Here is a 144,179-nt window from a genome sequence, read left to right on the forward strand (position 1 = left end):
TATTCCCTGGAGTTCAACCCATAGAGCATGCTTGGGATGCTCTAGGGAGACGTGTTGCTGAGCGTATACCTCTACCAAATACTCTTCCAGACTTTCGAAAAACTCTTACGGAAAAGTGACAGACCCTGCAACAAGAACTGCTTGCCAAAATACGATTTTTATTAAATGGTCTGTATTTGTAAAAAAAAAAAAGTGACAATTACCGTCTATGCCCTCCCAAAATGTCGTTCCTGGTGGTAAGGATTTTTGTCTTCTAAATCCGCGATTTTTTTACGAAGCTTAAATTTTAATAAAGTCACTTAAAAATTTGGCATTCTTAATAGATACCATTTATTATTATTTTCGTTTAAGAATATAGAACAGAGTAGAACGATAAATACTTATAGAATACTGATGGAGAGATATAGAATATAGAGAGATATAGTGATATAGAATACTGATACGAAGCTAAATCTACTGATACCTCAGTTGATTAAGTTATGATAAAAAAAAAGGCAACTGAAACTTTATCCAAACTGAAATGATCAACAAAACTTTTTAAAAAATTTTCTTACGTATTCTTGTGTTTGAAAATAATTGAATTCAATGCTTCATAATGGCCTAACATTTTATGATAAAGGGAAACATTCCTGTAAAACTAAAATGAGGAAACGTGTGAGCGCGTCGTGACACGGGCACTGCTGAAGCTCTAGGCTACTTAATCGAGAAATATGAAAATGTACAAAGTAAAAGAATAGCTCCTCATAAAAGACAAAACGTTACTGGATGAGCACAGAATAACTCCATATAAGCATGAGCGTCTCTTGAATGTTATAATTGATGGGTACAATAAAAGCATTATAATGCTTGTAGACTTAACTAAAGTTAGCATTATAATACTTGTAGACTTAACTAAAGTTATGTTGAAATGGTAAGGCAATTAGATGGATATTTGAATTAAAAGCTAATGAGTTTCAATTTTTAGTCTTCCAAACTATGTCATACAGTAGAAACTCGATTAACCGTCACTCTCGGGACCGGGACCATGACGGTTAAGCGAATAGACGGATAACAGAAATATCGTTATAAACCTCTACAGTAAGTAGATTTAAAAGGTTCTGGAAGAAATAAATAACCTTATACAAGTGAATAATACATGTCCATGCTTTTTTCCATAAGGGTTTCAGTACTGTACCAAGTTTTATGTGGAAACTAGCATGACCGGAAGTGACGCATGACTATTTCAGTCCATTTCGCTTACACTTTATTCCGTTCTCTGTACGGCGCACGGCGTCAATTACGGCACATTTAAAGTACAGTGCTGTCCGGAGCAGTGACGGATAACAGAGAGTGACGGTTAAAAGGGTGACGGTTAATCGAGTTTCTACTGTACATAAATATCGGAAGTTTTACAAAATGGCTATACCCGTCCTTCCATTTGTCGACGGGGATTAGAGCAAAACTGGTGAGATATATTGAGAAGTGGTTTTCGAAAATCGATTCAGCGTCTCAAGAATAGGCACCATCTTATCCTCCGTTAATCTACTATTGAAGTCCTAAGTGGTAAAAGTCAACCTTGTGCAGTCTCAACATTGATCGCCTTAAAATTAACACAGTAATAACAGTAATAATCAAAAATCTTTTCAGGACTTTTCGCAATATTATGATTATTCTCAATGCCAGATGAGCTACCAGGAAACATCTCGTATCATTGGCTATCACTCATGTAACTTCTCACTTGAAAAGAGCTGCAGAACATGTTGTTTTCGGGAATCAATTCAATTTTGAAAGATTTTAGAATCTTCATCCATATGGTAGTAAAACCGAAAGCATCATAAATTGAATGTTACTTCCGGTTGAAGTATTGATATTCATAGAAAAAACGGTAAGATATATCGAAAACCAGTTTTTTAATCGATTCAGCGTCCCAAGATAGGGTTCTTTTTACTCCGTTAATATGCTGTTCAAACAGAAATGGTAGAAATTAAGCATAACAAAAGCTGTACTAGATATTGACAAATAGTTTCCAGAAATCGATTCAGTTTCTCAAGAAAAGAATCTGTATTTCTTTACTATAATTCGAAATTGTGTTATTTTACTACTGTTTCCGGTTTCAATATTAATCTACACAGAGGGATGGAGAGATAGAGAGCGAAAGTAAGATATAGAAAATGCGGTTTCTGGAATCTATTATGCTGCTGAAGAATAGATACAATCGGCTCTGATAAGTCTCTATTCAAACTGGAAGTGGTAGAAGACAACCGTATCCGGTTTCAAGATTAATTGCCATAGAATAAAAGCTTCAATATATAACGACAAGTTTTTTTTGGAATGGATTGAGCGTGTTAAGGAAATATATCTGTCGTCTGTCTGCTAAAACCAGAAATTATTACTATACCTTTTTTCACATGAAAACCTACTTGAGCGGTAGCCAATGATACGCGATATTTCTAGGTACTGCGGCAGATATTGACAAAAATCATAGTAGTACGAAATTCTGTGTGTCTATATACTGTCTGTCATCTGCCCCACAATGATGACAACGTCGCTTCACTGCTATTAAAGGAGCAGGAAACCTTCTCAAAGGTATTTAACTTGACATTTGAAAAGAGCTATAGTCAGCGTTTCAATATCAATCTCCGTACAGGAAGAAAACCGTAAGGTATATCAAGAATCGGTTTTCTGGAATTGATTCGCCATTCCAAGAATAGCTTCCATTTTCTCCGTTAACGCTTTTCTAAAACCGAAGTAGTGGAAATAAATATTTTACGGTTTCAACACTGATTACCATAGAAAGAACACAGTAACAGATAGCGCCAAGCGGTTTTCTAGAATTAATTGAGCATCTCAAGAAAATATACCATCTTCACTCTCTCTCTCTATTAAAGCGGAAATGGTAAAGAAATTACTACTGCTGCTAGTGTCAGTATTGATCTGCATTGAGATAAAACTGAAAGTTATGTATGAGAATCGGTTTTCTGTGATCGATTCAAGGTCCCAAGGATCCATTGAGTCTTTGACCAATTTAATTAAGAAGTGGTCAAAGTAGACAATTTCTGGTTTTAACGTTAATCTCTATACAGCAAAAATGGAAATAGATAGCAAAAATCTGTTTTTTGTATTCGATTCATCATCCCAAGAATATTTTTTTCACTCTTACCTCGGCACTAAAGGCGAAACCAGTAAAACCGAATACTACTTCCGGTTTCATTGTTGATCTCCATAAAGCAAATACGATAATACATAGAACTTTTTGTTGTGTATTCAGCGTCCGAAGAACATGTAACCTCTAATCTTATTCCTCTATTGTAATCGAAAGCTATATATCTCCTGCAATCAGTTTTAATATTGAATGTTCATAGTTTCAAAGTGTACCGTGTTCACATTGCGACACGAAATACAGTTGTTGTCTCTACTACAGTATTATATTTATATAATTCATTATAGCTGTTTGCCATCTCAAGTAGACCACTTGAAGCGAATTATCATCGTTGCGATTCTCAGCAATTTTATCGTCCTGATATGCGGATTGTCAGCTTTAATACCATCATAAATTGTAGTATTTATCCCTTTTCCTCTCCCATGTACTACCGACTCTCCCACAATACAATTTGTTCAGCAGTGATGGCCTAACCTATTTTTGTCTCCAGTTACGTTCATTTCTTCTATATTATTCCCTATGGGCTCCTGTGAGTAGGATCCCTGGTTTGATTACGCCAAATAAACTTCGTGGTGGACAAACACCGTGTGCGTGGGTTTTCTGGGGGTTCCTCTGTTTTCCCCCATTTTCGTCATTGCACCATTTCATAACCATTACTGTCTCCTTTAGCCTAGCCGGCATAACTGTGGCACGTAAAAGTGAAAGATTTCGTTTCATTCCCAATGGGCTCTTTGGTTTTATGTTTTGCATAGCTACGGTCGCATTTTTTCCAACACAAAAATTTTGGATAATTTTAGTTTCCTTCTTTAGTTCCCTTGTAGCTAAATCACTGTCGTTACAGTATTCGATGCAGTAAACCTGGATTCGAAAAACATTACTCATATTACTGAATAAACTAAATTAACCAACGCTACTATTGCGTATACGCGCTACCTACAAATAGCTTTAGAGCACCACCATACAAAGACAATCAGACGGCAAGGCCATTCGACAAGAAATACTGTCACTCATGGCGCAAACATAGGTCGAATGCTTTCATGTCGCAGGTATGCTTATCGTTTGCATGAGCTTGTATAAGGCTACCGAGTAGTCTCTTCTTAAATTGTCATAAATAAAGAGTCCAGGGGAAAAGGAGATGTCCATTTTTACATTTTTTTCAGGAAATGATTTTTAAAGTTCAAAACATTTTATTTCGGAAACTAGTCGTGGAAAATGCTTCAGATTTGGTTTACAAGTTATTTATTATATTGGAAACCAGCTTACAAAATCTTATGTTCAATGTATATTATTGTAAGTAAAAGAATACAAGAAAACTGACATGAGGTTGGTATATACTGGGAAAAACGGGTCTATTGCAGGCAAAATAACGGAAAAAAGAGGCAATTGTTTATCAAATTATAAATAATATTATTAAAAGTATGACATCTTTGTTCTCCTTTACTCCGCTAACTACTTCTCTTTTGAGTTTCGTATAGAAGACGTAAGCGTATAGGCTGCATAAGACATTCAAAGCATACAGATCCTACCATTTTTCTTCCTAGATAGGCAACTTCCCTTTAAGAAAGAGGAAACGATCTTGTAAATCCCACCAATAATTGATGTTGGTCATAGCATCCTATTCAAACTGTTCTCAACCGATTTAACCCAGTTCCTTAATGTACAACGAAAATCTTGGGAATGTACTTTTATTCTCTAATCAATATCAAGTATGGGAGAGTGAAACAAGTATATGCGGTCCTTTGCGCATTATTGCAGTGTTATTGAGTTGTTGAGTTGAATTTCAGTTTAGCGTCCCTTTCAGCAGCGAGGCTATATGAGACGTGGACCTACTGATTAACGTGGAATCCGATCCACATGAGCTCCCACCGGGAATCGAACCCGGGTCTGTCGTGCAGTGTTATAGTACTATATTTCAACATTAATACAATTTATGGTAAAAGCGTCCAGCTTTCCGACGCGAGTCATTTATGGATTAAAGAATTCTCCCTCCAATAAATCTGGTTGTGGTGGGCCATTTGTTAATAGTAGGTGAATCACAGAAGAAAACCAAAGTCCATTATAAGTCTCCCTAGGTATCACAAGACATGGGTGACTTTTCTCTACTCGAAGCTCATTATTGGCCTAGAGTAGAATGAGCATTTTCCCAAGTACAGTGATTGTAAGAATGATATCCAATCTCGAATTATGAAACTGTAAATTCACTTACTTTATATGGTGTACGTTTCACTCTTCTGCCTTTGATTACATTATTCCAATCCTCTGGTATTTGATCTCTTGATTTTATGTTAACCAGTCTCATGTTCTTATCACGTTCAAGGTAGGAATGACACGAACTGGGAATGTCACTTGAAAGAAAATGAACCCCTGCCTTTCATGTGCAATGCAATGAAGGCATCTGAATAAAGTATAATCCTTATTTTGACTACTGCAAGAGTAACAGAAATGCTCAAGAGTAACAGAAATGCTCAAAATGAATGTTGGGAGATGATTTGTCTTACTATTTTTTTTAAAGAAATAGATTGTTGAAGCTACATTTAGCTGTATGATCAGTCAACACTGGAACATAAATACAGTTGAACGTTATCGACAAAAGAGACAGAAAAATAAGAGTAAAATGAATTCCAGTTTCTTCCACTGCAAGTGATGACGATATCTCCTTCCATTTTAAAAGGATTTTTAAACTGCTATAGCAGGCTAACAGTAACCCTTTCCCCTTTTCGATATATTGAATGAAACTCACAGCGTGCTCAACAAGATGGCATGAAAATCGAAATTTCGCCCAAAAGTGGACATCCCGCATTTCCCCGTGGACTCTTCAAACGTTAATTACACGGTTGCTATCTTTTCTTTAGTCGAGTTCTTTCTATAAAATAACATTTTTCTTCGTTTCTAAATTTCTCAGCTGTGAACAGTTTCAAAAAATCATGACCTTCGTTGATAGTCGGATTTGGAATACTTGGTTTACAATTTTGGTACAAGTTCTCAACGAAATTACTCGTTCTCCAGTTATTTTTTCCTGTAAAGATTTGTAACAGCGTGTTAATGTCTTTGCTCTGTCTACAGGATGCTAGGAGAGTTGAGCTTTTGCATTACCTACCCATACCTCAGGTGCGGAAAAACTTCTTTGTATTCAATGGGTTTTTGCGGTGTTCTTCTGTTCCATAACGGAGACAATTGGACCATAAAATACCTGATTCCCAAAAATGACAACATAATCACGGGTGCTAGCACAACCGGTATGCGTCAGCACAGAATCTACTGAAAACAGCATATTTGAGACAACAACGACACAGAACCGTCGACATGTTTCACTGTTGACATTGTGCCAAAGCGTCATGGTCCATTATGAAAGCCATCCATGTCAGGTCATATTCATGTCATGTAACTTGGCAGACTGATTGTCGACGCCGGTTGAGGAAGGTGCTATTTGTTTCTCCATTATTTGCTCCGCACTCAGACGATGATTCAAAGTGACAATACGCCGTAAGGCTTGGCGAGATCTGTCAACGGCGGTATTGTTCCATCCACTGTTTCACTTCGCGGATGAGGATTTGCCATCAGTTTTGTAGGTTGTAATCACTTTGGACACTGTCCTTTGCGGCACACCTAACAGGCCTGTAAGTTTTGTCGCGCTTGCAGAACGTGACGGAGAAACAATTTTCCTTCCTTGAAAACTAAATAGAACTCTCATTTTACACTAACACTGCTCAGCTCACTGTCCATTCACGTTCTACTACCCCTCACGTAGTATGGAGTTGCCCGTAACACGCCACTACCATTGTCTCAGATCTGTGGTGGCCGCGTAATCTTTGGTGACCCAGATATATGACGTGTTTCCAACTCCAGGTGTGACTGTTAAATAGTTAAGCATTTGTAGATCTGGAAGAACAAATATTGGTACGTTGGGTATATGGGCATTGAGTGGAAGCGTATTTAGTGAATTCGTTGATAGTCCATAGAAAATACAATTTTAATTTCGGATACTCTTAGAAAGACTTACTGGACTTCCGCTTTCATATTCCCTAGTGGTTACATGGTTAGTATGCGCGCCTTAAGTGCGTGAAACCTGGGTTCGATTTCTGGTGGGACCTCATGTGGTTAGGATCCCGCGTTAAGCTGCATTTCATGTTTCCTATAGTCTCGGTGCTGTATAGGATGCTAAGCCCTGAATCAACCAACAACCCTTGCGTAAGGATCTGAAGAAACGGATGAATGTGATGCAGATATGTAAAGAAAGAAAGCTGAAGACAAAAACTGCCAAAGATGGACTAAGGTTGGGTGTTCGAAATCAAAAAGTTTCAAGTGCGCTAAGTGAAAGATTTTTTTGTGTATTGAGAAAACAGAAACTGTCCTGATGATTTGCATGTAAAGTAAAACAGATATGAAATACAGAAGAAAGAAGGGACATGATAATAATAACTATTACAATTTCAACACCAGACTCGGCTCCGGAGGGAAGTCATGTCCGTAAAGCTTAAAAGTTTTGTCGCATCAGACTGAGAGAAGAAATGTTACTTACTGTTCCTATTTTTGTAATCAACAGTCAGAACACGAGAAAGTAATACATCTGTTTGTTTTACGCAATATCATTTTATTTTTTACTGTCGTAATTTACCTTACAAGCCGCCTTTGGTAGACACCTTTAACATATTGTGCTCGTATTTTGATAGTTGAACAACTCTAATATACATAGTGCACTAGATAACAAATATACTGAAATTCACAGGTTTTTATTTTTTCGATTAGGCAGGTTCGGGTTATTTAAATAAATATACCTAGGTACTGTCTTCTTACAAAACGTCATTTCTATGTTTTATAACACTCCAATTTTAAAATATACAAATTTGCTTTTCCTACGATACAAATACACAAATATATAAATTTGTATGATTGCAGATAATTACCTGGGATTGAAGAGGTTAAATAGAAAATATCGACATGTTGTGAAACATGGACATATTAAAGCATTAAAAGTATCGAAGAATCGTAATATCGTAATACTGAAAAATACCAAAATATTGAAAAATATTGAAATATTAAAAACACCGATCTTAAAAGTTTTCGATACTTAAAAATATCTACCAATCGATATATCGTAATATCGCACAGCTGTACGTGGGACCTGTCACCAAGGATTTTTTTAACCACTGTTCCTCTTCGAGGATGTGGTTTCCCCGTAAATTTTGTAGAATTTCATCACTTTGACCGTCACCTAAATCTTGTTACTCGCGACACTCTCAGCATACTTACCACTTTCACCACGCTAACACCATATATCCGAGCTTTAATAATTTGGCCTCTTTGGAAATTAGTTAATTTATTTTACTTTATGACCGCTTGCTCGATACAGGCACACTACTATTCTACTGAGACTCACAGAATACGTAGTTAGCAATATCACCCCCACCAACAATCAAGGGCTGCGGTCGCTGCCTATCCTTTGCCAACCCAGACATCTTACGTGTTTCCTACTCCATATGTTTGAATTAATTTAATAAATCTGTATGAGGCATATCTGTAAACTACGGTTGTGCTTTTTTTATTTGTTAAAAATTTAAATATTTAGTTTATTATTATTTTTAAACTAATGAGTTCTGTTTGACAAAAGAAGGAAATAAAATAGTGTGAAAGTTGGAACATATAGTATGTAGGTATGTATGAATCTGTGCTCTGCCAATGTGCTTGTAAGTCTTCAATCTTAGACAATTCTAGTGTACCTCTTAGGATACATTTGTTTTCGCTCTTGTTCAAATAAATTAACTTTCGCTTCAGACACTGGTCCCAGACCTTCTTACATGGAGCAACAGAAAATCGAACTACGTGTGTAGATAGAAACAATAATTGTGTCCCGATAAGATCACGCTCTGTGTATATGTTTTACGCTAGCCTATCTTCCATTCATTTATCACAATCTTTGTTTCTGTTCCCACCGTTTCTGGAAGTACGAGTTGTAAATATATGCATATACGTTTCTCCAATTGTGATCAATGCCTCCCCCTGATTTCAACCCATCTTCTGCTCTTTAACTATGTCATGTGACAGGCAGGCTACTGTGAGTAGACGCGACTGCGCAAACGAAAATTTCAAGGTTGCGTCGGTACCAACAAGCACTGTGTAAATTTGCTTGTGTGTTTATTCCCCCGCACGACTCACCTCCTCTTTCCACTCCACTTACGTTTCTCCATCCCGTAAGCAGGGCAGTGCCAATAAATGCGGTATGCGTCATATTTACACACCGTTTCTTAGTTAAAGTGTGAGACCACCAGGAGGCAGCTAATTCGGTAGAGCATACACACGGTATACACAGATTCTCACATTTTTCTATAATTATTGGGACCTTCCCGAAATTCGGCCAGGAGGCCCAGGACGTCGCCACGAAGCTCCTGTAGGCTTAAAAATTGTTGGCACCGGAAAATGTCCCAACAATTTTTCCGGTCCCAACTGGTAAGGTGTTAAACCATATGCAGGTGCCAACAAGGATAGGAATGCGGGAACACACACACACACACACACACACACACATATATATATATATATATATATATATATATATATATATATATATATATATATATATATGTAAATATATGAAGTTTTTTTCTTTTTTTCTTTCCTCAATTACCATAATATAGCGATGTGTGTATTTAAATGAGTCCTCGTGGCTCCGTAGATCATTGTATGTGTGAACCGTAATACTAATTATATATATATATATATATATATATATATATATATATATATATATATATATATATTAAACTGTATCTTAATAGCATGTTCGATAACTATTTGTCTTATTTGGTAGATGCAAATAAATGTTAAACCAATTGTAGCTAGTTAGTTTTCTTTCATCTAAAATATACACTGTCCATTATGAGCGTGTGTGCGATTGTGGAATGAATTTAGTTTTAAGGTAGTCATATTAATCTGAAACATTCGTACTAACTACTTACGTATAATATACTTCTAACATGTTAATGTGTCTTGTAATTCATGATTTCCCAGTTAAGTTAAATCGACTCTGGGAGGAAGACTAAGTTGACAAGATAAGCTAAAACGAACTACATTCTTGGAAATTTTAAGGTTCCTATCTATGATGAAGAAACTCAAGCTAAAACGAACTACATTCTTGGAAATTTTAAGGTTCCCATCTATGATGAAGAAACTCTATATTCTGATGTCATTTTACATCACTATTTAATTTTTTTTTTTTTTTTTACTGGCTAATTCATACGTTTGATCGACCTTCGACATCGATTCACAGATATCCAAATGCTGGGTAAATTTGAAACAACAGATTGGCAATTAAGTTAAACTTTCTCACCACTTGAGCTGGGTCTCGGAAACTTCCACTAGTGTAGTTGTCTGGGTCCAGGTCAGGGTCATATGAGGGAACATGTGTCTTTCCGGATCACTTTCAAATTAATCCTCTGTTACTAACATCTGACAAAGTTCAATTTTTTCCCTTTCAACAACCATTTGAGCACCTTCACAATACTTACCATAATTATCCACTGTTTCTTTCTCTTTTACTTTCCCTTATCTTTCTTTTCCTCTTCTTCTTCTTTCCTACTTTCCTCTCTTTCTCATACTTTCTTTTCCTATTTTCTGATAAACTGTAAACGACATCGTGACTGGGAGGTGTCATTATAAATGTGGTCATTAAAACATCTCTTTGATTATTCTTCGGAAGTCCGATATAAAATATTTAATCTCAAAAATTTAGAATCGAAAGGAAATAATAGCAACAATAATAACTGGGAAATAATTTTTAATTTTTTTCCGTGATGTTTTACACATCATCCCCTTCCCACTCACGAAGAAAACGCTCACATCACAAAATATTTCACCACCCATTGCGCTACAGTGGAGAATGGCGAAATGGCGTTTTCTTTTTTTTAATTAATAAAGTTGAATTTACAACACCGAAATAGCGCATGCCAGCACATCTTGTGCTGTTAGAGTATCTGAAACAGTATATACCGAAAGGACGTACCTAGAACATGACAGATATATGTCCCAAGTGACGACATAAAAACAAATGACTGTTAGAGTATGAAACTGAGCCCGGTATATGAATGCTACATTCGTAGTACAGAGTTGCAAATATCAATTAGGTGTAACAAGTACCTAAGGCTGTAGCTAGCTGAAGTACACAATTAGCACATGAATATCATATGTGCCAAGTGTCGGGTACCTAAAAAGTAGCTGGGATACCTAAATGGCATGTGCCTAGCACATCTTGTGCTGTAAGGGTAACAATAGGTGAAAAAATAAAAACATCACATTTGGATATTTGAGGAGCCAATCTACAACGATATTTTAGTTGATTCCCTTCCGATTTAACATATCCAAACTAATCAAAGATGGCGGCCAGGATGTTGCCACGCCTCTATCACGCATCACTCTACCCCCTTTTTACCCATTCCATAATTTGATCTTAATTCCTCAAACAATTCACTAATTAAAGTGTCTCCAGATTTTTTTAAACCTGAAACTGATTTTAAGTTGATCGTTAGCAGCGCACCCAATTATAGGCTCCTAGGCATTCTTATTTTCTGAGTCAGTGTTGTATTTAAAAATTTTTTTAATTGAAATATATTCAATTTTTAATAGACCTTCCACCTGCGCAAGACTGATAAAGCGATCTTCAACATAGGCTATACAGTATATTCTGGTTGATATTTGGTTAAAAAAAAAAAAAAAAAAAAAAAAATGACGGGTAAGCTCATTAGTCACTGACTAATGGCATTTTCATTCAATATTGTATTCACAAGCAGGCTCGTAAACAATATTTATGAATGAATTTCTCAAATTTTAACAACCTGTATCTCCGAAACTGTACGAACTAGTGAAGAAACAGACATTACTAACTTGTTGGTCCTAACAACTGTACCAAACTTCATGAAAATCTGAAACGGTATCAAATTTTCACATTTTCTAGATGATTTGATATGGAATGACCTACTTTGACATGTGAAAATAGCAGGAAAAGAGTCGATAAAATCTTGAGTATACGATGAATCTTGCCTCAGAGTAATTATCTGGTTAAATATTCACTCCGGTCGTTGTCAAAGGCCATTATTGATGTTTCTCCGTGATTGTATGAGTAGAAATTCAGTAGAGTCAAAATCTATGGGGTAACGTTTTCAGATCATACATAAGACTGAGCCTGTGCATCAAATCTCATTCACAAAGCTACTTTTTTAAAAGCGTGAAGTTTGTAATTCACAGCACTTCTTCAACACTGATACATACTAATGATCTGAATGACTGTTTGCTGAAGTATGAATAAGCACTAATTTCACCTTTTCTACCTCAAAGTAACTTTACAAGTCACAATTCTAATTTTTAATCAATTTGAAAATTTTCTGCCTTTGTATCTGTACCCAGCCGAAGGTGCATCTGGTTCTGATCTTACTGTAGGTCCTGCATGGAGCCACTTTCCAACAGGACAAGCGCGACCGTGTATGACAAGCAGCATTATACCTGGATAGACATGCTATTCCACTGCTACTTTTTCTTTTGTGCGTTCACCTGATTTCTTATCTATTCAACATGTCTGGTCCATCATTATACAAGGGTCGTTCAAGGTTGACCAGGATTTTCGTACGTAAATAATCGATGAATAGCCAGATTATAATGAAACTTGCGGGTGGCGTAATGTATTCCTTCTCGAGTAACTAACGCACGGAATGACGTATTTGGCGCATGCGCAGCAGTTACAGCGAACATGGCGGCAAGCAGTGTGTGTGTGGAGCAGCGGTGTGTAATCAAATTTCTTGTGACGGAGAAAGTAAAACTAGTTGAGATTTTCAGAAGATTGCACGCACAGTATGGTGAACAAACGATCTTACGGACAAGAGTGTATGAATGGTATGAACAGTTTCGCGAAGGACGGGAACTGGTGACAAATGAAGCGCATGGAGACATTCGATCGACTACAGTCACATCAGTGAATGTCGCAGGTGTTGAGCAAATGATTCTTGAGGACCGGCGAGTGAGTGCGGGATATTGCTACCGAGGTGAATATCACTGTCGGGAGTGTAGAGACAATCATTCACGACCACTTACACTTCCGCAAAATCTGTGCAAGATGGGTTCTCGCCAGCTGACATTTGATTAGAAGCGGAAAGACATGACGGTCTCTGAACAGCTTCTGAATCGGTTTGTAGCCGAAGTGATGAATTGTTGCAATCCACCATCACGTGTGATGATACATGGTTGAACAATTGAACGCCAGAGACCAAAAGAAGCAGCATGGAGTGGCGGCATAAAGATTCCCGCCGCCCAAGAAAAGCAAAACGCAGCCGTCCGCCGGAAAGATCATGGCAAGTGTCTTCTGGTACATGAAGGGTTTTATTCATGTGGGTATTCTGGACAGAGGGAACACAATTAATGCCCAGTATTACTCCACGTTGTTGAGTGATGCTGTACGAAAGTCCATTTGCAAGAAAAGACCTGAGATGTTGTCTGGAAATGTCATTCTTCTCCATGACAATGCCCGCCTTCACACGGCCAATGTGACAACAACTGTGGGCGAAATCCGCTGGGAAGTTCTGCCCCATCCTCCCTACAGTTCAGATTTAGCCCGCAGTGATTATCATTTGTTTGCACCCTTAAAGACCATCTGGGAGGGAAGAAGTTCACAACAGATAAAACATTGTGGAACGATGTCCTCCAGTGGGTACAACAACAAAGTTCTTTCTACGCCAAAGGAATTGGGGAGCTGCCACAACGATGGTAACGATGCCTCGACCCGCACGAATACTTTGGAAAGCTGACATAGTTTGGTGCTTCTTGTGTTATCTGTTTCCTCTGAAGAAATGAGTCCCGGTCAACCTTGAATGACCCTTGTACAATGCTTCGCACACCACAAATCTATCCCCAGCTACAGCTACAGCTTTGAGGCTTGTCATACTACTTAAAGGCAAAGTCTTATCTCCTCTATGCCTCGTCGCATCGTAGCCGTTATGGAGGCACACGGTGGATCTACCTGCTACTAACCCATGGATTTTCTGTTTGGCTATCGTGGACTGTCATATATCTCATTCCAGATAAATCTATGTAACCAACTTTTAATGTTTCTCTGATGCAAATCTAAACTTAAAATATCTGCAATGGGTTAGTCCGTAATCCTATATTAACCAATGTATTATCATCAAGTCTTTATTTACAGTATACATACAGTATTAATGCAAGATTACTACTCCCCCCAAAATGTGAACGTATATGAAATTTTAATATTGGTATCTATGCTCATGATGATTGTTGACGAATACACTTCGTTATCACTTTCTCTTCCGCTAAGTATAAGAGCTTAAAGATGTTCGCATCGACGTTATGACAGAATGTTCTAATTCAGCAAAGATCAATAACAGAAAAAGGTGATACCATAAATAATTTCTCGGAAAATAAATTTGAAGGATCATAATTTTATTCTTCGGAAATATAACACTAGTAAATATTATAAACTACATACTTTAAATTTAAAAGTAATCAGTTGAATCAAAGTTTATTAAAAATGACTCGGCACGAAAAATAAGTTTTGTAACATGAATTTTTACACTTAAAACATTCACGTACAATATGTGTCACTCTTACCACAGAAAAATGCATATCAAGAAATATAGTCGTGTTGATGTATGAACAGTCCTCCAATGACGAATTACTACCATGTAAAGCAGAAGACATCGCGCCTGTCGTTGAACGCCCATGACTTCATGTCCTTGAAAGTATTCAGCTGTTGCCATCTAGGTACTTATTTTTAAAAAATCAAATTCTTTTATCTACTCTTTTCTTCTACCATAAACATGTACTCACGAAATTTCTTTGCAGTCCACTCAACATTCTTCAACCGACTTTATAAAAGAAAAAAGGAGGCTCTCAATTCGACATGTTATATATATATATATATATATATATATATATATATATATATATATATATATATATGTCCACGCACAACTTCAACAGTTCCACTAATTTTGACGATTTTTGGACAGAACATATCTTCCCAATGGTCCCATTTTATTATAATGTAGTCTTTGGAGCTAGGCCATGAAAAATCTCAAGGAGTGTAATATAAGAAGTGTAATCCATTGACTTTAATATGCGTATGCTCACGCATACCTAACTTCGACATAGGAGCAACAATTTTGATCATTTTCTTGTTTAAAAGAAATCGTTTTGTGGTGGTTCTATACTAATCGTTTTGTGGTGGTTCTATACTATCTTCGTAAGGATATAACAATAGTTTTCGGAGCTAGACCATAAAATTCTTCAATGGATGACAGTGTTCATATCATAGTTGTTTACAATCATGCGTAATTTCGATATGGGTGCACAGATTTATTATTATTATTATAAAGAAATGAAATGAAATCTTTTAAGTTTCCCGTCCCACGGTTATGCCAGTTAGGCTAAAGGAGACGGTGATGATGAGAGATGAGTGAAATGAAGAAAGTGGGAGGAAAAGGGATAAACCCGAGAAAACTCACGAGCACGGTGTTTGTCCACCACAAAGTCCACACGGCGCGAGCTGGGATCGAACCAGGGACCCCAAGCACTGGAGGTTAACGCTCTAGCACTGAGCCACCGCGCCCCCTATTCTTATTAAGAGTACGCCTTTGTAGTGATTCCATATAAATTTCATTAGGATCTGATCTTTTGAGCTAGGCTACTTAATCTTCGGACCGAACAGCTGTAGAACATTTCGTTACTAGTAAGGAAACCGGCCACGGGAAATCAGTAGTAGAGTGCCTAGCTCTCGTACGCGGAATCACTTGCTTAATCCTGGCTCGTATCATGTGCAGGGGCGGATTAAGACTTTTGAGGCCCTGGAGCCGAATATTTCAAGAGGACCCTATGTTACAAATAATTCCAACGCATAAATTTTCTTTGCTGCCTTCCACGGCCTCATAAGCTTATCAAAACACCGAGAACTATGCTGTAATATTTTAATGTGCTCCAAGTTTATAATAATTAGTTTAATTACATTCATTATTACCAGCTAAATGCTAATACACTGCAGTGTAACACGTAAATGCCAAATGGTCAACAGTCATTGCAAAAAAAAAAAAAAAAAAAAGTAAAAGGAGAAAAATCACATACAAATACGCGTATGTAAAGCTGTAGAAGGCTACATTGTTAGAACAGATTTCTTCCTACATTTTTGCTCTACAAAGAATTCTATCATGTCATTAAACGACATTGAAATGACAGAGATATTTCAAAGGAATTGTCACTATAAGCTAATAATTTGGTTTGTCACAGAAGCCCATAATAGCTCACTCCCTCATCAAATAAGTATTGTGAGAACGCTGGTGAAAGAAGACTTAACTCTAGTGATACCGCGAGCGGGAAGAAAATAGCATGGGTACAAAGCCTATAATATAATAAGTTGATTGCTTTATTTTAGTATTAAAGAGGGATTTTTGAGGGACCCTTGAGCGTGGGCTTCGCCCTAATCCGCTCCTGACCATGTGGCTTTGTGGTGGACAGACATCGTGTGTGTGGGTTTTTCTCGGCGTCTGAAAGCATCTTTTCAGTAGTTTTTTAACTATCTTCGCCCTCCCCCTTTATCGTGGAGCCCTGGAGTTTTGCCCTTGATATAGGCCTCCTAGTAACTGTCTATAATTTGGCGTTGGTGATATTATTATAGCTGTTGCGTGATTTTTTTTTGTGTGTTGACGGGAAGGTCTTAGTAATGGGCGTTGAGGAGGCCCTGGCACCACTGATACCGTGACGGTGAAGGTGTATACAGAGAGAGAGGGAAATTGCTTGTTTTGTTGATCCCTTGAAAGTTTTGTTTATTTTGAGATTAAAAATAAATTGTACAGTTTGAAGAAGAGTTTCTACTCTTGTTCTATCATTGTGGCGACCATGACAGGACGTGCATAATATTTTTGAAGTTTCTGTTTACGCGAGTGAAGTAAATACTATACACACCATGGAACGTTTACAAAAGAACTGCTTTTACTAAAACGGTAAATAAACTTAAACAATTAATGGACGGTGATCCAGATAAGCAGGAGGTGCGTGTGTGTTTCTAGTACTGGAAGAGAGAGCTACAGAACTAATGGAGCTGAACTCCAAAATAATGGATCTTTTACTGGACGAAGAGCATGCTGATTTGGACAAAGAATTAGAGGTAGAAAATTACCGAAGCAGATTCCTTCGCGTCAGATTAACTGTCGGTAACATTTTAAACAGTACGGATAAAGAGGGATGTGTATGCACTGCAAATGTAAGGAAGTTTAACTTACCGAAATTAGAACTGCGGAAGTTTAGTGGTGAAATAAAAGACTGGTTAAATTTTTGGAGCGTTTCAAAAAATTGACCAGGATGAAGATAGCACCCGAGGACAAGTTTCAGTATTTGATTCAAGCGACTGTTGAAGATTTCCGGGCTACAGAAGTTGTTGAAATACCCTCCCCCCCACACACACTGCAGAAAACTATCCCAAAGCAGTAGAAAGCTTAAAAAACAGGTTTGGTAGAGACGAACTTCACGTAGAAGTCTATGTGAGAGGAGTGTTTAAACTAGTTATTTCTACTCATTAATCCAAAGGAGTAGTGTCGTTGTCTACGTTTTATGATAAACTTGAGTGCTACTTACGTGCTTTAGAAACGTTAAGTGTTACCACAGACAAGTGTGCTTCTGTTATTCCCTCTTGTAGAATCATGTTTTCCTGAGGAAATTTTGAAGGCGTGGAATCGTAGTTTTAACTTGAATGTAACGAAAGTTGGTGATGCTTACGAAAGAAAGACTTTCCAATCTAATCAATTTTCGTAAGTCGGAAGTTGAAGGTGAAGAGAGAATCAATCTTGCTATGGCTAGTTTTGGTCTGAAAACTGAGGAAAATAAATCTCGGAAAGTTAAGTTTTCAAAAGGATGAAGTGCCAACAGCTGCGGGGTTAGTGGCTACCCAGAAAATTGTAGACATAATTAATAAGTGCGTTTTTTGTGAGAAATCACACAGCAGTTCTGATTGTTTCAGCGCTCAGAAAATGAGTAAGTTAGACCGATTGAAAGTGTTGAAAGAAAAGGGGTACTGTTGCCTGTGTGTAAAACCAGGCCATATATCGAAAAAGTGCAAGGCTAGTTTGAGATGTGTTGTTTGCAGGAAGACGCATGTAACTTTAATGTGTGGGGAATTAAAAGCATCAACTGAGACATCTGATACATCAGGCAATCGTGATGTTGCAATGAAGAATTTTTCTCAGAATCAGAAAGTGTTTCTCCAGGCATTAAAAGTAAAACTTCTGTCTGATCAACGTGAAACATGCGTGCGTGTTTTGGTTGATACCGGATCACACAAGTTCTACATTTTAAAGGGTGTAGTAGAACAGATGGGGTACACTGCGCATAAAGAAGAGACAGTTGTTCATGCTGTTCGGGGGCTTAAACACAGAGCGTCAAAATTATAAGTGCTACAAGATACGTCTGGGTAATCTCAGTAAGACATTTACATGTAATTTTGACGTTTTGGATCAGACTATCATATGTGGGGATGTTGCTCCAGTCGGAAATGGCTCTTGAGTGACAGAATTGAAAAAGATCGTTTTGTCAGATTTCGGTAAAACAAATGAACCTATTGCCGTTCTTATTGGGGTTGATGTGGCAGGGAAGTTATTTACGGGTCAGTAAGTGGATTTAGCGTGCGGTCTCGTTGCAATTGAGACATTTTGGGGTTGGACATTGATGTGAAAAGTGCCTCGAGAGGAAACAGCTGATTCGAATGTAGCTTTGATGGTAACCTCGTTATTTGTGAAGGAGGCAGACTTGTCCGACCTTTGGAAATTAGATTCAATAGGTATCACGGACCCTCTCGAGAAGAAATCAAAAGCAGAACACGAGCTTTCCGTTAAACAGTGTTTTCTCGATTCTGTAAAATTTACAGAATGCGGACGATATGAAGTTCCTTTAACATGGAGCGATGGACGTCTGCCGCTTCCAACGAATTTCAAGGAGGCTGAAAAACGATTGAAGAGAGAAGCTCTGTATGAGGACTATGAAAAAGTTCTGCTTCAATGGCAGGCAAGTGGAATCATTGAAGAAGTTTCAACAGATGATTCCAGTACTTGTGGGCATTATCTTCCTCATAGACCTGCAATAAAAGACACTAGTGTTACTACCCGCATCCGCGCCGCATTTGATGCATCCTCCAGATTACCGATCTATCCTTCATTGAATTAGTGTCTCGATTGTGGTCCAAACCTGATTGAGTTGATTCCTGATGTTCTTTTAAGATTTCGGGAGAAAAGAATCGGAGTGACTGCCGATATACAAAAAGAGTTTCTCCAAATCAGTGTTAAAGCGGAAGACAGGGACTATGTACGGTTCCATTGGTGGGAGAATGAAGAGGACGGAAAACTGGTGTTTCGCCACGCCCGAATTGTTTTTGGGCTGAAGTGTAGTTCGTTTATTTTAGGGGTCGTCATAGAATACCATTTAAAAAGGGTTTTGGATATTGACAATGACTGGTCCCAACAAATGCTGAAAAGCTTCTAAGTCGATAATATAGTGGCAAGTGTTCGGGATAAAGACGGGCTGTAGAAGTTTGTATCGGAAGCGACAGATGTGATGGCACAAGGAGGCTTTAATCTGAGAGGATGGGAACATTCGTTTGAAGAACAGCCAAGCCCTGTTTTAGTTCTTGGTCTCTGTTGGAACAAACAGACAGATACTTTGCATTTCAGCTTGGCATGGTTGGAAGACGTTGAATTGGAAATTATCACGAAGAAGACAATACTATCTATCGCACATAAAGTTTTCGATCCGATTGGAATTACTGCCCGTTATGGTTTATCCCAAAATGATGTTACAGAAAACCTGGAAATTGGGAATAGGCTGGGATGATGAAGTCGGTGCTAGTTTGAAAGAAGAATTTTTGAGATGGTTCCAAGAATTAAAGGTCTTGCGTAATATTGGTATTCCTAGATGGATTGGAGTTACTGAAAATGTAGAAGACTACACGATCCATACCTTTTGCGACGCTAATCAAGACGCTTATACAGCGGTCACTTTTGAGGATAGAAAACAATGGAAACCCGTTGGTAAGGAAATCTCGAATTGCACCTTTAAAAAGCACCACCATACCAGGCTTGGAATTGCTTGCGGCCTTAATAGGAGCACGATTAGCTAAGTCGGTGTGTGAAGCTTTCTCCTGGAAGGATGTGGTTATTTTTTTGGAGTGATTCAACCACGGTTTTAGCCTGGATTCTAAGAGATGAGAACTGGTGTTTTCGTGAGAAATGGGGTACAAGAAATACAACTTTCTTTCCCGTCTTCCTGGGGGTGTCATGGGAGCAGAGAATCCGGCGGACCTTCCGTCAAGGGGCTGCAGGGCAAAGCACCTTGTAGGAGTGCAGTGGTGGGAGGGTCCTGCATGGTTGGCAAACCCGACTGAGTCTTGGCCTTGTTCAAACTACAATGACCAGACCAAAGACAACGAAACAATACAAAGCGAGATGCGAACTACTTGTCTAACCAACGTGGAACCTGTGGAAACAGATTGGTACTACAAGAAGTTTTCAAACAGGTTGTGCGGATGGTGGGTTGGATTCTTAGGTTCTTGAGTAACTGTAGGTCCCAACGCGATCGAAGGCAATTTGGAGAACTGGCAGGTAAAGAATTTTCCGATGCAGAAAAGAAGAAAAGGAAGATTGTGTTTTTGATCCAGACAGAATCTTTTATCAGCGTAGAGGATGGAAAACTGAAATGTTTAGGTTTTCAAAGACAACAAGAATGTCATACGAGTGAAGACAAAAATTGTTTACAGGAAAGGTGAAGAGGATTCCCGAAGCCCAATGGTGTTACTGTCAAAGCACAAAGTTGTGAAGCGACTGATCTACCATCATCATGTGAAACATCAGCACGGTATACAAATTTTATTGAATATACTCAGAGAGCGGTTTTGGATTTTAAGTGGCAGGAAAACAGTGAGAGCTGTGGTAAACGAGTGCGTCAGCTGCAAAAGACATGCTGCGGAAAATGGAAAACCAGTAATCGCGCCGCTTCCCGAAGATCGCGTTCGAGATGCAAAAGTGTTCGAAGTGGTAGAAGTGGACATGGCTGGCCCGCTTTTTCTAAAGGGTAGTCAGAAGGCCTGGGTGTGTGTTTTCACTCGTGCTGTGTACAGGGCAGTGCATTTTAAACTTGTAACGGCACTGTCGACGGATGCCTTTCTTTTAGCTCACCGTCGATTTGTTGCAAGACAAGGAAGGTGTTCCACGGTGTACAGTGATAATGGTACCAATTTTGTTGGGACTGCCAATGTACTCAAAGGATTGGACTGGAACGCAATTATCAAACAAAGTACAGCACGTCAAATCGGCTGGAAGTTCAATCCTCCAACTGCTGCTTGGTAGGGTGGTTGGTGGGAACGAATCATTAGGGTTTTGAAGGACTTGTTGAAATAAGTGTTGGGTCGAGCTTGCTTGTCGTACGAGGAACTAGCTACTGTCTTGTGTGATTGCGAATCAGTGATAAATTCAAGGCCTTTAACTTACGTTGAAGAAAATGAAGCAAATTTAGTTCCACTGAGTACCTCCATGTTCTTGCAAGATAATTGTAAGTGTGGAGTCCCGGATGTAGATGCAGTGGATCATGATAGCTTGAATAAACGAGTGAAGCGTAGACAAGCTTTACAGACTGAACTGAGGAACAGGTTCCGGAGTGAATATTTGGGCCAACTTGTCCAGAATGCGGAGAACAAGAAACATGGCCAGTCTGTGACAGCTGGGGACATTGTTCTAGTCGGGAGTAATAATTCGAAAGGTATTAATTGGCCATTAGCGCGAGTCGTTGAGGTGTTGCCAGGTAAAGATGGGGTTGTGAGATTAGTTAGGCTTCAGATTGCCCATGGTGAACTAATAAGGCCTGTGCAACGTTTGTATCCGTTAGAAGTAAGCAACCAGCAATTGTGGAGATCGGGTGGTTCATTCTGGAGCCGCTCCTCGCGAGAAACTGTTAGACTCTGAACTCTCATGATTAAAATCGAGAAGTGGTCGTAATATCAAAGTTCCAGAGAGACTTGATTTATAAAAGAAGAAAAAAAAAGGGATATTTTTGTAGTAGGGAATGTTGAGTTGTCCACCAACTCAAGGTGGGATGATGTTAAGTGATTTTATTGTGTTCACGGGAGGAAGGGTCTTAGTAATGGGCGTTGAGGAGGCCCTGGCACCACCGATACCGTGACGGTGAAGGCGTATACAGAGAGAGAGGGAAATTGCTTGTTTTGTTGATCCCTTGAAAGTTTTGTGTATTTTGAGATTAAAAATAAATTGTACAGTTTGAAGAAGAGATGTGTAGACGTTTTTACCCTTGTTCTATCAATAGCTATAGTCAGCAGCAATGTCTTGTTGAAAATGATCAGTTCGATAAATAAGTTGTAGTCTGGGCGGTTGGTGGCGCTGTTTGGTCCTACTAGATATGATATCCGAAATGATTAAATTTTCTGGATATACATGTTACCCCCTATCAATGTGAGAAAATTCGTATTTCTAGCTAGTCGGACCGTCTAACTTACCCTAACCGGTATAATCGTAGGACGTTAAACCGAAAATTTTCATTCCATTTGTGGCTAATTAGGAACATACCAAATATTTACGTCAGTGAATGAGGCAGAAAGAAACCACTAAAAGCGTAGTGTGAAGGGGTTGACATCTCCAGCTCAAATGGTTCTCCACGTAAGATTTAGTGTTTCTATACAGCGTATTAGTGCTGGTAACTGTGTTTAATCTGACGTTGCTTAGTTACTACTCAGTCATCCTGAAAATAACAATTTCGGTCTATGTAGTCGTCCGTGTAAAGTAAGCCTGCAGCGCGGCCGAAGTTGGCGCACGCTGATTTTTCCTTATTGTTGTTCGGTTGTGATACTTAATTCGTATATTTCTTTATATCTTCAATACACTGAGATTTTCAAGAAAAACTTAAATCACATACAGTTTAATCAGTTGAGTTGATTTTAACGTCCCGTTCAGCAGCGTGGCTATATGAGACGTGGACCTACTGATTAACGTGGAATCCGAACCACATGAGCACCCGCCGGAAATCGAACCCGGGCCTCCCATGCCAAAGGCGCGTACGCTAACCGCTTAGCCACGAAGGAGCTCTACACTAGGGTGGATCGAAAAAAAACTTTTTTTTAGTTTCCGAGTTGCTATACCGCGGAAAAGTTGTGGTTAGTGAAAAATAAAAATAAAAGTGTCTAAATCGGTTAATATCTTCCGATCGCGCAAAGCGTTTGAAAAATTTTAAAAAGCACGAAAAATTTAATGTTTTCGTACTTTTTATGGAAACAAAATACTCTCGTATTGTTAATGCTATAGTGATAAAACGTTACAACTAGTAGTGTTGTATGTTTTTAGGGAGTATCTTCCGATCGCGCACAGCGCACGAAATTAACAGAAATGCCTCTCTTTTGGTAATTCTCTTTAATAATTTTGAAACAAATTTTCAACGAAGATCAACAATGGGCACAGAAAAATCAGTATTATCATATGATAACTTGTCTGTTGCTAAGCACGCTGCAGACCAGTGCTACGTTCGTCGCTCAAAGCTTCCCAACGTGGCAACAAATAGGGCGGAAAGTTTTTGAAAATAAAGTTATTTACAAGCTGCCAGTCTTTGTTAACCACCCGTTGTGGTGGTGCGGAATCTGTGATGTCGCGGTGCTTGGAACATGAAAACAAGCCGGGTGAGGACATATAAGGCACTCAAAGTTATATTGCTTCATTCAAGTACAGTGAACACGGCACCATTATCTTGTATCCGTTGTTGTATCTCTTTGTCACTCTTCAGTGAGTCTGGATAAGTTTACGTAGTACGTTTGTCTCTGTGCTGTGTGAAGTGTATTCTGTTGATATTAGTCTTTGCCATAGGACGTTGTACCATCTGTTCATTTCGCTTAAGAAATGGATTCATCAACGTCAAAGAAAATAACAACACAGACCTTTGAGTGTCCTATTTTTGGCCGTCCGAGAGAATTTTTACCAAATAAACTTCCTACATACGAGGATGTGCTCCGATGCTCTTTTGAACAGAGATTCGAGTCAGCAAGAAAGCTCAACAACAAAAGTGAGTTTTTCAGCTGTTAACAATACAGTGTCACAAAAAGTGAAAGAAATTTTTGCCTCAATTGAGAAGAAGGCCTCAATACCTACAGTTTCGTATTATAGGATTGTCCAGCTTGTCAGTGCTTTCTATGATAAGTATTGGAAACTAAGGAAATCTTACAATCGAGACAAGTAGAAGCCAGCATTCAAGGAAAAACTTGACGACTTTAAAAGACAAGTAAGAAAACTCTTTGATGTTTCGGCCTGTAAGTATGAAATGAATGTGTTTTGTTCTTGTGGGAAGACCCCAGACCTATGTAAATGTCCAATTCAGATGAACTGTACGTGTGAGAAACCTAAAAGATTCCTGTCATTGAGCGAAAATTCTTATATCTTCAGAGGAAGCATGGTTTAGGAAAAATTGGTGCTTTGGATCGGAAGGAGACATCAAAGTTGAAACGTAGACTTGAAAGAAGAAGCTATACTTTAAATAGAGATAACCCTGATTGTTTACTTGAAGAAGAGCCAAGTTGTTCAGCCGAACTGTGTTCTGAAATTAAACCTGAATACAAACCTCTGAGAAAAAGGAATCTCCATCTCCAGGGCAGATGATAATTAAACTAGGAGCTACAGCATTAACCTGCGATCGATATGGAGTCAGTGACCGTGCAGGTTCTGCTATAGCATCCAGTGTGCTAGAAGACTTTGAAATAAAAACCAAAGCAGACACGTTTATGGTTATAGACAGGTGTAAAATTAGAAGGGAAAGGAGCAAAATTAGAAGTTACTTGCAAAACAAAAGTGAAAATGATTTAGATAAACTGCGTGGTCTTTATTTTGATGGAAGAAAGAATAAAACCTTGGTTATAGATAAGACTGAATCCAAACAATTTCGTCGTACTATTAAGGAGGACCATTACTCGCTCATCAAAGAACCTGGTTCTGTATACATTAGCCACATGTCGCCGAGCTCTGGATCTGCTAAAGACATTGCATCCAGCATTGTGTCTTGCCTTAATGAACAAGGAATTTCAGTGGAAGACTTGGATATCATCGGTTGTGATGGTACTAATACAAACACTGGCTGGAAAATGGTGTTGTTTGTCATCTTGAAAAATGAAATGAAATTTTTGAGTTTTACGTCCCACGGTTATGCCGGTTAGGCTAAAGGAGACGGTGATGATGAGTAATGAATGAAATGGTGGAATGAAGAAAGTGGAAGGAAACGGGAGAACCCCGAGAAAACCCACGCACACGGTGTTTGTCCACCACAAAGTTCACTTGGCGGGGGCTGGGATCGAACCCGGGACCCCTAGCACCAGAGGTAAACGCTCTACCACTGAGCCACTGCGGCCCTTTGTCATCTTGAGATCCATGTTGGGCGACCTCTGCAATGGGCTATTTGCCTACTCCATTTCAATGAATTACTTTTCCGTCATCTTTTTGAACATATGGATGGAGGAACAGTTGGCCCCACAACATTTCCTGGACCAATTGGAAAGAGTTGAGTTGATTTTAGTTTAGCGTCTCTTTCAGCATCGAGGCTATATGAGACGTGGACCTACTGATGAACGTGGAATCCGAACCACATGAGCTCCCGCCGGGAATCGAACCCGGGTCTCCCACGCCAAAGCCAATTGGAAAGAATCTAAGCGGGTGTGAGAAACTGCCAGTGATAGATTTTCAACCAATATATTGTGTAATTCCAGAAGTTGACAGAAATTCTTTGAGTAAAGATCAGAGATATATTTTAGATATATGTCAGGCGGTCAAAAGTGGCATATGTCCAAGTGATTTATCAATTCGTGATCTCGGATCACTTTCACATTCCAGATGGCTCACTTGTGCAAATAGAGTCCTCAGACTATACATAAGTGAATCAAATCCTTCAAATGAGTTAAAAACCATAGTGATTTTCATGCCAGTGTGGTTTGAAATTAAAAACAGCAATACCTTCATAAGTGGGCCCACTCATGTATACAGAACAATTGAAACATCTCGATACTTGCCTGACAATTTGAAGCAAGTTGTTTTCCCCGTCATTGAGAGGAACTCGTTCTTTGCCCGCCCCGAAAAACTTTTAATAGCCATGATTTTTGATGAGAGGAAGCACATTCGACAACTAGGGGCTTAGAAGAGTGTTGAAAGCCAGGCAGTCTGATGCGAAAGGAAAAAAGCATCAGAACCTTTCTTACTCCAAATGTAAATTTTGAAGCCTCAGATTACATTTATATGATTGACTGGAGTGAAGCAAAGTATTCTTCTCCACCTCTTCTTCGAAAAGTTTCAAACGACGACATCAACTCTTTCATTCAATGAGGTGAAATACCAGATTGGGATATCAAGAAGTTCCCCTGCCATACGCAAGCCGTCCGTGGAGCGATGTGTGAAGCTAGTTACAGAAGCTTCGCTCAAAGTATGCGGATCAAAATCAAGAGATGGCTACATCAGAGCAATGTTGCAATCCAGATCTTTGATGCCTGAGTTCAGAACAAAATCTGACTATAAAGTCACTTCAATTTTTTAAGTCTTTCAAAAAAGAAAAACAAATGTAAATATGTAAATATTGTAAATAGTACACACCTTTTATTGCTGGGTGGATGGGAAGGGTGTGGGTGAAACTCGAAGTGCAGTCACCTCCTCGTGGTGAGTTCTGGGTTGCTTTTATATATAAAAACAAGCGAAGAGCTGCACATTTGTGTTAGCTTTGGAACCTATATGTCATAACCTTGCAACTCTCACATTAAAACATTAAACATTATAAAACATATTAGAACGCGTTATTACATCAGCACTATAAAGCATTAAAAATATCGCAGTTTATAATTTTTGATTAAAAAAAAAAAATACGAACAACAGACATTTTTCTTAAATTTCATGTGCTTTACGCGAACGGAAGATATTCTCTAAAATCATAAAACAACTGTTTTTATTATTAAATAAGGCATGTTGTACCGTTTTATCACTATAGTGTAAAAAATACGAGAGTATTTTATTTTAATAAAGAGTAAAAGAAAATTAAGTTTTTCGTGTTTTTTAAAATTTTTCAGACGCTTTGCGCGATCGGAAGATATTAACCGATTTAGACACTTTTTTTTTTTATTTTTCAAGTCATCACTAACCACAACTTTTCCGCGGTATAGCAACTCGGAAACTAAAAAAAAAATTTTTTCCGATCCACTCTACTCTACACACATATACAGTTTAAGTTCAGGATAGTAGTATGATCATCATCAATATAAACTATACAAGTGACGAGTATGTCTTTACGTACAGTCCTAAATTTCTGTGACGTAGGTTAGTATTTTGTTAAATGTAACCGGAGAGCATTCTTGTTATTGAAATTTGTATTAACACTTCTTACATTGTTGTGTAAGTTCCGTTTCCAGCGTCGAAACTATGAAACCTAGATTCAAGTGAAACCCAAAGCATCGTAATGAACTCTAATCCTTTGATGTTACCCACAAGGAACCCACCTCGGAACCACATGCTACAAATGTACATAAGCTAGTCACTCGATAAGCGGGAAAGGCTACATTTACATTACCGGATTCTTGAATAGTGCCCATAGATTCTTATATGCTTTCTAAGTTCATATCTTTTATCAAAAAGTTTCTTACAAACGATACAAAAATACAAATGTTCCATGTAATATGATTTACCATCAGGTTTGCTATTTGTTTCATGCTGTAACGCCTTATTGCACATTGAAGCGGGCTCTTCCTTGTGCTCTTTTGAATGTGAGGGCTTTCTCTTGTGCTCTTTCGAATGTGAGGGCTTTTTCTTGCGCTCTTTTGAATGTGAAGGCTTTTTCTTATGCTCCTTCGTATGTGAGGGCTTTTTCTTGTGCTCTTTCGAATGTATCCTGAGATGAGATTTATTTTCAAATTGTATATGACATACTTCACATTCAAAGGGGATCAGAGGATGGACATTTTTATGCCGTACATATGCTCCTCTACTCAAGAACGTACGCCCACATATAGGACACATACACTGATTAACATTACCGTGACAGCTTAAAAAATGCTTACGAAGATTAGTCTTGTACCAAAATTTTTCATCACACATAACACACAAAAATTTCTTTTTGGTAGTATGATTTTCCAAATGCATGGCAAATTCAGATTCCGAACTAAAAGCTTTCCTACAGATAAAACAATCTATTAATGCCGGTGGTGTGTATGTTTTTGCATGTTCAATCAATTCACATACTGACCGGTACCGTTTTCCACATACTATGCATTCTAAATACGGAAACTTAAGATGGGAATGACCATGTAAGTGTCTTTTAAAAGCGACGTGGGAAGAGAACAATTCCCCACATACTGCACATGGCCAAAATTTAACCTGATTGCTACATTCAATATTAGAATCCTTGTGCTTACTTTGGTGACATTTTAAATGTAACTTTAATAAAGTTACAGAAGAAAATGACATACTACACTTAATGCACAAATAAACAGTTGAAGAATCTTTGCTCTCTCTTGTAGTTGCCACATTACACACATTCACTAAGTTAGCTTTATCTCCCCCTCCACTTACACACGTAAAATATGGCGTAATATCTTCTAGTTCTTTAAAATCACTAATCGATTTACTTCTCGCTTCATTTATGTCATCTTCAACGTAAACTATGTCTGGTTCTGTGAGATTTTTCCTCCTCTCATCTGCTGTAAGTCTCAAGCGAGCTTTATCTCCCACTCTATTTACACAAGTAAAATATGGCGTAGTATCATCTGGTTCTTTAATATCACTAATCGATTTACTTTTCTCTTCATTTATGTTATCTTCAACGCAAACTATGTCTGGTTCTGTGAGATTTTTCCTCTTTTCAACTGATGTAAGTCTGAAGTTAGCTTTATCTCCCACTCCACTTACACAAGTAAAATATGGCGTAATATCTTCTGGTTCTTTAATATCATTAATCGATTTACTTTTTTCTTCATTTATGTCCTCTTCAACGTAAACTATGTCTGGTTCTGTGAGATTTTTCTTCTTCTCATCTGATGTAAGTCTGAAGTTAGCTTTATCTCCCCCTCCACTTACACACGTAAAATATGGCGTAATATCTTCTAGTTCTTTAAAATCACTAATCGATTTCCTTCTCGCTTCATTTATGTCATCTTCAACGTAAACTATGTCTGGTTCTGTGAGATTTTTCCTCTTCTCATCTGCTGTAAGTCCCAAGTTAGCTTTATCTCCAACTCCACTTACACAAGTAAAATGTAGCGTAATATCTTCTACTTCTTTAGTATCACTAATCGATTTACTTTTCGCTTCATTTATGTCATCTTCAACGTAAACTATGTCTGGTTCTGTGAGATTTTTACTCTTCTCACCTGCTGTAAGTCTCAAGTTAAATTTATCTCCAACTCCACTTACACAAGTAAAATATAGCGTAATATCTTCTAGTTCTTTAATATCACTAATGGATTTACTTTTCTCTTCATTTATGTCATCTTCAACGTAAACTATGTCTGGTTCTGTGAGATTTTTACTCTTCTCAACTGATGTAAGTCTGAAATTAGCTTTATCTCCCACTCCACTTATACAAGTAACATGTGGCGTAATGTTTTCTGATAGTTTAAAATCTCTTATCGATTTACTTTGCTCTGGTTCTGTGAGATTTTTCTTCTTCTCATCTGATGTAAGTCTCAAGTTAGCTTTTTCTTCCACTCCACTTACACAAGTAAAATACGGCGTAATATCTTCTGGTTCTTTAATATCACTAATCGATTTACTTTTCTCTTCATTTATGTTATCTTCAATGTAAACTATGTCTGGTTCTGTGAGCTTTTTCCTCTTCTCAACTGATGTAAGTCTCAAGTTAGCTTTATCTCCCACTCCACTTACACAAGTAAAATATGGCGTAATATCTTCTGGTTCTATAATATCACTAATCGATTTAGTTTTCTCTTCATTTATGTTATCTTCAACGCAAACAATATCTGGTTCTGTGAGATTTTTCCTCTTCTCAACTGATGTAAGTCTTAAGTTAGCTTTATTCCCCACTCCACTTACACAAGTAAAATATGGCGTTATTTCTTCTGGTTCTTTAATATCACTAATGGATTTACTTTTCTCTTCGTTTATGTCATCTTCAACGTAAACTATGTCTGGTTCTGTGAGATGTTTACTCTTCTCATCTGCTGTAAGTCTCAAGTTAGCTTTATCTTCTACTCTACTTACACTACTGGAACATGGCTTAGTATCTTCTGATTTTTTAATATCACTTACTGATTTACTTTTCTCTTCCTTTATGACATCTTTAACGGAAATGATGTCTGGTTCTCTGATATTTTTCCTTTTCTCATTTTTTGCAAGTCTGAAATTAGAAAGAGTTATTTCAGGTATAATATGAACATTTATGTTTAATCGGAATTTTAACAATATACCTTCTATAAAAGATTAAGTAAACATCAATTTTAATATTTATGGGTATGTTATACCAGTATTGAGCAATTCCACCTTTAGGTATCAAATAAACATATATATAGATTAAAAAGTGAATATTAAACACTTCGTTTAAATAACTAATTATTATTCGTTAGTTACTCTACATAAAAGTTTCTGATTATTTAATCAGTAAATACTTACTTTCTCTAAAGTATTCTAAAAGGATATGTAATACAATACCTTTAAGTTTCAAAAAGGGAACACTGGAACAACTCAAAAAATAACCATCTTTGGTTATGAGCTAACAGTATTTATTCAAATAACAGCTGTCAATACAGAATTTATTTGAACTATGCAGGGAACGACGCTGCGTATTGTTCAGTGGGACACAGAATGAACAAAATTACTAGAATTCCGGTGTGGTGTGATGGTTCGTTGTCACATAGTGAGCAATCTGCCTGACATACTTTGGTCTTTCTCAAGTTTACCTAGTCATTGCGGACGTGATCGTGAAGTAGAAATGTGGCCTCAAGTAGGGCACATTTCGTGAGAAGAGGACCATCGAACATTGAAAGTGGATCTTGGAAATCTCCATACTTCGGCAGAAACCATTACATGGCAATTCTGCAGCGCTATGCCGTCATGAATGAAGAGGAATGCTATTCTGTGATAAGCGGCCGGCTACAAAGCATACACTTATTCTGATATTGCTAAGCATCTTGCAATGATGAAATAACTACCTCTTGGGCATCGGCGCAAATCTGTCTTCAACATTGGGGGGACGGTTCCCATATATATATATATATATATATATATATATATATATATATATATAAGCAATGTTCAAAATATTTATGAAGTTTAAAAACAATGCTGTGAAGGATGAATTGTCTTCAGTGGCGTATTTAGGAGGCTATCGGGCTCAAGCTCCACCCGAAATAAATGTGTTAGTTTTTCGCATTCCACGTACAGCAATAATCCTTCTTACTATTTCTAAGAATGTCATTGACTTTCCATTTTCTTTTTCTCTTTGTTCAGAAATAATACTGTATTTGTCAAATTTTATTCCATGTAAGAACTGCTTCCTTTTGTTCTCTCTTTTGTCCTTTCTACTTTTCTGTTTGTTTTTCTTGACGTTACTTTCTTTCATTTCATCTATCATACTTTATCGACCGTTGTCAGTTGTGATTCAACTCGGCCGTCATCAGTAACACCAAAGCTAAGAGGAGTTGATAAGTGAAACTGGTGTTCCACACCAACTTCCGCGGATATCAAGATGACAGGACTTTAGTTATTATAACAAAGGAAAAATTATCGTTTAGTTATTTTTAAAACAAGGAAATGTTTGAATTAAAGAAAATCAAAACGGGGGAATAATTAGCCCGGGAAATTAGGAAGGCCAAGGGGATGCTTCCTTTTTCTTGTATGAATAGAATAAAGGGTTAGATTCACTCCTAAATTTTTGTATCATATCATATAGGATTTATTGATCTGCAATTCTTGCCATTATAACTTCAATTTATACATAAATTAAAATATATTTAATTCTCAAACTCAGGTGGACAATTGCCCACTTCCTTCCGTGTGCTGGGTATAGCCCCTCGAAACAAAATCGTAAATACGCCATTGGTTGTCTTCACCATTGGGAAGTGGGCAGATTTGAGGCTTATTCTAGGGAAGGGAGATGAAACTCATATTACGGTAGATGAATCTAATCAACTGTTGTAGAGTATATTATATATTAGGCGATGTAGATGAAGTAGTAGTACATATCAGTATTACATATTACTGCCATGAACACATTCTGAAATCTGAATACATGCATAATTGGTATGTTTCTAATTAGGCATCCAGAAAGATCCACGTTAAAATTGTTTCATAATAATATAAATAATGACTTCCCCAAAACTATGAAGAAAAAATATCAATTATGTATGACGCAGCAATACTCTTCGAGCAAAATGATGATAGTAACATTACAGGAATCGTTACAGAAATATGACGCATGTCATATACTCATTAGTTAACAGATGTAACCTCAAGATTACGGAGAAAAACATTCCAGCAATTGAATTCCTTTCTTTGCTTACGAAGTATCTCCTCTCAAAAGAAAAGTTGAGACACGCGGAAGTACGTAGGAACAAACCATGGTTCAAACTAGCAGAGAAGAGAAAACAGGCAAAATTACGTTGGCTACAAAATCCAAATGAAATAGCTACACAAAATTTAGTAGACATCAGGCGGGAAGCTTCCAAAACTTTTAGAACAAAGAAACGCGATTTTTTAAAAGCTAAAATTTAGGAACTTGAAGTTAATAGTAAAAATAAAAACATTCGGGACATGTATAAAGGGATCGACGAAATTAAGAAAGGCTATCAACCTCGTGCTTATATTAAAGAAAGCTAATGGAACAGTTCTCACTGATACAGATAACATTTTAAATAGATGGAAAGATTTCTTTGACGATTTGCTGAACACGCAGCAAAAACTAATGTGCATGGGGAAAGGGAGAACCGCAGAACCGTATATTCCAGAACCCAACCAAATAGAAGTAGAAATCGCTATAAAGAAATTAAAGAAAAACAAATCTCCGGGTGTAAACGAAATTCCGGCTGAGTTAATTTTAGTTGGAGGCAAAAAATTGTAGAACAAGATACACAAACTCATTCTCCTTATCTACAACAAGGAAGAATTACCACAAGAGTGGAAAGAATCAATCATTGTTCCAATCCACAAGAAAGGCGAAAAAACTGACTGTAATAATTATCGAGGCATCTCTCTTCCGTCAACATCCTATAAAATCCTTTCAAACATTCTATTAGCAAGATTGATCCCATACGCAGATGAAATTATTGGAGATCATCAGTGTGGATTTAGATGAAATCGATCAACTATCGACCAAATATTTACCATTCACCAAATGCTCGAAAAGAAGTGGGAATAAAATGTCCCGGTACATCAGCTATTTATTTATTTTAGAAAGGCTTACGACTCGGTTAGGAGAGAAACATTGTACAACATTCTTTCAGAACTTGGAATACCGAAAAAGCTAATTAGATCAATTAAGGCATGTTTAAATGAATCCCAAAGTAAACTCCGGGTAGGAAAACTTTTGTCCACGAGCTTTCACGTCGAGAATGGCTTGAAACAAGGAGATGCGTGGTCGCCATTATTATTCAACTTTGCCCTGGAATACGCTATAAGGAAAATTAAAGATAGCAACCAGGACCTAGAGCTGAACGGTATTCATCAGGTTATGCGTACGCTGATGATGTAAATTTAATAGGGGATGATAGAACAACAACAGAAAGAAATGCAGAGGTCCTATTAAACGATTGCAGGGACAAGGGATTAGAAGTAAATGCAGAGAAAACTAAATACATGGAAGTGCGTCGGGACCGTAATACGGCAAATTATGAATGCGTTAAAATATTAAATAATACTTTTGATAAAATGGGTACTTTCAAATATCTAGGATCAATATTAACAGACGAAGCTCATATTCACGAAGAAATTAAATGTCGACTAAAAACAGGGAATTCGTGTTATTATTCAGTTCAAAATCTCTTGTCGTCGCGAATTCTGTCGAGGAATTTGAAGCTTAAAATATATAAAACGATAATCATACCTGTTGTTCTGTATGGTTTCGAAACATGGTCGCTTACTCTGAGGGAAGAACAAAGACTGAAAGTATTTGAGAACAAGATGCTCAGACGAATATTTGGACCCAAGAGGAACGGGAATGGGGAATGGCGGAAACTTCATAACGAGGAACTAGGTAAACTATACGGCTTACCAAACATTGTTAAGGTCATCAAGTCTAGGAGGCTTAGGTGGGCAGGACATATAGCCAGGATGGAAGAAAGTAGGAATGCTTTCCAAGTGTTAGCGGTAAGACCAATCGGAAAACGACCATTAGGAAGACCTAGGCGCAGATGGGAGGACAATATTAAGATGGATCTCGCAAAAATAGGAATGCAAAGTAGAAACTGGATCCAGTTGGCTAAGGATAGAAGTCAGTGGAGAGCTTTTGTGAACGTGGCATTGAACCTCCGTGTTCCATAGGCTATAGAGTTAGTTAGCTTACGAAGCAGGAGTAGATGCCTAGGCTGATACTACAAATAGATGATATGCGTATTTACTGAAAAGATGGGTTCTACTGACACTGGATAGTCTGTATATTCTTCGTGTGCTAGGGCCTACGGGAGAGGAGGAGATAAGATTTCATATCAGGTTACGTCGCGCACAGTCGCACTTTTATCATCACTTTTATCTGCAAAAAGCACTTTTCAAATCGGATTATTGGGAGAGCCTCCAGTTCCAATGTTGGGGGGGGGGGTGACATGTATCCTCATTTCCCCGGAATTTGTGCCCGTACCTACAGCTGAGACAACTTTCCAGCATGAGGAGTGGGTATATCCTCCTCTGGCATTTATTGCAATTTGTGCCCAAGTAGCGGAAGTGGAATTAATACATATTTTTGTGACTACTAAACGCACTACAGCACGAAGTTCAGTTTGAAATACTACAGAATACGATTGTTTTTTAAAAATGGAAAAGCCAAGAGAAATCAGTTTCATCTTACATTCCTATGTAGCAGTCGGACACAAATCATCACACTTATTCCAAAAAGTACTTTTAAGTCAGATTATTGGGGGGACATGTCCCCCTCGACCCCCCGGGATTTGCGCCAGTGCTTGGGTGACGTAATGTTCTTTGCGATTTGTCTGCCACCTGACTGTGATTTGAGAGACACGGAAGTGACCTTCTCTTAACTTAAATAAGTAATCGCTATGAATCTGAAATATGCAGTATTATTCAGTTCGAATGTTGTAATTTTCCATCTATGTATACCTAAATCGCTACTAATAAATCTTACTTATCACAGGTAAGAATGAAATATCTAATATTTTTCATCTTTGTGTATGCGTACGTAAAGGAAAACACTTATCTACATTTCCTCCATCCCAGATAAGTCAGCGTCAGTATTTTAATCTGAATCGTTGTTCTACACCACCCAGACTGATAACAATCTTCTCTGTAATTTAATCCATGATGTCTTCTGCTTCCAAATACCGAGTATCAATTTGCTTCACATAATTACAGACTGACATCCATTCGTTCTTCCTGATTTGTTAAACCTAATTTCACACAGCTTTTCGACATCATTAATTTTGAAAGTTGTGTTTCGTGACGATCCATCCTTTCACCAAAGATCAATTTTTTTCAATCGGGTTTAGTTTCGGGTGGTAATGGGGTAAATGAAGCACAGCGTGTCTATTACGTTTGAAAATTTCGTCAACTGCAAACTTATTGAATTTAGACTTACGCGATTGCATTAAACAGGAGTATTTCCTAATAAAAGTTACTAAAGTTAAACTAATTTATTAAAAAGGGGATAAAATGGATATCGGTAACTATAGACCGATTTCTCTTATTAAAACATTTGCGAAAATATTAGAATTAGCAATGAACAAACAGGTTACATTATATTTACAAAGTACTGGAACAATTTCAAAATATCAACATAGATCTATTCAAGGAAAATCAACGGAAACCGCTATTTACCAACATTTGAATTATGTAAGCGAACTACTAGATAAAAGAAATAAGTTCATAGGGTTGTTTTTAGACCCTACTAAAGCGTCTGACTTAGTGCCTCATAGAGAACTTTTATATAAAATAGAGAAATGTGGAATAAGAGGAGTAATAAGAAACTAGTTTCATTCAAATTTGACAGATAGAATGCAGGTGGTGGAAATAACTAGAGTAGATGAGAAAAATTGAAAAGTAACTACTTTCACATCTAAAATTAATAAAATAAAATGTGGTGTACCACAAGAATCAATTCTTGGGCCACTACTGTTTTTGATATAAACTATCTCCCGGATAATTTAAACTTTGCAAAAGCCACATTCTTCGCATATGACACAAGTGTGGCAATAACAGCCGAAACCAACAACAATTAGCTACTAACATAGAAAATACCGTAAAACAGCTAACAAACTGGTTTGATCATAATAAGTTAATAGTAAATTCAGAAAAAAAACTTTGTCAATAAGTTTTAAATTAACAATCTAGATGAAGGAATTATAAAAATAGGAAAAAACGAAATAAAACAAGTTAGTTTCGTAAAAATTTTAGGTGTACATATATCAGCAAATTTAAAATGGAATTATCATATAGAAAAAACTGCGAATAGGTTAAGAAAAATGTGTTAACACTAAAAACACAATAAACCGAAATACAGCAAAGACATTATATTACTGCTCATTTGAATCGATATTGATATGGTTTAATATTTCGGGGAAGTACTGTAAAAAGTAGAGACATATTTGTTCTTCCAAGAAAGAGTTGTGCGAATCCTGGCCGGTGTAGGATCCCGAGATTCCTGTAGAAAATATTTCAAAGAACTAGCTATACTACCTTTACCATGTTTGTATATATATTGCTTAACAGAATTTTTAAGATGCAATATAAATTAGTACACAAAAAACGGTGACGTGCATGGTTATTACACAAGAAAAAATACAAATTTTCATCCATCAAACCATTGAACAGCAATGTACGAAAAGGGAGTAAAGCATGCTGGCATTATGCTATACAATAAGTTACCAAACAAATTAAAGGTAATCAACTCTAATGTTGCATTCAAAATAAAATTAAAAGACTACCTATTGTCACATTGCTTCTATACAATAGATGAATATAATGAATTAAATAGTCACAATGTAAATAGTTATACCAAATTAACAAGATAGGTCCATTTATGTATAAGGTATGCTGTAATATTGGTATAATGATATTCCAAATTACTATAATGTATAAATTGTGTTTAACAAATGTGTTTAATATACATACTGCTTCAATTAACCATGACGAATTTCATGTACTATTGGAAAATTATTTTCAAGTTTGTACAGAATGGAGGATAAATAAAATTAAATGAAATGAAATGAACTTTAAATTTTCGGCTTCAGCATATTACAATCAAAAGGAACATTTTGTTTCCTATTAGCTACCGTATCATTTGTTGTTTAGTTGAACCAGAGATAGCAGCCTTTTCCAAAATAACGTTATGATAGAATGCATTATCCCAAACCACGACTGAATTATGAGGGAGATTTGGTATTATTTATCTTAACCATTTTTCATAATTCGTTTGGTTCATTTGATTGTGGTAGTCACTTGTAGACTGACTTGCTTTCCGCATTAATAGTGCATTGGGTATAAACCCATTTTTCCCAATGCGCGAACCATTAATTAACCTCTGACCCGGAGAGACTGGTGCTAATAAACCGTAGGAACTGTTGTCCGACCAAGATTCGTTTGCAATGGAAGAAAATGATACGTATGATTCTTCTACATAAACTAAATTTCGCACTTCGTTTCTATATTGCTTTAAGTATTTGGTCTAGGAATTAATTCGTGCGGTTTTACAAAAGATGGTGTAACTAGCTTATTGTCCCATAGTTTCGTTGATCCAAACATGCGTTGAAAACTACTGTCATTGAGCATCTTGTTTAGTATATGTCAGTTGCTTGAAGCGGAAACAACAACATTTTTTCTTCAACTGAAAATGGCGCATTTTGTGCCTGATAAAGTGTTTTTGCGGGGAGTTATTCTTCATTGCTTTAACATGAAGAAAAGTGCTACCGCAAGTCATCATATTTTAGTGGAAGTGTTTGGTGACCATGCTCTAGCTGAGCGAACGTGTCAAAAGTGGTTTGCACGGTTTAAAGGTGGTGATTTCAGCTTGGAAGACCAAAAGCAATTTGGACAGCCAAAAGAATCTGAAGATGAAGAATTGAGAGCATTGCTTGATCAGGATTCGTGTCAAACGCAGGACGAACTTGCAGAAGCATTTGGAGTTGAGCAAACAACAGTTTCCAAACGTCTCAAAGCCATACGAATGATTCAAAAGATGTCTTATTGGGTTTCACATGAATTGAAAAGAAAGACGTTGAAAGAAGAAAAACCGTTTGCGAATTGCTGCTTCAAAGACAGAAAAGGAAGGGATTTTTGCATCGAATTGTAACTGGTGATGAGAAGTGGATTCATTACGAGAATCCTAAACGAAAAAAGGCCTGGGTGAAGCAAGGTGAACCAGGTCCTTCACAACCGAAACGAGATATTCATTGTGCAAAGGTTATGCTGTATATATGGTGGGATATTAATGGACACCGCTATCGACTACAATTAATGCGTTTGAAGCAAGCTCTGGCCTGAAAACGACCAGAATGGAATAACAGGCATAATAAACTTATTTATCAAGATGATAACGCTCGACCACATGTCGCAAAACCGGTCAAAACCTATTTGGAAAATGTCGGATGGAAAGTGTTACTCCACCCGCCATATTCACCAGACACTGCTCCGTCTGACTACTACTTGATCGATTGCATGAATAACGATTTGATTGGACAGCGGTTCACTTCTTCAGAAAATATCGAAAAATGGATCTTTGATTAGATTGCGTCAAAAGATGAGGAATTCTTTCGACACGGAATCCGTAAATTGCCTGAAAGATGGGAGAAAGTAGTGGCTAGCGATGGACAATATTTTTGTTAACGTATTCATTTACTTTGTTTTTGAAATAAAGCTTCAATTTTTATTAAAAACCGCACGAATTAATTCCTAGACCAAATAGAATTTTTTTTCTCTCGAATTTCTTGACACTTGACGAGCACGTCCTGTAGATTTTAGTCTTTCTCCACCGAAACCCATGATTTTTTAAGGATTTTTCAAAGGCTTGTGCACCCACCTGGAATCCTATCGATTCTGAAAGTTCTTTCCTAAGTGCCGAAACAGTAGTACTACTTTTAAAAGTCGTAAACTGTTCTCGAACTCATCCACCCAACCACAGGTTTCTAACAACTACGAATTTTATTTGGATATTCAAAACAAATTTTCTTACTTTCCGATGTCTGCCCTTCTTTTTAAATATTTTTGATCGTCTTTAACGATAACCCAACTGCTTTCGCTATTCTTTCTAATGCTTTTCCAACACAGGGTGTCTACTAAAATTCCAAAATGAATTTTCGTGACTTTTTCGTGACCTTTTCTTTCCCAAACCATAAAATTGAGTAACATTCTTAAGAGCGATTTTGGGTGCGAATTAAGCGGAATTTTCATTCATGCGATACAAGCGTGCTTTCCTTGCGATTTGGTGGCGTCTAAAGCCGATCAAAGGCATTTTTGGTAGTGATTTTTGACGTTTTATAGAACAAGTTTCCAGTCTATACTCATATTTGTACAAATAATAAAAATCGTGACCCAAAAGCTAAATTTCGTGACTTTTTCTTGACTTTCATGACCGTTTTCTGATTTCGTGACTTTTTCATGGCTTTCGTGACCGATAGACATCCTGCAACAGGAATTGTGAAGGTGCTTCATCAAGCTTCCATTTCTATAAATTTAATGACATTCCAAATCCCCTTTCTAGTCTGTGAATGGATCTTTTTGTGCCTCACTTTGGAATTCATAATACTCGTAGTCACGTTAACTCACTATAACACGACCTTACGCATACCTTAGATGCTTACTAACTATTTACACTAGTCTATCCATACACACTGGGTCAGAGTACGAAAAAAACCCTCGTAAAAACAAATTTTTAAACACATCTAATTTTTAACCTACCAACACGCTATGACTATACGAAAGCCGGCCAAAGAATAAACCTCGTCAAGCATTGGAAATATCTTATTTCGATGGGTGAGTGAGCCAGGCCTCTGTTTTCAGCGAATGGGATGTTACGATTGCCAAAATGTACCGTTCTGTTCTGCTGACCAAAAGATAGGCAGGAGGATTCCTTCTTCCTTTTATTTTTAAACTCAAAAGTCAAAATTAAGAATAGCATGTTTTCCATTCAGCATTTCTTAACATTGTGTTGGTGGAGTATATAAAACTGAATTTTTGTATTTTTCAAAACTATTTTTAAATTTCATGTGTATCTATTCTTTTGTGTGTTAATATGGGACTGTGTGGAGGTATTTGTATGAGTTCTTCTTTACTTGTTTTATGCCGGCACGTTCCCATGTATGACAGATTCTTCAGTTAATCTTTTATTGTAATAATTGATTTCAAATTCCCTTATACTTTGGTTTATTAAAACTATAACTACCGAAGATAAAAGATCTTTCAAAACGTTCGGGGGCGGTGCTATGATCAGAAATCAAAGGAGGGAAATGGTAAAAGAGCTTACTTTGTGAAAGACCAAATGCTGGTACATTATTGCCAGTTGCAAAGGTAAGTGATGTGTGATACTTTGCAAATAGGCAAACATTCACTAATAAATAAACAACTACTTTTTTAAATAAACAACTTAAGGTATACCACCGACAAGTTTGAATAATCGTGGTTGGTAACACTTCTTGTGCATGCGTAATATTCAACCATTTCTTATCGTCTCACTCGCTCAGAAGGTAACGGTCTCAAAGCAGTGTTGCCACACTTAGAACAACTGTACCAAATTCAGCCCTTTTTGTCATTTATCGTCCCCTTGGTACCACGCTGGCATTTTCAACCCCTTTTATAAAAAAGTTGGTACAATTCTACCCGATTCAGCGGTATTTAGCAAATACTTGTCACATTTTCAAAAGTGTCAGTATTATTACCCTCCTCCGGTCGTGAAATAAGCAAGAATAAGGTGCAATAATTTATATTTTATTTATTTATTTTATTTTATTTAGTCTTATTTTACATGGCGAAGTTAAGGCTCCTGCCTTGTCTCCCACTTGACCATGCAATACAATAGTATCATAATTAGTAATACAATAAAAATAATAAAATATATAAAACACTCCCAATCAAACGAACACACACACACACACACACGCGCGCGCGCGCATCACATCACATGCACACATAGATGGGGATGCGGCACAGGATCGACACGGCATACGACCGACAATTCAGCTCAGAAACCTGTTTCGGTCCTGTGCCGTGTCGATCCTGTGCCGTTTCGGTCCTATGCCGTGTCGATCCTATGCCGTGTCGATCCTGTGCCGTTTTGCTCTCACGCCGCTGCTCTGAAATAATTTAACTTTTAATCATGTGCCTAAAAAAATAATATTTTTATTATCTGTTTAATCTTTGCTCTTACAAATTATAAACTCCTGTCGATTCTATGCCTGTGCAAGTTATATGCATAGAATACGTACGATCGAAACGGCATAGAGCCGACACGGCATAGGACCGAAACGGCACAGGATCGACACGGCATAGGACCGAAACGGCACAGGATCGACACGGCATAGGAACGAAACGGCACAGGATCGACACGGCACAGGATCGACACGGCGCAGGACCGAAACGGCATAGGACCGAAACGACGCACGATCATCCCCACTGCGTAGTATCTATAAAACCAAATATTTATTTCTCATAAAAGCAATCAGAGACCTGTCAATTGATTTTAAAATATAAGAATTATAAGATATTTACTATATGAATATTAATAATTGTGAGTGACAAAAGAATGATAGTGCTAAATGGACAAAATATAATTTCTTATGTGCTTGGTCAAAAGCATTTCTATATGTATGGAATACTTATATTTATTATTATTATTATTATTATTATTATTATTATTATTATTATTATTATTATTATTATTACGTTTTAACTCGTTTTGAAATCATGGCCTGATTCCACTAGAAAGCGAAAGCCATGAGAAATGTAAGCTAAGTAGTAATATGGAATACTTTTAATGTTGCTAACTAGAGGAAACATGCTCGCATGTCTTCTCGTCTCGATATCGAGACCACAAGAGACTTTTTTAATAAGAAGCTCAGTTGGGAAGTAATAACTGAGCCGATGGCTCGAGCCGGCTCGCTTGGGGTGAACCATCGGCTCGAGCTGGCTTGGTTGGATGAACCATCTGCTCGGTTCGGCTCATCTGGGCCGAAGGCTCTTGCTGACACGGTTCGGTGAGCTGTTGGCTCGGCTCACTTCTCGGTTCGGGTCCATAGTGAGTGAGCTGTGAGCCCAGCTGCTCAAGTTGTTTACAATTGTAAACCCGGGCCGAACAGTTTTGAAGATATTTGGCCAGTGCCCTATAACTTTTAACAATGTTTGGCTCGAGCCCGAATACTCAACCTAAACCCTCAACCCAAATTCACAAGCTCGTGAACAATATCCTTGACTCCTAGAATTCACGACTACCGAGGTTAGCAATCAACTAGTTTTTTAGTATTCAAACACAGACCGCGTTTCTTTCATGTTTAAACACAGTGTTGTTATAATTATAATTATAATTATTATTTATTATTAATAATAATAATAATAAAAGTTGTACTAGTAGTAGTACTAGTATCATTGATAACCTATATTGTCTATGCAAGATACTTGAAGAGAATACTCGAAACTACAAACCAGATTTGGTTCGACTCGACCCGAATTCGAGTCGAGTTGGAGGAAATTTTTCGAATCGCGTTCAAAGATGTCTGTTTTTAGTCGAATCGAGTTTCAAAGAATACTCGCTCGTACTCACTCGTGCCCATCGTAGGATGACCACATTCTAACAATCGAAAAGTAGGACACAAGTATAATAGTACTGTATATGATATCTTACTGCGTCGGCAATACGCATATCATTATTTCAATTAATGTTAACCTTAAGTTAATGAACATTTTTGTTAAGAAGAAGCACTGAACAAAATTATTAAAGGAATTAAACACAACTCCAAATGCTTTGATGAATAACAAATTGGTTTATTTTATGAACGTACAGTCAAAGTTCGTGTTGGGCTAAATAATAATAATAATAATAATAATAATAATAATAATAATAATAATAATAATAATAATAATAATAATAATAATAATAAATTTCGAAGCGTGGTATTATTTTAAGAAATGAAAGAAAATTTAGACCGGCACAAAGGAACTTCTATTTAACTTGGTTAGCATCACTGTCATAAGTTCAATAAGAAACCTTTCCTACTTTACCGATATCTCAACAAGGCCTTCTCAGTAAAAGCGATGTACCGGTATTGTAAAAAATGGTTTGTTGATTGTTCTCCATCCCTAGTCTTCTGAGGAATGTTAAAAAACACAGCGGTTCATCATTCAGGAAAAGAGTGTGTTTGATTCAAAATATTGTGAATAAAGAATGAAACATTAAGATATTGCAAATAAATTAACTCTGGACATTTCGCAGGACATTTTAAAGAAGAAGGATATTTCTCGATTTCCTAGACATCTTCGCAACACGCAGGACAGCTCTTTGAAAAACAGTACTGTACTGCGAAAATCAGTACGTCTGGTTACCCTAGCCCATCCCTACGAGTAACGCAGTATGGCATTTTAGCCAATGTTACCTTATATGAAAATATTCATAACTTATAGCTGTCAAGTAAAAATGTGTCCTTGCATTTACATAAAGCAATTCAGAAAGGGCAATAATAATAATAATAATAATAATAATAATAATAATAATAATAATAATAAAAGCGATAGTAATAGTAGTACGGAAAATTGAAGTGATAACATTTGTTCACATATTCTAAGTTTCAGACCTAAAAGTAACGCGTTACTTTCGAAGTAAAGTAACAGTTACTTTTTGGGGGCAAGTAACGCGTTACATTTTAGGAAAAAGTAAAGTAACTTGTAACGCGTTACATTTTTACATGTAACTTACCCAAAACTGTCCATGGGAAAATTGTTCACTGCTCGGGCTAAGATTGTTTCTGACTGTCGACAGATGGATGCCGTTTATGGCAGACCTTTGCCTGAAGTACTGCCCAAAGTTTGTAGTCCAACGGGTTAAGATCCGGGCTGCTAGAAGGCCAATCAGTGGTAGAAATGAAGTGAGGGACGTTCCGCGCCAGCCAGTCCTAAGTTGGTTTCGCTGTGTAGCCTGGAGCGGAATCCTGTTGGAAGGTCCACCTTTCTCCAGGGAACATGGTAGCAGATAGTGGTTACACTATAGGTGTTAGCACTGTGTTCTGGTATACCTTGGCAGATGTTTTAACACCTTGTTCGCAAAAATACAGCTGGGTTGTGCTTGAGTAGCTCACTCCCCACCAAACCATCACTGAGGCAGCATGATGTGTCGGGTGTCATCCAGAAGTCCTAAACGGCAGAACTCCTAAAAATATAGGCACTAGACCTGAATTTTAGTACTTCTGCAGTTTAGGACTTGTGGCACGGTATGATTTTTAGGATTTCTGCCGTTTAGGACTTGTGCCGCGATATGATTTTTAGGACTTCTGGCGTTTAGGACTTCTGCCTTTTAGGACTTGTGCCGTTTAGGTCTTGTGCCTTTTTCATTCACTTGCTTTAGTTCTGAAATTCGCCACCACCCCACGAAATTGCGACGATGCAGCAACTAGTTGGCAATAATGTCACGAACGTAGCTAATTCCAACAATAACAGCTATATTTGTACTACTAAGATTATTATTATCACTATCTGTTCTGCACTTATACGTGAATTACATAATACAACTTATTTCATTCTAAGAATTAATTACATAATTAGTTAAGAAATTCGTTTCTTTCGAATGGAGATACGAGAATCCCAAGACAAATTCCTAAAACAAAAATAAATAAATAAAAAATTGAAAAAATGTTTAAAAAGCATTTTTTCAGACTTCTGAAAGCAAGAAAACATTCAGAATTTCAATATATACTGTGTGGAGCGAATTTTATTAAGAGTAAGACAAAAATCCACCAAAGTTTACTTAATTAAGACAAAAGCTCACTAGACATTTCACGAGTGAACATTAAATACCAACGGTATACATAAAGAACGCAGTAGATTTAAAATTGAACAAAGAACATTTACTATGCAATACATTGGGTGACATTCATAAGTTCTAAACGGCACAAGTCCTAAAAATATAGGCACTAGACCTAAATTTTAGGTCCTGTGCCATTTTTGCAGAAATTACTACATAGTCATTTAGGGGTGTAGCCTGCAATTTTTTCTAGGGGAGCTTGATTTTTATATATTAAAAGCAAATCAAAAGTTTATTTTCAGATTACGAAAGCTTCAATAAGACAATAAATTTATACATATTACACATGTACATAAATACATAATATTATTGTATTTCCAGTTACTTCCTTTTTGAAACCTGGACCTTGACAGAGCGTAAATTTAAAACCACAGCTTGTGGGAAATGTACGAATAAGTTAGTTATAAGAAATCGGAAACTGTTCATGGAAGTCCATTTGTTTGACTGTATTTATCTTCTGTACTCTTATATAAAAGAGTAAAGATGAGTGATTTTTGGGCATACTACTACAAGTACAGTCGATAAATTTTAGTTATAAAATATAATTTTCTTATGAAAGCAGTACATAAGAAAGAATTTTTGGAAATAAGTATCGTAAAAAGGGTGGGGTAAGATTTTTTTAAAGGGTAGTGTATCTCGCAAGTTTCTAAAGCTAGTAAAATAAAACTTGGCATATAAGCTTTCCTATTTAAAAAAAAACAAACTGAAAATTGAACACATAAAAGGGAAAGAGCAAAGGGAGCACATTTTTTTATGTTCGATTTCCCCATTACTTACTCAGAAAATATGTAAATAAATTAAGGAAGGATTTGTTTAAGCTAGATGCGTGAAACTCGGCATTTGAACTTTTAACTAAAAGTAATAAAATACTATATGTTTCAGCGTCTTGAAAATTACACTTCTAAGCGAAAGGAGGGTCAGTTTCTATAATATTAAAATATCCCACTGCTTATGAGATTTGGGCAGAAAACTCTTTTTCCTTTAGGCCTCGGTTCATCCAATTAAGCAAACGAGAGTACAAAGTGGCTGATTAATTAGGTTCTTTTAATTATTTTAACATGTTGACGTAGTTTAATTCTTTTAAAACTGTATTCTTTCACATTCTATTATAAACATATTTCATTTGCTGTAATTATTAAACACGTTTAATAAACATAAAACAAACTAACCTCCGGTCCCGGCCAGAATATGTTTTTGGTGTTAAGCCATCATTTGCCGTCCGTAACATAACCTTTGATTTAAACTTCACGTACTATCAAGACTCAAGTCTCAGAAATGTAGCATATATGAAATATACTACTTCTACTACTACTACTATACTACTACTACTACTACTACTACTACTAAATATTAATAACAATAATAATAATAACAACAACAATAATAATATAATAATAATAATAATAATAATAATAATAATAATAATAATAATAATATGTACTTCTGAAATACATATGTATCTATGTGTTATTAATTCTTTCATAATCTTGAAAGAAACTTTTGATTTGTTTTTAGTTTGTAAAAATGAAGGCCCTCTAGAAAAACTTGCTGGCTATACCCTGAATGACTATGTATTGGTTTCTGTACACGTATTGTGTTATCACTTACTAGTCTAGTGTTATTTTTAGAACAAGACAATGGTTCTTGTCTTGGAATATTACTAGTTTGGTTTGGTAGTACAGTGATAGAGTGTGACCTATGATTTTATTTCCCTGTAGGGTATGCTATCTGCAATGCAATAAACTGTATATGCTTCTTCTTCCTAACAAGGCTGGGCGATAAGCCCCTGCAATTCCATTACAAATAAGGACGATATTATTTTATAAACTACTTGGTGAACCTTTGTTAATATAACGCTATTAGTTCTTACAACCTTTTGTTAATCTTATTTAACAATTGCAAAATGGAATAAGAGAGAAAATATATAATGATGATGATAGTTTATTTACATAAGGTATACATACAACAAAAGGGAATCTGTTGGTCACTACTGTGTATCTGCTAAACCAGGGTCAAACTCTGTGTGTCACAAAGGTTAGTTTAACAGAGTTTAAAATAATAATAGATATTTTGTTTGACTTACAAAGATTATCATATTAGCAAAATGATTTGAAATAACACGCCAGACATAGGATAAGCCTTGGGCTATATCGCTTAGAATTGTTTTAAGAGTAAATATATCATTTATGCATTAAATTTCATTACTGGCTACTTACACGTTTCGGCCTCGTATTGGAAGTCAGCTTCTCGTGTTCTTTTCATATTCCACGATAACTGTTTTAATTGCACACTCCGCCAAATTACCTTTCCGACCTTACAATACTTTCTTGGAAAACTTCGGCTAACATATATCACCAGACGTTTCGAAAACCGACATCCTTTACTTCAGGATACAATGCGTTATTTAGCACTTCACCCAACACCTCACCGTTACTATCATTCTCCACTTTCGCTCCTATAATCTACCACCGTTAGATCCCTCTTTACTTATCATCGCCGATTACGTCATTCATGAACATCTTCCTCTCATTCACCCATCATTTCCAGCACAGTGATTACCATTATTTACTAACATGGGACTCATTCATTTTCATCATTGAATAGAGCAGCCTCTAGGCTAAAGATAAGCTCATTTGTCTAACTAATATCACCCACGTGTTGTCCTGTGTATGCATCTCGCCACATCATTCACGCCCATCACTATATCATACGTATCGTGCATTCTATACCTAATCCTCCGTTATGATCATTAATGTTCTTTCCTTATAATATACTGCCTGATTATTTTCTTATTTATCTTCTTACTAATAACAATCATATATATGTAAAGTAACTTGGCTTCAGTTATCGCATCCTTATTGGTATGCAACCGTGCACATCACATTGCATCAGTTTGAGGGAATATTATTGATGAATTGGCAATGGCTTTCATGTTCTTGACGCTAATCCTTACATTTCCGACGATTTGAACTCACGTTTACTGAGTATGAGTGCATTCTGGGGATTTTTCGTAAAGTATTTCCACACATTTGAATCACCCTGCTTCACTGTTATGCTCTACCGACACTGCAGATGTCTTTCTAGAGCATTTGAGTACAAATTCGCTATACTTAATACTCAGAACATCACTGTTGTCCGGCATCCATACCTGGCGATTATACAACCACACACAACGGGCATGGTGTCCGCCATTTTATATTTGTTCCAGATATCGACTTAATACAAACGAATTATTGTTACCTGGTACAAGCCTATCAATTCATATCCATTTAGACCAAGTTTCACTTGGAAGATTATCCGGGACTCCCTACGTTCCTTTGGGGAACCCTTGCGCGTGCATGGTAGGATTGTGAAACATGCAAAATTCAATGGAGCAGGTATGACTTCTTCAGTGAATTTTTTACCCGCCCTCTTTATGTTGGTTAGTATCCGAACTATTGGCGTCCGAAACTCATTTTTCCACGCTTTGTAGATCCGAAACTATGTCCGATAGCCGAAAGTTCAAGAGAACTTTTTTTCTTGTCTCAGTGGCAGGAGTCACCTCTCAAGAGTTGTAACACTTATTTTGCAACACTCGATATCTATCTATCTATCTATCTATCTATATATCTATCTATATATATATATATATATATATATATATATATATAGTAAGTAAGTAAAGATCTAAGGGTTTACTTGTCCCTACCATAAATCCTTCATTGTAACCAGATTCCGGCGTTGCCGCTCTAACTCAGGTAGAACTGTATAAAGCTCTCAGTATGGCAAACCCCATTACGGTTATCATAGTAGCCCGAGTCCGTGCAGACCTATAAACAGATTACCCCACAGAAATGAGTGCCATAAGTCCATGCCTTCTAAAGGCTGTTGCGCCATGAATTTAGTTATCATTATTATTATTGCTAATATTAATATGTAATATTAGTAATAGGCTTAATAAAGATTCTGCCTGTTTATGTGCTCTGCTTGTAAGTATATTATTTCTAACTTTAAGATATAGTTATAGAGGTCATTATATAATTGATCAGTTTCTTTCTAATGTGATTCGTCACGTATATAAAAACTGGACAAACTACAAATTAGGATACTATACACAGGAAATTAATAATGATAGCTTTATTACTCAGATATTAACCTGCATACATTAATACATATGAGATTTAGATACTTAATAGAATGCTTTTTAATCATTTCTTTCTTTAAAAATAAAGTTTTAAATTGTCATTATAGACAGATGGCCTGTCGAATAATAATATTATTATTAATAATAATAATAATAATAATAATAATAATAATAATAATAATAATAATAATAATAATAATAATAATAATAATAATAATAATAATGTTTTCCCAGGACATTGAACAAAGTTACCGTGTCTTGCAAAATATTTTTGTTGGAGACAAAGATCATGTTGTCATCGAGATAGTTCAATCGTCCTCAGAAACTGAGGAAAACGAAAACGAGGACATGTTTTGAACTCTTGAAGTGTTAAGTTCCAATTGTTAATTTTATCTATTTATATGAGAATTTTCAAAATAATGTTCAATCAGGTCTGATATAGTACTTTATGTGAGATTGATTCTAAGTTGCATGAAGGGCATAAACAAATAATAATAATAATAATAATAATAATAATAATAATAATAATAATAATAATAATAATAATAATAATAATAATAATAATAACATTTATAAGACTAATATTAGTGCATCACGCTAACTCCTAATAGTAAATCACGTTGATGCTCATTGCAATAATATAATACAATAATTTAGATTTGAGCATTTATATTTATGTATCCTCAAGTTCGTTGGTCGGCTACCTAAAAAAAGAAAGAAAAAAGTGAATGCAAACAATTAGAGCTCTTAAGTATTGACTTTAACCTATAATTAGTGCTTGAACTTTTCGGGTAAACTGTATCCGCCCGATACCCATTGCGTTTGGTATACTCGATCCTTAGACCTGATAAACCCGTTTGACCCGTGTTTGTCCTGTTTGGACCGTTTGTACCGATAGACTCGTTATGAGTTCGTACATGATAATTAGAACAATTTGTGTTATGATAATAAAGTGAAACAACACATCATTTACCATAATGACAGACTAAGCTTGTTTTCATAAAAACGGGATTATCAGGTCATCCCTATTCATACGGTTCAATCGGGCAAACCCGATTCATACGGGTAAAAATATAATATCGGTCCAACGTGCGGTCCAGTTTCTATTCTATTTTCCGAGTATTACCGCAAATGCACAGTACCCGAAATGGCTCGGACGTAAAAACTATCATATTATTATTATTATTATTATTATTATTATTATTATTATTATTATTATTATTATTATTATTATTATTATTATAGTAGGACAACAGTGATGGCTTATTGCTTGCAGTGCCTAGTAGTAGTTGTTTCCTTTCATCTTCTCAGTTAGAACTTCAGACTGCAGGTCAAAGTGAGCTTCATGGATCACCTGCAAATGCATCTAAGAAGATAGTGTAGAATCCTTCAGATGATCTCCTGAACATGTATGGTTCTATCCAAAATCTGGAACTAGAAAACTGACAGCTCGGAAAAGGAAGAGATGTGCTATTCTCACAGACACTCTAGAAAAAAGTACTTTCGAAATGAAAAAGAAGCAACTAAAAGCAACCGAAAACGTAAAATCATCAGCTGAGAAGAATTTATTCTCAAGTCGTCTGTTTGGTTTCTGAAGAACCGTACGAAGAACAGGATACAGAAGAAGACTGGGTACAGTGTTTATGTTGTGAGAAGTGGTCTCATTGGTCGTGTTCCGAGAGAAATCCGTACTACATCTGTATAGATTATAGACATTGACTGCCACAGTGAAAATGAGTGAAGCGATGTTCAAGCTGTAGATTTGATAGCATTAAATTTCTGAATCAAGTCCGATTGTTGCAACTTACCCCAGATGATGTTGCAATTTACCCCATGGGTGGGGCAAATGTCAACAGTCGGACTTCAGTGGATCAAAAAGTGGATGCTATCAAAACTGCCGTTCGATGTTTTGCACTTCTCTTTTTTTGGTATGTAGTTAAGGCATGTACCTTTTAGTACACTCAATATAGTTTTTATATCTATAATAATTTTCGAGTAAAAAAACAGACCTGAAAATTGTTGCAACTAGCCCCATCTTCCCCTACAATCACTTTTTCAAAAAAAAAAAAATGTATAAAGCCAGTAAAGCAATTAACATGTAGGTCTATTTTCGAAGATAATATAGGAATTTTTCGCGCTGCTAATTATTTATTTTTAAAAAATCAGATGCTGAAACCAATCGATATAGCGCAGTTTAAGCAATTCAGTTTGTTTTATTTAAAAAGAAAACTCTCTATTTACAAATTTGATTGCTGCTATGTATTAGAGCAGTCTTCGAAAAATCAGTGCCTATTGTATTTCTAAAATATAGCTGGAGCCGCGGTGGGTCAGTGGTAGAGCGTTCACCCCTGGTGCATGGGGTCTCGGGTTCAAACCCTGCTCCCGCCAAGTGAACTTTGTGGTCGATAAACGCCGTGTGCGTGGATATTCTCGGTGTTCTCCCGTTTCCTCCCACTTTCTTCATTCCACCATTTCATTCATTTCTCATAATCACCGTCTCCTTCAGCCTAACCGGCATAACCGTGGGACGTAAAACTCAAAGATTTCATTTCATTTTCTAAAATATAGCTGTATTGATTTATTGGTATATATTTACCTTCAGTTTGTTTGAGAGAAAATTATTACAAGAACTAAAAAGTGTTTCTCTAGTAAATACGTTTTCATAGTTTAGCTATTTACGTTACTAAACAAATTTGTTTTTTTTAATACATAAAATGACGCCCGTATATATATAGGGTGTAACTTAATTAATATAACAAACGTCGTTAGGTGATTCCTGACACCGAAATAAAACAAAAACTATACAACAACCTGGGTGTAACACCCGAAAATTTGTCGGAAAAATGGATAAACCGCCATAACTCATGAACAAAACGTCGGATTGAAGTCGGGCAAAAGAATGTCCATTGTTTTTAGTCGTAGATTCGATTAGTGTACAGTGACGATGCAAGGATGACTTCCAAAGAAACTGGAGTATTCCTTTGAGTATTTTATCAAACGTTGAATGAAGAAATGATCAATCAAGTACAAGATTTAACATTAAAAAATAATAGTGCATCGTTCAAGTTAGAAGAACACTCAGAATTCGAAAGAAAGAGAGATACACATGTGTGATTCATCTATTTTGTCTCAGTACATAATGACGTCTCGGAAGAAGATTTTAAATGGAACGAAGTCTTTAACGTATCACACTTATATCTTCTAGGCTAATGGTAACGGATGATAAATGAACGGCTTCCTGTCCAAGAGTGTGTGAAAAAGGAAAAATAACTTTGATCCAGATTAGGTTTAAAACGACTGTGCATAGGACAGTCAGGCGGCATGTAAATAAATATAACATCGAAAAATGCAAAGATCATATGTGATGAACGAGTGTACAAGGAATTCTCCACATGACCCAGGGATTCCAAATATTGTGTGAATAGATATGGGGCAAAAGTAAGCTGCATTAAACGGTTTCTTCCTCGTAATATGTAATTCCGTGGAATATGGTACTTCTGTGCACAGAAGCAACAAAGGTGGAGAAACAAGGGATGTTGTACACGTTGCATAACGATACCAAGAAGTGCGCTGGAATAGTATACTTGATTTATCCGTTAGATGAATCTTCTCCCAGGAATACTTTTGATGGCGTTTTCCCCTTTCCTCGAGTTGGCAAACCTCAACTTTTCCCTGAGCTATGAAAAACTTCATTGCTATTGTGAATACACCAAAATACTATCCTAGTGTAGACCACTTACATTTTGATTTTATCATTGCCGGAGAAATTTTCTCAAAGGAAGCTCGTTGAAAGTACATTTTAAAAAAAGGATAGTCTTTTTTCGACATTCTAATGTACATACCTTAGAGCTGTATGTAATACCTACACGGAGGAATACCTACGGAACTATCGTCCCTTGTGTGCCAATTGCGAGTGGCTTACAGAAGGCTGTCTTGAAGTTTTATTGTGGAATGGCTTCAGTTAGCATGGCTGAGTTGTAATAAGCATCTACGCAACTTGTGAGTGATACATAGTCAGATGCTCTACTGTTACACGTGTAATTGCTGTATAACAGGATGGGAAATGTTGTGTTCAACGGTAGAGGGTTGTGTCCAGGTATTTAAGGTCGTGTAAAAGTGTAGACGTTGGTGTTTAAGTAAAATTGATTGTGTTAACCTGTACACGCCTGCGCGATGAAAGATTACCCTGTCCACGAGCTGGCAGATATGCAACTCATTTATGGAGTAGCAAAGGGCAATAGCCCAGAAGTGAGGCGTTTATATCGTGACCGTCGCCCTCAAAAGAGAGTAACTTTCCTTGTATTTTTCCACGCCTCCATATTCGACTTCGAGAGAGGGGTCCCTTCGGTTTCTCGTACGTGAAATCGGAGGAAATAGCCCCATATGGACAGCTGAACTTGAAGACAGCGTACGTCGAATGATCAAAACCGTCTTGAAACTATCATGTGTATGGCGTAAAAACCCACATGCAACTCTAGTAAACGATCAGCAGCAGAAATTTGGTGTGGTGTGGTGGATAATTTTGTGGTAGGATCTTATTTATTATCGGTCTGCCTGTGTGGGAGTACGTATCTTTTATTTTTACGTAATTTTCTCCCAAAATTGATAGAACATGTGCCCTTGAACATAAGACAGCAGATGTGATTTCAGTATGATAGTACACCTGCACATTTTGACAGGAATATGCAGACTTACCTAAATGAAACATTCCCAGATTGGGAGAGAAAAACCTGTGTTATGACAACCTCGTTCATTCTACCTCACGCTGCTTGATTTTTTATTTCGGGGATACGTATGAAACTCCGGCCACGACAGTCGAAGAACTTGTAGCTCGATGTAATATAGCTGCGGCAATCATCTACGAAATTTCAGATGTGCTTGATCACACGCGGAAAAATTTGTTTCGCCGATGTCATCTTTGCAATGCGGTCAACGGTCGACAATATCAGACTGTGAACTGTTATTCTTCATAGCTGTCTCGTGTACACATACTGCATTGCACAAATACTGTACAAGGTACCTCTGAGTATTTCAGTTATCCTACCTTCTCCGAAACAGAATAAATCGATAATTTGAAATTGTATTTCTTTCTTTCCTTGTGCAACACGCGCAAAACCTTGAGTATCGTCGAGTTTCATTCCTTCTGTACTCGTAGTTATTATCTTCCACGAATTTACGCATTATGGGGAGGAAATCTTTTAATCTAGCTTACTTTGGCTCAAATTATATTCACATAATTTGTGGGAATCACTGTTGTTATGTGAAGAATCCCTTATACTCTAGTTCATCGTACATGATCTTTTGCCCCTGACTGTCTTATGCACAGTCGTTATAAACCTACTCTGGATCAAAGTTATTTTTTTCTCATTTTTACACACTCTTAAGTTGAACAGGAAGCTGTTGATTGATCATCCGTTACCATTGGCATAGAAGTTATAATTATGATAAGCTAAAGACTTCGTTTCATTTAAATTCTTCTTCCGAGTCCAGGAATCACCTCCAGACGTTCATTACATTAATTAAGTTACATTATATATATATAATGATAAAAAATACCGATATTAGTGTCGATGAAATAGTATTTGGAGTCACTCAGACGAACAGTAACACTCCCGATGCAGTTTAAATCCATACTCAGATTCCATTGCCTTTATGCTCAAAATGAAACTATTCTCCCCGTGCGAAGAACGGGTATTCTGTTAATAATTTATTATTAAACATCACACCATAAAATACAAAGTGTATCACGTAATGTACACGTTACACTGTTACTTGCTTAATGTATAAATGGAGGATGAAGGACTATTATTGGATCAAAAGATCCAATATATTTCAGACAATAAATTTCTTGTAGGCTTTATATCTGGAGAACAACATATAGTGTACCCAAACCTAAACTATGACTGAACTCAGTATGATGTGCTTAGTGCCTGAATAAAACGAAAGCTCGATTTAGGGGCCATTCAAAAATTCTGTTGCCCTTGATCCAAAAAATCTAATATATTTCATTCAATAAAAAAAAAAAAAAAAAAATTGTACAGCGGGGGACACTTCTAAATGGTACAGCCATATGGAGATTTACGGCTAAGGTGTACCATTTAGAAGTGTCCCCCGCTGTACGTCTTATATCTGAAGAACTACATATAGTGCAGCCAAACCAAAACTATCACTTAACTCAGCATGATGTGCTTATTCCGAAAGTAATACGAAACCTTGATTTAGGGACCATCCAAACGTTTGTAGCCCCTGATCCAAAAAGTCCAATATATTTCATTCAATCAATGTCTTATATATGGAGAACTACATATAGTGTAACCCAACCCAAGATATCACTTAACTCAGTGTGATATGCTTATTGCGTAAAAAATATGAAAAGTCGATTTAGGGACCGTCCAAAAATTTTGTGGCCCGTTATAAAAAAAAATCCAAAATATTTAATTAATCGAAATTTTTCTTGTACTCCTTATACCTGGAGAACTACATATCTGGAGAAAACTCGATTTAGAGACCGTTCGAATATTTTATGGTAACTGATCCAAAAATTAATATTAGCCAAGATCATAATACTTTGATCCATTTTTTAGATCATTCCTAAAATTCTTGTTTTTATCCAATCTTTCTTTTAAACAGTATCACTCTCTTTGTTCTCAATTTGAAATTTATCAAGCAATTATAAAGCATTGCTTATTATCCAATTTGTATTCGGTGTAGAGCTTCAATTTTCTCAAAGTTTCAAATAAGATAATAAAATATGATTTACTATCGGAATTCGTGTCAGGTATTATTATTACTTTTATTGGTGTTTTCCTTTCTTTCAATTGTTAAAACAAGAAACTACCTTGCACTGTCATAAAATATGTGCTCTTTTCCAATAGCATAATAAGTGCTCATATAATTTTGAACTTTAAAATTAAGGATTGAATCAGTACAAGAAGTACAATTTGGATAACGAATGACTTATAATTGATGTTTAGTGGCGTACTGAAGTAAAGGGATTAAGGACTTTGAAACCCCCCTTGAGCAAGGTATTATGCAAAATTAAGCACGTTTATCATATTAGCACGTTTATATATATAAACACTTGATATTATATAAACTTGTGTTCCTAAAGCCCCTGAACCCCCTAAACATTTGCGTAGAGTACTGATTGTGTTTCTCTTATTATTTTAACCGTTTTATGCTTTGAACGAAATTTGAAGTGCAGGAACCCTGTGAAGGTGACCACCTTTACTATAAAAATTTCTTTAATGGTTCTTAGTTTTTCTTCAAAACAATCAATAACGAACGAAAAATAAATGATTGAGTTTGATTTTAAATCGAAATTTGAAATACCACCAAAAAGTTGGCCCACCCAACCTTATTTTGTAAATGACTCTTAATAATTTTCAAAACAAACTATTTCCTCTTCAAACCAATCAATAAGAAAGGAAAACATGTTATTAGCTTGAGTATTGAATCGATATTTAAAAGCAGAAAAAACAGTATGAAGTTGACCACCAAATGTATCCTGGAAATAGATATATTTTACTGGTTGTTTTGAAACAAGCGATTTTTTCTTCAAAATAAGCAAACCGCCCCGAAACAAATCACCTTCATCAACATTATTTCTTAATTATATTCTTATGTTTTTCGAATCAAATTACTTTTCTTCCAAACAAGCAACAACAAATCCATATCAAACGATTGATTTTGGTCTTGAATCGAAATTTGTAAGTAAAGGAATCAGATTGAATTTGATCACATTCTAAATTTATTTTGTAAATCTCTTTCTCTATTTTTTCGAAACAAGCGATTTGCTCTTAAAAACAACCAATAAGAAACGCTTGGCTTCGGTTTTGATTCGAGACTTTAAAGTGGAGCCAATATGAAATTCCATCACCCATTTCTCTTGAAAAGACTCTTTATGTTTTTCGAAACAGACTATTCTTTTTCAAAATAATTAGTAGCATACGCATATCAAACAATTGATTTTGATTTTCAATCAAAATTTTAAGTGGAGGAACAAGGGTAAATTTGGCCATATACCAACTTTATATTTTGTAAACATCTCTTTATGTTTTAAGAAAGATACGATTTTTACTATTTTTCTTCAAAAAAGTCAATAACAAACGAAAAACAAACGATTGGCTTCCGATTTCAATTCGAAATTTGAAAGGAGGCAACTTAACATAGGTGCATTGCTTCGCTTAAAAAAAAAAAAAAAAAAAAAAAAAAAGTCCAAACGCAAATTCTAAGCCTACAGTTTTAAAATTGCAGTTACATGTACATACTTCAACTTAGTATACATAAAAAATTACAGCATTATAAAAATATCAGACAAATAATATTATTTATTCGGTATTGAAAACCTCGAATCAACTATTGGAGTTATTTAGCGTATTTTTTTTAATATCACAAAATTAAAGGTGTATTTATTACGGCATGGATATATTACGCACAATATTTTTATACAATTTGTATATATATATATATATATATATATATAATTTTTTTAAAAATAGACCATTTGGAATTATTTATCCTTACAATTTTTTATATCCACAAATTCAAGGTGAGGGATATGCGATATTGATATTTTCAGAAAGTGTTGACCACCCTACAGAATGTCGATCCTGTGCCGTGTCGATCCTATGCCGTTTCGGTCCTGTGCCGTGTCGATCCTGTGCCGTTTCGGTCCTATGCCGTGTCGGCCCTGTGCCGTTTCGGTCCTATGCCGTGTCGATCCTACGCCGTTTCGTTCCTATGCCGTTTCGATCGTATGACGGTTCTCTCCTATATATCCTTGAGAAAATAATTGTTACTTAATATTGCGTAATTATAAAATAATGTATTTTTTATTATTTCGATCGTATGAAAGTTCTGCTGTCGATCCTATGCCGTGTCGATCCTGTGCCGTTTCGGTTCTGTGCCGTGTCGATCCTATGCCGTGTCGATCCTACGCCGTGTCGATCCTATGCCGTGTCGATCCTACGCCGTGTCGATCCTATGCCGTGTCGATCCTACGCCGTGTCGGTCCTGTGCATGTAACCCCACATAGATTACTTAGATTACTTCAAATAACTACATAATATAATCACATACATTTAGCGAACAAAAGAAATAAAAGGTAGGAAGTATAAAAACCAGCATTTTTTTCAGATATTAGTAAGCCTCTGCTTAGTAGACTTATGGAGAATCTGCTCAACCGACTTCTTAAATAGGTTGATTGACTGAGATTGTCTTGTGTTGGATGGAAGGTCATTCCACGCACGGATAGTGGATGCAAAGAACGCATTCGAGTAGAATTTTGACGAATGTGGGGGAAGAGAAAGCAGTTTATTTACACCTGATCCTGTACTGTGGTCGTGGTAAGCATTTAGTGGTTGCAATCGTTGAAATAAGTAGGAAGGTTGTTGAAAGCGCAAAGTCTTAAAGAGAAGTGTGAGTCGATGCAAATCACGTCTATCGGCAAGTTTTAAAAGGCCCAGCTTTCTGTAATATGGAGTTAAATGATTTGATCGTTTGAGATTATAGGCAAACCGTATACAGGCATTCTGGATACGTTGCAAACGGTACGCTAATTCTTCATTTAAGTCTGACAGAGCTACATGACAATATTCAAGGTGAGGGAATATTAGAGATTTTACAAGTAGTAGCTTTGTTTCAGTGGGTAGTATTTTTTTTAGTCTCGTGAGTGAATGCAAAGACCAGAACGCTTTCTTACATACCGCGTTAATGTGAGGTTTCCACTCAAGGAATTGATCTATTATTACACCAAGATTTGTAACGGTTTCAGAAAATGGAATAATTGTTCCATTTATCTCTACTGTTGGTATATTCGAACTGTGCATTTGTATACGTCGTTTAGAGGAGACACAAATGCACTTCGATTTAAGTGGATGTATGGTTAACCCATTTTCAATTGACCATAAGTAAATGCGGTGCAAATCGTCATTCAATTTTTGAATTGAATTGTATTTTAACACACGAACTCGGGGATGATTGACTTGTTCCTCGTTTTATATATTTTTTCATGTACGACCATAATACCGTTTTCGTTTACTGATCACTTTGAAATAGAGGCGTGTTTGGTTTCCTTAAACACATACCGAAGATGGTAACTGTTTTCCCTTTTAATTTGCGGCCTCTGTTGTACACCCTACATGCGAGAAAAGTTTCATCTACTTCCACGGTTGTTTGGGATCCTCTTATTTGGATGTATCTAAAAAGTAATTTTTGAAAGGAGCACTTTCCTGATTTTGATTCTTGGAGGGAGGGGAGAATGTTCTAGAACTATACCTCTTTTCGTTTCGTGTTATAAAACCATGTATTTTATTGGTATAAAATAATGAATTCAGCCCTTTTTGTTTCAATTTGGTACTATTTTTCAGCCCACTCCAGAGCTAAGACTGTGGCAACACTGTCTCAAAGTACAAAGTTAGTCTGCGCCAAGTCTAGCGAACAATCATGAGGCAGTACGATGGGTGAGTTTGGTTGAAGAACGATCCTACCACCATGTGCAAACAACAATGAAATGTCAAAGTGGTGCATTACAGTGTTAAGATTTATGGAATGGATTGAGCCCTCTCGTAACTGGACGGAAATCGAAATGCTGAAGCGTGACAGAATATTTTCACCAGATCTATAATACTTACAGTAGAAAATCAGTTCTATGACCACAAATGTAAGTACTGCCCTGACAACGTTACCTGTTACAGGGCAAGGTCTGGAGAGAATGATTTGTAGTGATTTGTAGATAGTAATACTGCAGAAACAAAATGACTGACCTAGGGTTCTGACTTAAAACTTCTTTACCTATCTTTGCATGAGAATTCTGGTTCCATTCATAATCCCACCGACCTACATTCGAAATGCTCTACTGTTTGTTTCTTAAACTTTAGCGCCATTAGCACTGAGGTTCTGTGAGAACTATAGTTTAAGATGGAGTCCGAACAACCATAATGAGTTTAATTATTTTATTGCTCTTTCAATGGGATCAGTGCATTAAAAGTGCACACACTAGGCACTAACGGTGAGGGCTCGAAATGCTCTGGTCACAGCCAGTAAAGTAGCGTGAATTTTCAAAATGGTAGGCTGAAATTCTTGACGAAAAGTGGTAATTTATCCAGTAGAATACGCAGAAGTTCGTCACAGTGGGGTTCAAACTCTCAAGTTCGTGTAATTTCAGGTGTTTGTATAGATATCTTAATACGGTAAATGTTTATTTTGCATAATATCTTACTCAAGGGAGGGTTAAAATCCCGAAATCATTCTTGTGTACGTCACGGAATTCACGCAATACCTATATTATTTATGTTTATGCATGAATAAACATAACAAAGCTTCTGCTTCTTATGGACTATTACTGCTTCAAATGTAAAAACGAGATACGTTTTAACTATTAATTCACGAAACCACGTACAAACCCACCTTATCTACTTCCATAACAAATGTCAACGTGCTGATACAAAATATTAGTATTGCACAGTGCACAATTCATTGTTACAATCTATGCTTTTCCGGCAACAGCTATTTTAACATTGGAACTATGAAAGATGACACATCCTTGTATATTAATACTTTTTTTTTCTTCTTAGCGTGAGCATTTAGAAGTTGATTTTTAATGCGACTACTAAATTTTTCATGTGATTTTTTTGCTTTGTTTCTGTTCAAGACTGTTTGTACCTGTACCTTGATAATCGCTCTTCTCCTGAAACTTTATGAAGTCGAGCGTAAGTCAACTTCGTCGTTCCGTTTCGAATTTTATGTTGCTCTCAAGTTTTTTCTGCTGAGAACGATGAGGAAGTGGTCGTATCTCCGTTCATTCTTGTACGCCTTGCGGGAGGCTGTGAAGTCAGTCTTGACTGCGTTGTTGAAGGGGCTAAGAAACTTAAAATCTATTGTTGCTTACTAAGTGCTCATATCCTGTATTTTAAAATAAATCGTATGTATTAACAATTAATGCAATGTATTAATTAGCAATATTTGCAGCTTGATGTGCATATATGTAGTGTGTACATTTGGACAGATTTAGTCTTATAGTCTTAATGGACTCTACTTTCCTGGTCACAGTTCTTCAGGAATAGATTACCATTCTTTCAGAGACGTTCCGACACCTGGTTGAAAATTTCTCCTCCACAGAGGTGTCATCAAAGCAAAGGCTAGCCATCTCATATTACTACTGAAAACTGGAACGTAAGAAGTCTCAATAGTTTATAGAAGGTGTAAAGATTCCACTGATCAAGAAGTATAATAATATTTATTTCTTGGAATGTCGATTTTAGTTATATCGTAATATTCTGTTAAATTTTTTATATATCAGGTCAAAAACCAAACGCACACGAAAGACACTAAGTACATAAGTGAGGATTCATAAGTAATAAACCAAGACTTAAGATGAAAATCAATAATGTTGTGAAAAATCAATTAGAAAGTAATCACCTGGTGAAACAAAAATTCTCCAATACTATTAGCATTTGACGGAAAGAATGTCCAAGGATGAGATCGATCTCATTATATTGAACAAAATGATATATATCAGTATAAAATTCATGCGTAGTTTTTGAGAAAAATCAAATTTTTTGCAAACTCAAAATTGATGCAATCCAATAAACATGCTACCTTGTAAGACTAAACTGATACTTAAGTATACACTCATTAATGGCTCTTCATTATGACATTACAAACACGATTGTACACAGTTATCGTTAATGACATATAGCAAAAAACTATGATTACTTAAGCTGTAATTTTTGTTTTTCTATATATATATATATATATCGCTCAAAGGTAGGATATATATATATCAAATGATAGATCAGATCAAGCCGAACAAAATGAGATGGAAAATTCTCATACATACTTTTCGAGAAAATTAACAAAAAGTAATTTTTATGGCGCTAAAAATTATGTTGTTTTGCCAATCTGAAGCGGCTGATAGTTTTTCTTCTGCTTGATTATATATATATATATATATATATATATAGCGGCGGATCCAGGATATGATCAAGGAAGGGGCTAAACAATAGCTTGCAGCTTTATCCACTGTAAAGCAGGATTGAAACCCATTTTATCCATTGTATATCTGAGCGTCAAGGGGGCTACAGCCCCTATAGCCTCTCTTGGATCTGCCCCTGTATATATATATATATATAAAATCAAATCTAGTTATGTATGTTATGTGTATACGTGTATTTTGTATGTATTTTGTTCTTAAATTGAAAAAAAAAAAAACAAGTACACAACAAAAGAGTATGAAGAAAACAAAGTCAAATTTTAGAAGCCAATTGAGAAAGGAAACATAATCTCAATCTCAAGTTAATGAGAACAAAAAAGTTATGAGTGGAAAGCAAACTAGTTTTATTATTATTATTATTATTATTATTATTAAAGTCTAGTAGCTTGCTCGGTAAGTCGTTTATCTACCAACCGAATAACCATGATTCCAACTCCAATTGGAGAGGTATTTATTTTTCTTCTACCCACATTCCAAAGCGATTCAAGGCTTCAACCAGCTTCTGTAAAATATGCTTACTGCAACAGTCAGGACGAATCCAACTGCATTTTTTTTGTTTAATTATTTCTAATAGTATTCATTTATTATGTGGAGAACACTGAACTTTTTCCTTTCTCATATACTTAAGAAACCAATGATAGTGAGATTAATTTGTCTTTCCTTATGACGACCATTTCCGTCGCAGAGTTTTACAAAAAAACTAATCATAATGTGATATTTATGTACAGAATTTATTTCAAGTCAAACTGCGGGATAGTCTGGATGGAGCCAACTAAAATCATAGTTACTAGACGATATTTTATTTTTCACAATTGTTCTACATATTCTTGATATATGAACAATCGGAGATTTGATGATATTTTTGTTACAGCGTTTTCTGTCACAAGATAATATAATTTGGAACGTAAAATTCTGAAAGTGTACACACACACTAAAAAATACAAATAATAGACCTTCGCGTATTTTCCTTATTTTGTATAATGATTACTTCGGCGCCTATTTAATTACTGGAGCCTTTGTCAAGTTCTTTTACTTGTAGTCGAAGAATCAAGTTTTACCCACATTTTGGGCTATCTTAAAATCTTCAGATTTTCCAATATTTCTTTACACTGCGGCAATATTCATGCACTAACTTGTTAATAGGCTATAACCTTACATTAAATTCAATCAAAATCCTGACTTAAAATAAGAAATATTCTTATTATGTGGCTTAACTGTGTATAGTCCGTTCTCTTCACTTTATTGGAACAATATTACCAATCCATGAACCAGTATAGTTGTTAATAAATTAAGATCATGATATAGCAATTAAGATCATATATTTTACGTACACGATCATTAAATCTACAGTTCAAAATGGTGTTGTGTGTGCATTCCATCTCTTGGCGATATATATATTAAATTTAATCCAGTGGATCAAGCTTATTAGCTCGTTGTGTTTTCTATTTTCAAGTGCGATATTTTAACTTATATTATCTTACTTTTTCCGATCCCTCCATCAACAGGTTGGAGTATTCGGAGAAAGGTGAACTAATGTAAGTGGGAAAATCAGGTTTGAAAATAGGAAACACAAAGGGCAATAACCTGGAACCACAGGACCACATTTAATTTAATATACATACCATCAAGCAGGGAATGCACAAAATACATTATTTTCTACTGTATCCTTAATTATCGTGTACGTAAAATTTTCGATAACACGATCTTAATATTTACCAACAATTAGTCCGATTCATGGATTGGCAACATTGTTTCGATTACATCGGTCAACAGCATTTTTATCACAAGGAATGTAAATGTGGAAACTGTATCGCGTATGAGAATATTTATGTCCCAAGGAACGATATGCCTAACAGAGATGACCTTGGAATACATGCCGACCATCGACCATATTTCAAATTCCAACTCACAAATGACGCCACGTGGCACACATTTGTATGAAGCAATGTTGGTGTCCTCGCACAAGTTAAGTGGTGTGCGGATGAAGTGTACAAAAACAACACGGAAAGAGAAAGTAAAGAGAAAGTCACGGTCAAAGATGGACTCCGTGGTATAAGGTGTATTTGCAGGGTTAGGTTAGCGTTTTCGAGCAATGTGTGGTGTAGCAGCTACAAATAGTGCAACTGCGTTTTGCTGGGTAGCTGGTTTCACAGCTGGAACAGTGAATCTGGAGAAAGGAACTAGCTACGGAAGGCTCTTTAAATCGTGAACCCCAGTGAATTCAGAAAGTGTGAGACGTCTTAATTAATGAGTGATAGGAATGTGACTGTGGATGATTTACAGGATGTGACAGATTTGGGAATGACAACAATCCATCGCATAGTGACATGGGATCTGAACATGAAGAAAGTGTGTGCGCGTTGGGTCCGTATGAATTTACCGTCGAACAGAAACGTGTGCATGCGCAATGTTGGAAAGATCTGTTGGCCTTACATGATACAAATCCAGAAAAAAAAGTTTTGCTCGTACAGTGACGCAGGATGAGTCCTCTCTTGGTTATGAGACGCCACACACAGATACAGACAGGCACACACAAAAAAAGAAAGAAAGAAGAAAAAGAAAAACTCAACCCAATGGAAGCATGCGGGTAGTCCACGGCCAAAGAAACCACGACCATCAATGTAAAGCGTAAAACAACTGGCTTCTGTGTTTCGTGATGCAAATAGCATTCTGCTCGACGACTGGCTGCCACCGTGTGGCAGAGTAAACAGTAGCACACAATGTTAACTCCTTTGCGAACTGCACCGAGTAATTCAAGAACGACGATCAGAGAAATGGGCTAAACACGTGCTTCTGTTGCACCGTAAGGCAAGACTACACATTTCTGCACAGACAACAACCTTTCAAGAATTGGGATTCACAGTGTTACAACATCCACCGTATTTACTTTGTTTAGCCCCTTTTGATTATGTACTCTCTGACAATCCACACAAACGGAGAATACGTGCAGGAGGACTGAACATTTCAAAAGCCTGCTTTGATTCTTATTGCTGCAGTGAGATTAGTGTCAATCAATATGGATATAACGTACCAAGCAAATATAGTAATAATAACATAAGGGTAGTTTAGATTGAAGTGGTAACGTATCTAGGAAACGAAAATGAAACGTATTACTCACGTAAACATGATTATATTCCCTCGATGTAGTCCGCGCTACCTGGGGAATATGTTTTCAGATATTTTGCAGACGTTAGATACCGCTGAAAGCCACCGTTTGTGAGAGGGTTTCAAGAGAGCATCCTAAGGCAAGAACAATGCTGAGAACATCACGGAAACGTTGTTCCCGAAGTGTTTCTTTCACCTTTGGGAAAAAATCAATATTGCATGAGCTCATATTTGAAGTACATGGTGGATGCTCTAATACCTCCCAACTCCATCATTGTAAGGGAGTATGTACCGCATAAGCAGTATGACATCTGGCGTTGTCGTGAAGCAGAACTGCTACAGACTGCAGGAGATGCGGTCGTTTGCGTCGCAATCTTGGCCATAAATAGTGATTCAGGTACGCATAGGACGCAGCATTCACGGTAACTCCTGTTTGTAATTCATGTGCGATGTTAACGTCTTAATGGTCATAGGACATTCTCATAACCATAAGTTTGCTAAGTTTTGTTTGACTTCGTCATGGGGACGATGTTTACTGAACTGGCATCTCAATTCTGGTTTGTAGGCTCTCCTCCATACTTCGTCAAATGAAATAATACGGTGCAAAGAAACTACACTTTCTTCCACGTAACGTTCAAGGTGTAAGCGTGCACATTCCCATCAGTGCTAGTTTTGCAAATTCGTCAGGACAAGCAGTACCTCCCTGGTTGCGATCTTACGCATACTGAGATCGTGTGTTAGCATGTGGTATACTGATGCAGAAGAAATATTCAATTCATTAGGCAATGCACTGTATGTCCCACACTGATCATTTTCGTGCAATGTTCACACCACATGAGCTGATCCGTAGCCGTAAGAACACGACCCCCTTTGCTTGCTGATTGGCGTCCCAATCCGAATGCCGCAGCCGATTTCGCAAGCGTCCGATAAGGCAGAACACTATCACCACACACCTCACATAATCCTTTGTGGATCTGATGTGCATTTCAACTTCGTGCCACCTGAAACACGCTAATACGAACTCCTCGACACGATTGCTACACTGTCCAGGAAAATACTACGTTCGTCATTTGCCTTCCGGTCAAACGACAATCGAGTCATAGCAGTCTTGCCACTTCAATCTAAATGACCACTGTAATAATACTATAATAATAATAATAATAATAATAAATGACATAAGCCTACCTTGTTTCTTGTAATGGAGTTTGCACTGTAGATTTTTCACTTGTAACTCCCAAAGTTGTAACAATATCACGGGTATCCTCATCTGAACACATTTGTTCTGAGTCCTCATATATTATCAATGGTTTATAGTTTGAGCCACATGTAACAGAGATAGATTTATTACCTTGGAAAAGAGGTAACTGACTTCTTTTGTCTTTAAATTTATCATATCCACTGGAAATTTCATTGATTTTAAGTTCTATAGATAATGATGAGGACTTCAAGCTTGAATCTGCTGATAAATGCGAGGAATTAAAAGTTTGTCGGTTAGAAAACTCATCATCAGCCTTAACTATCAATGTTGGAACCACAAAATCACGGTCAGAGCTTCGATCAGTTGTTACGCTTTTAATCACATGTGCGATATTTTCAACACACTCCTTTTTAATCAAATTCGACTGTATCGAGTTATCAACTGACAAATGTAAGGAGTTAAGTATTTGTTTCTTGAAAAACTCATCTTCAGCCTTAATTTTCAGCGTCGGACTCTCAGTCTTAACTTTCAATGTTGAGATCGCAGAATCCCTGTCAGTGTCGGTTATGTTTAAATTATACTCATTATTAACCAAATCAGCTTCAAAGTCATCTTTTATTAAAATGAATGGTTGTTGTTCGTCAACAATAACGCTAACATCTACAAATTCCACCTCGGTACTCATTTCCAAATAGTGTTTTAACAGCTCCTTGAAATTATTAATGAAGTGTTCCACGAATCGTATTGTCTTCTGGAAAGCTTGAAGAAGAGAAGGTAATTAAAACTCAATCAATATATTACAGTGTATTCAGTCACCAGGGAAAATCAGTAATCACTTAAAAACTTCAAGGTAGGCCGATCTGAGATAAGTTTCCTCGACTCGGGAAGAAAAGGAATCCCTTTTTATTGTGTTAAAATTGCACTGGAGAGCATTATCATCAGAAAGCAAATATGAGTGGATAGTGTTGTGCCTTTATCTACTATTTTTTATTTATTCATTTTTTTAATTGAAACAAAATTCCGAAAATTCATACTCTTAGTTACAAACAGAAACGGAAGGCAATTATATTATATTTCTTATTCTGTTTTAAAGTTTGGGCAAATATTTATTATAAAAGTTAACTATATTTAGAAACTAAAGATAAAATAAATTTGTAAATGAATATCCATTTTTGCTGGTGACTGTACAGTCATACACAAAAAATGTCATGCACACTTTTTTTTCGTTTCTTTTGAAGTTCATCAAATAAATAAATAAACACATAAATAAATAAACGGGCATCTAAAATTTAAATGTTTTCTGCAAAAGAAGAATATTATAAGAGGAAAACTGAAATTCGCATCAACTTTCTGCTTCTGATAACTTTCGAATACCTATAGGAAAAATAAATAAAAAATAAATATATAAGAAAAGCTAAGACATAAGATTGCGACGGTACAGGTTTCTGGAATTATAGGAGACATCGCAGTTTTTGCAAAGGAATTCTTATTTGTGTCATAAAATTAGTACAAATCTATGTTTGTCATATCATAAAATCTAACCTAATGACGAAATTGGATTCATAATTTTAATAATGAAAGTTAATATGTATTTACTGAACTATCTAAAATATGAGAACGACGCACTAATACTACGTTTCAATGACCATTTATTATTTTCTATAGTTTCCATTCTTTTAAAATAAATACAATGCTGGTACAGCTACATATTTCTATTCATATCCTCAATTATACTTGTACATAGTAATGATAAAATGCTTTGTACGGAAAAGTAGCTGCAAATGTGAATAGTGTTTATGGTCCTGATACTGTAACAGCCAATCACACGCAATTTTGGTTTCGTCAATTCCGTTCCGGTAATTTTGACGTCAAAGATGCACCACGCACTGGAAGGCCAAGTGTCGAAAATGTCGATAAAGCGCGTCTGACCGTCATGTAAGCACTCTGTCGATTGCCCAAGAGCTAAACATTGCACAAAAAACCGTGTGGAACCATTTGCATAAAGCTGGATACAAAAAGAAACTTGATGTATGGGTGCCACACGAATTAACGGAAAAAAAAACTCTCATGGACCGAATTTCCATCTGCAAATCGCTGCTGAATCGCAACAAACTCGACCCATTTCCGAAGCAGTTGGTGACTGGCGATGAAAAGTGGATCACCTACGACAACGTCACGGGATAACAGTCGTGGTCGAAGCGCGGTGAGCCGGCGCAAACAGTGTCCAAGCCAGGATTGACGGCCAGTAAGTTTTGCTGTGTCTTTGCTGCTCCCCTACGGTCAAACCCTTAACTCGGAACTGTACTGTCAACAATTGGACCGTCTGAAGGAAGCAATCGCCCAGAAGAGGCCAGCTTTGGCCAATAGGAGAGGCATTGTGTTCCACCAGGACAATGCCAGGCCACACACATCGATGGTGACTCGCCAGAAGCTCCGGGAGCTTGACTGGGAGGTTCTTATGCGTCCACCTTAATAGCCCGGACCTGGCAACGAGTGATTACCATCTGTTTCTGTCCGTGGCGAACACGTTTGCTGGTGAAAAAGTCGCTTCAAGAGAGGCTTTGAAAATCGACTGTCTCAATTTTTTGCCACTAGGGACAAGGGCTTCTATGAGAGAGGCATCATGATATTACCTTCCAAATTGCAACACGTTATCGAACAAAACGGCACACATGTGACGTAAATCGGATCGTTCTAACTATGGTAAGTCAAGCCTTCAATGTCATGCCAAAATAATGGATTACTTTTTACTGCACCAGATATATATATATATTTATTTACAATCAAAGATTCAGTATTTCCTTTTTTCCGAGATATCACCTTTCCCACCTAGCATTAATTTAACTAAAGGGCAGAAATCGGAAGGTGGAAGATTATTGCAATTCTGTTTATTTTTAGTTTTACAAAACAGAAAAAAAAAAAAAATGATTAAACAGAGACATGTAGATATTAGTTTTAAAGATTTTGTTTGTTTTCGTCTGTTAGTACTTAAAATTTGCCAAATTAAAAGATATGGTAAGGCTGTAAAATGACATTAAATTAGTCAACAATAATAGCAGCAAAAAAAAAAAAAAAAAATCGCAATTTTTAAAATCAAGTTTATGAATGTAAAATACCAGAAAATTTATATTATACCTGGACAAGTTAATTAGTTCTACGGTAATGTGGAATTGAAATTTTCGTTGTTTTTATTGAGTAAAAGTAATCATTATCCTCAGATGCTCCGATATGTTAAGCCTTCAGATTTCGGTAAAAAAATACAAGAAAATCTTGATAAATGAGTGATAAAAAGCTCAATAAATTCCTTTTCTTTAGTAGATGTATAGGAAGGGCAGACTGACATAAATGGGATGGATCTTCGGGCAGAGATGGTTGACCTTTCAATCCTCTCCTGAGATCCATTGTTGTTTTAAAGACTTCGTTATCATCCTACGAACATTTCAAATTGATTACACTAACTTGTTGTTCGCAACTCATCTACTTTGTAACGTGTATTTTGTTGCCATCTCTACTAATAATTACCTTTGTCAGTTGAGTGTCTACTGAGTACAACTACGAAAATGAAATGAAATAATTTTGATTATTTCTGTCATTCGAAATGGCTTTTTCCTTCTTAGACTTCTTTGTAATTTCGTAATAAGTACTGTTTTATATGTAATTTCTTTCTTCAGTGCTTTTATTCTTTTGTTCATGTTTCTCTCCATTATGAAGATTAATAAAGCTAATTGGGGACGATTCTGTTTGAAGGTAAGGTTATTAACCTGGTCTCTGTACATCCCACGTATATGTGAAAACATTTTCCTGCATACTCCAACTATTAGTAAATAATTTCTATTAGCTTCTCGCTTTATGATGGATATCCATTTTTCCTCTACTTTTCCTTTCAACCTTCTTCTGACATACCATTATTCTACTTGATATATTTTTAATATATTTTTATATTCCTTGTTTTTTTTTTTTTTTTTTTTATATGTAAACATTTCAGTTCGTTTTTCTTTGGAAAGAGATTCATGGCATGCAACTATAGGAAGACTTTCACTTTTATTCCAATCTGCTCTTTTATTTCTTCTCGTATTTTATTTCCTTTCCTTCTTGATTTGCAGCTGAACTGGTTGGATTTCTTATTGCTGATACCGTTTGCTCGAGACTTATTGTACTATCTATGAACTGTTTCAGGATTTTTATTTGAGACACTTTGATCACTTCCGCTTTCACGCTCAAGATATATCTTTAAGCTAAAAGTTTCTCTGTCTTCAGAGTTATTGTTTTCTGGAGTTAATTTCGGATTTCCATCTCAGTCACATCCACCACTCTCATCTTTCTCACTTATTGAAAAAAAAAAATCAATTAATTCTTGAATTACACATTCATCAGAAGTCGACTGCTTTACCTGTATTTCTATCAAGCTTTCTTCTAAAGGTATGACATAATGCTCAACATCCATCTTTTCAATTGCATAACAATTTCTGAATACCAGTTCAATAGTCTCTTGTTTGCAATTACACATTTCACAACGATACATTTTAGTTTCATGAATTTCTATCTTCGCATAAGCAGGTCTTGACATGACTAAGTTATATTCAATAATAAATGAATAATTAAGGCTACCATATCCTTCACGATTGCTTTTGAATTGTTTGTGCCGTAATTCACAACTATTTATTGTTATCTGTAGCTCTGCAGTGTGATTACTAAGAGATGTTTGGTTTGGTTGGATTAGAGTTTAGTATCTCTTGCAACACCGGGGACAGATAGACCTACAGCTTCATGTGGGGTCCGAACCATATGGAGTCATGCCGGGAATTGAACAGATGTCTCCCGCGTCGAAGACGAGTATGCTAACCAAGTAGCCTTAAGAAGCCTCGATTATGAAGAGCTACTGTAAGGAAAAGCTGCTGCACTTCATAAGAATGGCAAAAGTTGGTATGTACAGGAGACAAATTGTTTTCAATTGTATTAAAAATACTTTCACTTCACTCGTAATAACGAAATTTCTAATTAAATCGGAATTTAATATAAATATTCAATGATAAAAAGAAATATTTTCAACAATGCAAAATGATCATATTAGAATAAACATAATGCTTTTTTTGTAAAATAACAATGATTATTAAAAAACTGTTATAATGAAAATTTAAAATGAAACAGTAAATATCTATTCTTCGGTACTTTGTTCCCATAATGTTCGGCAGGTAATACTAAATCTTCTGCTTTCAAAGGTTCCAATCTGTCATGTTATGTCACTGTCTTGACGTACGGTACAGCATTCATGCCGTAATTTTTCATATAAACTTATGGACTGTGAGCTGTCTCTCCATACTCCTTGCTCGGTTGCTACATAAATTGATGCACCAATGATGTCTGTTTTTACTCCTAACCTCCCTTCTCCGCAATTACAGAAGAAAGACTTCTTCTGGCTCTTTACTAGTGGGTAACGTTCCCATTATAGCCGACACGTTCCCACGTTGAATGGCTATGCTTATGCGTTGAATCAGGAAACTTTTTGCTCGATTATCTCCTGATTTAATTGATAGACGGTGACCGATTTCTTTTATAAATTTGAGGCTTCCTTCTTCCCAAGAACCACTAGACTCAACTGCTATTGCGACAAAACAATAGTTATCGAGTAGATTGCTATATTTATTCCTTTTTTCTTTCGCTCTTCGAGCAGCTACGAGTCCAGCTTGTACTGAGGCATATTGTAGGTTGGAGGGGGCATAGGTGTCTGAACATGTGAAGTCCCAAATCAATGCCTTTCCTTTCTTCCAAGGTACTAATGTCATACCATCGAGTCTTTCTCCGTCAGATCGGCTGCATCCAATCGGTTCCCTCACTGCTGGGACCCCTGCTGATATTAATGCTCTTAATATTATATCATTTACACTTGAATGACGTGGGTGTCGCCTGCGCTGCTTTTGCACGACAAACCGTGTAATCCTTTTTTATCTACAAAGGTGTTACAAATAGGGCAGTGGTATGGTTCACATGTATCTGCTCCCAACCGTAGTGCAACTGATACTCGGAAGCTCTCATTGGATAGGTGTAGGCCCAGAGATGGTGATGGTAGAGCTTGAAGCCATGCTCCGTTTTCTGGGGACATGACCGCTAAAAGTCTGGCTTTATCTTCGATGTTATTTGTAGTCAGCAATAAAGAAGCTGCATGGCAATTAACGATGGGCTCGTCCCAAGCCGACTGATTATTACGATTTTCGAGAGTCGGAGGGTCTAACCCAACTAAATTTGTCCATTTAGCTATGCAGTCCATCACATCTGGATAGGTATTTCGTCGTTATCCCATTGAAGAAGTGAACTGACTTGCACCGTAGAGACGCTAAAAAAGACGGAATAGCCATATCTGTGGCGCGACGGATTCCAAGGCCTCCATTTTTGACTGGTAAAGAAGCTTGTATCCAAGAGTTGTTATTAAGAGAACAATTGAGGATGGATTCCAGACCAGTTTTAAGAGTATCGCCATACTTTTCCAATAGGGCATCTTCCTTGCAAGATGGAGAGCATCGGAGGAAATAAAATAATCTCCGCATTCCAAATGAAGCCCTTAACAGATAAAAAGCAGAATGGGCTGAAAGCTTGGAAAGTCGTGACAAAAAAATTCTAGTTTGAAGGTTTTGTCTAGTAATATTTTGCTCCGTGCCTCTGTTGAGATAGCTGAACCTAAAAACTCTGCATTACTTGGTGTAAGGAGCTGAATACCAGGTGCTGATTTATTAAAGATATCATAGAGGTTCTTAATTTGTTCTTCTGTAGCACCGGGGAATCCTACTTCGCATTTGGAGCAATTTCGCGATAAGCCAATTGATGATGCATGTGTACGAATGTTGTCTAATGTTTGTAGTATTACGTCTGTATTTCCAGCTATTGTTCCATCATCCAAATACCAGACATTCAGCTCTGCGTTTATATTATTAACAATTGGTTGGAGAGTCATAGCAAACAGTGCTGGACCTAACGGATCACCTTGTTGAACACCCCGCTGTGATATAATAGTGTTATCTCCTATATATAGGTTGATTGGTTGAGAATAGCATTGAGAGATGTACGAAAAATATGATGGAAAATTCTTTTTAACAGATAGCAACATGGAATCTCGATTTAATTCATTGAAGGCATTTCTGAAATTGATTTTCAAAAATGCTTTCACTTGGGTGTGCGAAGTAGAATAATATGTGCGGGCTGCATGTACTGCTGCTTCCGCCCCAAATGGGACACAGACTCCTAGTTGGTGTGGATATAGTATGTTGATTAGTGATTCGCGCATCTTGTAGCAGATTATTTTGGCCGACAATCGTCTCCAAATATTGCCCACGGCTATTGGCCGAATGCCTCCGCTTTTTTTCTTAAGGGCAAGTAACGACACACCGAAGAATATCGGTCTCAATGTTGTAGGTACATTTCCCGATATAATGAGGTGTAACAGTTCACTGATAACATTGATAAGCTGATCTCTAGATTCATAATCGTGTGATAGAACTAAATCTTTTAGAATTGAAGCTCTGAGGCTATCCATTCCACCGGCGGATCCAGAAGGAAAAGGTTTAATTGCTTTCAATAATTCAGTTGATGATACTTTAGTTGCTGATGCTGATGCCTCTGGTGGTTCAGGGATGGATAATAAATGTGAGTGAGTTGGATATTTTGCTCTGAGTGCTTCTAACAATGAATTATCTGGAGTTGCTATCGAGTCTTCGAATGTTAATAGTCTTACTGCTCCTCTAACATCACCGTCCGATAGTTTATTTTCAATGTTCTTGCTGTGGAATGACGTGGATTTTGACAAATCACGAACTTTGTATAATTTAATGAATTCGGCTGACAAAGATTCTCGATGATTATCCGACCAGTTTCGTAGTCTTTGCTTCACCCATGTGGTGAAGTTGGTAACTTTTTCGGCATATGGAGGAATACAGAGAACCACATAAGGGAAGATTAAAAGATCTAGCCAAGCATCAATACTATTAGTATTCGTGACCTTTTGTAGAACTTCACTTAAGGAGTGAACCATAGCTGGTCTGGCGCCTCGGGGAACTCGTCGGAGTGTAGGAATATGGGACTTTAAAAATATTAACAGTTCGCCTATTTTAGCTGTTGAGTCCGTTGAATTTTCATCAATCGCTTCGTGCGTTAATATATTTGAAATATAGGTAATGGCACTTTTCGCATTGGAAGAAGATAGATTTTTCTTGAGTGATTCGAGGTGGCATCTACTAGTATGTATGGCTAGACCTCGTTGGCTTAGAAAACACTTATGGCAATATGAACATTGCGCTTCATCTGGCTTGCTAGATGTGTCCAAATTCGGACCTGGATCTTCCTTCTGAAAAGAGGCATCCGCATGTTGAATCTTCGTTGCATATTGAACCTCCTATCCCACTTCTGTTTTATTGGTAACCTTTCTTTCTGTCATTATTGGACATAATTGTGCTTATTATATCAATTTAATTTTAAAAAAGATTAAAACAAGCTGATTTGATTCAAATAATAACCAATGATACTTTCCGTTTCATTGTTGTAGTCAATGAATTAATGCTTGAGAATATGATTTTACTGAACTACTTAACCACTGGACCGAATTTAATACGGATTTCACATATCTCATATGTCGATCATCACTAGCACCAACACTGCACCTAGACGCGTCAAAAAGTCAATATTCCCTTATTTCTAGAAGGGTTCTTGCAGAGAGACGCTATTCAACCCGCACTAGTTTACAACAATTACAACAATATATTCAATTAAAATTTTTATTCCAATATGCTGAAGAAATATATTTGATAGAATTTAAATTTAATAATTCTACAGGGTCAAATAACTTAAAATGTCCAGTTAAACCCTATATTAACAAAAAGAATAAAGATCCAAAGTTAGCAACGTATGATATGCCAACATATCTGCGTTCATCTTATTTAAAAATGTCACACGAAACTTGATATGTATACTTATCAGGTTTTGTCATCTTACAAATCAACTATTTCACTATCAAAAACTGTCTATTCGTAATATCTATGTTTATTTTATTTTATTTATTCTTTTATTTTTTTTAACTCTGAAAGTATTACCTTTGGCTAGCATATAGATCTCAATATGAACAATTACTGGAACGAAAAATCAGAAAATGGACTAAAAGTAACATATCATGTTTTGCCGTTCTCGTATATATATTAAAAAAAAAAAAAAAAACTAATATACACATGTAGGCAAAAGTGAATAGTTTCAGGCGTTAGGCCGTCCACAAAGCGTGGAAATAGTACATTTCAACATGCGGGAAAACAAAAACTCTGCTTCGTGGCAAAGTGGTTAGCGTACGCGCCTTTTCCATGCAAGACCTGGGTTCGATTCCCGGCGGAAGCTCATGTGGTTCGGGTTCCACGTTAATCAGTACGTCCCGTCTCATATATCCCCGCTGCTGAAAGGGACGTTAAACTCCAAATCAACTCAACTCAACAAAAGCTGTGGAGCTACAGTATATGTGTGCGTAAAGTAAGTCACACATTCACCATCCAAAATGCATATTTCAGCAACGTGTACAGTGTGCGCGGAGGGTTTCCTACAGAGCATAATTTCCAGACATGCTTCCATAGCATTTTCAGATATGTTTTAAATTAAAGGTGGGTCCAAAATAGACAAAAGGTAAGCCTTGACAGTAGTAAATACGCAATGCGTTGCTGGAAAGCCACAAGTATTAGGGACTACCAGATCTACGGTTCCCCATGTTCGGAATAACGCGTGCTGCAACGTACTTTCTAACGCTATATTTCACTTCTTTTATTTTTATTTTTCTAAATTCGAGTTTGGGTATAGGACAAAAGTTGCATCATATCGTAGTACTTTACCACGGGAAACTTCAATTCTCTAAAATATTTTTAGCCGGTGCGCAATGGGCCTTAAGTTTGATAGATTTTGTAAATACATACATGTTTATTGTGTATCTGCGTAATTATTAGGCAGCTCGTCGCTTGAAGTAGACTAATTTGAAGGTGTCAAGATTCGTTGTTGTGTACACATGGATTTCTAAAGCTACTGAAGTCCATATTGTATGTTACTGTCTACACCAACTCAAAACTCACTACGAGAAACTAGCTGCCGTCGAGTTCATCCCACCCACCCGCCAACATTAGATTAAAAATTTATAAGTTTCATTCATGTCTTCGTGCAAAATACTGTGACTTTATCTCAAAAGTATGCCTCATGAGTCATGTTTTCTCAATGACGAAATTTCTCTCTCGTGGCCCACATACTGACGAAGGAACTTCAGTAATCTTTCCACTGCTTACGTATGACATGGAAGCTCAAGGATATCAACACGTATATTTCCTGGCTGCAATGAGATTGCGCACACTTTTCCAGTTTTATCAGATAAGTCATTGACAAGCTGTCATTATGTACAGGATTGCGCACAGAAAAATTAAGCAATGTTGTCAGATGGAAAATATTTTCTCTTCTGTTATGTAAATCTGTAAGAAAAGAGCAGCGGAATACCCGAACCAAGGGCCGAATAAAATTACTAGGATTGAGCTAATTTAGAAAATACAGAGGAATTAACACATAAGGACAGAGAAGCTATATACTGCATTCGAAAAAGAAAAAAAAAAATCTCACACCAGTTCTTCTGAGAAGTATTACAGAGGCTGCTTCAGTAAGTGATTGAAAGAGAAGTTGAGTTCAGTTATGATGGAGAAAAGTTACTATTTATAAATGAAGAAGCTAAGATTATCGTCCTAACTTGTGCGAGTAACATTAGGTACGAACAATGATAGCATTTACTGCATAGTCGTAGTGTATGTAATAAAATTAGCAGGGAGCTACATCATACTGTTTCTAATTATATATTCTAAGTAGATTTAGGAAGGTTATTTAAGATATATATTGACAGATTCCATATTATTAATAAGTAAATCGTGTAATTTGGCAAGGATTATATAAGTATCCTATTATATGACTAGACGTTAACGACAGACCTCAATAAATTTACCAAAGCAAAACTTTACGACAATGGAGAAAATTATTTACTTTTTCAATTTTCAATTTTTCCATAAAACTTGGCTAGTAGTGGGAGGTATGTATACTATATTACTATTATTATTATTATTATTAACATTAAGAATGTCATAAATGTTTGCTTTGTTTTATTTAGGTACCCACCTAGAATATGGGCTTCAGAACCCTCAGTAGCTCCTCGAACGAAAATAGGGCGGAAACATTTTACAAACATTACAATTAATAATTCTATTCACTTGGTCCAAATATTTATCAGGTGATCTCTTCTTTGTTGAAGATACAATCAGAAACAAAATTGAAATTAAGATCAATTGCGAAAGGATATACCAATACACAAAAAAAGGAAGATTTAAAGAAACATAACATTATATTGAAGCAGTATGAAATGCTAAACCCTTATAGATTCCGGCTTTTTAAGGTAAATTAGAGACTTTCAATCAAGCGGCTACAGCATCATCCCTATTTATCATAGGATCATGGCTCATACCTCGTTTTCTTTTTACAATAGAGCAACCTTTCAAATGGTACTATTCATATCTCCTTATCATGTCCCTGAGGCGGGAAATTTTGAGAGAAATCGGGATTTTTCTTTGAAAATATTTATTTTTTTTTAAATTTTTGAGCCAGTCTGGACCCCCACTGTGTTAATGCAGAGACCTAAAACTCAACTGGAAAACACTAAGTGGTGTACTAAATGCCTGTACAAAATTTCAAGCTTTTATCTTGAACAGTCAGGGCGGGAAAAATATCAATAATCCCCACAATGCCGCAGATTACTGTCAAATACCTTGATCTCAGGCAGAACATTTCCTGAGACATCCCTATTTATCCTAGAATCATAGTTCGCCCTTAATTATTTTCACAGTAAAACTGCCTTTCAAACGGCCCCTTCACATGTCTCCATCATGTATCTCAGGCGGGAAAACCGCGAAGAAAGGAATTTTTTAAACCACAAACCTTTTTGCCCTTCTGGATCCATCTTGTGCTAACACAGAGATCCGCAAAAATCTAATAAGTAGTACTCGGTCGACTGAATGTTTATACAAAATTTCAATCTTCTAGGTGTGAAAGTAAGCCCGCCAAAAAATAATGAAAATAGGCCTAACAAAAATATTTTTTTTTAAAGTTATGATGTCATCACCTCCTATGTCTCGACGCAGAAAGGCGTGAAACCATACGTAACGTGTTCTACAGTGCCTCTAAGTAAAAAGCTTTTTTAATCGAATAATGAAGACGCTACTTTAGTACCTAAAAATAGGTACTAGAACTCCAAAGGGATTCAGATTATGAGACAAGAAAATTTTAACATTTGGATTCTAAATTTGGAGATGATATGACTTCTTGTATCTACTGACCAAATTATATTTAGTTAATCCTCAGTATAATATGAATTTTATTTCTAATTTCTGTTTCTATCCTAGTCTGAAGGAAAACCTTCTTTGCGCACAGATTTTAAATCTACCATTGTGGCAACGTTGGGCAAAAATATGTGTTCAGAAAGATCAACAGAGATTTGTGCGCAATTCGGGATCTATAGTGTGCGCAATCCTCTTGCTCCCTATTTCCTGAAGAACAAATTTCTTGCAATTTGCAATCTGTCACATGAATCATTATTGGCGGTTCTGTTATGTTACGCTCATTTCAATTTATCATTTCCGTGTAATTATTAGCCTTGAAGTTTAATACTGGCACTTGGAAGAAACGAATTTCAGAACGTTTACAGTTTTCTGGATTGGAGGATTTTATCGGCAGCAAGGATTGGTGTAGCTAATCTGTCGTCACCAATCATGGCAATGGGAATATTTTCAGAATTCGCACAGGATGTATTTCTGAAAATTATTTTAATGCCATTAGCATATTAAACGCCTTCCCATCTTCACCCAAGCTGGATGAATTTTTTTATCTAAAATAAATATAAACATTTTTTGAATGTTAACAATTACTACTTGAAAGACGGATACAGTATAAAATGATATTTTTGTTAATTAGTGTGTGATTGGGATTATGGCAAAATCTAAGTATAGAGGACTGAAACACTTATTAATCATTATGTGTTACCCTTCGTTTTTACAATTGTCGGTGTATATAGTAGCACAATTATGTTTAATTTTTACTGTTTGCTGTTTTAAAGTTTATAAAACTAAATATATCTATTATTGTAGCTTATGCATTAAGAAAAAATATAATATTTTTTATTGACACAAGTCTTGTACGGTTCTCGCCAATATCGCGAAAGTCTTTTGGTCAAGAAAAAATGTTTAGCTCCCTATTTGACAAGAGGTTTCAGTTTGATGTTGAACCACACTGATGCATATACTTTTACCATAAACTTTGCAAGAGTTTTGAGCTCCTCTGAAGGATTTGGCGTTGATATATATAGACGCAAAAGTCTGCAAACCAGTGTTAACTAGCAAGCATGTGCAAGTTTCCCAGGTTTCTTACTTGCTAGGTTTTTATCAATCTCCTCTTATGACAGATTGACATATTTCATACAAGTACCTTTGATCATAACTGAGATCACGCACATTTAGGAATGCTGAAGAAATCTTTTCGAAGCCGCACAATGAATCTGTTTCACAATTCACCAATGATCTACCAATAGGACTAAACAAACTACCAGTAGTTACATTATCTATTTCTTTTAGTAAATGACGAAGTGGTAGTTCTATAAAATGAAATAAAACATATACACCACTGCAAGGGCCTCCCTAAATGGTTTTAGAGCACTCTAATTAACCATCCTTTTGACCCAACTTTAGTATTACTGCTATCGCAGCCGATAGCTACCATATCTGATAGGTTCACATTACTTTCTTGTAATTCGTGGAAGATGGAACTAGCAATATTCTTTGCTGATGCTGATTCGGTCAAAGAGGCATGGTTGAAAAATTTCTTACCCGGTTCTTCAAGGGCACAATAATATTCTTTCATATTCATATCCTTATGACTTCCGGAGCCTGACATCACGAGGATCTTTGTCCACATCAAAGTAAATGGTACGAGGTTTCACTTTAGTAACAATCACTTTAATTCTTACACTTTTACGATTTTTCGCAATCTCTCTTTGTATTTTACTTCTGTCAATTATGTTTTACGGCTGCTCGTGACTCACGATATTATAATCTTCCAAAACTGTAGTAGCAATTGCTGCAAGTTTTCTTCCACTCACGCCGATTTTCTGCTTCACTTTTGCTACTGTTGAAGGAATTTTCTCACTTGCGTGCATCCAATCTGTAATTGCTTTCTTGTCTTCTTCAAAGGATACTTCCGACTAAAATCAGGATCTAGTCCTCCAGTTTCAGCGTGGTCTTTATTTCCTTCCTTTCTTGTTTCCAAAGATGACGAGGAGTCTGAAGATTCAATAATGTAACTAGCACTGGATTGGTTGAAAGCTTCACCGCAAGATCGCTTTTTCGGCTTTCGTCTCATTTCTTTAATTTCTACCAAGTGACATCAATACCACCATTTTTCTACTTGTCTTTTGGTTTGATAAAAATACTCTTTCTAATTTATGAAACTAAGTGTCCTGTCACAAGGACACACCGTGAAATCTAAACACTTGCAAGTTGCTATATCAAACAGTTTATTGCCCTGTTCCTTCAATTCTTGTAATTTATTTGTTCTTTCATGTTCCCTCTTTCTGGCAATTTTAAAAATATTTTTTCGGTTTAATGTGGTAACTGTTGATCATTATTGATATACGGCAGAGCCAGGCTCGTATTTAAGTAAATGCTACTCTGTGCTCGAGCACATGGCGGCAGAATTTAGTGGGCGGCAAAATTTTGGATTTTGTTTGGGAAGATTCAAAATAAAGTAATATTTAAAACTAGCAACCCTCAGAGTCCCGTGTAAGCCCCAAAAAATATGTTAATAATTCGCTATAATTACAGTAGTTACTAATTAGCTAGCTTCCCTGATAATTTTCAGTCTTCTCCCACTCCAACCCAAGGGATGAGGATGAACTTGAGCATCATGAAAACCAGTGGCGGCTGGTACTATATGTTGCATGGTTGTGCAACTGGATATTTTTTAAATACTAAAATTATTTTTAAGTATTAAAGTAGTGTATCAGTAAAAAATAAACCTCTGCTCTTGAGCGCAAAACAGTATTGATGCATTTCTGAAAAAAGTCAATCAAAAAAAAAACGGAAAGAAAGAGAGAGATTTACATTTCCGGTGGCAGCGAACGTTGCCACTGGAAGCAGTAACATTGAGCATATGGCAGCGAGCTCCTATCTCTTAACATGGGGAAGTGGATTTATTCTTGCATCGCTCCTATCTTCCCGTATTGGACTCAGGCGGTTGCCTTTCGTCCGCAACTGGTCAGCTTCTGTAATAGTTACGAATTCCTCCGCTTAGCAGCGCTAGCAGGGTGAGCGAGATACAGACGCTTGGAAGAAAGAAGTTATTCACAAAACATAAACTCGCAAAGAACAAATATAAGTCTGGTGGTAGCAGGGACGGATCCAGGCTGAAAGTTTGGGGGCGGTCGTTCGAAGTCAATAGATTTTATTTAACATTTATAATACAAAGGTGAAAATTCTTGGGATAAGATTTATTTTTTTAAAAATCCTATTCTGGGGGGATCGATCGAGTCTCGAAGAAGAAAATGTCTTACTACTGGTCTAATTCCTAGCTATGTGTCTTTCGTGCACATGATTCTGTGTTCGATTTCCGGCGGAGAGCATAAATTAATATCAAATAATTCACTTCCAATACTCATCTGTCTTCTTTAGCCTAATTTGCTGGAATGTTAAACTACTTTATTTTATTTTATTTTTTTTCATTTTTGAAGGAAAACATCTTAGATTTCATGCTTCTTTACAGAGAAAATACGTGGTTTCTGAAAATGGACTTTTTGTACCGTATATTTATACAAAGAAATGCTAACAAAATGCATACTGTCGGAGGAGAGAGGTGTTTCTGGACCCTAAAGAAAATAAAGCGGAAAATATTTGTGGTAGCGATGCTTTCTATTCAGAGAAACTTGGCGAGCAGCATTTCAGATTTCAATAAAGTAATAGAAAAATTTGAAGCCCAAAAGATGGAAGAAAGATCTTCCATTCTAAAATAATGCATAGTTTATATAATTAAATAATTTTGTTTAACTGTGTGCATGCAATTTTCTTGCTTTTCTTCTTCTTTTCGGATTAACGCCATCATTTATGGCTTACAGCACATAGCCTACTATATATTCGATTTATCTCGTGTTCAATAACATGAGTGTAGAGGTTTTGTATATAAATAGTATATAAAAGTCCATCTTTGGATGGGAATGAAATGCGTTTGATGATGATACATTGATAGTGGTTGTTTGAAAAAAAGGAAATAGCTTATATATTAAATCAATATTAGAGAAATAATTTAATCAATAACATACAAATAGAGTTTAAAATACTTTCCTCTTCATATTTCCTGAATATTTTTTGGATAAGACTCAAGAATGCTGGGGGGGGGGGGACACTTGCGCGTACCTACATACCTTTGATATTGCAACATTGCAACTGGTGCTTGTACAGACTACGAGCCGCTACTGATGAAAACTGATACTGTTAAACTCAGCAATCGCGAAAACTGAATTCAAAACTAATATCTGTCGTTGTGGATTACTTTTAAAATCTCGCCACCCCCTCCCTGGGGAGTGGAGTAAGAATTGGATTATAACCTTGACGTTGAGTTGGATTAAAGCTGTCACTATTCATCTTGGCGACCACAAAAACTATGAATTCAACACTAATACTTGTCGTTTTCGATTATTTTAAAAGTGTCATCATGTTATTTCTATGGGGACTTTGAATCGCCATACCTCAGCTCAGGTGTGACCTAGGGACCTGGAACAGGTCATATTACATGTTTCTATCTATTATGGTCCATCTATCTAATATCACATCATAATAAACATTTAGAGAATTAGGTCATTTAAAAGTACGTTGTAAATTTTATAACTTGTAATACTTAAACTGCTTCCCAACAAGATCTGTTATGTTTGCGAAATCACGCTTGTTTCCTTATTTGTGGAAGAAAAAAATCTGACTTAGCTGTCCGTGTGTCCGAACGTCTGTACGGTAAATACGTTATTTCTCTCTGATCTGTATTGACAGAACTCTCTACAGCTCGAAGCTATACAACTAAAATTAAATATCTATTAGATATTTGGCTCAGCTCCCACTTGAAATGAAGTTACTGAATAACCTTCACTTCCCTCCAGAAATTATACTATTATTTTTCTTCCAAATAAAATAAATTTGAAATTACAAAAAAAAAAAAAAATCTCATTTACCACAATCTGCTCTATCTCTAGGAAGAATTTACGCTAACTTCTAATTTTTCTAATTCGTTAATTATTCAAAATCTCTCTAAGAAGGGACCTGTAGAAATACGGGTGACAGTAATCACTTAACTCTGGCCCGCACCCCTTACAATTCAAAGACCGGACATTGACTCACAGGACACAGTCTAGCCTATTCCTGATTCTGAGACTCTAAATTAAAGTCTACAATAAGGAATCTATCCAAATTATACATATAGGATAGGTTGGTCTTGGATAGGTTGTCAGCTTTCACTCCACGGTTCTGACTGAACTTCCTTGCACTCAAGGAATGAGGAATTAGGTCAACATTCACTCTTGCACATTCCTGCATGAAAGTTGCAGAGAGAAAATTTCTAATCATTCACAACACCTAATTCTGCTAATAAATACATACACAGGGGATCGAACCCAAACGCATTTGGATTCAAATAGTCCTCCACCACTAGGACGGAACCAATACCTAAGTCTTTTAGACGTCTCCCACCTTCGACAAAGACCCCATAGAAAGCTTAAATACTTCCATTCTAATCAACCAATAAATGACCCAAGTAACCTCTGTTATACGTGTAGAATCAAACTTCTACAAAATAAACTTAAATCCTAATTCCCTATGATGATAAACTGACTTACGGCCAAAGCCCAATTTTTTTAGCGGACATTTGTATTGTAACAAAATCTCTAATCTGACTACATACAGTAACTAACTAGAGAGGATTCTCTCTAAACTGCACATTCACTAATAGTCCAGCGGACTGGCTGGCCGAGATCCTATACTCAAGGATTCCTACAACGTACAGCAACGAAGGATAATGGAGGCTGCCTTTTTGTGTGTTTTGGCCTGCTAAAAGAAAATTTCCTTTGAAAATTTTTAGCCCCAACAACTCGAATGGAAAATTCCAAGCAAAGGAAACAGAATACAATGGGATTCTCTGCTAGCCTTCTACGACAGGCTTCTAAAAGGCAAAAAACAAGCATGTAATAAAAAATCAACGATAGAAGCTAGCTAACTGTAAAAAAGAATGGGGAATAATTCTCTAATGTGTATATATATATATATATATATATATATATATATATATATATATAACAAACTTAGAACTATTACTATACACCATTAATAATAAATAAATATGAATAAATACTGTATATACCAGTGAATTAATGTACTCCAGGCCTGGATATCTACCTTATAAAAATTATTAAACTGAGTAATATTTAATTTTTCCTTTAATATTTATAACTTATACCAGCAAGGTCGCAAGACGCATCTTGCATTTGACACATGTTTGTGAGTCGGGGGGGGGGGGGGATTATCTAGAGCACAGAGGCGCATTATACATAAATGCGGGCCTGGGCGGAGCGAAACAACAGAAATTCAAGCACGTTTCCAAAAGTATTGCACCTTTTCTGGTACCTTTCTAGAAATCATATTCTCTGCTGGTTCTTTGCTTTTGCCTAGCTTCAGCTGCTGACGCATAAACAAATAATATGCTATAACGTTATTCTTAAATTGGAAGCGTTCTCCATTCCGAGATCTTTGGCACTACAAGACATCTCTGATTTTGCCATCTTTATTCTTCTTTATAGCACGAAACAAAAACACCAGATGTCAGGCACTAACACAGTAGTAGATAATGAACCCACCAGTAACAATTAAAGTACAAAACTGATCAGATCATTATCGAAACAACACGGCCACTAAGCAGACGTGTGTCCCATGCACTCCTATAACACGCTGATAACAACCGTCAGGCTGCCATACAGTTGCACGAGCGCGCGCCCTGATTTCGTTCTGTACCCTCTTATCTCCACCCACCAAACAAACTATTATACTAGCAACAAGTTCATTATAGGATATCAGAAAAAGACAGATACTAAATAGCAGAAAGCTCCTTTATGTCAAACTAGCAAAACGCATATTTTTGACCACTTTTCGTCTTATTATTCCCAAATTTCAGGGCCATTACGCCCCGGCTAAAACTAATTTTAGAGAATTAAAAATTCTTATTGTTATGTACTAATACGGGGTGCATCTTTTGGCCTCCAGCTACAATACCACTAGCAGTATTACTTCCAGCGAATATTTGACAAGGAAATTGATTTACAAAATCGCAAATTTAAGGCCCCTTGCGCCCCAGCTAAAAATAATTTTGGAGAACTGAAATTTTCTATGGTAAAGTACTATGCAACTTTTGCCCCCTATCCAAATTCACATTTCGATTAAAATTTTTTTTCACTCCATCCTAAAAGATACCTACTTGGCGTAGATCAGACTCAAGGGTGCCACCAAAAATAAATATTGAAAAATTACAATTCGTTTACTATTTGTAAATAAGGCATCCGGGTGTGTAATAAAAAAAAAGACAATGCAAAAAACACAAACCAACCTGTGCTAGGTAGGCAATGAACAGCAGGAATTTCTAACATTTAGGGAAGGTCGAAGCTTGTGGCATTATGCGAGGTATGAAGGCGCGTCAGCGACGGTGAGTACATGCGTGAGCAAGGGTAGTAAAAAGAAGAAGATTTTGGTCTGGTAGACAACAGTCATGGTTTCATAATAGTAATGCTTGACTTGTAAACATAAAATACAGCTTCCGTACACTGTACAGAAATACAACGCCGATGGAAAATAGCATCTAAAACAGTTATCTTTAACGTACACTCACTTAATTTATCCCTCGTAAAGCATTTGTAATAATTTTACTAGTCACTCAACAGCTATATTACTATTTCTGTCGCCTGCAGAAATTTGTTCCTTATATCTTTTCATGCAACGTATTTAATTTTACCTGTAAAGTAATTTTACCCGTAATTTTATCATCACGAAATTTTCCATATTTACAGGAACCCAAGTCGTTTCGTTTTTTTCACACGCCCAAGCGCTAATTTGTAGCCTTAAGGGGAAGTTTTCGTAAAGTGAATCTGCACCCGTGAATAAAATTCGTACCTTAAGAAGCGATATCTAAGGTACTACGAATGAATTTCGTGATGAAATAATTGGATGTGATAGAAGAACAGGTATTAGAATAGTACGTAATCGTTTCGAACTTTAATCAATTTGCAGACACATCAATCTGTACACAATTATTTGAGCATGCACCAGAGTAATAATCCTGGACGTCTTAGGAAAATCGTATTTTTATGAAGCTTATTACCTATAATTCTAACTCATATGTTACAACGCAGTACTAGCAAAATAATCGATTATATATATTCCGTATCTGAATCCAAGATGTGGTTTTCTTTTGCCATTTCTTCCCCCAAAACATAGGGCTTATCGTTCTTTCATGACATAGAATCACGAACTTCCATTATGGATCAGTGATGCCAGTCTTTTAACAGCAAAATTCCCGTCCAAAGCCACAAAATTTCCCGATGTGATGCAAAATTTCCCGCTAACCTAAATAGATATAGTTTTCATCTAGTAGTAAACAATTTTAAAAAATACCGCTTTAGACTGACTATGATGTACAATGGAATTTATTCTCGTAGTATAAAAAGGTATTATTTATAGTTATGCATGATAAGGTAAAAAACATTTTTTTAAAAATACTGTGTACACTTTTTTGTAACGAACACTATGTCGTTCTTTATGGTTTGGAAGAGAATGCTTTCTTTCTTTCTTTCTTCATCACTATTAACGGGGTTTTTTTTCTCGCCTCCGACTTGAATGTAGTCTCAGTAGGCTCCAAATGCTAAATTCGTTAGGTGATCTCTATTGAATATTTCGACTTAAGTTTTTATCTTCTTCAATGGAAGGAATATATCAAGCAATTTTTTTTCTTTCTTCAAACTTGTTCTATACCTTTTTTTGTGTTTATATTTATATATATGTATATATTTATTTTGATTTTTTTCAAGATTTTTTTAAATATTCCTTCTTATATTTAACTAATTTATTGTTTTCCAATTTTTTTTAAATATTTATACCATTAAGGAGAATAAATTGTATCATGCTTCGAATTGCTTTCCAATTATATGTTGCTATAATATATTTGTAATTATATGGTCCCATTCCGATATGATAATTTAATTTTTGAAAAAATGTAGATCTTTGCTTTTGTAAGTAAGTACATTCAAATAATAAATGATCTAGGGTACCTATACCCTTATCACACCAACAGTGATAAGTCTCCTTTTTTCTAATTTGGAATAATTTAATTGGAGTAAGTGCTGTACCTAATAGTATTCTATAATATGCAATGATTTCCTTTCTTGCCCAATGTTTTATGAATTCCCTGGGTTTATGGGAATGATGTTCGATGGTTTCCCAATAAGTATTTCCAGGTAATAATTTATTATTTTGTTGCCATTGTTTTACTAATGTTGAAAAATGTGTATCTATAATATAAAGGTAACTTCTATAAGGAATTTTTATATAATATGGTTTTCCAATTCTAGTTGCAGACTTAGCTGCATTGTCAATAAGATCGCCATATTTTAGACCAATGTGGGAAGGCATAAAGTAAAACTGTACAGTGTAATTCTTGTTTTGAAGTGTTTTGTAAAGATGTTTTATATTTAAAATTGTCCAAGTAACTTTTGCATTCCAGTATGTATTTTGCAGTGTTTGAAGGACACTAAGTGAATCAGTACATATACATGATACATATATTTTATGTTTTAAAATATATAATAATGCCTGACGAATAGCAAAAGCTTCTGCTTCAAAAATTGATAAAGATGATGGTAATTTATATTTAAGAGTAAGATTATTAGATGATATGAATATTGCAGCGCCCACTGAAGAATCTGGGTATTTTGATGCATCTGTATAAATTAAAACAGTGTCGGTGCGTAATTTTTGAATTTCTTCTTCCCAAATATGTTTATATACTTTATTACGTAATTCCGAATTTTCAATTTTTATAAAATTCGGAATCGTGACATTTATATTTACTAAATTGATAGTATATTGCCATGTGAAGCAAGGAAGAAGGGGTACCTTATGGATAAATGGTTGTATGTATTTAAGTCCAGTATATGCTATATAAATCCATAGTCTATTATTGATGTATGGTATCTTTTTATTCCTATTAAATAACTCTTCTATTTGTTGTAACTTATTAATTATTAATGAAGAGGATCGACCAAATCTTGTTAAAATAAACCTTTCTGCCGCTCGTTGTACTAATATTGTTAATGGAATTGTATTGGTTTCTGCTAAAAGTGCTTGTTTAGGGCAAAATCTTGGTTGTGAAAAAATGATTTTTTGTAGATCATAAAGTATACTTTCTACTCGATTATAGAATTGTTTGAGATTATTAGGATAAAATATTCCTCCATAAGTAAACTTAGCCATTACTGTATGTTTTAAAACATTTGATAAACTGAAAGGATTGATACCATATTTCTTAGCTGTTATACATTGAAATAATTTTGTAAATTTCTCTGCTTGCTGTGTACGATATCTTAGATGTTGGTTCCAATTTAATTTTTTATCTAAAAATAATCCTAAATATTTAATATAAGATTCGTTCGATAATTTGTGATTTTCAATATTAATTGTTATTGTCGATACCAATTTTCGTCTAGTAAAAATTATGAATTTGGATTTTTCCCAATTTACTTCAAAACCATTAAGCTGTGTCCAAGAAATTAATGAATTAAGAAAGTTTTCTATTCTTTCTTTACCAATTTCCAGGTTTGAAGTCGTAGTTGTGATTAGGATGTCATCCGCAAATGATACTAGTTGTATTGCTCCCTTGTTTAATTTAATTAGATCATTAATGTATATATTAAAAAGTATAGGACTTAATTTACTACCTTGTAGTAGCCCTATCGATGTAGTACGTGCCTCATTATAAGTATTACCAATTTTGATATATATTTTTCTATCAATTAAAGTATTATGTATTATCCTTATAATTTTACTCGGTATATTTAACTCATATAGCTTATTAATAAGTATATCTAAAATTACAGAATCATAAGCTTTCTGTAAATCTATGCTAACTGCTAGAAGAATAAAATGCATGATGAATATCTAGAATTACTGGGGCCAATGCATCATAGGTTGAAGTATTTTTGCGAAACCCTGTTATATTATTATGCAGAATTTGATTATATTCTAAATACCAATTCAGGCGATTAAGTATAAGCCCCTCGAAAATCTTATATGCACAAGAGAGGAGTGAAATTGGACGATAATTATCTACTTTACCAATTGGTAGTTTTGCTTTTGGAATCGGGATGATTAATACTTTTTTCCATTCTAGAGGTATGACGTTGGTGTTCCAAATATTGTCAATAATAATTTGAGACCTTTTTCTGTTAAATTTTTGAAGTGAGGGTATGTTAGACCATCTAACCCAGGTGAAGTATTTTTTGTGATATTTTTGAGTACAAGTTCTAATTCTCTTATTGTAAAGTTTTTATCTAAAACAGGATTTTTGTTACCTAGTAATTGTTTCTGTAATAAAAGCCTTGAATTGTTAACAAAAGGTGGTGATAGGTTTTGATGGAAATCATCTATCCAATTTAATTGACTTAGGTATAGAGTAGTATTCGTATTTGACATATTTTTTGTATATTTTCTCCAGAAATTCCAGATATGATGCAACGAAGACCTATCAGAAAGTTGGTTACAAAAATTTTGCCAACTTTGTCTTCTTATACTTTGTATTATTTTTTTGGATTTAGCTTTTTGTGCACAATAATGTAGAAAATTGTCTCTACTTTTATTATTAATGAAAGTATGATAAGCTTTTTGTACCATATTTATACATAGGAAGAGAATGCTATGTTCAGGAAAGCCAGAATTAATTCAGTTGTTTTGGCCTAACGATTTTTGTGTTGCAGCACATTGCCCGTTCCGTCACCAAAAAAGCAGCGAAAAGCAGGGTATTTTGGAATTGCTTTACATTAACTTGATTTTTCAAGTCTTTTTGCAGTTTTGAGGTTCATTTTTATCACAAAAGAGCTCAGTGTTAAGGGTCTTACACCTAAAGCCCATTTATACATCGTCAAACTTTTCCATCAAATATTGTATCAAACTTTTCTTTGACGATAATTTGGTCAAATAAGATGGGTAAAACTTTCGCACCCATTATAAACGATCAAATATAAAGGTGAATATCATTGCTCAGTTGTTTATATTTCTTGATTCAGTTATTAGGTCACATGAACGTATATGTAATGTACGTGAGTTTTATGGTGGCACCTGCTGGTGTAACTATAATGAATAAGGTTGTAGAAATGAATGGAATGATTATTCACAGTTACTTCTGTCTCATTTCCCTCCTTTATTGCTATTCCCAAATAAATCTTATTTTCATGGTTCCTTTCTTGTTCAGTAAATACGTATGAATCTACATTCTATTTATTAGTCCGATGCTTAAATTTCTTCTAATTCAGTTAATTTTCGAGTAACTTTTGTAAGTTTGGGGCACTGATTAAGAATAAATAGTCCGTCATAAAAATGTTTGGCTATTGTTTAGCTTTGGGGGGGCCAGGTTTTTAATTGACTTTTTTGCGATTTTCTATTAACATTCGGTTAGATTAGCTTAATAACATTTAATTCACACAGTATTGCCGAGCGAACGTTAGCGAGTAAAGGGCACGTCTCGCAGGGCACATTGTTTTCAGTCTTCGATAGTATTGGCCCCCATTACTAAACAGTTACCAAATGTTAGGTTTTACAGTTAAAATGAGAGAGTACATATTAACGAGGGTTCTGTAGGATATTAAATTCCCGAGGAATTTTTCAGTGTATGAAACTGTTAATTTATATTTAGAAATGCGAAAATATTACGCACTCTAACCTATTTTGATTTTATGCAACATCAAATGTTTTTCGCTATCCTCATTTTGGCTCTCACCTTCAGCTATTGATGCCTCTGCCTCTTGCGAACAAAACCCTGTGCTAACTTGTGGGTCCCATGCTGTGCTCCTGCTCTGAACCGGTTAAATATCATCCTCGCTTTTAATGGCCACCTATCGTAAGATGCTTTTTCTGCAGTCTCTTTTTAAATGATATTCGTTCGATGTGTAGTTACACCTTAGAGGTCTTCACTACTGCGTAATTAAACTACCGCTAATTTTAGAGTTTTTCAGTAATATCCTCAAAATAAATAAAAATACCCGAAAAGTAGAAACGTAGTAAACTAAACAATACGATTTTGTGTGTGATACCGATATCACAACTCATCTATCTGCTTTCGATTTGCAACTGTAGATAGATTTAACAGTTTTTGTGGGTTATATAAATAGCGGCATACCAAAAACAGATAGGGAATTGTAGTAAAAGTATCACATGCAAATTGTATTGTCTAGTTCACTACGTTTCTGCTTTTCGAATATTTTTATTAGTTTTGAAGATATTATAGAAAAACTAAAATTGGCGGTAGTTTCATTTCGCTGAAGTGAAGACCCTTAAAGAAAGTCCTCGTAAAGTGAAGCTGCACTCGTGAATGCAACTCCTACAATGAGAAACAATTTTTAAGGCATTACGAATTAATTTCGTGAAGAAATAACTACAAATAACAAGATAGCACATTATCGTTCCATACACATCATATACAGGCATATTGTCAATCTGTACGCAATAATCTGAGCATGCGCCAAAGTAATAACATGCCAGAACGTCTTAAGAATTCTTTTAAATCAAGTGAAAAAAAAATGTTTGCTTTTTTAAAAAAAAAAAGTCACGGAATATTCTCAATCTACGCCAATTTTGGGAAGTCGCCTGTGGTACTTAGCCCTAATATTCTTTAATTTTATAGATATACAAAACAGATTACTACTAGTATGCATCAAAATAATGTCAATTGCTTCCCGTGTCCACATACTCAATTTTAGTGTCACCGCATAGCGATTTTCGTTTGTTTTCTTTGATATAATGTTGGATAGAAATAGAACAAGTTCTAATTTAGAGCAGTTGTGTCAAATGTTGTAACCAACCCAAAAGTTGCATACAACTTGGTATCATAAATGTTCAAATTCCACTTTGATGAAATATTTGATACAATATATGATGGAATATTTCTTCGTCTATAGTGTCTTTAAAAAAGTTGAGAATGTCTCCATTTCCCGTTTCCAGCCTATTTTAAAGAAAAATTCCCGCATTCCCGCCAGTGCTCAGAATTTCGCATTTTACGGGAAATTTCCCACAATCTGGCATTACTGTTATGGATCTACCTCGGTTCGGTTCTCTTGTTCTTGTTCATGTAACCTCATATAGAGGTTATACATAGGGGGAGATGCGGCTTCGGTTCTCTCTCTCTCTCAATGTTTTGATGCTCCAGGAACTCGTCTGCTGAGCAATATAAACGGTTAGATGGGGATCTATACTTGTAGAGATGATTGGTCCAGAATCAATTTGGGGACAAAATAAGTAAGCACAATCGAAACAATCACTTCATGTGGAACACTATGACGAAGATACTATATATTACAAGCTGCAATGAATAACAAGAGCACTGCACTGTTGATCACTTTGACACCATTACAAGTCGTAGTTGTTCACTATGTAATATTGAAGCAGATGATAAAGAACAAGGTGGTTTTTGTTGGCTAGTAAGAAAGACACTGTTACGGGGCTGGTGAAATAAACAGAATGAATGACTGTGTTGAGTATCGGACGGTAACCAGGCGTTAGAGAGCACTGAAAGGTCAGGTGGTCAATAGAACCTTCATTTCTGCCACAATAACACAAACGTGAGGGGCGCTGCTGCTGTTTATATTGCTGTATGGGAGTCTGAGCAGTATTAAGACGCAGGCGAGAATATAAACAATGATGTTTTCTTGTCCAATTGTGAGGGGCCTCCCATTTTCTCGTGGTGGGAATCGGTTCTAGTTGCCAATAATAAATCCCAGGTCCTGATCGTTGTTGTTGTTGGTAGGTTCGCCATTCGGTTTGTCGTTTCTGGAGCAGCATCTCGGCGAAAGAAGATGCTGGAAACCGGAGATCAATCGGTGTGCCATATTGTGTTGCATATCTGCTCAGGATATCGCTAACTTCGTTCCCGGGGATGTCGCAGTGTGAGGGTGTATGAATTAACGTAACCACTTGATGATTGTTATGTAATATTCGAAGCTGTTGGCGAATATTGATTTGTAACCATGTATTGGCAGATGTCCATGGGGTTCTACATATTCCTTGTAACGCACTAAGGCTATCACTACAAATAGCCACGATAGGTAGTTGTCGTTGTAGGGCGACTTTCAATGCCGTGCGAATTGCCCAGCTTTCTGCTAAATAGATGGATGTATTCGGTGGAAGTCTGTGAGTCTCTGCGTAATTAAGCGCTGGTATATAAATTCCTGCTCCAACCACAGATCCTTGTTCGGTATGCTGTTTAGAAGCATCCGTGTAAATTAAAATGGTATTGGAGTGATGAGATTGAATGTGGTGTTCCCAGAGATGGCGCACTATCTGAGGCTGAGTGGAGCCAAGACGTTTGAAAGAGACCACCGGTTGCTCAAGTGTGGGAGAATGTAGAAGAGTATAATATTGTGCAGTATAACATGGTAGTTTCGGTCCTCGATGCAATTGATTGAGCCAGTTATGAATACTAACGAATGCTCGATAAATCCAAGGTAGCTGTTTATAATATGTTAGTCGGGTATGAAGGTTGCTATTGTATAGGAATTGTAATTTCGGTAATAAGAGGGATGAGGTGCAGCATATGCGTTGAAGGAGGAATTTTTTAGCCTCAAAATATGTTTTCACTGGGAAAGGAATTATTCCAGCTTCTTCTAAAAGTGCTGAGGAAGGTGCCGTCTTTGGTTGTCGGAATATAATTCGCTGTGTTGTGGCTTGAAGACGGATGTGATGTTCGCTTATCCGTTTGGGTAGTGGAGAGAGTAATATTCCGCCATATTGAAGTTTTGCATCCACACATTGGGTACTGACTTGTTGCAGGGAGGATATATCTGTTCCCCACCCCTTGTGGCTGATGCAAGACAGCAACTTAAAATAAGGTTGGTCTTTAAGTGCTATTGTTTTGAGATGATGCTTCCAATTTAGTTTAGAATCGAGATGAAAACCAAGATATTGTAAAGTAGGTGTAACTGGTAAAGGAGTGTTATTTACCGTGAGATGGATGGGAGGTTGAAAACGTTTCCGGGTGAAGAGAGTGCAAGAAGATTTCGCCCAGTTGACTGACATGCCGTTTTCAGAGGTCCAGGAGTGAAGTTCTAGGAGAGCGTCGTGCAAAATGCGTATCCCGTCCACTATGTTGGAAGTTTTGACATATAACAACATGTCATCACAGTATTGTTGAATACGAACCAGTTTTCTAAGTCGTTGATGGAGAGAGAGTGTGTATATATTAAATAAAGTGGGACAGAGACTAGAGCCTTGAGGAATACCCAATGATGTTGAACGATAAGAAGAATATCTGTTATGGTATTTGATGCAGATGCGACGTTGTACTAACCAATTATGAGTATATCGGAGAAAAGGTGTAGGAAGTTGGAGTTGTGCCATGTGAGTGATGAGGCGATCGAGAATGATGGAGTCATATGCATGTTCCAGATCCAGTTTAACAGCAATCAAATACTGTCGATGTTGGAATGTGTTCCAGATATCGAGAAGAAGAGCAGCAACCGAGTCCAAAGATGACATGCCTTTCCGGTAACCAGTTAATGTGGGTGGGAAGACTGAAAAATATTCCAAGTGCCAGTTCAATTTAGAGAGGATGATCTTCTCAAAAACTTTCACGACGCATGAAATAAGAGTAATCGGACGATAACTCTGAGCCAACCCAATAGGTTTGTGTGGTTTAAGTATAGGGACTACCGCTAAATCTTTCCATGAAGATGGAATGTGTCCTGTCCTCCATATCTGAGAGTAGATTTGAAGAAGTACGGATCGACCATAAGGAGATAGGTCGTACAAGTGTCGATATCTAATCTGATCTCTCCCAGGAGCTGTGGATCGCCGAGCAGTTAGCACCAGATTCAATTCTTGGATGGTGATATTCTTGTAGATTGGTGAATCACACTCCGGATCAAGAAGAGGTTGTATAGTTCGTCTGTCATTCAGTGGTTCTGGAGGCGTGAGAAGGCGATGAAATTCAGCAATCCAAGGCGGTAGACTGTCAGTAGGAACTGCGCGTGGAGGAGATCCTGTAATTTGGTTCCGTATAAACGTCCAGATAGAAGACGAAGTAGCCTGTGGGTGGAGCGTGGCACAAAATTGTTGCCAGTGTTGTTTGCGACATTGCTGGATGTATCGTTTATACATCGCTTGGGACTGGCGATAGAGTACATATGTTTGTTGACTCTTTTCTTTAAAAAATGCCTTTTGCTTCTGTTTACTATCATTTAGGAGTTGTTGGCAACGTCTGTTCCACCAAGGAAAATGGGAACGGGATGTTTGGGTTCGAGTCTGGCCAGGAATTTGAGAAATAGATGTAGAGGCTTCTGATGATGCTGCTTCTATAATATGTATGAGAGAAGAGGTGTTGATAGGAGTGACTTGTACTGAAAAATACCGGAAAAGTTCGTCGGTCGCATTCTGGTACGTTGTACGATTGTATGATTGAGAAATGCGAGAAACGGTTGGAGCATACGGCGAAAGGTGAGCCTTGGGCGTTCTCGGAAAAGTAACTCCTTCAAGTGTAGTTATAATAGGAAAATGATCACTGCCACCTGTATATCCATATACACTCCAACTATGGTTTGCATACAGAGCAGAACTGAGGATGGTGATGTCAGGTGCACTGGGATAACCATTGAGGTTCGGGAGGCGAGTAGCAGTCCCATCATTTGCAATGAGGTGAGTTGTATGGTCCATTGCAGCGAGAAGGTTCCGAGCAGCTACGTTGGTGTAACGATTGCCCCATTTTACACTTTTACAGTTCGGATGACCCCCAATAACACAGGGACCTTGGATTGAAGTAAATAATTGTTGCCAGTAATGAGTTATATGAGGGCTGTCTGGTGGGGCGTAGATGTTGATAAAAGTGAGTCCAGCACACAGCACTCCGAGCACTTGTATTTTTGTTGAGCCGGTTGGTGGAAGTGTTGAGATAACACGAGCCGGTAAGGAGGTGTGGATACCCAAGGCGATCCCTCCGTAGTGGTCATCCCGAGGACGGTGATAAACTCGGTATCCAGGAATTCTTAAGTTGTCTTCAAGGCGGGTCCAGGTTTCTTGTAACAGTATGATAGCCGGAGTAAAAAAGCGGCATATTTGCGATAAAAACACCTCCTTGCCACGAAATTGTTGGAGATTCCATTGTAGTATTCTTAACTGCTGCAACTGAGTCATTCTTGGATATGTTCCAGAAAGCGAATAATTCGTAGTAGTAGCGCCTGTAAATCTAATGCGGTAAGTGGCTGGGTGTCGGACTGAAGTTTGGGAGTTAACTGATGCAATTCCTGTAATAGTTCCTGTTTCTTGGCATGACTAGTATCACTTTCTTGGTTCCAAACTGGCTTCGAAGAGCCGGTGTACAAGGTATCTCCTCTGAACGTGCGAGTCCGTCTAACCGGAGAGGATCCTGGAGAACCTATTAAGGCACGTGCTTCTGAGGAAGAGTAATTGGTCGAGGTTGGAATAAACGATTGTTTCTGTGAAGCCGATTGGTTAGAATCATGTCCAGTAGGTCGTCGTCGTTTTGGACAAAGAACGTGGCGATGTTCATCGTGGAGTTCTATTTCGTTACGAGAGGGAGGTCGTTGGGGTTTGGGAAAATAGTGGTAAGAAAGGGTGTTAACTTTCGTGGAAGAGGAACTCGGTTCGGTTGCGTATTTTCGAAATACACTTAAGTCTAGCCATAAGGCATTGTGAACAGGTTACGCGTGGCAACAATGTAGGATAGATAAATGACGTCTATATCGCGATGCTGTTGGTGTTAAAAATATTCACATACACTAACGAAGAACCGTAGAGGAAATGAAAAACAATCGTGTAGTGTACGAACGATGTAGAGTTCTTGTGAACAAGACAGGGGCGCCGGAACCGGGGGGCAAGGGGGCAGCTGCATGTACAACTTTTAGAGAGGGCAGAATACTCGTTTTGCCCCCTCACTTTCAGACTGTAAAAACATTACACAACAGTGATTATATGAACTAAACTTTGCTTTCTATGGTAATGTGAAAAAATTCTCTATTCCAGATTCATCTTTCTCTTGGAGACATGGGACCGGGCGCTTTTTCTGACCCCATGTTAGAAAAATTTAGGGAAAAGAATTGAAAATTCTTATTTCCATTGGTCTACATTCTCAAACCACTGTAAATTCTTTTTTGTTTAAGTAATCGTAAGTCTGCAATGCGAAACGAGTAGCTGAGCGAGATTTTAAAGTTTGAAAAATATAATAGTTTAAATAAGTAACAGGACATTTAACGGGATGATCTACCTTTTCTCGGCACAAAAAATTTTATATTGGACCTTATGGGGAGAATATGGCTACCGAATTTTCTCATTTTCTAAGGAACTAGGTATCTTTAATGGGAAAGAAAAATTTTGCAGCATTCTACAGAAGTTTATTAACGGGTTGAAATACTTAAATTGTATATTTGTCTACTAGTTTAGCAGAAATAAATTATTAAAAAATAAATAAATTAGTTTCTTTTTATACAAATTATATGATGTCTAACTTTGGAACCAATTATGGTAGAAAGATCAACTTTTTTTGTTTTATTTCTTGAGAAGAAACGACTCTAATAGTTTTAATCACAACCATATCTGATACGCCAATTAAAAAAATAGTATTTTAATATGTGTTCAAGTCACCCTGTCAAAGTTCGACGAGGGTAAGTCACCCCCCACTCTAAGCTTGGCCACGGAAAGGGCGGGGGTTGGTGAAATGGAGGGGGAAGGGGGTGGATGTCTGAATGAAACAGGTTCTCGACCAGTTCCTGAGATTACCTGTCAGCAACCAAATACTGTTCGCTTTATAGAGTTTGTCTCCCTCAATGGTTCCATACTAAGAGACTGGACGATGTGGTGTGAAGTATCCTCTTTTCCCCGTTACCTCTGGAAGTTCATCAAGATGCATTTTAGAGTGCGCGGGAAGAACAGTGTATATCAGAAAACGCTGTTATTTTGGTAATTCTTTCCCTTTCCGGACAAATATTATAGCATACAGTAGTGGCGAAGGGTCAGGAGGGCAGAGGGGTGTCCCCACAGGATTCCGACAATGTAAAGTTCTGGCCCCCATATATAGGTGTCCGTAAAAAAGTCCCCTAAGTTTTTTTTTAATAATGTCTTGGGAATATATTTCAAATTTGAGGTGTTTTCCTCTCTATATATATAAAGAGAGAGATCGTGAACCAAGGCACTTAGAAAGATAATTTTGGTGTCAAAGTATAGGTTTCTGAGGCCGATGAATTTAAATATGGCATTGTTTATTGCCACTTAGAAACCTTACAACCCGGCAACACTGTTGTCTAACGAATAACTGTACAAAGTTACACATGCATATATGCACGCATCACTCTAGGATGTAGCGTACTTCCTCAGGACTAAACGAAACCTACTTTTTCTGGTAGCTTTCATCACGACAAGACATATTTTACATGGTAACATCAGAAAACATTTGTCTAAATCCAATATGGCAGCCAATATGATGGCCAATTACGAGGCAACCAAGTAATGGACTTATTCAAATGCCTGTCAGTCCTAATTGGCCTAGAGCCTAGAGAATGGGAGAAAGAGGCAGGATACGGTCTCATTGAAGAAGCGTCTCCTGAGGGAGCGAGGGCAATTTAAAATACTCCATTTTTAATGAAAAACACGGTTTTGCCTCCTTGTCCGCAGACAACACTGCACACCAAATGCTCTATAAGACGTTCTCTAAATGGCCCTGTCAGATCCAATGTGTATTGTGTGTAAACCGTGCATTTTCACGGGGGAACAGCGGAGCAAAAGCCCTCTTTTTTGTGATATTTCTGGTTTCTCGTGCTTACTTCGCTAAGACTAAGCACTGTAAGCCAACCTCGAATTATCCTATAGCAGTGTGATATGCTTTTACAAAAAGAAAGCTAAATCGTAATTATATTTGTAATATCTTTAAGTGAAAGCATATCTTACGGTAGTAATAGTGTTGGTACCCTTTCACCTTATTAGAGATTTGGAAAGAAAGATGATATTCATTGTTAATTATTTATTACAAGTAATTTAATATAACAAGCTGCAGACTTCTGGTAGTAAAGGAAAATATGCTAAACAAGAGAAAATGTAAAGTGCACTTTAAATTAGTCTGCATGATTAATAGTTACTTCAAAGTTTCAAAGCAATTTAAATACATATTTAAGGTAAGCCTTAGGAGACCACCAATTGAGATACAATTCTCAAAAAGACATATCAATAAAGCAAAGGTAAAAGAAAACTTACAATGCAAATAACGGTTTCTTAAGTTCTCTCATGTCTCTGAATATTAAAGTCCAGTGAAACTTATTAAGAGAGAAGCGTCCATGTATGTGTCCACTTGAGTCGTAGTTTTCCAAGATGATGATTGAAGAGAATGGATGATACAAAATGTATATTTTCCAGACTATTTATATGATTTTACTTTTGGTAAATATCATGTTTGTCTTGATAAAATCCAAGAGCTTAGCTACGTCAGTGTTATTTTGTAGAGTGTTTGTGTCCTTGGATTTTCCGTTCACTTTTTCAAAATAAATTTATTTTTCTACCTGAGTACGCACTCAAGAAAAAGTTCGGATTCACATACATAGTAAAAATTTTAATATTCCAACTAAATGAAATAATTAGTTCTTTTTGATTATACAACACACAGCCAGCTCTTCTTTTCGAAGAAGTTCTCTTATTTGTATAATATTTTATCAAATTATAAAGAGAACGGCTATTTTAATATTCCAACGAAAATTAAAGATCTGTATGCACTGCATAGAGTGTCTATATAACGAAGTTGTACTGTATAAAATTTGAATAGACACATGTTCGCAAAGCACTGAACACTTGCAAGAGAAAGGAAAAAAAACACTTTCACTAGGTTAATGCACGACTTGGTGTTTGTAATCACAGTAGGGCGGGGTCGATGCATAACGGCATCGAGAAGAGTTCAGCAGACTGGTGAAAGTTAGTTTAGCAACCAACAACGGAGATTGCATCAAAAGACAGCAGGAATAGGGTGCGTAAAAACAAAAATGGCATTTCGGGATGACTGTCTGCAATGGAGATGAGTATGAGGCATCTGAGTTGATTGAAGAAGTATCGGCAGGAACTCTTGAAGCGTATGTTTTAATGGGCGCGCGTTCCCATAAAACACGCTGTGAACATCCTTGGGCATCAGGAAAACATGCAAACGCAGCTATTCTTCCGAGATGGCCAGTCTCTGAAGACTTCCTGGACTGCTACAGATGACGTCAAGGATCAATGGGGGCTTCCAAGCGGAAGTACATCGAAGTGATGACCCAAAGCCTTTAAATAACTTGGACGAAGGTGTGAATACTGCCAAAAGTTCTTCATAGACTGTCCTTGTAGTGCACTTACAAGTACAGAGATGCTGTAGATGGAGGACACTAACGAGAGTCGAAGGACGGTAGTTGGTGTATGATCATCGAGGATGGAAGGCGAAGTGGAACAGACGAAGCACTGCAAACCATGGAGCAAAGGAACAGGAATCGCCATTGGACAAGTACTGCGAACTTCCTGGAACGGTCTGCAAAGGTCCTTGTGACACGAAGAACTTGAGTTGGAATCATCTTCGAAGATCTCTGGAAACTGGTACCATGAAGACTGGACACTGCTGCTTGGCATCCGTAGCTGGATTACTTAAAAAAAACATCTGGCATCTTGTGGTATGGACCACTGGTCTATAGAATGGACATCTGCGGCCTTGGTTGTAGACCTCAGGAAGGCTGAGTTCAGCGTGATGCTAACGTCGCTCAGGACGACAATGGCGGACGTAGAAATTGAGAAATGAGAGAATTACTAATTAATAAAAATTAAATAATTTATGTACAAGATAAAGGAATAAAGGAATGGGATGGGGAAGCGCGTTATTGAACTAGGTTAGGGAAGAATTATGCCATGTTTCTTAATAGTCATACATGTCCGGTTTTTTTTAATTTTCTTTTTAATTCGCATCATGTTGTACATATATGCAAACAGAATTATTCAGAAGGTGTTGAAAGATCGGCTAACTGACTCTATTGAGGACATTAGGAAATATAAAAATAAAAATGAAATAAAATTGAAAATAGTGGAAGAAAACACAGAAAAAACGATTAAAGAAATAAAGTAGAAACAATGTAAAATGAAAATTCCTTTTCTAAATTCCTTTTCGATTGAAAGTCTAACCTTATAAATTTGTTTGGCCTAACCTTGTAGAAATTCCAGAAACCTAAAATTCCTTTTTATTAACCCAAACCCATAAACTGCAATCATTTAAACTCTCTTCTTGGTGTTTCAGTAAGGGTGGTTCCGGAAAGGAAGGTCTGAAAGAACATTAGGTAAGAGGGGAAAGGAATGCTATGCTGATTGGCATAGTGAGTGGGAAGAGAAATGAAGGAAGGGAAGGTCATATTTTCATATATATGCAATACCTTATTCTATACATTATATACACTATATAAAAAATGCGAAAAGAAAGCTATTTACAGATCAAATAATTGTAAATCGAGTATATACATAAAAAATATAAAATATTGAGAAAGGAAATAACAATATATATTTTAATAGAAAATATCAAGCGACACTGTTAAACATTTGATCATAAGAATATATATATATATATATATATATATATATATATATATATATATATATATATATATATATATATATATATATTGAAAGCAAAGGCTAAATATTGAGAAAATAGTCATCATCTTTTTTTTTAATATCACGAATAATAAGAATAATTATGCTAATAATAGAAACTAATACTAATAATAATAATAATAACTAAAATACTAATGGCGATAATAATAACTAAAATGCTCTCATCTCTCTGCAAGGAAATATATTCATATTTCAAACATATAGAAATAAATAGATAGTGTACACAATATGTACAAATAAAATACGTGATTAGAAAATATTTCTTTTATTAAGAAATGGAACAGAAGAATTAGTGACTGGCTGCTTTGGCCATCAATGAGCGATATTTTGTATGAAAAGCTGGGTCATGTGGTACATCTGGTATATAGAGTTTTAGGCGTTCAAGCGCTACTTCTTGTGGTGTCCCATCACAGTCGACTATAAACTTGTTCTTGTCATGGGTTCGAGCCTTGATGACAAAAGGTCCATCATATTGCTCGGAAAAAATTGGGGATTGCCCACGCTTTTTAGCATCACTTGCGTCCCTGGAATGTAATCAACTGGTGGGTGCTTCTTTTCCAATTTGCTTTTGAGTTGTTGAAAGATTCTGTGTTTATGAAAATTGACCAAAGAGCGAAGTTCATCTAACTGTAATAATCTGCCATTAACGTCAGAATCCTGCCTGGGAATTTGAAGAATATTATCCAGTGGAAAATTAAATGTGGTTCCATAAAGGAGTGTAAATGGACTAACACCATGCTGAGTATTTGGCATATTGTTGCATACATGCAAGGCTTGTGGTAAGTAATGGGACCACTTTGAATGATCTAATTGCGTAAGATAGCGTAAACTAGCTTGTATCTTAGAACAGGCAGATTCCACTGAACCTATAGTTTTATGCGAACTAGGCAAAGCAAATTTGGTTTGAATGTTGAGGGCTTTCAGAAACTCTTGTGATTTAATTGAGGTCTGGCAAGGATGTTTATCGAGGAAAATGACCTTTGGGACTCCATAGCGATATATAATTTCTTCTTGTAAAAACTGAATAAATGTATTAGATGTCAATTCTTTGACAGGTTTCGCTATAACATAAGAGGTAACTGCTTCGGTGGCTACATAAATATACTTAAAACCTTCAGATGTTGGGAGTTTCCCAATGGCATCAATGAAGAATGCATCAAAAACTTTATTATGCTCATGACTTTGTACATGAATGTTATTTGGTCGGTAATTACGCTTGAATTTATTGCATTCAATACATGCATTTACCTTCTTACGGAGCCATTGTTGCAACCTAGGTAGATAATATCGATCTTTAATTAGATACCTTAATTTTTGAAAACCTGGATGGGTATCTTTATGAAATTCATCAAAAACTGAATCTCTTTAACTTGCCGCAATACAGAGGCGTAACTTTGACTCGGTAGGAGTATAAATCACTCTGTATAGCTTATGATCTTGTAACACATATTGTTGTGACCATTGCTTATATTTAGGGTGTTTTGTTTCTTCATTTTGTAATACTCGATAGATAACAGAAAAAGTTGGATCTGCACGTTGTAAATCAGGGATGTCAGTGTTGCCATCTAACACTAACAAGGCATATGGATGCTCGTCTCCTTCTATATCTTGATATTCTTCTGGAGAAAGATATAAAGGATTTCGTGAGAGATAATCAGAAAGGCTATTTTGAGAAGACCTAACATGACGGATTGTGAAGTCAAATAAATTGATGTATGAAATCCAACGAAGCGTTTGACTGGTCAGGTTTGTAGTCTTTTTGACAGCAGTAAGTGCCAGATTGTCTGTCAGAATGGTAAAGTGACCTCCAATTAAATATCTGTAGAATTTCTTTAAAGAAAAATAAACAGCAAAAAGTTCAGCGTAATATATAGGGTAACCTTTAACACGTGGTGGTAACGTTGCACTGGCGAATTGTACTACAGACCAATGCTTATCTCCGGGCATTTTTTGTAATAGAGCCGAAACACAGCCTAGCATCGAAGCATCAGTTACTAAAAGATGCTCAGCTGACGGGTGATATATTTGCAAGATAGGAGCAGATGTAGCCATTTGCTTTAGCTGTTCAAAATTTGCTTGAAGTTCTGGGGTCCACTGTAAGATCTTTTGTTTACCTGCTGCCACTTTATGAAGGTAAACAAACCAACTATACTGACTTTGTTATAAAAAGCTCTATTAAAATTTAAAGCTGCAAGAAAGGCTTTAAGTTGTTTGGCTGTTTTAGGTAAAGGTAGAGAGGCTAGAGCCTTGACTTTGTCAGGGTCTTGAGAAATGTGGCCTTTGTCTATAACATAACCTAGGAATTTGAATTTTTGTACACCAAATTGTGTCTTCTTAAGATTTAATAGAAGACCATACTTTTCAGCTGTAGCAAGAGCACGATCTAAAACACGTAACATGCCTTCGAAAGTGCTACTTTTGAAGATTAGATCGTCCACATAAGAAAGATAATCTTTCTCTGAGAAGTCTCTAAAGATATCTTTTATAATTCGGTGTAAGATTAACGTGGATGTTCGAAATCCCTGGGGAAGCTTCGTTAGTTTGTAAAGAGTATGAGGAAATCCTAGTTGACTTACACTAAAACTTGTAAGATCCTGATCTTTCTCATCTAATGGGACTTGGTAAAAACTATTTGATAAGTCAGCTCTTACTGTAAAGTTAGCATTATATAACTGATCGAGAACGTCCTGCACGCCCGGTGTGACGTCATTGATAGGTTTCGAGCGAGAACTAAGTACCCTAAGCTCCAAAACTAGACGTACTTGATTCGAATCCCGCTTAGGAACTACAATTAAATTGTTTCTATACAAAGCATCGGATTGAGCTAGAATGCCATTATCTATCATTTTTTTTTTTTTTTGCTTGCGGCCGAAGCCTAAAGGGAATGGAATAACTGGGGACTGTCCATGGCATCCTATCTACCACATTCAAATTAGATGAATAACTGTTTAAGCTTTCAAAATCTCTGTCATGCCAAGAAAAACATGTTACATGTCGTTTTAGTACGGCCAAAATTTTATCTTTTTGGTCTTGGGAAAGATCCGGATTGATTTGAAATTTAGAATAATCAATATGTGGTTTTATCTTTTCTAATCTTCTAGCTACTCTGTCTCGAACTTGTTTTTTAGTTGGCTCGTACAATTTTCTTACTGTGTAAATTTCAGTGGAGTGAGCACTTTTGGGGAGCAGGGCGCCTTGAGCAATATGCAACCCTCTATGAAAATATTTCTTGTGTGATGTAGGATTTACGATAGGAAGATACATATCGTTAGAACTTAATGCAGTTTGCATGAATACACAAGAATTCATATTTTTAATAATTGGGGACTCGATTATAAATTCTGTATTCTTCACTGGAGTGTCCAAACGTAATGGTACATACCGGACTGACTTAGGTGGGATCACTGTGCCTCGCTGCACATAAAAGTTAAACCTGCACGCTCGACTGACATTCGCAGATAAAGAAGTTTCTGTATTATTTTCTTTAGGAAATTTAAAATCATCTGCAGAATGTGTGAGTGTGAGTGTAAGAGTATTATCTTTGTATGAAATACTAGCTTGGTGTTTCTGCAAAAACGCATTGGACAGCAGAATAGGAATGTTAGAAATTGGCGAAATACGAAATAACACGTTAAAAACTTTACCAGCTATGCTAATTGGAATTATAGCAGCCTTATTAAGGTGAAGGGGTGTGGATGTTATACCATAGACCTTCGTATTCATTGAAAATACTTTACAGTTAGGTGGCACTAATGAGAAGTGCAAAAGAGAGGCCATAGCACCTGCGTCACACAATAATTGACATTCCTGATTGCCTATGGCACCCGTGATATATGGTAATTGATTTTTGAATGACAAAGGTACTATAATGGTAGCATGCTTAGAATTCGAAAGACTATTGTCAGTATGGGTTATTTGTGAGGAAAAAACCTGCGTGGAAGCGTCTTGCTTTATGGGTATATTATTATCAGATGCTTGATTATTTGTAAAAAGAAAAAAAAGCTAGCGACCCTATAGTATCTTTGACATCTGTTTCAGTGGCGGCTTCAGTGGCCACTTGGGGAGGGATATTAATTGACGTTTGTAATACTTGTGGAGCAGGGTGCTGTACTAAGTACCTATTACTAATAAATTCTGGAGCATGTGGATTTAGCTGCGAGGATGAGTGGCTAATATCTGGGGAAAACTGCAAAAAACGTGGGTGTGGAGAAGAAAAGCTGTGTCTCCAAGGATTGGAAACTGAATATATGGGCAACGTCGGTTGCTCACCAAGGGGTTGTATCCGAGAATCTTGTGTTAACCCAACCCCTAATTGTGGGAGTTTTTTGAAGGGTTGTTTGGTTCAATAGCCAAAAAATTTGTAGGATTTGTGTTTGGTGCTGAAGGCATTCCATTATAAAATGGAAAAGGAAAACAAGGATAAAACGGAGGTGGCGTATAATATTGTGTGTAGAAATGCTTAAAGTTTTGTTTGCCTTTAGAAAATGCATTTCTTCGCTTATTTTGGTTCTCGTGTGAACGTTGACCTACTTGGTTACTACAAGAAGGAGAGGGAGAGGAAGAATGTCTTCCTTGAGCTGAAGGTGAACGCGACCTTGGCTGAAAATATTTTCTATTTTTCTTCTTTTTTTGTTGTTGATTATGGGTGACATTGACCGCTACTGTGGCATCATCCACTTGTTTAGTTATAGCTATATGCAGAGCCTCAAGTTGTTTTGAAAGTTTTGACAACTGGTCGTCAACAGTTGACGACGGGGAGGGAGAGGAAACTTCCTGAAAAGACACATTCTTTTGTTCCTGTTGATTACGGTACTGCAAAAGAGTGTCTGAGCGCTGAATAATTTGAGCTTTAGCTATCAGCTGCTGAAAATTGTCAAAGGTATGTTGTGCTAATAAAGGTACAAATCTCGGTTGTAAGGATAATATTGTCTGCAAAAGGAATGACTTAAACGGCATAGGGGGATCTATACATTGTGATAGATCGTACTTTTGATAGAGAAACGGAATTAAATTGTCATCCTTACCCTGTGTCCTTTGTTGAAACTGTAAGGTAGCGGAGAGGGAAGAATTGGAAGGGGAAAATTCCTGTAAGAATGCTTTTTTGAGTTCTTCCCAGGATAGGTTGAGGTAACTACTGTTACTGGAGAGCCAAAGAGCAGGAAAACTAGACAAAGAGAGCTTAAAGATCTGTTTCCGTTTTTGGTCATTTAAATCATGCAGTAATGCAAATTTCTCAAACTGTTGTATGAAAGCTTCCGCGTCTTGCCCTAGTTCATTCGAAAAGGTATCCAGAAAGGATGGATAGGCAACCGGTGTTTGTGAGGAGGAATTAGCATTGAGCTCACTGCTAGTGTTTTGTTGTCTACGTGACATAATGCCACACTTTCTAATACTTTAAATAGCCAGAAAAGACACACTTATGAACAACAAGGGAAAAAAAACTTATATGCACAAATATGATGCAAACTATTAACACTTGTAGACATGCATAAATATTAAAAAATAGCAAGTTTGTCCTTGTGAGAAATGTATTAGTGGTCTGTTGGATTTTAAAAATATGCAAGTACCATTAATAGCGTAATGCTAATCGAGAGTGTAAGTGCCTGAAGGGCAAAGAACTGCATAACTGGAAAAGCCTTATTGATATTGTCTATTACGGTTCCCGGGCAAAGCCATGTGATATGCTTTTACAAAAGAAAGCTAAATCGTAATTATATTTGTAATACCTTTAAGTGAAAGCATATCTTACGGTAGTAATAGTGTTGCTACCCTTTTACCTTATTAGAGATTTGGAAAGAAAGATGATATTCATTGTTAATTATTTATTACAAGTAATTTAATATAACAAGCTGCAGACTTCTGGTAGTAAAGGAAAATATGCTAAACAAGAGAAAATGTAAAGTGCACTTTAAATTAGTCTGCATGATTAATAGTTACTTCAAAGTTTCAAAGCAATTTAAATACATATTTAAAGTAAGCCTTAGGAGACCACCAATTGAGATACAATTCTCAAAAAGACATATCAATAAAGCAAAGGTAAAAGAAAACTTACAATGCAAATAACGGTTTCTTAAGTTCTCTCATGTCTCTGAATATTAAAGTCCAGTGAAACTTATTAAGAGAGAAGCGTCCATGTATGTGTCCACTTGAGTCGTAGTTTTCCAAGATGATGATTGAAGAGAATGGATGATACAAAACGTATAGTTTCCAGACTATTTATATGATTTTACTTTTGGTAAATATCATGTTTGTCTTGATAAAATCCAAGAGCTTAGCTACGTCAGTGTTATTTTGTAGAGTGTTTGTGTCCTTGGATTTTCCGTTCACTTTTTCAAAATAAATTTATTTTTCTACCTGAGTACACACTCAAGAAAAAGTTCGGATTCACATACATAGTAAAAATTTTAATATTCCAACTAAATGAAATAATTAGTTCTTTTTGATTATACAACACAGCAGTGTTAATTTCAGATCATTTCCTCCGGAGGCACCACGCACAGAGGGGGAAAGCGACTAAAAATTGTGTGCTCCACAGAAATTTCTGCGAAGATCTCAAGCACCCGAGGGTGTATTTCGTAGCTCTTGGGAGAATCCCCCCCAGAACCACCCCTGTCCTAGGGAGTTGAAACAAGAAGCAGGATACGCAAAAAGAACTAACTTTCAAAGCATTTAAAGTTTAGGCTCGTTGTGCTAAGCGCCTTCTTAGGACGAGGATACGGGATTTGAAAAATGCACGTTTTCTTTTATTTATTTATTTATTTATTTATTTATTGAAAAACATGATTGCCCTTTTTTGATTGGCGTATCAGATATGGTTGTGATTAAAACTATTAGAGTAGTTTCTTCTCAAGGAATAAAACAAAAAAAGTTGATCTTTCTACCATAATTGGTTCCAAAGTTAGACATATAATTTGTATAAAAAGAAACTAATTTATTTATTTTTTAATAATTTATTTCTGCTAAACTAGTAGACAAATATACAATTTAAATATTTCAACCCGTTAATAAACTTCTGTAGAATGCTGCAAAATTTTTCTTTCCCATTAGAGATACCTAGTTCCCTAGAAAATGAGAAAATTCGGTAGCCATATTCTCCCCATAAGGTCCAATATAAATATTTTTGTGCCGAGAAAAGGTAGATCACCCCGTTAAATACATTTTCTATAAAGTGAAATTAATGTTCTTGCAAACAATATGCAGAGTGCAGTAAGTTTTATAGTGAGGAGTAAAAATGTATGAGGTAGGATTAATAATTCAGAGCACATGAAAAATGCGAAGTCCATTGTCGTTCCGTTCGTTTAAGATATGAGTGCAGAAACAGAATACCTATTTTAGCTCTACTTTCCGACCAAGTTCGTAAACAACAAGAATAAGGAAGACAGTCGCTGCTTGTAATAATTAGTAGTCTTAGGCCGCACCTTCATTGCATCCGAATGCGAATGCGAACTGCGAATTCATGTGCTTCAACTAAATCCGAAGTTTTGTGAATGCGAATCAAGTTGCAATGTCTCTTTCCAACCTTCAATGTGAAATATTTTTGCTTGAAAATTCATATCTCAAAGTTTTCAGAGCAATAATAATAATAATAATAATAATAATAATAATAATAATAATAATAATAATAATAATAATAATAATAATAATAATAATAATAATAATAATAATATCTATTAATTTCCTTTGTGTGCAAAATAGAATGAATGTCGCTCCTGTTATTATTATGCTTCTGTGGTAACCGCTGTTTTCACTTTAAAATAAATTAACTAAATAAAATTAGAGATTGCAAAATCAACCAATTTCTAAGAAAATTTTCTCCATGAGTAAAAAACCGATTTTTGCTATTTCAAACATAATCAATAATTACATGTATTCGTAAAATCATTATTTGAGGAACAAAGAGGAAATATAAGTTGAATAAAAAGTCGGTTCGTGTATTAATTAAATTTTCATATTTTAAAGAGAAAACAAAGAAAATTATACATACCTTCCACTCCAAGTTCTTTACTTACAACTGCCCATAATTTGTTCACGACCTATGGTTTGTGTTAATGTGGATAAGCTTGGATCCACAACGGAACTTTATCAAAAACACAATTTATTAAACATCTATTAAGCATCAACATCTACTTCCATTTTTATTTTTATTTTCATCTCCGCACTTCGCAACGTCGTCTGCATTCATGCAAAACAAACTTTCTTCTCTCACGTAGCGCTCAATTTCTCTGCAGACGACTGTCCATTCGCCAGGGTTGATATGTTTAAAACAAAATGTTTAAAACATGTTTAAAACGAGAGCTGTTGTTTTATTCAGTTTGTTTTAAACGTTTTAAACAAATTGTTTTAAACGTGTTTTTTTTATGGTAGTTGAACATGTTTAAAACAACTAAAATATTAGATAGAATAAGTTAATTTAATTTTCTAACAAACAACCCATCCTCCGCAGGATTTGTGCATGGAGTAAATTACAAGCAGAGTTATATTCTTATTATAACAGCAAGTACTATACGAAATTCTGCACATCAGTGTGCATATAGCTAAACCAACAGAAATTCAAATGAAGTATTTCAACATTTCTTAATTTCCAAGAATAACGGAGGTTAAACACACTATACACTATTCTAAGATCCAAATTCACAAATTCAAAACTTGGGTACTTTTTTATCATTATCATTTCCATAATAATGAAGAGTTCTCACATCATAAGCTAGTAGAAATGCTCTGACAAATACAATACAACTCATAAAAAAAGAGCAGTGACTAACCTACAAGGAGCAAATGACATATTTTAACTAAACAGTTTTCAAGAGACATCTCTATCTGCAACATGGATAGCTAATAATGATTAATGTCTACGGCATAACACAATTAACTCTAGACGCCCGCCAGGAATTTTAACAAAATGGCAGACTCTCACGTTCGGGGCTCTGGTGACCCCCCTAATTATCACAGAGTCATGAGTTATACACCATTGGAAATCTTATAGACCACAAATTCCAATGAGGTAACGTTCGTGAAATTCCCGCCGTATTCGTAGAAAAAGAACAGACATAAAAAAAACATTAAAAATATGAAAATTTTGACTTTGCGGGGCCTTGGCAACCCTTGTAGTCACCCTACGCTGACAAAGTGATGAATATGTAGGCCGCATACTTGTGACAGTAATATAAGAAATGGTAGCCATTGCTGCCATTGCGTAATGAATTCGTTTTATGTAGGAAATATTAAAAAAAAATATATATATGGGCAGAAAACAGTCAGTGAATTAGACATTCTCTCCCCTCCCCCACTATAGTACTACGTCCATATGCAACTCATTTTTGCTGCACACATCATGTATACGAACAAGAATTATGCTTCTAGACCACTTCAGTGAAATATACCTTGTGTTATATGGGACCGTCCCGAAAATAAATGTAAATTAGCCAAATTTGACTCCCTCTTCCTCTGTAAACAACAAGTACACATACAGGTTACTATCATGTAGGGGACTACCACATTGCTTCACATACCAATTTTTATGGATGTACCACAAAGGAGGGAGGTATACCCGCCAAAACTTGATGAAAAAAAATTTGATGAAAAATTAAAAAACGAACTTCATCCTCCCTTTCTCGGCCGTACATACGTACCCCATATATACATAAAATGCAACTGACGGAAAGCTTCATCCCTCAAAAATACTTTGGTACCAAATCATCTTTCCAGCTTAATTAGAGGCTGAGCTACTGATGTTTGTTGTAAAAATAAATGTAATTTACTGTACGTCAAAAAACTTAAACTCCAAAACTTGGCTAACTTTGCCCCCTCCCTTCTCCCCCATATAAGCAAGAAGTACAAATACACGATATTACCATCTAGTGGCCTACTTCATTGCTTCACGTAACATTTTTTATGAATCTATCCCCCAAGAGGAGGAATGGCCCCCCAAAAAACTGTTTAAAAATACAAAAAAAAAACGATATTTACCCTCCTCCGTTATACATAAAATGCACACCAGCAAAGCTGCATCTTTCAGGAATAAATTGGTACCAAAACCATCTTCTAGCCTTAATTTGATGTTTAAGACTGAGTCATTGAGGTTTAAAGCCCTGACACAGCAGTTGCGTCAATGGGCGTTTAAAGATTAAGAATGCAGACGACCAATAGAACGTAACACAAAGAAACTAAACTACACATTCCGTGAACGGAGATCGGAAAAATCCAGATTTCTTTCTCCGGAATTGAACATTTGGGCGCATCGAGATTAGGGAAGTTCCCGAAATTTGATCTAGCGGTTGAATATAGATGGCAAGCAATATCTAAGAGTGTAAAAATGTAATATATATGTCTAATTAGATTATTGTTTTAACAAAATAAACATTTTAAACATGTTTTTTTTTGTTTAAAACAAAGTACTTTGTTTTAAATGTTTAAAACGTTTTAAACAAAAAAGCATGTTTTAAACATAAAAAACGTTCTTTTTGTTTTTTTTTTTTAAAAAGTTTTTTTTTCAACCCTGCCATTTGGACGAACAATCCCAGCCAGCATGTTGGGATCGTTCGCATTCGCATCTTTTCGTCGGTTTTCGCAATTCGCAGGTCGGAACTAGTCGAGGCACTCCAATTTATTTACACGTGCTGGGAAATTCGCATTCGCATTCGCAATCGCATTCGGAAGCAATGAAGGCGCGGCCTTAGATATTTAGCTCATGGTGGTCAAGCAATCAGTGGACATTTGCATAGTACGGGTCGCACCTGGATGAAAGAAAAATGCATGTGCCTGTTCTTAGCCAATGGACTAATTGACAGGATAACTTGCTTAGTTCTGATTGAAATAATGAAAATTTGAAGATTATGGCACATACAATACAGACAGACTTGGTAGCATAAGTTAAAGAGTCTCATTTTATGCAATCATAGCCGACTCCACGACTAATATTTCAAAGAAAGATCATTTGTCTCTGTGTGCACTGTGTTGACTCTGACTCATCAACCCCCCCTCCCCAAATATGGGAATGATTGCCCCACATGGCACATAATCGGAAACATTAGAATTCGTGATCAAAGATATTCTAACGAGACTTATAGTAGGGGGGCTTACGGCAAAAAAATGGCCAAACCCTGCACTTTGTGTTAAAAAGGTCTCACTCGGATATGTTGTTCCCCTCATCCAACTAAGCAGGAATCGAAGTGGCCCCACTCCGACAGGTGGCTAGAATCCAATATGGCGGCTATCAAAGATTGCCGCCTCTGCGAATTCATCGTCTTTGTTTTAGAGGCCTATATCTCCTTAACTAATAATTCAATATTCATGATTAAAAAACTAAACGACGTAGATAACAGGGTCTAATAAATTAGTAAAGGTTTTTACCTAACACTGAAATTAACCCCTACAGAATTATTTAATTTGGAACTTTGCATTTCTTATGATGGAGTTTACTCATATTTTTAAAAATAACAAGTAAACGGCTGGGATTATCGAAAAAGATGTCGTATAACTTTTTAAAGAGTGTTAAATTATCTTTTGTTTGGTGTATAGTTCATTCAGATTGGCTAATAGACAACGAAGTTATGATAATTTAAAGATTATCGTTGAGACAATTGATTTTCCCAAATTTCGAACGAGAGTTCGTTTACCGTAATAAAACATCACTGATGGATGCTGCATTGTATGAAACAAATCATTCTCTTGTGATGTGTTCTTCATAAGTCCCATTTTAACCAGAGCACAAGGCAGCCTGACCCAGCACGGTTATATGAATCCAATATGGCGGTCATTAATTATGATCCATAAAGAAAAGTCTTTTTCGAAATATTGATTGAAGTATCTAGATTTATAAAGAAGCACGACAAAGTAATAACAAACATTTTTCTCTCCTCCATCCTTCTGCCTCACAGAGTAAGTATGGGAAGGAATGAACTCCAAATCATGTTTCGAAATACATCAAAAGAATCAGATAGAACTGAGTGTTTAAAGAATTTGGAGTAATAACAACAGCACTATTGTCGAAGTAATTCTATTGAAAGTAACAACAACGTAAATCCCGTGTAATGTTTCGGCGGGAATAGTTCGGAATCACACAAAAAGGCGAAGTTTGAGGTGCCTGCGCATTTTTTGTGTTAGCAAGAAGTCACCGATTAGCCTATTGTTTTCAGTTTTTCTTCCAGACCTGTTTTTTTGGGGAGCACTCCCCCCCGGAGCAGACCAAAAACAATACATCTATAATATAATAATAAATAGAATAGTATCAGTAGTACCTCCCGGAACATTGTTTTGTCTCGATGAGTGGACTCACGTCTATGGCTGCAGTCAGATTAACTCAGTTGACGATAGTGAGTGTGTTGAAACTGTATTTGATCAGTACAAAGAATGATAAGTAAAACTGTTCCTGTCTATTCCAGTTCTAATAGAATGGTTATTTGGGTAAGTTTTATCACTGTATATAATACAGATAGTTATTATCTAATGCACCGGTAATTAAGATTTCTTTTACTTCGTATGATTTCTTGATGTTTGGTGATTAAAAACGTCATTGGATAATACATAGACTGACAGGAGATCGAACCCGGCGTTTCCCAAACAAACTCATTTTTTTAGTATTGAAAGCGAAAGCACTTCACCACAAGAAAGAAATTTAAATCGAAGAATCAATTCTGCAAATCGTGGAATTTGAAACGTTTTCTTATAAGAGGTAGCCAGATTAATCAACATCAGCAGAGAAATTCTGTACGGTCTCGGTAGTTTAAGTGATACAATACCTGACCGGCAACCAGATGGTTCAAGCTCGATTCCCGATCGAAATGCTTCCTCACTTTAAGTAATATGAGAAAAATAATTTATATATTCATGAAAACATCATATTTATCTTAATCCTTATATACTTCCCAGACAGCAATTTAAGCTTGCTGCAAGTTGCCACAAACTTGCTGTTGCAAGGTCAATTAGCTTGCCGCAAGCTATACTATGCAAGCCAATTAGCTTGCTGCAAGCTTGTGGCAAGCTAGTTAGTTACATCTGGGCAAGGCTTGCGGCAAGCTTGTTTTCACAAGTTAAACACAAGTCAAATTATCTCAAACGCAATCCAAGAGTATTCTCATCAATGGCTGCTTTATTAAGCTTATTGCAAGCGAAAACACGCCAAACAAGTTATATGGAAGCTTGCAGTAAGCGAATTTAGATAAAATAGTATGAAATCAGTATAATTTAACCATCTGACTAAATCTATACTACAATATATCTTCCTCTCGCCTTCCCAATTATTGAAGCAAATGCACAACCGTGAAAACACCCAAGTCTCCGATCCGCTTCTGCAAAACATCAAAATAAGCATAATTGTTACGGTTTAGTTGTGACAAGCAACGGTCACGGTCACGGTAATTTTGTGGTTATGTATAGAGTATCGGGCCGGAGCCCCTGACTCCATGAGTAATATGTTATAAAGAATATATCAAGATGTGCTGGTGGTTTGTTGGATGTTACTATTGTTTTGGTATGTATGGGAGACTACATCTGCAACTGTCGCAGAGTAGCTGATTATGACTTCTTTACCAGTTCTGGAGAGATTTTAAATGCGTGGTGTTCGATGGACGTTCCGCAGTGCGCATTCGGTGCCGATATTAGCTATAGCTGGATTTATATGTCTGGGTAAAGTACGCCAGAACTTATTGTGGAGATGCCGTAATACGTCTCTGACAGTGGGTAGCTCTAAGTCTTCCAGGATCTGGCTGTTTCGTGTATATTTGTCGTGACCAGTGATTATACGACCAGCTCGAGTTTGCACACTTTCGAGAGTTTGTACGTGACTATGGGAAGCATGTTGCCAGGCAGGGCATGCATAAGAGATGGTAGACAGGATTATCATTTTGAAGATGTGAACTCGGACCTCATGAGAAAGGGAGCTACAGCGCAAGTTGGGGTACAACGCTGAGATTTTTCGTAATGCTCTCTGTTTTATGTCTCTAATGTGTGCGGCGAACGTTAGACTACGATATAAAGTTACACCCAAATATTTGGCGTGCGTAGCATGAGGAATGCGTGTGTTCTCATAGTTTAGATTTCGATGGACCCGGATGCGTCTCCTACTGTGGATGACAGCACAGCTTTTGTCTGCATTAATTTTGATTCTCCAACGTCTTGCCCATTCTTGAAAAGCTATGAGTTGGCGTTGCATGTATATGTAACACTGTGCAAGTGAGCTACTGGTCGTGAAAAAGGCAGTATCGTCGGCGTATGTTGCAATAAGGCAATGGGGTAAGGTCGGGATATCTGCTGTGTACAGATTATATAAAAGCGGTGAAAGTACAGCGCCTTGTGGAACACCTGCTTTAATAGGTCTAGACGTGGATTTAACACCGTCAACAGACACATGGAATTTTCTGCCAATGAGGTAGGAACGCAGTAAATGCAGAAGACGATCTGAAAAACCTTGCGTGTATAGTTTATATAAAAGTCCAGCTAACCATACTTTATCAAAGGCTTTTGAGACATCCAGGTAGACTCCAAGGGTGTGTTGTTTTCTGTTGAAAGCCACTGTTAAATGATCCACTACTCGCACGAGTTGTGTAGTAGTGCTATGTTGTGCACGAAACCCGAACTGATGAAATGGTAAAAGGTCCCTAGTAGCTACATGCTGTTTCAGCCTCCTAAGAAACACACGTTCAAAGAGTTTACTTAGGTGTGACAGAAGACTTATTGGCCTATAGTTTTCCGGGAGAAGTGGATTCTTCCCGGGCTTGGGGATGGTGATAATACGAGCTTCCTTCCAGGTCTTCGGGAAATAGCATAAGTGAAAGATGGCATTGAATAAATAGGTTAGGAAGACTAGTAGTTTTCTGGTTGGATGTTTTAGGATATCAGATCGAATCCTGTCGGGCCCGGATGCTGTCTTCGCCGGCAGACATTTGATGTGTCTTTCTATTTCTCGAGGTGTAACTAAGATGAAGTCATGTATAGGGTTTTGTGTAGTTAGGCTATGTAGTGTGGTTCGGATGTGCTGTTTGAGATAGGGATCAAGACGTGATCTGTTAGGCTGGAACTGTTCTTCCAGGGAGTCAGCGAAAATGTCCGCTTGCGACTGTGGGTCTTGAGTCAGTCCTTGTGGGCCTTGAAGGACTCTAGCTCTGGAAGCATTTGTAGCACGCTGAAAGGATTTAGAGAATGTCCAAATTTTTCGATCATTTGCTGTGATATTTCGAAAAGTATCTTCCCAGTACTGTTGATTTTGTCGCTGTGTGAGCATCTTGAGCTTCGCACGCAGTTTATTCCATAATGTTTTGTATGCTGGATGTAATGTGTGCTGCCATCGGCGTCTAGCCCAACGTTTTAAATGGAGATAGATCTGCAGATGTAGACTGTCACATTGTCCTGTGTGCGTTGGAGAGATTTTGGTAGTGGAACTCGCTGCCTCTGCCGTTCGAAGTGCTAATGTGATGTGAGAAACCGCTTGGTCGATGTCCTCAATCGTATCTGGCCGATCTCGGAGATCTATCATAGTGTTTAGTTTTTGTTTAAAGATATCCCAATCGGTTTCTATTTGCTTAAAAATAGGGGCACAATGGGCAATGCTGCGGTGTGATACGTGAAAAATGACTGGATCATGGTCAGAGTCTAAATCTGAGATGACATAAGGATGGACAGTAAAGGATACGTCTTTACAAAGAGCGACGTCAAGCACATCGGGTTGTCCGCCGAACTTTGGATGATGAGTTGGGTCTGGCGGAGCACTGATGTTGAAGTTGGACGTGAGGAGGTATTGGTGTAAGTCGTCTCCAGCACTGTTTGAAGTAATCGGGTTCCATTTTCCATGTTTAGCATTAAGATCTCCAGCTAAAATGACCTTTGGCCCTAAGTTTGCGATGACATCGAAGTCTGTGGGCTGTAGTTGTGTGGCCGGGGACCTGTACCCGGTAACCAATATTAATGGAACGCCTGGAGTTATTAGCTCAACAGCAAGTGCCTCCAAAGTAAGTAGGGGTGGAATTGTAACCAACCTGACTGGGAAAGCCTTTTTGACTATAAGTAGTAATCCTCCTTTCTGTCTGCCCACTCTATCCTGCCGATAGACAATGTAATTGGGTAGTCGCAGAGTAGTGATCCGAGCAGTAAAGTGTGTTTCTTGCACAAACATGACATCAACTCTATGGTGTGTGAGAAATCTAATTAGCGTTTGTTTCTGCCCTTCGAGACCATCTGCATTCCATGTGGCAAGGATAAGTGTATGATGTAGGACGCTGGAGTTAGAAACAGCCATCGTCAACCATTTCTGCTATTGTTTCTATTACTGCTGCAGCCTTGGAAGCTGAGTCTGCTGCTTGACGAAAACGGGTAATACTACGTTTAATATGCGTTATGATTTTGTGGAAATGTAACCCCTTGAGGAATGAAAGAATAGACTTTAGGTCCAGGTCTTCTTTGGGGCTCTCCTGTTTTTCGGCAGAAGCTGATTGGATGTGGGAAGCAGGAGGGGCTGCAGCGTCTTCATTGTCCGTAGCCATAGGTTGGACGTTAATAATAGTGGGAACGGGAATTGTCTCTGCTGCTGGTTTGTTGACAGTTTTCTCCGCTTTATCTTGAAGTTTTCTTGGCTGCTGTGCCGGCAATTTAAGAGCCTCAGAATAGGATTTGAATACTAGATATCCACGGTAATTTGCCGGGTGATCTGCCTGACAATTTGCGCAAGTGGCGGGTGTGGAGGAGTCGGATTTACTGCAGGACTGTGTAAAATGAAATTGACCACATTTGAGACAGCGCGGATGCGCTTGGCAGGTGTCCTGTGAATGCCCCAAGCGTTGGCATCTATAACACTGTAGCACCGAGGGAGGCTTATATCGTTCGATTTGGACCTTGTAATAAAGTAGGTTGTTGATAGCATAGATCTCTTTAATAACTGCACTTCGTTCCAGAGCAATCAAAAACAGTGGCATCATAATTTTCTTGTTATCTGTCTTGCTTTTGCGAGACATTTGATGAACGCTTGTTGGTTTGTAGCCCAGTCGGATAAATTCATCCTTCAGATCGTCTAAGTCAGTGTCAATAAGCAGTTTTCGGACAACCACCTTAATAGGCCTTTCATTTTTTGCTACCCCTGTGGCATACTCAGTTTTCGTTTGATCGCAGTAAGCCTTGATAAAATTGTAATCATCTTTGTTTGCCGCTTGAATCCGAATGCGCTCCTTAGTTGGCTGAGCTAGAGGGGGCTCCTTCAATGCTCGTGACAAGGTCTTAATAAATGTATAGGTGTTGGTAATTCCGTAAATGAAAATCGGAGGAGGCTTGAAACTGGGTGGCTGATTTGTCGTGACAGTTTTAGTGCTAGTACTAGCATTATCTGGTTGTGCTGTGGACAAAACCTCGAATTTATTACTGAGTGGAAGAGGTGGATAGTCGGAGACACTATTAGTGAGGTGTTCTGTCTTGATGTTTGCTAAAGAAGACCTACGTCGCTTCAGTGTTCCTACTACCGTGAAGTACATGTCTTCAGGCTTACTCGAAGTGGATGGTTGTGAAGCACTGGACTGCTTAAGTGCAGTGGATTTCAATTTCGCTGGGGCGGCTACTTGCTTCTTTTTGCCTAAAGGCACTAGGAAATCTTCTGGTTTGTACGTTGGTTTTGCTATTTTGCCCCTGAGACCTGGAATCCGGGGTGATTGTACTTTTTTATCTGACTTTGCTGCTGGCTTTTGAGAAGCCATCTTAATAACTAAACTGGGAGATGGCGCCAGCTTACCACAAAAGAGCGTACTTATCGCCCCTGTATACTGTGGTGTCTTAGAGCAATGCTCTAAGGGTGGATTTAATTAAGGTGCTTACTCCTCCGAAGAGGAAGCACTAATATAAATCGTTATCCGGTAGATATGCCAAAGTCGTCAACTAGTTTTGGTGATATCAGCCTCCGAAGAGGAGAATATCGAAAACAAATCGTTAACCAAGAGAATAGCAAGTTCGTCAACAGTAAAAATCAATTAGGTGTATTAGCCTCCGTGGAGGCTTAAAACCAATTCGACGGTTGTTTCCTTAGTCCTCAGAGAGGTAAGTAATCCAACCGTATTATGAAGTTCGCGATTCAACCAATGGGGATGGACACACTAAATTACTTGTTTATTTTTCTCCGCCAGCTACGGATACCCTATTTTTTTTACCTGGTTAGAGATTCCAGGTGGCCAGTTCAGAGGCAACGCTAGCTACCTCTGAGAGGGTTACGCCCTCTTTTAGGGAAACGATGTTAAGAGACAGAGGAGTATAAGGTTTGTGGTTGGTCTAAGTGATTTAAGAGACTTTATTCATAGTGGTAAGATATTTAAGGAACTTTTCGCTCCTTAACATTAGGTTTAAAGGTACACATAAATATATATAGACACAAGAGAATAATATATATAGCTGTTATGAACATCAAAGTAGAAATATGAAAAGAATAATAATAACAATAAATGAGAAACATTATATAAACAATACGGGATATATAAATATGAGGAAAGCATAAAGTGATTGTTCGTGGTATTATAGCATAATACTTAATGATGGTGAGTGATGAGATGAGGTGCAAGCACAGGACAACACATAGGAAAATATTAGCAGACAGATGCAGTTATCTTCTTGCCTAGGGGGACTCTAGGCTATGATGAGAGACGTAATGGACCCAGGTTAGTATGAGGAATTTACTGTGCGTGAAATGATGGAAAAATGAGTGGTAAATGAGCATGAGTGACGTAATCATTTAGCAAGAACAGGGAGGGGTCATCGGGGGGAAGCGTGTAATGATATAATGTAAACAGAAGAGATAATGGAGTGTGAAAATACCGGGTAGGTGTGGGATGTAGTGCTATGTAGTGCATAGTCTCGAAAAGTAAAGGATGTTGGGTTTGAAAACGGCGACGTATGAATGACAGTCGAAGAGTTTCAGGTAGTACTGCAAGGCAGGAAAAGTAATGCGCTGATAGAGTTCCTGTGTTGGGCTGGCTAGGTAATTTGATACGATAAGCTATGCGGAAGGCGTGGCGTTCAAGGATAAGAAGTTTGTTATAGAATTTTTCTGATGCGGCAATCTAGGCTGTGAAACCATATGTTAGAGTAGGGCGGAGAAAGACTTTATAAGTGTTTAAGACTGTATGGGCTTGTAGACCCCATGTCGTTCCTGCGAGACGTTTAAGCAAATTCAGGCGATTGCAAGCTTTAGTTAAGATTGTTTTAAGGTGGTGCGTCCAGGTAAGATGTTTGTCATACGTGATGCCTAAGTAGGTGACTGTGTTAGTAGCTAGCAATGGAACGTCGTCCACACAGAGAGAAAGGCAACGTGGATTTCGGCGGACTTTGGTAGTTTTCTTTGGCGGAATAAAGAGGATGGCCTGAGTTTTAGTAGCATTTATGGTAAGTCCCCAATGTCGACACCAGAGGCAGAAGTCAGTGATGGCTGTTTGTAAGACGTTGTTGATATGCTGGATAGATGTTCCTAGAGCAAGAAATGCGGTGTCATCTGCATACTGGAAAGAATAGACTTTATCTGGAAGACGTGGCATGTCAGCAACGAACAGAATGTATAATAGAGGTGAAAGTGCGGATCCTTGTGGAACTCCTGAGAGTAAGAAGATCGGGTGAGACAGATGTTCGTTTATGGCAACATACGTGAGACGCCCGCTGGCAGGACATTGTCTGCGCGTAAGATGGTATAGCCTGGTAGGCGACATGGAGTTGATTTTGTGAGGAATGTTTCATTGAGTAGAAAAACGGTAATATGTTCCTCGAGGAGCAGGGCTTCAAACAGGAGTTTGTTTTTCGAAAACGATCGGATGTTTAAAAAGAGAAAGTTTAGGGCCATGATGAAGTAGAAATTAACCGGTTTGATTTGTTGGAGATGCATGAAAATGGACTGTGTTCCCAGAATATGTTGCCGTGAAATGAATATGAAAGGTTGCTTTTGCGGCAAGGGTGATTTGCTGCAAGATATGTGGCCGTATAAAAGGGTGGATGTTTTGCAGTGCAAGAGTAAGAAAGGTAAGCATTTGAGTTACTGTGACTGGAGTGTCGACTGTGGGCGGGGTGGTGGGAACATTGGATGTTGTACGTAGCGGTACGACCAATTCAGGGTGCTGCGGCGTCGGTTCCGGTTTTGCTTTACATTTATAACTGTAGGTAGGATGGCTATCAGGACATGTAGAACATTGTGCTGGCTGATGAAAATTTGTGCATAATCTGGTAGAGTGTGGTCCTGCACAGTAACCGCATTTGAACTCATTTTTGCACTCAGTTGTACTATGAGTATTGTAAGCCTGACAGCGTTCGCAGCGAACTGGAAGCGGTGCCATTGAACGTGAGGGTTCGACTCTATGTTGGCGATTGTAGATGAGGGCCCCATGAGCAAGCAAATCGTCTATTGTACCTTGATGTGGTGTAAGAATGCGAACCATGAAGGTGGGCCCACGGTCGTTTCGGATTCTAACTGCCTTAGAGATGGTGTATCCTTCAAATTTTAGCTCTTCAAGAACTTCCTCGTCTGTGTAAGACGGGTCTACGCCACGGATAACAACAGAGAGAAGAGCTGGCCTCCGAGGTGGAGGGGGTTGCTTGCGCGTTGAAGGTGTGAGATGGGTGATCTCTGCTTGTGCCCCAAAAATATCTATAGGGACTTTGTTGCGGATAGTCTTGTAAAGATCAGGATCTGTTGTTTTTAGAATGTATCCATTTCTGGTGTGCACAATTTCCTTGATGGAAGCACGTGGAAGATATTTTCTCAGCTGAAGAGTAACGAATTTCTCATTGGAGAACTTAGTATCGTAATTGCGGAGGAGGATAGAAAATGATGTCTGAACAGATGAAGAAGCAGAAACTGTTGGTGCGCCTGTATCCATAGGATCAATATCAGAATGCTCAGTATGTTGCTTTTTCTTTGGTGGTGAATCCTGTACACGGGCAGCGTAACTTGGCTTGGATTGAGGCGACCTGGATCGAACTGAGGTGGAAGACTCGATAGATGCTCCAGAAGTCTGAGAATCTCGGCGTTGGCGGGAGCCTGAAGAGCTGGGCTGTGATTTTGACGGCCCCTTCCGTTGCCCCACCTTGGTGGGACAAACGGAAGGTCCATCAACCACAGAAGGTAGATTTTGATGTCGACCAATATTTCGTTTTCCAGGTTTCGTGCCATGATCCGCCATATTGAGGTCTATCCGGTGGGACAATGCCCAGATGACAAAGCAATACGATAGTGTGTGCGTATATGATGAGATGAAGAGTAATGATATGATAACAAGGTCGGACTACCCGTTTGGATAGTAGTCCAGGTAAGAGAGTTCCCCTATTAATGCAGTGACACTGTACACCCTTGGCTGAGATAAGTCTGATGAACAGTGTCCTGTAAAAACGCGGGAAAAAGCCCAGGAACAGGAGTAGAAAGGATTTTCAAAAACCGTCACCGTTCTAAATAGGTGGCGCTTCAGAGGCAAAACCTCTGGAAAAGTATCCGACGAGAGGCAACGCTTTTTTTTTAAACTGCAATTTCATTCCGTCGAAACTGGGCGGGCCACAGAAGGTAACACCTTCTCCGGGGCCAGGAGAAAAACAGGATTGTTAGAAGCGCCTGATTATAGATGGGATACAGGAAGCTATTGGTTGTGGTGATGCACGTTCATCGTTATATCGTTAGATGTTGTAGATGAAGTGTCGAGTAGGAGAGATTATGGACTATAGATATGCAGATGGCTTTGATAGATGCGACGATGTGGGTTATAGGTTGCCGTGGCCTGGTCAAGTTCATGCAGTGCAAGTAGATGGCGACTGGTGGATAGGCATGCCGTGGTCGTGTAGGAGTCTGATCGAGCAGAGCACCGAGAATTGGATGTGCCTCAGCTATACGGCTCTGTATATAGCGAGTGCGAAGACGATAAAGATTTTGTAAAAGCGTGGGTATGGTGGTGTGCCAATAGACATCCCTAGTAGGAGTATTTGCCGGTAAGAAATAAGCGGTGCGCAGTGCATGACGTTCCAGGACTTGCAATTTGCTGTAGAAGTGCTGTGGAGCAGACAACCAAGCAATATGACCATGGGTAAGAGCTGGACGGACAAAGACCTTATATGTATGGAGAAGCAGCCTGGTGTTGAGACCCCAGTTGGTGCCGCAGAGGCTTCGCAACAAATTTATTCGGCGTCGAATTTTAGTTTGTAACTGAGAAAGTTGGGCTCTCCAGGTGAGATGTTTATCAAAAATGACGCCTAGATATTGCACACTGTTCGATAAGGTCAGCGGTGAACCGAGAAGCGTAAGATGGAGACGCTCAGGATTTCGTGTTAGACAAAATTTGTTGCGGCTGCGGGCAAATAAGGCCATTTGGGTTTTGGCGGGGTTTAGTTTGAGTTTCCACTTCAGACACCAGGTGACCAACTGATCGATTGCTGGTTGGAGAGTAGTGTTAATACGATCCACAGAAGAGCACAAGGCGAGATAGGCTGTGTCGTCAGCAAATTGTAGTGCATGGATGGGTGGCCGAGGTTGTGGCATATCTGCAACATATAAGATATAGAGTAAGGGGGAGAGCACGGAACCTTGTGGGACCCCAGCACGAAGAACAAAATGGAGAGACTGAGCCTGGTTGATTTGTATAAAAGCTGGGCGTTGATGAAGGAAATTGGGTATGAGGCGGACGTACGGTATAGGAAGAAGATGTAGCAGTTTAAAAAGAAGGCCTTGATGCCATACCGTATCAAATGCTCGCTCAATGTCAAATGAGATTAGGGCAGAAGGTAGTCGTTTGTTGAAGTGGTTGGTCAAGAGGCTCGAGAGCTTAAGCAGTTGATCCGTGGTGCTGAAAGATGGTCGGAAGCCGGCTTGCGTTGTAGGCAGACGATGATGTGTTTCTAAAAAAGGATGAAGGCGGGTGACCAAAATGCGCTCCATGGTCTTACTGAAGACGTTGGTGAGACTAATTGGGCGATATGAGCCGATATTGGTAGGATCTTTTTGTGGTTTCAGAAAAACCACAATTTTGGCGAGCTTCCAGAGAGGAGGAAAGTAGCCAGTTGTTAGAATAGTTGTATACAACTGGGCGAGAACATGATGGAATGCCTCTCCGGCTTGCCGAATTTGGTTGTATGTAATAGTGTCGGCACCAGGAGCTGTATTGCGGCGTCGATGAAGCACAGTGACTATCTCAGCACTAGTTATTGGAGCTGTCAAAGGATTAGTGTGATCAATGGTATGGTCTATTGCAGGTGTAAATAACGCTCGCTCAGGATTGCCCACAGCGGTAATACGGCGGTGAGATGGATGGTAAAATAATGGAGCATTATGTGGTGTGAAGACATCCTCAAAGTAAGTAGCAAAGGCGGCCGCTTTTTCGGAATCCGTGGTAGGAACGTTGCCATCGATCAGAATAGGATAGTGGGAACCTCGGCGTTGGTATGTGAGCCGTTTAAACAAGTGCCAGAATTTAGTGGCATTGGTTTCATTGCGCAACTCATTGCAAGAATTTCGCCAGTCGAGGCGTTTCCGGGCTATGATGTAGTGTTGGACCATGCGTTGGAATTGTCGATGGAGTAGGAGAAAGTATCGATCGTGAGTTCGCCTGTATTCAGTCAGAAAGGTATGAGACCGGTGAAGTAGAGTAACTGCATGATGTGGTAGGCTCGGGCGATGCGAGTGTAAGGTACGTTTAGGAACTGCGTGTTCAGTAGCGCCGGCAATGAGGGTACTAAGAGATGTGGAGACATGGTCAATGTCAGCTAGAGACGAGACGTCGGTGGGAATAGAAGCCAAGTTCTCCGTGATGTACGTTCGATATTTCTCCCAGTCAGCCTTGGTGAAATTGTAGGTCGCAGGGGAGGCTGGTGGTTCCCTGGATTGGATGTTAGATGGAGTTATTGTAAGTAGTACCGGGAGATGATCACTGCCTACAGAGCTAAGTACCTCCACAGAAGATTTGGGCAGTAGGTTGTTACTAACTATAACCACGTCAGGGGTGGTATGACTCGCAGGCCGAGTGTGATGTGGCAGAGGAATACAAGAACTATGGGTAGTTTGAAGGAAGTCCTGGAAACGCTGCTTTTGCGCCGCAGTGCGTGAGTGATAATTGAGGTTCGCAAGAATTACGTATGATTTAAAGTTGACGTCCAAGTAAGTGAGAAACCGGTATGGCAACGGTTGAGTAGATCGTACATAGATGGTTGCTAAGGTCAGAGTAAGAGCTGGAAAATAGACGGTACTGATAACGTGTTCAGAATATTGCTCAGAATATGGTGGGATGACAAGACGACGGGGTAGGGAGTGCCTAATGGCAATAGCGGCTCCACCACGAGCAATGTTGTTAGGGAGATCACATCGTAAGAGGTGATATTGTGAAAAGTAGTACCGATCAGTATTTTCAAGAAAGTTTCATTTAGCGCAACACAGTCGACACTGAGTGAGGATGCCATGGTTTCAAGTAAAACTCTGTTTGTCTTGAGCGAGCGAATATTGGAAAATAGGAGTTTGACTACCTTCTTATTTTTGTTCCCCGCCATCTGGAACAGAAGGAGTAGATTCAGAATGGAAATGAAAGTGAGAGTAGAGGCCAGAATAAGTGGCTGCCATATGGATATTAAAGATGTCGTAGGCAGCTTTTGTTGCATGTGTTAAGATGGCTTCTCTTTGGAACGGGAAGGCATTTTGCAAGACTAACGTGATAAATTGTAAGATATTTTCAACTGTAGGAGGGGGAAGTAAGGATGTTTGGGTGCCAGTTGAAGTATTGACAGGAGTGGAAGAAGCGTGGAGTCGGAGCGGCACGACTGTCTCAGGTTACCTGGCAGGGGTTTCGGTTTGGTTTTGCATTTCTAAGAGTAGGTGGGATGGTCACCATCACAGGTGTTGCATACCGGAGGTTGTTGGAGAAGTGTGCAGTTTTTAATCTTGTGTGGGCCCTTGCAGTATGCACATTTAGGTGGAAGAGTGCATTGAGTGGTCATATGGGTGTTATAGGTTAAGCAATTTTCGCAACGCCGTGAGAGAGGAGGTGGCGTGCGAGAGGCCTCGACGCGATGGTGACAACGATAGATAAAGACACCATTTTGAAGAAGATCATCGATAAGCGCTTGGTTATCTGTAAGCAGTCTCACCATGTATGTAGGACCTTCGGCGTTCTTAATGCGAATTGCACGACTCGGATGGATGTTATCGGTTTTGAGTTCTTCCAGTAATTCCTGTTCAGTAATACTAGGATCAACCCCGCGAATGACTACAGATAGTAAAGGAACACGTTTGGGTGGTGGTGGTGTTTTTAAGCCAGGAGACTGTAAAAGCTGAATTTTGGTATTGGTGCCGAACATGGCTGGTCCAACTTTGTAGATCAGATGTTGATAGAGGTTGGGGTTTGCAGTTTTAAGGATAATACCATTCTGGGTTTTAATGAGTTGCTGTAAATCCAGGCGAGTACAGTAGCGAAGCAGTTTCATATAAAAGGATTTAATATTATGGAGAGCTGGATCTATCTGGGTAAAAAGTATGGTAGTTTGTGCAAGCGTGGCATTAGTAGCATCCATAGGTTGGTCGATGGAAGTGCTGGCAACAGATGAAGAATCAGATGCAGTAGCTTTGACTTAGGAGGACTCTTGAGGGCCTCAGTATAGGAAGGTTTGGAGGGGGAGCGAGAGCGCTCGCGATCCCTAGGTGGAGAGCCATCAGAAGATTGGGAGGTGCTAGCTGGTTTGGTGCGTTTTTGAGATCGTGCCACCTCTCGACGAGATTCTCTAGGTGGTGCCATTAAGCGGTAAGCCTTGATGTTTGCCCTGGGAAGAAAAGTCCGGAGTCTTAGGCATGGTCGTTTATAAGTGACTTCAGAAAGGCAGAGCCTTTCGTCCGTCGAGCGCTGCCGGGAATGAGAATATAGATCACTAGTAGCTTCAAGTAAGTAGGCGTACCGCAAAAACACTGAGGTGCCTGCGTCACCGTCTAGATGTTAGTAAATTGCCTGGCGTTTCACAAACACAAAAGTGTAGTGCCCCGCTTAGGGTATTAGTGAACTGACAAACCGAGATTAGAGAAAAACAGCAGAACCAAGACAAGACAAGAAATCACCTGTAAACAATACAGATGATAGAGCAAAAATCTAGTAGCTGATAAATTCCCTCGAAAGATGAAAATCTTTCTCAATCCTTGGAATACATTGAACACACTGGTCTCACAGATACACGTGCGATACCTGATCACAGCGTAGTGTGTCGAAACTCTATAGGCAAGGCTAGGAACTATATCAATAGTAGTATCGAGGGAACGCTTTTTTTAAATGCTAGCCGAAGGCTAGCTCCCTTGCGAGGGTTACGCCCTCTATCCGAGGTGAGTGGTGAAAGTATTGGGGTAGTAAGGAGATTGGAGCTGGTCTATGGGATGTAGGAGAACTGGAACATCATTTATTTAAGTAGCACTTTATTATATTTCAACTTTATTTCAATTTATTAAAGTATCCATTAGACATTATGATCTTGTGATCATAATCATTGGGTCAAGAAGAGATGATGATGAGGTGCACTTGACAGGACAAACACAAACAAGTTGTTAAAAACACGAATGCTGGTTATCTTCTTGTCCAGGGGCTACTCTGGACAGTGATGAAGACATGTGAAGCCCTGTTAGTATGATGAGTTTACAGTGCAACATATGTGGGCGAAACGTGATGGGGAAGATGGTCGGAAGAGTAGGCAGAAGCGACGAAATGATCGGGGTGGTCAGGTGGAAGTGTTTTCAGATAAAGGGAGAAGAGCAATGATAGAGGGCAAGTGACGAAATTATATCCCAGATCGTAGTGGCGGTCGATGTCCATGGTGTCCAGAAGTAAAGGATGTCTTTGCTGAAATCGGGTGGTAATGAATTTGAGCCTTAACTTTTCTATGTGATGAAGTATGGTAGGAAAAGTTATGCGGTCATACAACTCCTGCGTTGGACTCGGGAGCTCGATTCGATAAGCTAAACGGAAAGCATGGCGTTCGAGTACTTTCAATTTGGCATATAAAAAAGGCAAAGCACTAACCCAGGCAGGGTGGCCGTACGTCAAGATGGGACGTAAAAATACCTTGTAGGTATTCAGGACTGTATTAGGCTGTAATCCCCAGGTGGTGCCAATAAGACGTTTAAGTAGATTTAGTCGATTGTAGGCCTTGCGAATGATTTCTTTCAAATATGGCCGCCAAGTTAGGTGATGATCTATAGTGAGACCTAGGTAAGTAACCTGTTTGGCGGTTTGAATTCGTGTGCCATCGACTCTGATGTTAAGAAGGTTCGGATTTTTTTGTATTCGAGAGCGCTTGCGAGGTGGAATAAAGACAATTGCCTGCGTCTTAGTGGAGTTGATGTGAAGTCGCCACTTATTGCACCATCGTTGTACGGTGATAAAACGAATAAAAATAAATTAACATGTAAATTTCAGCCTGGTGATTATGTGCGTGTTAGTAAATATAAACATAAATTAGAAAAGGGATATTTACCAAAATGGTCACAAGAAATTTTTATTGTTGATAAATGTATTCCGACAAATCCTATTACATATAAATTAAAAGATTGGAATGATGAGGAAATTAAAGGAATATTTTACACAGAGAAATTACAAAAAGTAAATGTAAATTCAAAGAAAACATTTTTAATTGAGAAAGTATTAAAACGAAAAAAAAGATATGATGTATGTAAAGTGGTTGGGATATCCATCAAGTATGAATTCATGGATTAAAACAAATTCTGTTCAGTCTTCAAAATGAGTTCAATGATAGAACATGATTTCTATGTTACTCTACCTTCAAATGCTAGTAGTGAATTTTTTACTAATAATACAACTTCTTCATTTATTGTAAAGTTAGCACAACCTATTCATTTAAGTGAAGGAGAATGGTATGTTGCCTTAACACAACTTAATGTTCCTTTTAGTTTTTATAATGTGGGTAAAAATGAAAAAAATTGTAATTGAAACCATCGTTAATGATGAACTTGAAATTGCAGATGTTATTACACCAGGATACTATACTTCTATTCCATCCATTTTAGAAATGATTCCTGAAGAATTACGCATGTTAAAATATTATAAAAATAAAAATCAAGTTGGAATTAGACATTCTTTAAAATTGAAAGATTTTTGTGTTATTGCAATGACACGTGGATTACAACATTTACTTGGATTTATAAATGAAAATACAACAGAGTTTACAGATGCTGTCTTTGTAAAACCAGTTAATGAAGATGTTCCAACCGTAACACGTGCAAAATTTCCATGCAATTTAGAATATAATATACCAAACGTTTTTAATGTTTGTGTTGATATTGTAAAACAACAAGAAAATATTGGACCACTACTTCGTAAAGTTAGTGCATATAATATTGAGCACGGAGATGTAAAATGTTTTCTATTTCACACACCACAATATGTTAAAGTTGTAAAATCTGATTTTAACACGATTGAAGTAAACTTAAAAGATGAGCACGGTTTAAAATTGCCATTTGAATTTGGAACTTTAAACTTAACACTTCACTTTAAATGAAAATGATTTCTGAAAGTATTGATGATAGTTTTTACATTACACTTGTATCAAACGCAAGTACTGATGTATATCATACAAATAGTCCAACACATTTTATTAATCAACTAAAAAATAATATTCAATTATCAGAAACCGATTGGTATGTAGGATTAAGTGAATTACATATTGCTTTAACATGTTATAATGTTAACGATGGAGAAAATGTTATGTGGTATAAAATAAAAAATGAAGAAGCACAAAAAGGTAAAATTGTAAGTGGATATTATCACTCTGCACATCATATCATTGATGAATTAAATAAAATATCAAAAGACAAAATTTTCTGTATCAAATATTGTACAAGTAGATTGTAGTGATCGTGTTGAATCTGCCTTATTATCAGCAACATTAGCAATGCAATTAGGACTTCGTCAACATAAAGATCTTGTTTTGTATAAACGTGGATTTAAACAGCCATATGTTGATATTGGATATCCACATCAAATTTTTATTTATACTGATATCATACAATATCAGTTTCTAGGTGATACAAAAGCACCTTTATTACGTATTGCAACAATATCAAATGTAAAATACGGTAAAGTGAAAACATTAACATTTCAAGATATTCATTATCTTCCACTTGCAAAGTTTTCATTTAACAGTATTGAAATACTATTAAAAGATCATGCAGGACGAAATTTGCCATTTCGTTCTGGGACACTAAGTGTTACACTTCATTTTAAGCGCTCTCCTAATAAAAAGTAATTAATTATATTTTAAAAATGAAATTTAGACGACATTACGGACATGGTATCCCATACTTTTCAGGACCTGTATATCAACGGGGACATGGTATAGGTAGTTTCTTCCAAGGATTATTTCGTTTTGCATTACCATTTCTTAAACAGGGTGCAAAAACTTTAGGTCGACAAGCATTACAAACGGGAATACAAGTAGCGGGTGATGTATTAGAAGATAAACCATTTAAAGAATCTGTTCGTGCACGTGTAAAACAAGCTGGTGAAACATCAAAGACAAAAGCTGTTAACAAAGTTGGTCAGTTATTAACTGGAAGTGGTAAGAGACGGCCACGCAAGCGTAAAGCTCCGGCAATTGTTCGTTTTGGGCCTTCAACTAAACGTAAGCGTACAAACAAAAGCAAAAGCAAAAGAAAAGTAAAAAGAAAAATAAGTCGTGTTACAGATATATTTTCATAATGGCACTACTTAATTCAAGCAGTGTGGAATGCTGTACCAACGATTTCGATTTATTTAGTACTCCAATGACACAAACTGCAATTGAATCTTGCTTTAATGCTGAATACCGTCCAATTTCAACATTAAGTTCTGATGGACCTATTGAATTTTTTATTCCCGGTGAAACAGGAGAATTTATTCATACTGCATATCTTTATCTTTACGTACGTTGTAAAATTACAAAACCTGATGACACAGCATTAGCTGACACTGATGTTGTAGCACCAACAACTAATTTCCTACATTCATTATTTAGTCAAATTGACATTTCATTAAATGATAAATTAATTACTTCTTCATCAGGATTTTATCCTTATCGTGCGTACCTTGAAACATTATTAAATTATTCCCGTGATGCTTCTGATACACATTTGAAATTAGGTATGTGGTATAAGGATACTGCCAAACAATTTGATACCATTGGTAATGCTAATGTAGGTTTTCAACAACGTGCTAATTATATTAAAAATAGTAAATCGTTTGAAATGTATGGTCGTCTGTATACAGATATTGCTGGATTACTAAGAGCACTTGTAAATAAAGTAGGTCTTCGTATAAAATTACATCGTAATAAAGATGCTTTTTGTTTATTATCTCCTGCAAATACTTCTTATAAAGTAAAACTTGAAGATGATACTCTGCATATACGTCGCATTGATGTTGCACCTCATTTGGCAATGGAAATCAATACTAATATGAATCATGAAACAACAAAATATCCCCTTAGGAGTACAAACAAGATCGTATACTATTCCTGCAAACGTTAATTCATACAATCTTGATAATATTTTCCTGGGTAACGTACCTAAAGGTGTTGTTATCGGATAAGTTTCCAATTCGGCATTTAATGGGAAATCTGAACTAAATCCATTTCATTTTCAACACTTTAACGTTAACAAACTGCAGCTACAAGTTGGATCAAAATCTTTTCCTCCCACTCCCCTCACCCCCGATTTTAAAAACAATTTGTACCTTCTAAGTTACCATTCTCTGTTTTCCGGTACTGGTTTATATTATAAAGATTATGCACATACTATTACTCCTGAAGAATATCCACATGGCTATACTCTTTATGCATTTATTCTATCACCTACAGCAACATTAGATGATTGTACGTGGGACCTTGTGCGTGATGCACCTGTAAACGTTAAAGTTTCCTTTTCTGAAAATTTAACTGAACCTATAACATGTATTGTATACGCGCAGTTTGATTCTTTAATTCAAATTGATAAAGATAGAAATATATATACTGACAATACTTTTTAAAACTATCATTTTAATAAAAGAAGTATAACTGTTCACTTCTAAGCATATCAATTACATGTGCCCTACTGGTACAAAGTGTGTTAAACATTGTATATTGTAATATTTTTGCTTGATTATTCAAAGAGTTGCAAGGTATCATACTATGAAGTTTCTCAAAAGTATTTTTTATGCGTTAGCACCATTCATCGCTATTGGAAAAGTTATAAAAAAATCTGTCATTAATATTTTAAACATTTATTTTGTTTTATTAGAATATTCCATATACTCCACTAGGTCTTCCAACATATACGCGTATAAAGTGACGTAAAGTGAAGTGAAGTAATGTGAATTTAAAAAACAAAAGTTATGTACACGGATGATTTAATAAAAGTGTTACTTCGTGATAAACTTACTTGTGCAAATGTGCATGGCGTTTATCCTATTGATAGAATAACAAAAACTGTGCAACCGCCGGCTGGACTTATTATAAATTTAAGCAATTCATCTTCAGGTGGCACACATTGGGTGTGTGTATTCATTGATGAAAATCAAAGAGGATACTATTTCGATAGCTTAACTTTACCATTTCCAAAAGAAATAAAAACTTTTTAAAATAAAAATTGTAAAATATATTTTACAAATAGTTCCGCATATCAAGATGATAATTCAATTTTGTGTGGACAATTTGTGTTGTACTTTCTGCATCATATTGTACGAAAGAAAAGCTTTAACGAATGTTTAAATTTATTCAGAAAAAATAATCTTAAACAAAATGATAAAATTGTATTCAATCATGTAACCAATATAATGAAAAAGAAAAACAAGTAGATTAGTTTAATAAAATTTTTTTATTTACAATTTAAAATCTTGTATTTTTATTCACAAGAACATATCATTTCCTTTTTACAACTTTGCAAATGCATTAGTTAATGTTATAGTACGTTGAAACTTCCACCAATAACAATTGTTGTGCATTACGAAATGCACATCCTGATTTTTTCTCAAGTATAATATTTTGTTCATGAAAAGCACAATAATCATTAAATATGTTTGCATGCAATGTGTTTAATGGTGGACACTGTTTACTTTCCAAATCAATAACATTAGCTAGTGCAAAAATATTTTTAATCCAAAGTGTTTTTTCTGCACCTTTACAATAAAAGGTTGCATCTTGTTTCACAAAGTTGATATATAAGGTTACGTACGTGTGATACAGTATAACCGCATTTATCATTCCAAGTTAATCCGTGTAAGTTTAATGTTAACCGTTCAATTTGTTTTTGACAACCTAACGGAAGTATATTGTATTCTACTGGTGATTTTATTAAACAATGCAAATTTACTCTATCATCACACGCAGTTAAACAAAATTCACGTATAATAAATTCATGATTTGAAATCTTAAAATCTTATATGTCAATAATGTATTCATTAACACATGGTGAAATTTTATGTTTACGTTCTAAGAAAAACGGTATAATTTGTCCAATAAATTCAGTGTTCTTTAAACAATCACGCGCTTTGCGTATAAAGTTTATACTTGAAATTTCACTATGGTGTTCTTCAAACACTTCATATAAATCAATAAGAGTTATATCGTTGGATAAATATTTTACAGCAAAAGTTCCAATATCATGATGAAATAAACATTCATCTTCAAGATGCAGCAAACATTGTTCACAAGAAATATTATTATTAAAACGTAAGTATGCACTTATAATTTTTAAAACACAAACTTCACTAATATGTTCTTCACTACATGATACACAAAAATTATTTTCGAAATACATTATGTACAGTACGTTTTCTTAACACACCTCACTATACTCGTTCGATCTGTCTTTTTCAAGAAAAATACTTAAAAGTTCTTTGCGTACATTCACATCCACTGACAGTACACCAAATGTAATATTAAAATAATCTCTTGTTAATGGTATAATAACTATGTGTTTCTGCATAAATCTCAAACAATTCCTCCTGTACACGAGGGTTCACTAACACAGACCAAACACGAATGTCTAAAACGTCTTCATTACAATAAAAACATTCATGAGACCATTCACATGTATCATGCCAATAACTTGCATAACATATCAAATAATCATTTGGTTTCCATTTCACAATGCAGTCTCTTACACAGTTCACATCCACATAGTTAACACCACATTCACAGTTCCAACTTAATTCTGATAAAGCAGGTGAACATGGCGGCGTATCCACATTTGATACCACTTCGTCATTTGATTCCGCATCAAAATCTGAGTTATCCTCCGAAAATTCATACACTTCATTATCTATTCCCTCCTCACTATCACTTGTATAAACTTATATTGTCGTTTTCATATCTTTCTAATTCATTTTCATCAATTGTACAATCTGGAGAATCTGGATATTCATTCTCAGCGTCTAACTTATGCTTCACATCAACGTCTTCTACAAACTGACGGTTCTCCATCGCTAACAAAACTATACATGCCTATTTTTTAAAACCAATATTTAGATAAAAATTTCAATGACGTCACGCGCTCGCGCCTGCGCACGCGGGTATTTTCCGTTCGCGCCCCCGCGCATTCCCGCACCGCGTCCGCGTTTCCGCCGCCGGCTTAAAACGTCTTTTATTTTTCTTTATAACAATCCACTATTGTTCATCACCTAAATTATTATTCTTTAACGCATACACCTGCAAGGTTTCTCTTTTATTATTTTAAAGCATACACCTGCAAGGTTTCTTTTTTATTATTCTTTTCATACAACTACAATGTATTCTATAGTTCTATTATTCTTTATAACAATCTACCATTGTTCAACAAGTTTCCAGTGCTTTTTAAAATCATTTATCTTTACAACTTTGACATCTTTTATTATTCTCTTTTATGTCCCTCCTATACGTACAATAGTACACTACCCATTACCTGTCATCATATGTCATTTAAACAATAGTGTATTTCTATACGACTATACTCTCTACCCATTGTCTCTACCTCTCCCCTTTTTGGATAGATTCAGCACCAAGACTACTAAATTGTATAACATATTGATTATATATTGTGTTTTCATTTTATATAACCTATAAATATAATTTTCATATTATATTTATTCATATCAAATGACCAATATTTTCATTACACCATTACATAAATCGTAAAATTTCAACCCTCCTTTTTTGTAAGTGTCTGACTCGTGTTATTACATCTTACACTAAATATTTTTATTATCTTACACTAAATGTATTTAATTTTCAACGTTTTAGAGAGAATGAAATATAAAATGCAAAGGTAAATATTTTTATACATATATATACTTACTTATAGCTAACTTTCAAAATAACTTTTAATAATGTATTATTTTCATTATTCAAACATTTAAAATGGAGCTTTTAAACGACATTATATCAACTGATTAGTTAACTCCAAATACAATAATATGGTAACATGAAAATATGAAATAAATTTTCTTATTAGTAAATAATTTTTCAAAACACACTGCATATTAAAAACTTTTTTTCAGCATAGCATTGAATAATACACTTTTGTCGAGATTTAATGAGAATTTATCGGCGCATTTAAGATCCACAGCTAAATTTTTAATATGTAACAATTTAGTTGTGCTTCTCTCTGACCATTCGACAAGGTCTGGCTTGCTAAATTTGGAAGATACCTACCCACAATGAATCATTTGTCTCCCCATCCCGAGACGAGGCCTGAATATAGAACACAAGGTTAAAATTCAGAATAATAAAGAATGGGACTTACCAAAATTGCTTACTCCGAGGTTTAAAGAAATATTATATTACCAAAAGTATATAAGGGGGAACCTCATCTCAATGACTTGGCATACATCTTTGCTAGTTTTTCCATTACTTTGGAAAAGAAAATATCAACGGCCATCTGGAAGTTGCATCGCGGGTCACAGATGCCTGCTTACATCACATCAAATAACTTTTTTTACATTCCTTGGACTCGCTCATTTAATAACACATAAGGATTTTGTAGATTTACCAATGCAAATTCCAATACATCAGATGAGCATAGATTTTTACAGTACAGAAAATTCAAATATTTATCAACATCCAACAATTTTTCTAAAATTTTGTGTATTCAATTATTATTATTTCTTGATTGAACATACAGGTATTGTTGTTAATGCGTTGCAAAGAACAGTTTCCACACTACTTTCTAAATCTGAATTTTTAAATTCACTTGAGTTTCCACACCTTAAGTCGATCTACAGAATGTGAGCCAATTGATTTACTAGTTAAAGGATCTAACAATTCGAACACCTTTTCTGAATTTGATGGTTTATTGACAGAAAGATAGGGTCCCTTGAACACATTAAAGAATTTTGAAATTTTCTTATCTGTTGCGGAACTTAAGTTTGTCTGTTTCAAAAAAAAACAAATCATTCCCTTGTATTTTGTGTTTACTCTTGTGTTGTGAGTTGTAGCTCTCATATCGCTTTCGAATCACTTCTTTTCTTTTAAAATCTGCCATTACCAATTTATTGTCCCAACTTTCATTATCATTTTCACTTGCATCATTCGTAAAAATACCAAAATGTTCGAAGATAGGTTTTTCAGCCTGAATGTTCATATGTAAACTAGCTGGACTCGCGCCAAGACTACTTGATATTGAATAATTTAATAACACAACAACCTGTGGTATGAATTTCTCCCAGGAACCGTGATCATCCTTACAAAATAGTCTAAATAACCTATTCGTTTCCCGATGGATTCTCTCGACCGCGTTCGAGGCTGGATGGTACGGCGTTGCGTAGAATATTTTAACAACATATTCTTCCATTTTCTGCTTGAAGTTTTTAGAAATAAAACAACTACCATTCTCCGCCAATATAGCCGAAGGTATTCCTAAGTGCACAAAGTACAATGATTCCAAACATTTAACTACACACTTCGTAGTAGCGTTCCGGATTAGATAAAGAACAAGGTAGCGAGTGAAAACGTCCAAAACTGAAAGTATAAATTTACATTTTGAAGGAGATGGTACGAGGGGTCCAATGATATCAATTGAAATCAGTCTTCTTGGGCCTTTCACCTGTATGGTTTCTAAAGGTCTAGCTGGGGGTCGAGTATCGACTTTAGTTCGTTTACACTCGAGGTAGTCATTAATATAGTTCATCACGTCTCGTCGCATTGATTTCCAATAGCAGATTTCACTAATAAAACTTACTGTTCTTTCACATCCGAAATGTCCACGGTTATTATTCATTTCTTCAATTACCAAATTTACTAAAGATGGTGGAATCCAAATTTTCCAACTGTTAGGAAAATGAAAGTTCTTATACAGCAAAATTCCATTTTCCAATTTATAGAATTTCTCTACATTTCTATTTTGCATATTACTGTAAGGATCGTTTGGTTTCTCTAAAAATTTAATAATTTTACTGTACTCAGGATGTTCTTTTTGTTTTCGGTTAACTCTCCTGGTGTGAGATTTCTGAAGAATGGAGGACTTCTAAATTGTTTGTGTCCAAAATTTCACTAGGAGGGGCCAAAACTATTCTTGACAATACATCACTGGCAACATTCTCATTCCCCGAAATGTGCTGTATTTCTAAATCAAATCCCTGTAGTTCAAGACTCCACCGAACCAAACGGGAGTTTTAATGGCGAATTTTATTTAAAATAAGTTATGGTCTGTGTAAACTCTTACGTGGTGGCCATATAATAAATGTCCCCATTTACGTATTGCTGCAACAATTGCATACGCCTGTAATACCGTGATAGTGAAATTTCGCTGTGCACTATTCAGAGTCTTACTGTTAAAACCAAGTATGTGTTTTTCACCACTGACTTCTTGAAATAATATACTTCCAACTGCTACCAGCGAACTATCTGTCACTAAACAAAAATCGTGATCTAACAACGGATGATTTAACAACACCTCTTCAGCTAAAGATTCTTTCAACTTAACAAAACTTTGCTCACATTCGTCAGTCCAAATTCACTTTTTATTCTTTTTCAAAAGTTCAAACAATGGATTGGCTAGATGAGCGAAATGATATACGAATTTGGAACACCACTCAAACAAACCTAACACTCGCTTCAGTTCCTTTACATTTTTGGGACGTGGCAATGTTCGAATTGTTTCGACGTATGATGGATCCTTTTTCACGCCTTCAGGTGTGACTACGAAACCAAGAAATTGAAAACTCGTATTGCAAAATGAAGATTTCTTTAAATTTACAGTCATGTTAGCTTCTTCTAATTTCGTAAACAACAAATTCAAAATTTCTAACTGTTCATCAAAAGAAAAAGTTGGTACTTAAATATCATCAATATACGTGACTAATTTATCAAATAATGCATGACCTAACACAACCAAAAGACAAGCCATTAATCCTACACCTCCATTTGCATATCCGAAAGGGATGGATGTAAATCTATACATTTTTTCGTTCCATGAAAATGCTGTGTAATCTCTACATTTTTCAGAAATTGGAACTTGCGAGTAACTTCCTACTAAATCAATATTTGATACATACTTTGCACCCTGAAACTTTAACAAGTCATCTATTTTGTTCACTTTTAATTGTTTTATTTTTACATGGGCATTTAAAACCGTCAAATCTACTACTACACGCATCTTACTACTATTTTTCTTTGGCACACAGAAATTTGGGTGTGAATGAATTGATACACAAGGTTCTATTACACCGCATCGCAACCACTCATCATTTTGTGAATCAATATGTTCTTTGAATTTATATGGTAATGTACATTGCCTCTTGACTAACGGTTGATCAGTATCTACTTCAATAGCATACTGAAATTTATTGCAACGTCCGGGAATATTTTTAAAAATTTTCCTGTTTCAACAACAATTTGAACAATTTTCTCTCTCAAAATCAGACAATTGTGCTTCCTTATCCTTTTCCCGAATTTCTGAAATTGAAACAAATTCACTTTCCGTCTGACTATCATTTATATTACAAACTGCAACTCTATCTAACGATTTACAATGCGATTTTTCAATCTCACAATCAATCTCTGAAATTTGTTGTAAATAATAATCGAACAAAAATTTATCTTCATTGGCAATTTCTAAATTTAACACTTTCATTTCCTTTTTATCACTACAAGAATTTCGAAATTTATCGTAAGCTTGGTTAGAAAGAATAACATGATTAACCCATTCTTTTTCTAATTTACACCTTTCACTTACTAAATTATTTACTACGGGACATTCTGCATTTACCTTTCCAATCTCAAACAAAAACTCCGATTCATCATCACTGTCGCTAATAACATTCATATTAGTTTCATTACCAGCTTGAGACACAAAGTTTACCTTTTGCTGTACATCACCTTTAGTTAAAATTTTTGTAACTTTGACATTGTCAACTTGACCACCTAGCATAGGTACGTTAACGATTTCCCCATCTTTTTCAACCGTAATAGAATTATTGCCAAAATCTATCTTCGCCTTGGCTTGAGTAAGGAAATTTCTACCCAATAAGCATTCAGTATTTAAGTCGGAGACAACTAGCACACGTACGTCAAACCAAACTTTCCATATTTCAATACACGATATTGTTTCACCTTGCACCTGTTTCTTTTTCTTACCTGAAAAATCCACCAACAAAATATGTGGGGCTGGTCGCAAGTGAGGATGGGAGACTATTGACGCTACTCGTTTCCATGCCTCTAAAGACAAAAGGGTAATTGATGCTCCAGAATCACACAAGGCTACTATTGGTTGATTTAAAATCTGTACCTTTATCTCAGCTGACCTGCATTGACTATTAAATTTTGTTATTCATCGCTACTTTCCGATGAATCGACGTCCCAGCTTACAACATTAACTACATTCTTTCCAATCACAACAAGCTCGCATTGCGAATCATTTTTGAGTGCATTTCGACTTTCAGTACCTAAATTACCATTTACATCACCAATTCTGCCAACTGCACTCGCGTTGGAGAGTAACGTTAGTTTAAATTCTGATCTTTGTTTTGCGGGAACATAACTCTTGGACTATAATATGGAAATTGTGGTGCAGATTGACTAAATGTAGGTATTGACTGTGCTCGGTTCATACCTTCATCATAATTACTGTTTACAAAATTAACTCTTTCGTTTTGATTCGAAGTTTCATAATCACGATCGTCTTCATAGTTATTACGATTCTTACCTTGGCCTTCATTACGATCATTATTTCCAGCATGACTGTTCTTACCTTTATTCCAATAAAACCTTTTCTTATTCCGTTTTCCCTTCTTTTTCGATCTTTTAAACTTCCATTTACTTGAATTTTCACGATTTTCATTACCATAATTTTCCCTTTTGTTGGACTTCTCATAATTGCCCTGCACTTCATCTACCTGATTAACACGTACAGTTCTACCATGAAAATTGTTCCTATCATTAATATTTCTACTGTCATAATATAATGCTTCAAGATTTTGTATGGCAGTTGAAACTGAATTGAAATCTAAATTTGGGAACAACGCCAACTGTCGTCGGTAAGAAATAGGTATAAGCTGTTTAATCGTGTTTAAAGTAAGTTTCCGGTATACCAGATGACAAACCACGTATCTTGTTAAAGGTGGAAATTTTGCCACCGGTAGTTTTGACACGGTAATTTTGGCACCAAGAAACGAAGCAAACGGAAATTTTGGCAGCATTTATAATAGAAGTACAGAAAATGGGGGAAAATACTCTGAATGTAATAGATATTTAAATTTACATGTTATTAACTAGAACTGCTCCAGTGCGACGAATCAAACCAGTGACGAATGTACAGTCAGCGACAAAATTTCTTTATCTTCTGTAAAATTTATTTTGCTTATAACTTTGGAATTGATGGACTGATTTGAGTAGTTTTCTGAAATTTACCGAAAACTATATCTGCTTTAAGTTGCTGAATATTGCACTCAAATCTGTCCGTCCATTCGAGAGATATTCGCGGAAGAAATTTTAACATAGGAAAAGAACTTTTGTTACTGACAGTACAGACCATATATTATTGCAAATCATGTGTTATTAAAATTCATTTATTGATTTGTTAATTTTTCTTGCGTAAGTGTGTATTTAAGTTTTCTTAGTTAAGAGTTCAATAATTTCCATTTTGAGTTGCTTTGAATACCTAATGAAACTACCAATATTACCTTTTACTGGTGTTTGTACAATCCTCGCTGGTTTCATTTATTCGTGCTGATACAGTTCTAGTCATTAACATGTGAACGTAAATATCTATTATATCCAGAGTATTTTTTTCTCTGTACTTCAATTTCCATGGTTTGAATCAGCTGTTACTGTTTGCACTTGAAAGTAAAATACAAAGCCAGAGCAGTGAACATAGTGCAATCTTCAGCAACTCAAAGAAGATACAGTTCTCCATAAATTACAGAAAACTTCTCAAATCAGTCCATCAATTCCAAAGTTATGGGCAAATAAATTTTACAGAAGAGAAAGAAATTTTGTCGCCGACTGTACATTCGTCACTGGTTTGATTCGTCGCGCTGGAAGAGTCCTAGTTAGTAACATGTGAATTTAAATATCTATTACATTCAGAGTATTTTTTCACATTTTCTGTACTTCAATTATAAATGGTGCGAAAATTTCCGTTTGCTTCGTTTCTTGGTGCCAAAATTACCGTGTTAAAACTACTGGTGCCAAAATTACCGCGCCCCATCTTGTTGAATCTTTTGTAAACAAAGTCAGTAACGGTATCAGTTTTAGAATTGAACGCTTGAGATTGCAACACCGATAATTTACTTGCAATAACTTGTTCGGAAGTAAATTGAGCTTTGAATTCTTCAGTAAAGTTCTCAAATGAACGAAATGTACCTAATTTCGATTTGTACCACTCACGAGCATTACCGGTAAAAACAAATCCTAGTACATCTAAATATTGAGACTTAGGTAAATCTACTGCGTGCGCCGCGAGCTTAAACTGCTTTAAGAACGAAGTTGGTGACTCGTCATCTTCTAAACCTGAAAACTTTGGAAACATTTCAATGTCACCATGACGTAATATTCGTCGTTTAGCATTTTCACATCACCCCTGTCTGATTTTCTTACTTTAATTCGTTTCTTTAATTTTGTTACCTCACTTGCTGTCGTGGAACTAAAATCTATTTGGTTAGAACTACTAGTTTCTTCCTTGCTGTATTTTGACTTACGGCTACTCCTATCATCATCCGATATACTTGATCTACGCCAATTACGTTCACTCCCTTCTTTGTTAGCACTCTCGGCTAAGGAAGTTAACTTCGTTTGAGTTTCGTCTACTTTTAATTCCAAACCTGACAACCTATCACTTATTAAAGCAATGTTTTGATTCATATTTATAACGTCAATACCTTGAGGAATAGTATTCTGTGACAAACTATCGACCCTACGGTGCAATATTGCGACATTTTTTTTCTAACTTATCAGTCGTATTACTTAATCGCACTAACATTTTTTCTTTATTTTCTAGATTACTT

At 36.8% G+C, this 144,179-nt stretch overlaps 3 protein-coding genes across 3 annotated transcripts; 2 read left to right on the top strand and 1 right to left on the bottom strand.

The window, feature by feature from the left end:
* Positions 1-14,554: 14,554 nt before the first annotated feature.
* On the bottom strand, positions 14,555-87,661 carry LOC145668053 (uncharacterized). Its single transcript, XM_081735538.1, has 3 exons — positions 87,245-87,661; positions 66,754-67,525; positions 14,555-30,529 (listed from the first exon to the last, which is right to left on the bottom strand). Exons 2-3 carry the CDS (start codon positions 67,449-67,451, stop codon positions 27,745-27,747), a joined length of 3,483 nt encoding a protein of 1,160 aa, XP_081591664.1. The 5' UTR covers positions 67,452-67,525; positions 87,245-87,661; the 3' UTR covers positions 14,555-27,744.
* On the top strand, positions 18,893-19,339 carry LOC145667529 (uncharacterized). The gene has a single exon (XM_081735002.1). The coding sequence runs from the start codon at positions 18,893-18,895 to the stop codon at positions 19,337-19,339; it is 447 nt and encodes a 148-aa protein (XP_081591128.1).
* Positions 20,953-21,513, top strand: LOC145667530 (uncharacterized). The gene has a single exon (XM_081735003.1). The coding sequence runs from the start codon at positions 20,953-20,955 to the stop codon at positions 21,511-21,513; it is 561 nt and encodes a 186-aa protein (XP_081591129.1).
* Positions 87,662-144,179: the final 56,518 nt, after the last annotated feature.

The sequence above is a fragment of the Thermobia domestica genome, chromosome 13 (assembly GCF_964235325.1).
Source record: "Thermobia domestica chromosome 13, izTheDome1.hap1.1, whole genome shotgun sequence".
NCBI classification, from domain to species: domain Eukaryota; kingdom Metazoa; phylum Arthropoda; class Insecta; order Zygentoma; family Lepismatidae; genus Thermobia; species Thermobia domestica.

Bases quoted from the DNA above. Each gene is read 5' to 3' on its own strand.
- LOC145667529 (XM_081735002.1), top strand. From the start codon at position 18,893: ATGGTAACCTCGTTATTTGTGAAGGAGGCAGACTTGTCCGACCTTTGG.
- LOC145667530 (XM_081735003.1), top strand. From the start codon at position 20,953: ATGGTGTTACTGTCAAAGCACAAAGTTGTGAAGCGACTGATCTACCAT.
- LOC145668053 (XM_081735538.1), bottom strand. From the start codon at position 67,451: ATGAGTACCGAGGTGGAATTTGTAGATGTTAGCGTTATTGTTGACGAA. The intron at 30,530-66,753 runs GTAGGCTTATGT...TTCTAATTTCAG, and splicing joins ACTCCATTACAAGAAACAAG to ACTTGCAAAAAATGAGAAAA.